This window comes from Pinus tabuliformis, chromosome X (genome assembly GCF_031772625.1).
Source record: "Pinus tabuliformis cultivar Carrire ecotype Pingquan chromosome X, CPIR1, whole genome shotgun sequence".
Classification (NCBI taxonomy): domain Eukaryota; kingdom Viridiplantae; phylum Streptophyta; class Pinopsida; order Pinales; family Pinaceae; genus Pinus; species Pinus tabuliformis.
Window position 1 is genome coordinate 353,772,116 of NC_142308.1, and position 144,179 is coordinate 353,916,294.

At 39.0% G+C, this 144,179-nt stretch overlaps 1 protein-coding gene across 1 annotated transcript; it reads right to left on the reverse strand.

Moving 5' to 3' along the window:
• Positions 1 to 43,649: 43,649 nt before the first annotated feature.
• Positions 43,650 to 98,199, reverse strand: MOS1 (modifier of snc1). Its single transcript, XM_089450054.1, has 9 exons — positions 97,852 to 98,199; positions 95,886 to 95,968; positions 66,982 to 67,056; positions 66,765 to 66,809; positions 50,537 to 50,930; positions 50,226 to 50,319; positions 49,877 to 49,963; positions 47,784 to 49,723; positions 43,650 to 47,690 (listed from the first exon to the last, which is right to left on the reverse strand). The coding sequence occupies exons 2-9, from the start codon at positions 95,903 to 95,905 to the stop codon at positions 44,379 to 44,381; spliced, it is 5,967 nt and encodes a 1,988-aa protein (XP_089306180.1). The 5' UTR covers positions 95,906 to 95,968; positions 97,852 to 98,199; the 3' UTR covers positions 43,650 to 44,378.
• Positions 98,200 to 144,179: the final 45,980 nt, after the last annotated feature.

Below are 144,179 nucleotides of genomic sequence, written 5' to 3' on the forward strand. Positions count from 1 at the left end.
AAACCACTCTCGGATTTTACACAGATGTAATAGTTTGGAATATTCAAAAGAATATTTGCAACCCATTGTTCCATATTTAAATATTAAATAATTTCTTCTTTTATTCATCAATTTTGGGTGCGTTTTTTGATAATTTTAAAATGAATTTTGCAAATATGAAAGATTTTTTCTATAACAAGCTCATTTACAAAAACCTCTTTAATTTTTTACACATCTATCACTGTTTGGGAGAAACGAAGGAATGTTTGGACCCTATTTTTTATAAATTCGCCAGAAAAACTCATAGACAATGATTGATGAGCCACCTCATCAATTCGACTTGGGGATCAGATCTTACCATCTCCTTGATTGTTTAAAACAAAAAACTAAATATGGATGAGGAGGTTTTTAGATCCATTTCTTTTGGATCTTGATTTCTTTTTGATATTTTGTCAATTTTTGTAATTAAACTTTCCAAAAATTGTGGATCTCAAAACTGATGTAATTTTTGTATAAATTAGATGGAAAAGTAGAGAAAAGGATTGGGTTTTTTAGGAAAACATTGGTGTATGTAAAAATTCTTTGGTTGTTAATAAAGTTTTCAAGTAGAAGTACAAGAATTTTGCCTCAATGATTCTTGTGTTGGCTATTTCTAGTTTGTCTCTATGAATTTTTCTTTCTTTGATTCATCATGATTTATATTCCTTTGTTTTGAATGCAATTTTAAAGATAGAGAATTAATTTTTGATGCTCTTTATCTTACATTCAACCTTCTATAGTTTGTTGATATTATAATAGAATTCAAGTCCTACATGCTCTGTTATGATTGATATGTGTTTTTCTTCTCATCTTCATGCTACAAAAACTTTGATGTCTGCAAATTGCTAGATATCTAGCCTTTAAGAGTATTTGTTCATATTAACCAGTCTTGAAAACCTTAATTGACCTCTTTATTATGAATCCATGCCCAATGGAATTTTTCTAAACCCTACCAAACCTTTTTTTTTAAGATCAACATTTACAGAAGATCTGGCCACTGATCTGAGCACACAACCAGTTGTTGAAGTGATATTGGATAGTTGAGTTGTAGAGAGAGCCCTCTCTGAGGTTGGAAAGGTCAGTTTTTGATCTCCAAGATTGGTTCAATGTTACCTCTGGGTTTTCCTTTCACATCCAAGAAAATTTTGGAGTGATAATTGTTGGGTGTGGAGCCTAATTATCTTCCTAATTGTTCTGAGGTTTTTTGTTTCAGCCGCATTGGATCCCTGTTCCTAAAGAGGCGACAACATCACTAGTTTAATTGCCATTAGGGGGGTTCATGGGGGGCAACGGTGAATTTTATGAGCTTCCCCTTGCGGGGGTTTGGGGGCAACGCCCTGAAGCTAAAAATAGATGAAAATTTGCCTTGTAAAATATTGTAATTTCGTTGTCAATCTGGGTCATTCATTAGGTGGATGATCTAACTGTAGAAGTTGTGTTAATTTAAGATTTTTTTCCCTAGAAGGCAACCGTTGGTTTCTATGAAGGAATTTTATTGCAGTTGTGTATAATTATTCGAAGCAAGAAAGAAAGAGGGGATTGTGTGAGAGTGAAGAGGAAATTATAGCAGATTTGTTGTAGGTTGTATCTCTTCATTTTGTTGGATAATATAAAACGAAGGACTTGTTGTTTCTCCACGAACGTAGTCCAAATTGGGTGAACTATGTATATTTGTGTCTCTCTTGTTTTATTTGTTTTCTTTGTTTATGTTTACGCAATATTTTATGTGTTCCACATTGCTCTGTAATATATAAATTTCTAACAATAATATTTTGGAGTCGTTGCCGAGGAGTCAAAATTCCATGTCAAATCATCATTGGGAAAACAACAAAGATTAGATCTGAATTCTGATGGTGAAAAGAGGTTAGACACATAGTAGTTGTGCATCATTCACTCGGTGACTCCATTGTCAGCAGGATCCAAAATTCAATGTACCACTGGTGACTCCATGTTCAAGATTCGAGAAAGTTGAACATTCATGGCGATTCCACCGAATAAGAACTCAGAGAATAAAATTCTAATCTAGTTGCCAAATCAGCCAAGATGACAAGGAATGCTCCTATGGATAGAGAACATATTCTTGGTTTTCCAAACTGCATTCCTCCTATAGATTGGAAAACTCATCTGCCAAAGTTAAATGATCAAGGAGGAGATGATGTTGCCTTTCATTTGGTCAAATTTCACATGCACATACATAGGTCGGGTGTTAAATTGCATGAAGATTGCTTGATAAATATGTTTATGGAAACTTTAGAAAAGGAGGCATGATCTCGGTATGAAGGATTGTCATCTGCTAGTCTATATTCCCTTGAAGATTTATATTCAGTATTTTGTGTGAATTATAAGGAAAGTTACCCATCTTTAGTGTTGGTTGAAAACTTTTGTGGAAATTTTGATAGTCTTATTCAACACATGGGAATTGATATTGATGACAAAGAATTAATGTACGATGAAATTGAAGAAGCTTTTTATGAACTTTCTCATCAGGAAGAACTAGTAGAGACTAGTTGCCTTGGTACACAGGATCATTCCCAACACACCTTAGCTTCTTCTTTGCTTGAATATGAAACAGATTTGCATCTTGACAGTTAGGGCACACCCCATGAGATTAATGAAGGTTTATAACCATGTCAGTCATTATGCAGTCAAAAGTATGAGGAGAAACATTCAAATTGTTTTTTAGCTCATCCAGTTTCTAAGATTTTGTATCATGAAGAAACTTGTCAAAATCACAATTTTGAAATTACACTAGGCAATGAACCATTTCATAATCATGATCATCTACTTTTGCAAAGAAATGATGAGCAAGAAGTTGTTTTCCTTGATTCTTTTGAAAGTAAGAACGACGTTGTTCATATTGAAGCATATGAAACTTCATTTTTAGGTAAACCTGATCTACGTGAAAATTTGAATATACAAGTTTTACCTATTCTATTTGAGGATTATCAAAAAGACATGAATTTTGTGCTCGATGTGGATAAGAGGGAGAACAAGCAAAATGTTGTTTTTCCTTTTGAAAATGATCATGAGGTTTCTTATGTAAAGTTTAAAGACATTAAACGAAGAGCATTAAAGGATGAAGATGGTCTTTTAAATTTTGCTCAACAACAAAAGCAGATCCTCCATGTTTTTCAAGATCTATTGGCAAACCTGTTGGAATCAACAATGGAGGTGAATTTTGTGTTATTTATGGATTATGCACATCATTTTCAGCTGAATGGTGAGTTTTCATTACAAATACTTTACTTTTTCTTTGAGGAAAGTAAAAGAAAAGGGCAAGAAAATAACCATTTGCATGATTGGTTACATTGGAGTTTTGAGTTCACCTGACAATACAATTATTGAGATTAGAGTAGGATGTTTTAAATGAGCTCATAGTCAGAGCATCCTTAGTTTTGGTTTTCAATTTTCATCAGTTAAAGAGCAGGTCATTGTTTGCAGGTTGTAGTTTTTGAGTTGGGATTATCCCAATGGTCCAGGCACTTGGTCTACAAGTTATTTTTTACCTCACAGGGAGGACAACATCTCCACTGAAGTGAGTTGTTATCACAATCTCGTTTCAGAGTAAAGAGGTAAGTGGTTTTAATTATTAAAAAATTCAGGTGCGTTGACAGTTAAATTGTCAGCGTTGGTTCAGAAAAATTGAAACAGTGGCGCTAACAAATCAAATGTCAACAAAAACTTTGTTTTACTAGACTATTTTTTCCTATAAAAGGTAGTAACTTCGGGCGCGGTTTCCAAACAGATGGAAACAAATTTTTGAAAACCAATAGAGATTTTTTTGATAACATAAACCTATCTCAATTTTTAAACCGGTATCATGGTTTGATAGATTCGAATGGATATTTGAAGATTATTTTTCAGGAATTCGCCCCAATTAATTTTTTCTATTTTTAGAAAGAAAAAAACCTAATCAAATTTCAGTTGGAGAGCCACCTCATCAAATTCGACTTAGAGATCCTTAGCTTCAGCCATGTCTTTAGCAACATCATATTTCTAAGATACAAAATATTATCATTTTGTTTTATGATTGAACAATATAATGTATTTAATTTTAATTAGAGATTTACTTAGCTATTTTTGGACTTTGTAATTAAGGTTCTTCTGGAAGCTTGGTTATGGTTATGTAAGTATTCTATAAAACAATTCTGGAAGATAGACAGAGGGTTGGAATTTTTTGCAGAAAGCATGTGTATTGTGTATACCTTTGATAGTAATAGAATTTGTTGTGAACAATGTTACTCTCCTGTCATTTCTCTAATGTGTCTATTTTTTTTTAATCAAAACTTTGGTCGTCATCTTTAATATTTGAATAAAGCATTTATGAATTGGAATCCTTAACATATGATCAGATTCATGCTATTCAAATTACTTGTATGTTTTTCAACCTAGTTGTCACTTACAGAAATCATATGGTTGCTCTGTTTTTTACGTTTACTCCATATTGTCTTCTACCATATCTTGTTGATGATTTGTATAAGAAACTTGAAGCTATCTTGCCCCTGTTAAACTTGTTCATATAGCCTCTAGATATCAGTTTTATGTCAAATGGCTCCATGCCTAGTGGTCCCTGTCCATTTTCCTTAAAAACTAAGTTCATGTGTTACCAACTAAATCTGGCCAATGAGCTAAACTGTATGTTGCTTAGTGACAATGTGTGGTAGAGTTTTAAGGAGAGATCTCTCTCCATATGGAAGGGCCAACTTTCAATCTAAAGTAGTTAGAGGTTACCTTAGTTTTTTCCCTCTACTGTCAGGGTTTTCTCTAGGTGATAACATTTTGGCGTTGTTGTCGAGGAGCGAAGGTGAAATTTTCCCTAGGAGAATGACATAGATCCCGATACGATTGTTGATGGTGAACAATAATCAGACATTAACAAGATGTGCATCATTTACCTAGCGACTCCATTATAAGATACTTCAAATTTCAAAAGTGTTTGCGGCAACTCCACTATCAAAAGGATTCGTAGTTCAAAGAATTCATTCGTGACTCCACAGGATTTGATGAAGAACCCAGATGTTGCTACTATGATCTCAAGGTATGTGTGTTTGGATTTTTCACAGATTTTTTATTTCCCTAATCCTTTACCCAAAAATGAATATTTTTTAAGGAGTGGTCCAAAGTTTAATGGAAATTATTTAAGTTTGACTTTGAAACATATCTCAAATTTTTGTGACTTTACTAATATCCTTAAAGTCAAGAATGAAGATCTATTTATAAGATTATTCTATGATTCATTCCAAGGAAAGTGCAGGAAGTGGTTTCAGTGTTTGCCTACTAAATACATAAGGTTTGTAATAGTTTTTTGGGTTATCCTTTTGGAAACATGCATGGAGAAGACAAAGTTAGTGGCAAGCATATTTTAGCTAAACTGAGTTCTTCTTGATCCAAGGGGATTTGACGATCTTGGAGGTGCTTCCAGAAAGCCTCCCAATCAAAGTTTCCTGGGAGAGTTTGTCGTTCCTGCTCGTCAATCCATGATCTCCATTTACTTCTTTGAGGGGTGTGTTTCCAATAATGGGATACCAAAGTTTTTCCCTTGCCTTGCATTAGCTCTTGCAGGGGAGTATAGCCACCTTCATTCAGTTTTGGAAGTTGTTGTCGGGTATCCTCCTAGAAAAAATAACTATGACCACTGCGAAACCTCCCCGAAACTATGTTGTTGGATGATCCATTTGTTTTTCCAGGACTGATTCCATATGGTTGAGCCCTTGACAAGGCCTGCTAGACAAATGAGATCCTTATGCTGCTGATTGAGGGCGTATTTTTCTTTCCAGAGTTTTGCCCAGGAGGTTATGGGAGAATCTAGCCATTTCAACCAAGTCTTAGCTCCAAGGGCGTTTCCCATGAATTCTATGTCTTGTAGGCCCAAACCTTCAACAGATTTAGGCATGCAGAGTTTATCCCAACCGACTGAGCACATTTTTTTTTCCTCTGAGCCTCTCCAAAGGAAGTTCCTTTGAATGTTATGAATGTTATTTAGATTTTATTTAGGAGCGTCCAGGGTTGAGAAAAAGTAGGGGGGCATTTCCTGTGTGACAGATTTGACAAGGACCAGCCTTCCAGCTAGATTGAGGGATCAGAAGGTTCAATTACTTAGGTTTTTTGGAGTCTAAAGAGGAGGTATTCCTAGGTGGATTTTCTGAGGAATTTTTCTATGAGAGGAATGCCCAGGTACTTAGAAGGGAGGGGATAGTTTTGGAACCCCAGGATCCTTGTTATGTTTCTTTAAATAGGGGGAGGGGTATTGAAAAATAAGATTTTAGATTTCTACATATTAACTGAGGTGCTAAAGGATTCAAAAAAAAGATTGAGAATTTGCTTGAGAGTTATGGCTCCAGCCACTATGGGGATGCCCATAAGAAGGGTATCATCCACGAATCGTTGATGGGTAGAGGTTGTTGAGTTGTCATGAAGTTTTAGTCCGGTCAGTTGATTATTGTCCTTGGTTGTTGAAATTGTTCTTCCCAAACCCTCTACCATAAGAATGAATAAGAAGGGGGATAAGGGATCTCCCTATCTGATCCCTCGTGAAGGAGAGAAGGGTTGGGTAGGGGTTCCATTGATAAGGATGGAGAAGAAGGCTCTAGATACGACAGCCATAATCTAGTCAATCCACTCCTGATGGAGTCCAAAGGATTTGAGCACCTCCCTCGAGTATCTCCACCTGATCCTGTCAAATGCTTTTGACATGTCAATTTGCATCAACATTGCATGTTGTTTTGAAATTTTGAGTGTATGGTTTCCTAGGTTATTATTATATCGTCCAGATTTTCCTCCCTTCAACATAACCATATTGACTTGGAGAGACAAGGAGAGGAAGTAGAGGTTTGAGTATGTTAGCTATAACCTTTGATATGATCTTATATATGACATTACAAAGTGTTACAGGGCGACACCTTTCAGGAATGTCTGCTCCTTCTTCCTTTGGAATTAAAGTGAGAAAGGTGGCGTTGGGGGCTCCCAAAAATGTCTTGGCTCGTCTTGAATCCTCCACTATGGCATGGACTTCTTTTATTATAGTCCATCAAGCTTTAAAGAAGTTCGTGGTGAAGCCATCAAGTCTTGGGGCTTTACCAGAGGGCATTGACATGATGGCTTATTCCACTTCTTTCTCAATGATTTCTTTAAGCAACATGGTGTTATGATCACGATTTAGGATTTTGGGGATGTTCTGAATGATTTTATAAATTGTTGGGATCTTTTCCATGGTGGGTTTCTTTAAGAGGTTCCCAAATAAGGCGTTGAGCTCTGCAGAAATTTCCTCGTGTGAGTTGATCACATTTCCAACATCGTTCTTCAGGGAGAGGATCATGTTCGCATTGTTGAAGAATGTAGGGAAATTAGATATAGTAGGATTCTTCTTTACTTGATAACAATTTGTGAAGCTCTTTTACAATTTATCTTGTTAGCTTAATCTTCTTCTTATTATTATTAATGCATGTGTGTTTACTTCATCAAACAGTTACCAAAAACATAAAAACAAGAACACAAGATGTTGGCTCTCTGCCAGGGCAAAACCTCTCTCTCTTAGAGAGGAAAACCCTTTCGTAAATTTCTCTTATTGAAGATTATTATTGATCAATGTCAAACCCTATACCCTTGACAATAATATCCTCCAAGTACAATTCAAGTCCTTCCTCCTTCCTACACTTTGTTCCCTGGCACTTCGTCCTCCTTTTGGCACTTCGTTCTTCTTACAACTGTTGATAGTCCTTGTTTCACTTGCTCTAGAAGAGACACTTATCCTTGATCTTTAGAGAGACCCTTTACTTGTGATGATCCCTTACTTCCTCTTGACCAACCGAGCTTTTTCTTCAAGGTGTATTTGCAGACTTGATATGATTGTCCTGCAGCCCTAAATTCTCGCACGTGTGGGAGGTTTCCTTGAGTATTTGGTTCCTTTCTTCTTCAATTGAGAGAGTCTCTTCTTCGCTCTAGTGAGAGGCCTTATAGGCCTAAGCTTCAAGCCCAAACAATGAGAAGTATGAGATTGTTAAGTTACTGCTGTTATGACCACAGAGATGCCTTCTTTTCTCGCACGTGTGACTGTGCTTTACCCGAGAAGCAGTCCTCCAACCTTCAGTGATGACTTCTCCTTCTTCACTGCACTAGAGGCTCCTTGTACTCATCCTTTTTCACCCTTTTCTCCATCTTCCTTGCTCGCTGACTTCATAGGTAGATTGCTTGTCGTTTGAGGGAGTGGACAACCTCTATATATAGAGGATTGTCCCTCCTTTATGCCGACTTGAGTTTCCTTCATCATTTTTTCTCCTTTAATGATGTCGTTGCATGGAGAGGACTTGTATTTTCTTGGAGGGATATTCTTTGACCCTTATACAAACATGTACATGGTGTAACATGCCCTTAAGTGTAACTTTATTTTGACTCTTTGACTTACCTATATCACTTTAACATGTGCTAGGCCTATTTCAATGAGCAAGAAACTCATTGATAAATATAACAAAAATAATATTGTTTTTCTTGAATAAATACAAATATCAAAAGTACATTTATGAAGACCGAACCTAGTTACACTTTCTTCAACACTCCCTCTTAACTAGGGAGGTATTCATAAATCATTACAAAGTGTTTAGCTATTTTTCAATCTTGAACAATTCACATAAGAGAAAGTGAATTGGCAATCCATCTATTATAGCATCATAGTAACCATGGCATTGTTCAAAGCAAGGCCTTGACTAACAGCTCTATCTCTCATAAGATCAAAGCACAATGTTGGCGAGACCAATGACTTATAGACACCTTAGTCATTGTCTCTCAAGGTACATATCCACCCGGGTGTTCACTGAGGATGACCTTCTAGGACTATTCTTGTCTTGGGTTCCCAACCCTGAAAGAATATCAGTCGTCTTGCCTATTCTTGTCTTGGATGCCCTACACATCCTCAAAGAGCATCGGATGCTAGATGATTATCCAATCCTCCCATTCTTTCTTCCCAAATGAAGCAAGAATGTTGTGTCTACCTCTCCCTCTTAATTGAGGAAGACATTGTTAGATCCCTATATTACTAGTGTAACCCCTTATTGTTATTAGTACAACCCCCTTATTATATTTTTGTGCCCATGTAATCCCCATATTGTTATTATTGTGCCCCATAGAAGCCCACTATTGTTATTATTGTGCCCTTCCATTATTATTGTTATGTTAGCTCTGATTATGTTATGACCCCTTAGACTCCTATATATAGAAAGGAGGTCTTGTCATTAGTACCATCCAAGAATTGTTCATTTGTGTAATGTAAAGGAGGTTTCCCCCTCGAAGAGGCTTATTTTGTAAACGTTTATCTATCTTTTCTATCTTTTTGTGAGCTAGTTTCATAACATTTGGTATAAGAGCTTTGGATTCTAGGGTTTCGCTGCTCCAAATAGGTCATTGTGGAATTTTCACTATAACTTTGTTTCTGTGGCATTTCAGAAGCTAAAACAAAAACCCATTTGATATGAAATTTCGCTTAACCTCGGGTCCGAATTTCAGATCTTGTGTCGCTATATTTTCAAAGATATGATCTAAGGAAGTTAGGGTTTTTGCAAGCTCCAGAGTTTCATCTAAAACAAGTCATCGTGGAAGCTTCGCTATAATTGTTTTTCTACGAAGTCTCAAAAGCTGAAAAACGAAAGCCATTTGAGAAGAAATCGGTTTGAACCTCAAATCTGAATTTCAGATCTTGTCTCTCTATATTTTCGGATATATGATCCGAGGAAGTTAGGGTTTTTGCAGACTCCCGAATTGCATTCTAAACAGGTGAACTTGGGAAAATCATCATAACTTTCTCTCTTAGCAACAAATTGAAATTTCGTAAGAAGTTACAGAAAGAGGACAGATTGTAGTTTTCTGTGTATATTTTTCAGATCCGAAGATCGAAATAGTGACACGTGGCACGTCGTACAAGTTCGCTCTACTGAAACATTATATAATCAGGTCATCTTAGGATATTGGTCATAACTCTTCTTTAGAGAATCAAATTCTAATCAGACTTGCGGAATTAGAAAGAGGACTCAGACGGTTATTATAGGCTAAAATTTCAGAACTTAAAGATCCGAAATTACAGAGTTACAATGGTTTCAAGATCAAGCTCCTAAAATCAAAAAAAGCGAGATGAGGAAGTTTGATGGCAAGGATCTGGTAAATTGGATACTACAGATGGAGAAATATTTTGATCTACATGGTGTACCACTGTTACAAAAGGTACGTATTGCATATAATTATTTAGAACCAAATCAATTTTTATGGTATAAAGGGCTTTGTTCTCATAAACCACTTGTCACTTGGACAATTTTCACGGAAGAAATGATAGCACATTATGAGGATACAAAGAGTAACACCTTCTTTAGCCAATTAATAAATCTCAAACAAAAGGGTTCAATGGCAGAGCACATTAAGGACTTCCAAAAATTGAATATAAGGGTAAACGATATTCCAGATAAGCAAAGGGTTGATGTCTTCATAAAGACTTTAAAAGCTAACATTCAACATGAGGTTCGTCTTTGGGAACCTAATTCATTGGAGAAGGCATTCAGGTTGGCAAGAAAAATTGAAAGCGAAACTATGGAAACAAGGAATCCTACCACTAACAACTATATGGAAGTGTTGTTTCTCCTAGCCTTCCACAACCTACAAGGTTTACATGACAAGAAATTATTTTACATTGATTGTGAACAGGAGGAAGAAAAGGATCAAGAAACGTCAAAAGAAGAGGATATACACTAGGAACCTGTTGGATACCTATACCAATAGGTTTCATATTTCATGATTGACCAAGGAAAGTCCAAATATGCTCTGCTTTGGTATTACAAAGATCCCATATTTCCTAGAGAACAAGAGGTGGGTAAATGGTTTCAAATGTTGAGGACCTTATTTCAATTTTGTGGATGATTCAACAGTTTAAACTGGATCATGCCATGTTTCAATTTTGAGTTATAGAATAGAGAAAGAAGTCTGTCCAAACTGCTTAATCTTGGCAGACAAGTAGTTTAGGTAGAGGAGTAAAGGTTCCCAACAGCTTAATCTGGGACCTTGGAAGAAATAAGGTTAGAAGTAGATAGAAAAGAAAAAAGAAAAAGCCAAAGAAAAGAAAAGGCAAGTAAGGGTTTGCAAGTCCAAATGCACCCTCTAAGGAGAAACAAAAATGCTAGGAAAATAGCTGGGTAGGCAGTTGTGGTTGCAGAAAGGGTATTTTCACCATTACACATATGTCAAGAGGTGTTTTGCCAAGGCAAAAATCTGTCAATGGACAAAGTGGTGAATTCCATCAAATTACAGCAAGGAGCATGACTAACCTCCCTCTCCCCCTTCATTCCATTACTAACATTCCCTTTCTTTAGCTGAGATTTATGAAGAGAGATCATGGTTTTATGATGGTTCTTGTTCTTTCAGAAGCCACATTTCTTGTCTAAGATCTTTTCATTTTGATCTACTTTCAAAACTAAATCAACTTTACATAAACTCAGTAAAATCCCCTTCATTTGCTCCCCTCATTCATATTAACCTCTAATTCTACTATATAGCTCCCTTATCTTACCCTTCCCCTAATAATACTAACACTATGGTGTATAAAGCCCCAAAATCTTATAAATACCCCTTCCTTTGGCATTATAGCCATATGTTCTTCAAAAGGGACCAAAATGACCTCTGGTCACTTTGGTGAACCTGTCCCACCCCACTCCCCCTTGCTACAAACCAACTCGCTCCTCAAACCACCATTTGCATTGAAAAAACCCTTACAAACCCTCTTTTACCCCTAAAAACCTCTGCAAAAATTACCCAAAGTCAAAAACCCGCCTCTGGCGCATTTCCAAAGGGTTAGCGCGTAGTTTGATTTTATGAAAAACATTGAAAAACCATTTAAAAAAACCCACAACCCAAAGTTTTTGCCAGCGCATATAACCCGAGCATGTTGTTGCTCCGCCCACCGTCGGATCAAGTCCCGATGATCCGACGATCCACAGCGATATCGGAGCTGCCCCTGTAGCCGTCTTTTACCGCCCGAGAAAGTGACGTTGCGTCACGTCACGGGCAGGCCACGCGTCGAACGGCAAGGACTCTCGGAGCCGGGTCTGACACATTCAGCGTCGTACCAAAACCGCCCCGAGAGACCGTAGCGGTTAGCCTTAACCGTAACCGCTACGGTCCTAACCGCCATCTGTCTTCCACTAATGCTTCGCCACGTCACGTTCGCTTGTACTCGCCCCTGCTATTCGTCCACCTGGCCGCTGACATGGCTGCCACCTCATCGCCCCCTTGGACCAATAGTCTACCGCCACGTCACCCCATGACGTCAGCTGACGTCACCTCACCTTGACCCGCCAATGACGTCATGCTGACGTCATCACTAAAAAGCGCCAAAATGGTAAAAAAGTCCATATTAACCCAAAAAAGCCATGTTTTTCTCACTTTTCACTCCTGTCGCCACTGTTCTCTCTGCATGACCGTTTACGTTTGAATTTCCGTCAACCTGCTGAGTTAACCCGGGCGACCTCCTCAGCAGCAACCGTGCACGCCTGCGCAACCTCTGTTCGTCAATTAACAGGTATTTACCGTTGTTCTGCCCTCCATACGACTGTTATTGAAATTTAAGTTGCTCAGAAGGCTAAGGACACCTTACAAACTATATTTGCACCGCCCATTTCCCTCTGCACGTCCACAATTGTAACTGTGAAGTCTAAAAACGCCAGCCAAGCCATAATACCTGTAATTTCACTCAAAAACAGCGTTCACTGCGTATTCCCGGCAAATTCCTTGTTGACCTCAATTCACCCGCTGAAAGAGGGCATAGTGACACCCACAGTAGCCTTGGCTCCTAGTATAAGCAGTATTTCAATTGCTGCTGTATAAACTCCTCCTCTGATACTTAAATTTCAAGACTATTCTTACAAAAAACACTTCTGTTCTGTGCTGGTGCTTTTACAAGCCACTTTATTACAATTGTTGAACTTCAAAGAATCATGGAGACTCCTATTGCTCTAAATATCAAGCCCCTCAATGCTCCTCACCAGGAATTAGCATGGAAAGCTCTGGGAGACATGGATTACCAAATGCTGGACTGGTTCCCTATGGGAACCAAATACAATATCCAGATGATGAATGAGTTAAAAGCCCAGCACCTGAGTGGGGCAGACATCTTGGGAATTTGGGACTCAAATTTGCCCATCTACAACCTTCCCCAAGTAAATCCCATGCCAGAACTGATCTACAGCTGCCAGGAATGCTATGACCCAAACCAAAGAGCTGTCATCAGCCCCACCGGCTCAGTCCTTTTCCAGATTACCCCAGAGAGCATAAATAAAATGTTGCACTTCCATAGTGCCAAGCAATTGACCCCCCTCTATATGCAGAATTTGATAAACAAAGGGAGCAAGCTGTCAAGTGACCAGATCATCAAAATCAATCAATTGTTTGTCAGGCCAGGCTCTGAATCAGTCAGAACTCCTCCTATCGGGTATCACTACTTGAATGATTTGGGCAGGATGTTAGTGGATTTAATCAGTTATGTCCTAGGATTCAGGGGGATGGAGGATGTGGATGATAGCCTAATGGCAATGCTGTCTATATTCTCTCCTGGTAAGCCCCCAGCTGTACATTATGACTATGCAACCTACATTGCAGATAAAATCCATGAGCAGTTTATGAACTTGAAGAGGGAAAGACTATTCAGGTATACTTCATATATATATCATCTATTCTTGTTCTATCAGCCAGCCACCTTCTCTTTTCCTTTGAAGCAACTCAATGCCCAGGGAAATCCAAGATCAGTTGTGTTCTGGACTTCTGTTTTTCATCATACCTCTGTATCACCTTACACATACACTGAGTTTATTGACTTATTCATTTATCCAGTCATGACAGTATTGCATGGTACTCCTCCTCCTAGACTAACTGATGACATGAGAAGAATTCTCCATTTGAATAAGTCCTACAGCATTGGTAATTGGTACTTCTACCAAAACCACACAGTCATCAGGATATATGGCTGTGAGTTGACCCCTTTTAGGTTGCCAAGGTATGTCCCCATGAGGCTTTTTGCCTTGGAATATTTCAGACAGTTTGGGAACTCAGACTACCTGCATTTTCAGAGCAAGAACAAGAAGTCACAGCTAAAGGTGAGGAGCCAGCTGGGTTCTTTCCTATATAACAGAAAAGAGGAAGGGTGGAAGGAGGCAGACAGTATCCTGGAGGGCCTCAGACTGCAAACCAGCTTTGAATGGATACCCTATGACCCCAATCATTCTATCTCCCTCAGGAGGATTAGATACAAATTGGGTAGCTATGCACACAAGAGACAACCCGAGATTGAACAGTATGCCAATGCATCAAATTGGGAAGAGGGTACCCTAGAGGAGGAAATTACTAATGAAGAGTTACTTGAGAGAGAGGCTAGAAATATGCAAAAGGAAGCTGACTTGGAAACTTGTGGACAGGTGCCCCTCTCCTACAAAAAGCAACTTGGAGCAGCTGCTACATCATCAACAGCACAGCAGCAAACTGCCGAGAAAGCACCACAGACAGCAAGCAAGGATAAAGGGAAGCAGGTGGAACAGCCACCTCCATTGACAGAAGAACAAGTGGATACATTGCTACAGCAGCAAGAAGAGATGGAGCAGCAGGAACTCGGGCAGCAACAGGAAGAGGAACAATTTAGTGAACAGCAGCCCTTGCAGCAAGAAAAGGTGATTAATGCTCCAAGCTCCACTGAGCAACAGGCTCAGACAATAGTGCCTCCTAGGGCAGAAACTACTGTTGATACCTCAGTCCTCCAAACCCCACAAAAGGAGGACTTAACCAGGAAAAGGGATAGAGAGACTCCCCTGACTTCATCCATCAATCGGGGAGAGAAAAGACAAAGACTAAATGACTCTCAAGAGGATGACATAGCAGTGAGGCAAGCAATGGGCATGGGCCCACCCAGTGAAGAAGTTTCAGCCAGTTCATTTCAGCATGAACATGATAGAGCCGTGGGAGGAGAGGTCAGCTCCTCCAGCCAGCATAGAGAAGGACAGTCAAGCATCAAACAGCAATTTATTGACATTAAGAGGAGGAGTGATCCTATTAAAGTACAGCTGTACAATCATTTGCTGAACCTGGCTCCTACCAATCAGCAAAGACTCATGTCTGCCTTTGATGTAAGTGAAGGCAAGATGATCATGAGTCACTTCATGCCCACAACGCTGCATCCTCAATCTACCTCGGATTACCTAAGAACCAACATGGAGGTTCTGGCCAAAGACATACACCCTATGGATAAGATTGAATTACATAAACAAACTGGTGAAATGGTGTATGCCTCCTTAGCAGATGAAACGTTGGAGAACTACAAATTGAAGAGCAGCCTTGATAACACAGCATCTCAGCTGGAATTGGAGAGAGAATCATCACAAGCCAAGGACAACAGGATCAAGTCCTTGGAAGAGGTAATTATAGAAATAGGACATGATCCTAAAGATGTTAAGGGTATCCAAGAACTCTTGAAGCTAAGGGATGCAGACTTGGCGGCCTTAAGAAAGAAAATCAAGCTTCCAGCTACCATCCATCCTCAAACAGATGAAGTTGCCCAGCAAAGGCAGGAAAAGGATGCTACAGACCTACTGATATCCCTGTACAAGGAGCTGGTTCGGACTCAAGACCAGCTAGGACAATCAGAAGCTGCGAAGGCAGCATTACAGACAGCATTGAAACAAAAAGAAGAGGGCCAATCCTCCCAGCCTCCTCCGGTGATAATCAATCTTGAGGAAGTCCAGCCAACGACTACTCCTCCTCCTCAACAGACAGGGCCTACAGCACCATCTACAGCAACAACTACACCAACAACAGAGCCAACTCCTACTCTGGATATGCAGAAGCTGCAAGCTGAGATCCAAGTTCTTGAATCCCAAATGAAAGAGCTTGATGAAGTCAAAAGGTCTTTGACCAAGGTGAATGAAAAATTTGACAAAAGCAAGTAGAATGAGGCAGCAAAGGAAAGAGAGGTAAAAGCTCTAAAAAAGAGAATAGCTGAACTAGAAAAAGAGCTTGCACTAGAAAAAGTAACAGCAGAATTGAAAGCAGTCCTCTGGGGCAACATTGGTCGATCCATCACCAATCAGTGGCAGTATATTGAGACTATGGATGAGCAAATAGCACTCATCACGAAGGCAAACAGGGAGGTACAGAGAGCAAGAGCAAGCCTTGGCCACATGCCAGATGCTGCCAGCAGAATGATCAATATTTTGAATAACAAAACTAGCTCTCAACTAGCCACCATGGGAATTACTAACAGGACTGAAACAATTTCAGTAGTTAAAAGAGTCTTGACACTAAGAAGCCTAATTGGAACGCTGGAGAGGAGAACACAGGATATGCAGACCGAGATCAACAAATTCCTGGACAGATTTGTGGCATTACAAAACAGAGGCCTCCCCAGCATATTAAGCAGTGTAGGAAGGCTGCTTACTCTGGAAAATTACATCAAAAGGGTTGATGCGCAGGCTGCAGCACAAATAGCAAAACAACCCAGTACCTCAGCTGAAACAGGGCCAGCAACAGGGCAGAATTTGTATGATAGGGTGGATAACCTGTTCTTTATTATGAACGAAATTGATCACCTGTTTGATACCCCACCAAATTTCTTTAAGTATACAGAGGCAGATGAAACTTTGGGGGCAATCATAAGACACCAATTGCCCACACAGGAAGAGTGGAGGAATTTGACACAGGTAATCTTATCAGGCCCGAACCCGTAGGGTTGGTTTTTTCTCCAGTTTATGGGCAGTCATGCACAGGCAGAATTTTGATAGATAAAATCTACAAGGAAGAGACAGATGCTGAGCCAACTCAGCAGAGCTATTTACTCACCACAGCAGCAGTCACAATCACAGGTGACAAACCCAGAATACAGCGTACAAGCCATAAAGTCGGGTTCCCCAGCATTTAATCAAAGTATCTCAACCGACTCAGCAGATCCCAAAGGCCAAAATATCTTCTGACAGAACATTAAGATGCCTTTATTTTGTATTCAATGATGTAATAAATTTCGGATAATAATATCTCAAAAGTTGGTGAGAATATTAAGTCTGAGATAACTCAGAACTCAGATATTTTTGTAAAAATCGCAAGTATATATTCACCCCTCACAGAAGCTTAAGGGGTTGTTGTTATTTTCCTTTTGGAAGTCTCACTTGTTGTAAGATTCTCAGAGAAGTAATACAAAGGGAGAATGGAATTTCCAAAGCTTGGTGTATTTGTTGCGTTGTGATGAATGGTGAATGTTGCAGGATTCCAGAGTGTTTCATAAAACAATAAGTTTTCTTAAATCTCTGTATTACATGTTTTCCAGTCTTTTGTTCTCTTTTGTTGTTTAAATGTTTTACACTTAATAGCAAAGTAGAAGAATGGTTCCAGGATTTAATCTATGATTACCCTGAACTCAAACTAAGCTATTATCCATGTTTTCTTCAGATACAGTGAATGAAGTGTAATTCTTAATTGCTGCACTTTAAAACTATATCTTTTACAGTGATAGACATCCCCAGGGATTCAAGTTTTGCTCCTGAGGCATCTATCTGTTTCTCATACCTAGTTTGGTGGAAATACTCGAGTATTTTAGTGAAAATTCTTAATTGCTTTCACTGGTTTTTTCACCTGTTCGTGTTATAAAACAAAAATTTTGTTGCATGAAGTATCCAAATGGCCCTGTAAGTTTCACCATTTCACCTCAAGGTTTCTAGACACCCATACAGCCATAGACTCCATTGCCCAATGATATTTGACTCTTTGAATATTACATCATAAGACCTAAAAGAAACCCTTCAACCAAAACATAAACAAAACCTGTGCATAATAGCTAGCCTAAAACCCTATCATAAACAGTTACAAATCATAAGGAGAGAGCCCTCTCTGATCACAGTTTGGCTAGAAACAGTGATCCAAAGATTGGTTAGTGGTTACCCCGGCCGTATTCCCTTGGGAGTCATAGGGAACAACCTGGGTGATAACATAATTGGCGACTCCGCTGGGGATTTCTAAAAAATTTTCAATTACTATCTATCTCCCAAAGCTGCCATCAAGCCTGAAATTAGCCAAGAGGCCTTAGAACTGTTTCTGTAACCCAGGGACAGCTTGAAGGAAGAGCTAGTTAGGGAATCTTAATCCTAGCTTTGGAAAATATATAGCCATTCCAAAATTTTCATCCAGTCCTTGAATATATAAACCTTGTATACAAGTTCTAAAGGAATAATTAGAAGCTGGCTCCCAAAAGAAACCCAAGGCACACTAGGGCAAACCCTGACCCTAATCAACCCATCATTGTTGATAACCCAAATATCATTCCAAAGAACATAAGGAGACAGCAAAAGCAGGAGAAGCCTGCTGATTCAGATATAAGTTCACACCAACCTATCCTCATTCCAACTCCTTGCAAGGTCCTTTTCCGTTCCACACCTAATTCCCCTAGTTCATCATCAACCCCTCAAAGTCCCCCTCTTCCATCTTCACCATCTGCACATACTCTTTTAACCAGCCCTCCGCTTGTTACCCATCCTATTAACCCTGTTACACCTGTAATCCCAGCTGTCCCATTTGTTCCTATTAACCCCATAAACCCCATAAACATGGCTAACAGATATGCACCTCTGCAGATACCAGCCAATGCTCCAGCTCTACCCCAAGACTACCAAACCAAAATCTCATTTTTTGACTCCCATGGCCCTTTGACAGCTGTCCAGCATGCTAAGAAGATGCAAGACCACTTTGAGACCTATGAAATAGATGATGACAGTGTCAGGATGAGAATTTTCGTTCAAAGCTTAACTGGGGATGTCAGAACTTGGTTTAGATCCCTGAATGCAAATTCCATTGCAACCCCTGAGGTCCTGTACCAAGAGTTTACCAACAGATGGGAGAAAAAGAAAGATCCACTCCACATACTCGGTGAATATAACACTATTAAAAGAGGTCCCCAAGAAACAGTTTTGGAATATTGTGCTAGGTTTAACAATGTATATAATGCTATCCCACAGAACTTAAGGCCCCCTCCTGATTTGGCCCTGTATAACTTCCCTGACGGTTTTGACTCTGATATGGCCTATCAGCTGAAAGAAAGAGATCCTCCAACCCTTGCAGAAGCTCAAAGAGTTGCAGTCACTGTAGAGGCCAACCTAATTGCCAAGAGAAACAGGGCAAAGCTGGAAAAGAAGGCTGGCTTCAGAGAAGAGCCCTCGGGTTTTGATCAAAAGCTGGATGCAATACTAAACAGCATGAAGAGATTGGGTGAAAGAGTGGAATCAGTTGAAAGAAAATCATCATGGGAGGCATCACAAAACAACCCTCCTAGAAATCCAAATTTTAGGAGAACTCAGAACCCAAACATAGGAAAAACAAGTGCTGACCAAGATATTAGACCCCCTTTTCAAGAAAACTATGCAGAAACCTCCACAGCCAATCAGCTCAATGAAGATCCCGAAATTAACTTAATGGGTCTGGATGGTAAAAGCCATGTATTCTTAACACAAGAAGACCATGAGCAGGATGAAAGCAAAACATTCCAAACTAAATCAGGAGAATCCTTTGACTTTAAACAAGGATATGATACTGCTGTCTATGAAGTCCATAAACAATACAAACTAAGGAGTAGGACTGTAAATGTAAATCAGCCCGAAAAGATAAAGGAGAAACAGCAATCTAAAGAAACCTTAGTCACTGAACCTAATGACAAAACAAACTTGCCTACAAAAGAAGTAGTGGTTGAGGAAGTCACTGAATTACTGTCCCCACTACAACAGCCCATGGCAACTTTGTCATCTCACCCCGACCCAAATTTTACCCCTCAAAACATGAGTAAAAGGGGCAGGTCTCAAGGTCAAGATGAAATCCAACAAGAAGATCTAATGAACAAAGAAAAGACTGCTATCCGTGACTCTAAAACCCAAATTGACAAACCCTTTGACCTAGGTACAGAGATTGGCAAGCTAAAGATAGCAATTCCCCTCTCAGAGCTAGCCAAGCATGACATCTATAAGCAACAGATCAAGAAATCCCTTCAACTCACTACCAGCAAAGATGATGTAAACGTGTTAGATGACACCCCAGAATTACTGTTTGGCCCAGAGGTAGATGGAAAAACAGTAGTCACAAGGGTTTTACCTTTTTATGTCAGCTTGCATGTTCATGATAAAATACTGCATAATGCAATGTTCGACTCAGGCGCCTCTCACAACCTTATGCCAAAAGCAGTCATGGAAAGATTGAACTTGGATATAGCAAGACCATACAAAGACCTGTTTTCTTTTGATTCCAGCCAAGTCAAATGTTTAGGCCTAATAAAAGATTTATGTGTGTCTCTGGTTCAATATCCCAACAAGACTATTCTAATGGATGTTGTAGTTGCTGATATCCCACCCAAATATGGGATGCTGTTATCAAGATCATGGGGAGCCAAGCTCCAAGGATCCCTGCAATTAGACATGTCATATGCAACTATCTCTGTCTTTGGGCAACCAAAAAGACTTTATAGGGAAACACTCATGAAGTATATGGTCAGCAGTGAAGAAAAGCCTCAAAATTTTCCAATATATGCTGTCCATTCGGACATAGACTCCTTCATCCTTTTCAATGATAGCGCAGACCTTTCAAACAATGAGATTAGGACCGAAACACTCATACAAGAACAAAACATTGATCAGACAAGTAGCACCTGCCAAACATCAATCAGCCCAACAAAACACATTAACCCTCCTCTAGTTGTTAAAGATTGTCAAACAAGTGATAAAGCTGTCCTAGAAAACAAATGGGGGAAGAAAACCCAACTCCTGCTCACATTGCCATCTCATGAACAGAACTTTAAATCTTCTGTTCAGCAAGATATCCTGTGGGTCCTAGAATTTGATGGGTCAGTCAACAAGTTAGGGGCAGGAGCTGGAGTGTGGATATATAACAAAGAGAAAGGCTATGCAGAAGGCAGGGCTTACAGATTGAATTTTAGGTGCACTAACAACATGGCAGAATATGAAGCTCTCTTGCTGGGCCTAAAGCTAGCAAAATCACTACAAGCTCCTAAACTCTCCATTATGGGAGACTCTGATCTAGTAATTCAACAAGTGAAAGGACATTTTGTCACCAATGACAAAAGATTGAGGTCCTACAGATCTGCTGTAATTGAAATATTAGAAACCTTCTCTGAGTTTGTTATCACAAAAATTTCAAGGGGCCACAATCTCCATGCACACAGCTTGGCAACGTTTGCCAGCACCTTCAAATTCCCATTAGAACCCAATAATTGTTTCACAGCCGAGGTCAAATACAGACCCTCTATTCCAAACAATGTCAAAGAATGGCAAGTATTTGAGGATGACATGCAAATAAACAATTTCTTGACTTTGCAACAAGAGTTCATAGGATTAAATATTGATCTTGATGGAGCAAGTCAATCACCAATACTTGATGGAGCAAGTCAATCACAAATACTTGAGGGAGCAAGTCCATCACAAATACAGTTTCAACAGTCTGCTCACCCAATGTCACCTAGAACAGCAAAACAATTACTGAGTCCAACCATTTTCGACAATGAAAACATTCAGCAAATTCACCAAATTGACTGTGAAAAGGTGAGCAACGCTGAAGATGAAATCATACAACTCAAAGACAATTTCCTTCCAGCAGGCCTTACCCCACTAGAGGACATTTTTGACTCAAATGATGTCCCCAGGAAACCAAAGATGCAGCCATTAGATGCAGCAATTGAAGAATGCAACATTGGTACTACTGACAAGCCTAAAATAATAAAGTTGTCTGCCTCTTTGCCCCCTGATCAAAAGCCCAAATATATTGATCTCTTTAAAGAGTTTCAAGATGTCTTTGCTTGGGGTTATGAGGATCTAAAGTCCTATGACACTTCTGTTATCCAGCATACCATTCCCCTCAAGCCTAATCAAAAACCATTCAAACAGAAATTGAGAAGGATCAATCCTATGCTCCTTCCTTCCATTGAAAAAGAATTACAGAAAATGTTCAAAGCTGGTATCATAGCACCAATCAGATTCTCTGAATGGATTTCAAATTTGGTCCCTACAAGAAAGAAAACTGGTGAGATTAGACTTTGTGTAGACTTAAGGAATTTGAATCAAGTATCACTCAAAGATAACTACCCTCTACCCAAAATGGATCACATTCTTCAAAGAGTAGTAGGGGCTTCAAGGATATCATTGCTTGATGGATTCTCAGGCTTTAACCAAATCCTAGTACACCCTGATGATCAAGACAAAACTGCATTTACAACCCCATGGGGAACTTTCAAGTATGTCAAAATGCCTTTTGGGTTGAAGAATGCCGGGGCAACATTTCAAAGAGCAATGGATATTGCTTTCGCTAAGGAAATTCATGATTTCCTTGTCATTTATTTGGATGACCTCACACCTTTTTCAAAATCTGACCACGAACACTTGAAACATTTGAGACAGATTTTCATAACATGCAGGAAGTATGGCATTTCCTTAAACCCCAAGAAGTCATTATTTGGCTTGGAAGAAGGGAAACTCTTAGGACACATTATTTCAAAAGATGGCATAAGAATTGATCCAGATAGGATACAAGCTATCCTACAAATGCCTCATCCAAGGAATGTCAAGGAATTGCAAGGATTCTTAGGGAAAATCAACTTTTTAAGAAGGTTTATCCCGAATTTAGCAGAATTAATCAGATTACTAAATAATATGCTAAAGAAAGATTCAAAGGTCAAATGGACTGTTGAAGCAAAACAAGCCTTTGAAAGCATAAAATTGGCCTTGACTCAAACCCCAGTGTTAACCAATCCACAGTTTGACAGAGACTTTATCATTTTCTCCTTTGCCTCCCAACATACTATTGCTGCTGTTTTATTACAGAAAAATGACCACGGGAGTGAGAAACCTATTGCTTTTTTCAGCAGAGCTCTCAGAGATGCCCCTCTAAAGTACCAAATTATGGAGAAACAAGCCTATGCTTTGATCAAAGCTATTAAAGACTTTAGGATTTACATCCTTTACTCCCATGTTGTGGCTTATGTACCAAGTCCTATTGTCAAAGACATTCTCACCCAAGAAAACTTAGAGGGCAGAAGAGGAAAATGGATTGCCAATATACTAGAATTTGACATTGAAATAAAACCTACAAAGCTGATAAAAGGGCAAGGTTTGGCCAAATTAATGACAGAAGCAAATTTCTGAGCCTTAGATATCAATCAACTGGACAGTGAAACAGAGCTGGCGACTCCAAAGATCAATGTAGCCTTTGAACAATCTCCTTGGTACTCTGATATCTGCTATGTGTTACAAAACCTGTGTGCTCCCCCAGGACTGTCCAGAACTAAGTGTAGGTTCCTAAAAATGAAAACATCTAGATTTTGTGTGATGGATGGAAATTTACTTTGGAAAAACCATGAAGGTATCTTGCTGCACTGTCTAATAGAGAATGAAACTAACAAAATCATGCAAGATTTCCATGCTGGAGATTGCGGTGGACATTTGTACTGGAAGTCCACTGTGGACAAGATATTGAGGGCTGGGTACTACTGGCCCATGATGTTCTCTGATGTTAAGAAATTTACAGCCTCATGCCACAAGTGCCAACTGTTTGAAGGCAAAAGACAGTTGCTGCCACTTCCTTTGAAGCCCATTGCAACAGAGAGACCTTTTCAACAATGGGGCTTGGATTTCATTGGGGAAATTCATCCCTCATCTTCAGGGCAACACAGATGGATTTTAACGGCAACAGACTACTTCACCAAGTGGATTGAAGCTGCCCCATGCAGACAAGCAAATGATTCAGTAATTATTCAGTTTTTGGAAAACAATATACTGGCTAGATTTGGCTGTCCGGACAAGATAATAACAGACAACGCTGTTGCCTTCAGATCCAAGAAAATGGTGAACTTCTGCCATAAATTTCACATTACTTTGGGCCATTCTACAGCTTACTATCCTCAAGGAAATGGCCTTGCTGAATCATCAAACAAAAGTTTGATAAATATCATAAAGAAAGTGCTGGAAGAGAACAAAAAGAACTGGCATAAGAAACTAGTAAATGCTTTATGGGCAGACAGACTAACAACTAAAAGATCAATTGGGACCAGCCCATATGAGTTAGTCTATGGATTAGAGGCCAGATTTCCTTCATCACTAGGAGTGCCGGTTATGAAACTTCTGCAAGAAAGCCAAGCAGAGCCAAATGACATGCAAAGAAGGATTAACCAGATAATTTGTTTACAACAGACCAGAGAACAAGTTTTCAGCAGAGTACAGATAATACAAGAGAAACTGAAAAAGGCCTTTGATAGAAGAACCAAAGCAGAAGATTTCAATGTAGGGGACAAAGTTTTAAAGTGGGATGCAAGAAGGGAAGAGAAAGGGAAACATGGAAAGTTTGACTCTTTATGGAAAGGACCATTTGCTGTCCAAGCAGTGCAAGGTAATAACACCTACTTCCTCAAAAGTTTGACTGAAACTGACTTGGATGAAGGTCCTGTCAATGGCAGGATGCTGAAGCACTACTTTGACTGTTCACTATGAGTGGAATCCAAGGATTCATTGTATATATGCAGATGTACATATTGTTTTCTGTTTTAAATTGTAAAAAGCAGTTTTCCCAAGTGATTCACCAAGCAGTAAGAGGCAAATAGAATCAGAGGTTCTCCAAGAAAAAAGCACACAATTTTGACACATTTATGCAGCAGATTTCAAAGATTAAGATGGGCAGTCAAGGAACAAGGCAATCTGACCTGCTGTTCTTGGTCTTTCAAAAGAAAAACCATCCCCATGTGGAGCCACTGTTGGATACCTATACCAATAGGTTTCATATTTCATGATTGACCAAGGAAAGTCCAAATATGCTCTGCTTTGGTATTACAAAGATCCCATATTTCCTAGAGAACAAGAGGTGGGTAAATGGTTTCAAATGTTGAGGACCTTATTTCAATTTTGTGGATGATTCAACAGTTTAAACTGGATCATGCCATGTTTCAATTTTGAGTTATAGAATAGAGAAAGAAGTCTGTCCAAACTGCTTAATCTTGGCAGACAAGTAGTTTAGGTAGAGGAGTAAAGGTTCCCAACAGCTTAATCTGGGACCTTGGAAGAAATAAGGTTAGAAGTAGATAGAAAAGAAAAAAGAAAAAGCCAAAGAAAAGAAAAGGCAAGTAAGGGTTTGCAAGTCCAAATGCACCCTCTAAGGAGAAACAAAAATGCTAGGAAAATAGCTGGGTAGGCAGTTGTGGTTGCAGAAAGGGTATTTTCACCATTACACATATGTCAAGAGGTGTTTTGCCAAGGCAAAAATCTGTCAATGGACAAAGTGGTGAATTCCATCAAATTACAGCAAGGAGCATGACTAACCTCCCTCTCCCCCTTCATTCCATTACTAACATTCCCTTTCTTTAGCTGAGATTTATGAAGAGAGATCATGGTTTTATGATGGTTCTTGTTCTTTCAGAAGCCACATTTCTTGTTTAAGATCTTTTCATTTTGATCTACTTTCAAAACTAAATCAACTTTACATAAACTCAGTAAAATCCCCTTCATTTGCTCCCCTCATTCATATTAACCTCTAATTCTACTATATAGCTCCCTTATCTTACCCTTCCCCTAATAATACTAACACTATGGTGTATAAAGCCCCAAAATCTTATAAATACCCCTTCCTTTGGCATTATAGCCATATGTTCTTCAAAAGGGACCAAAATGACCTCTGGTCACTTTGGTGAACCTGCCCCACCCCACTCCCCCTTGCTACAAACCAACTCGCTCATCAAACCACCATTTGCATTGAAAAAACCCTTACAAACCCTCCTTTACCCCTAAAAACCTTTGCAAAAATTACCCAAAGTCAAAAACCCGCCTCTGGCGCATTTCCAAAGGGTTAGCGCGTAGTTTGATTTTATGAAAAACATTGAAAAACCATTTAAAAAAACCCACAACCCAAAGTTTTTGCCAGCGCATATAACCCGAGCATGTTGTTGCTCCGCCCACCGTCGGATCAAGTCTCTGAGATCCGACGATCCACAGCGATATCGGAGCTGCCCCTGTAGCCGTCTTTTACCGCCCGAGAAAGTGACGTTGCGTCACGTCACGGGCAGGCCACGCGTCGAACGGCAAGGACTCTCGGAGCCGGGTCTGACACATTCAGCGTCGTACCAAAACCGCCCCGAGAGACCGTAGCGGTTAGCCTTAACCGTAACCGCTACGGTCCTAACCGCCATCTGTCTTCCACTAATGCTTCGCCACGTCACGTTCGCTTGTACTCGCCCCTGCTATTCGTCCACCTGGCCGCTGACATGGCTGCCACCTCATCGCCCCCTTGGACCAATAGTCTACCGCCACGTCACCCCATGACGTCAGCTGACGTCACCTCACCTTGACCCGCCAATGACGTCATGCTGACGTCATCACTAAAAAGCGTCAAAATGGTAAAAAAGTCCATATTAACCCAAAAAAGCCGTGTTTTTCTCACTTTTCACTCCTGTCGCCACTGTTCTCTCTGCATGACCGTTTACGTTCGAATTTCCGTCAACCTGCTGAGTTAACCCGGGCGACCTCCTCAGCAGCAACCGTGCACGCCTGCGCAACCTCTGTTCGTCAATTAACAGGTATTTACCGTTGTTCTGCCCTCCATACGACTGTTATTGAAATTTAAGTTGCTCAGAAGGCTAAGGACACCTTACAAACTATATTTGCACCGCCCATTTCCCTCTGCACGTCCACAATTGTAACTGTGAAGTCTAAAAACGCCAGCCAAGCCATAATACCTGTAATTTCACTCAAAAACAGCGTTCACTGCGTATTCCCGGCAAATTCCTTGTTGACCTCAATTCACCCGCTGAAAGAGGGCATAGTGACACCCACAGTAGCCTTGGCTCCTAGTATAAGCAGTATTTCAATTGCTGCTGTATAAACTCCTCCTCTGATACTTAAATTTCAAGACTATTCTTACAAAAAACACTTCTGTTCTGTGCTGGTGCTTTTACAAGCCACTTTATTACAATTGTTGAACTTCAAAGAATCATGGAGACTCCTATTGCTCTAAATATCAAGCCCCTCAATGCTCCTCACCAGGAATTAGCATGGAAAGCTCTGGGAGACATGGATTACCAAATGCTGGACTGGTTCCCTATGGGAACCAAATACAATATCCAGATGATGAATGAGTTAAAAGCCCAGCACCTGAGTGGGGCAGACATCTTGGGAATTTGGGACTCAAATTTGCCCATCTACAACCTTCCCCAAGTAAATCCCATGCCAGAACTGATCTACAGCTGCCAGGAATGCTATGACCCAAACCAAAGAGCTGTCATCAGCCCCACCGGCTCAGTCCTTTTCCAGATTACCCCAGAGAGCATAAATAAAATGCTGCACTTCCATACTGCCAAGCAATTGACCCCCCTCTATATGCAGAATTTGATAAACAAAGGGAGCAAGCTGTCAAGTGACCAGATCATCAAAATCAATCAATTGTTTGTCAGGCCAGGCTCTGAATCAGTCAGAACTCCTCCTATCGGGTATCGCTACTTGAATGATTTGGGCAGGATGTTAGTGGATTTAATCAGTTATGTCCTAGGATTCAGGGGGATGGAGGATGTGGATGATAGCCTAATGGCAATGCTGTCTATATTCTCTCCTGGTAAGCCCCCAGCTGTACATTATGACTATGCAACCTACATTGCAGATAAAATCCATGAGCAGTTTATGAACTTGAAGAGGGAAAGACTATTCAGGTATACTTCATATATATATCATCTATTCTTGTTCTATCAGCCAGCCACCTTCTCTTTTCCTTTGAAGCAACTCAATGCCCAGGGAAATCCAAGATCAGTTGTGTTCTGGACTTCTGTTTTTCATCATACCTCTGTATCACCTTACACATACACTGAGTTTATTGACTTATTCATTTATCCAGTCATGACAGTATTGCATGGTACTCCTCCTCCTAGACTAACTGATGACATGAGAAGAATTCTCCATTTGAATAAGTCCTACAGCATTGGTAATTGGTACTTCTACCAAAACCACACAGTCATCAGGATATATGGCTGTGAGTTGACCCCTTTTAGGTTGCCAAGGTATGTCCCCATGAGGCTTTTTGCCTTGGAATATTTCAGACAGTTTGGGAACTCAGACTACCTGCATTTTCAGAGCAAGAACAAGAAGTCACAGCTAAAGGTGAGGAGCCAGCTGGGTTCTTTCCTATATAACAGAAAAGAGGAAGGGTGGAAGGAGGCAGACAGTATCCTGGAGGGCCTCAGACTGCAAACCAGCTTTGAATGGATACCCTATGACCCCAATCATTCTATCTCCCTCAGGAGGATTAGATACAAATTGGGTAGCTATGCACACAAGAGACAACCCGAGATTGAACAGTATGCCAATGCATCAAATTGGGAAGAGGGTACCCTAGAGGAGGAAATTACTAATGAAGAGTTACTTGAGAGAGAGGCTAGAAATATGCAAAAGGAAGCTGACTTGGAAACTTGTGGACAGGTGCCCCTCTCCTACAAAAAGCAACTTGGAGCAGCTGCTACATCATCAACAGCACAGCAGCAAACTGCCGAGAAAGCACCACAGACAGCAAGCAAGGATAAAGGGAAGCAGGTGGAACAGCCACCTCCATTGACAGAAGAACAAGTGGATACATTGCTACAGCAGCAAGAAGAGATGGAGCAGCAGGAACTCGGGCAGCAACAGGAAGAGGAACAATTTAGTGAACAGCAGCCCTTGCAGCAAGAAAAGGTGATTAATGCTCCAAGCTCCACTGAGCAACAGGCTCAGACAATAGTGCCTCCTAGGGCAGAAACTACTGTTGATACCTCAGTCCTCCAAACCCCACAAAAGGAGGACTTAACCAGGAAAAGGGATAGAGAGACTCCCCTGACTTCATCCATCAATCGGGGAGAGAAAAGACAAAGACTAAATGACTCTCAAGAGGATGACATAGCAGTGAGGCAAGCAATGGGCATGGGCCCACCCAGTGAAGAAGTTTCAGCCAGTTCATTTCAGCATGAACATGATAGAGCCGTGGGAGGAGAGGTCAGCTCCTCCAGCCAGCATAGAGAAGGACAGTCAAGCATCAAACAGCAATTTATTGACATTAAGAGGAGGAGTGATCCTATTAAAGTACAGTTGTACAATCATTTGCTGAACCTGGCTCCTACCAATCAGCAAAGACTCATGTCTGCCTTTGATGTAAGTGAAGGCAAGATGATCATGAGTCACTTCATGCCCACAACGCTGCATCCTCAATCTACCTCGGATTACCTAAGAACCAACATGGAGGTTCTGGCCAAAGACATACACCCTATGGATAAGATTGAATTACATAAACAAACTGGTGAAATGGTGTATGCCTCCTTAGCAGATGAAACGTTGGAGAACTACAAATTGAAGAGCAGCCTTGATAACACAGCATCTCAGCTGGAATTGGAGAGAGCATCATCACAAGCCAAGGACAACACGATCAAGTCCTTGGAAGAGGTAATTATAGAAATAGGACATGATCCTAAAGATGTTAAGGGTATCCAAGAACTCTTGAAGCTAAGGGATGCAGACTTGGCGGCCTTAAGAAAGAAAATCAAGCTTCCAGCTACCATCCATCCTCAAACAGATGAAGTTGCCCAGCAAAGGCAGGAAAAGGATGCTACAGACCTACTGATATCCCTGTACAAGGAGCTGGTTCGGACTCAAGACCAGCTAGGACAATCAGAAGCTGCGAAGGCAGCATTACAGACAGCATTGAAACAAAAAGAAGAGGGCCAATCCTCCCAGCCTCCTCCGGTGATAATCAATCTTGAGGAAGTCCAGCCAACGACTACTCCTCCTCCTCAACAGACAGGGCCTACAGCACCATCTACAGCAACAACTACACCAACAACAGAGCCAACTCCTACTCTGGATATGCAGAAGCTGCAAGCTGAGATCCAAGTTCTTGAATCCCAAATGAAAGAGCTTGATGAAGTCAAAAGGTCTTTGACCAAGGTGAATGAAAAATTTGACAAAAGCAAGCAGAATGAGGCAGCAAAGGAAAGAGAGGTAAAAGCTCTAAAAAAGAGAATCGCTGAACTAGAAAAAGAGCTTGCACTAGAAAAAGTAACAGCAGAATTGAAAGCAGTCCTCTGGGGCAACATTGGTCGATCCATCACCAATCAGTGGCAGTATATTGAGACTATGGATGAGCAAATAGCACTCATCACGAAGGCAAACAGGGAGGTACAGAGAGCAAGAGCAAGCCTTGGCCACATGCCAGATGCTGCCAGCAGAATGATCAATATTTTGAATAACAAAACTAGCTCTCAACTAGCCACCATGGGAATTACTAACAGGACTGAAACAATTTCAGTAGTTAAAAGAGTCTTGACACTAAGAAGCCTAATTGGAACGCTGGAGAGGAGAACACAGGATATGCAGACCGAGATCAACAAATTCCTGGACAGATTTGTGGCATTACAAAACAGAGGCCTCCCCAGCATATTAAGCAGTGTAGGAAGGCTGCTTACTCTGGAAAATTACATCAAAAGGGTTGATGCGCAGGCTGCAGCACAAATAGCAAAACAACCCAGTACCTCAGCTGAAACAGGGCCAGCAACAGGGCAGAATTTGTATGATAGGGTGGATAACCTGTTCTTTATTATGAACGAAATTGATCACCTGTTTGATACCCCACCAAATTTCTTTAAGTATACAGAGGCAGATGAAACTTTGGGGGCATTCATAAGACACCAATTGCCCACACAGGAAGAGTGGAGGAATTTGACACAGGTAATCTTATCAGGCCCGAACCCGTAGGGTTGGTTTTTTCTCCAGTTTATGGGCAGTCATGCACAGGCAGAATTTTGATAGATAAAATCTACAAGGAAGAGACAGATGCTGAGCCAACTCAGCAGAGCTATTTACTCACCACAGCAGCAGTCACAATCACAGGTGACAAACCCAGAATACAGCGTACAAGCCATAAAGTCGGGTTCCCCAGCATTTAATCAAAGTATCTCAACCGACTCAGCAGATCCCAAAGGCCAAAATATCTTCTGACAGAACATTAAGATGCCTTTATTTTGTATTCAATGATGTAATAAATTTCGGATAATAATATCTCAAAAGTTAGTGAGAATATTAAGTCTGAGATAACTCAGAACTCAGATATTTTTGTAAAAATCGCAAGTATATATTCACCCCTCACAGAAGCTTAAGGGGTTGTTGTTATTTTCCTTTTGGAAGTCTCACTTGCTGTAAGATTCTCAGAGAAGTAATACAAAGGGAGAATGGAATTTCCAAAGCTTGGTGTATTTGTTGCGTTGTGATGAATGGTGAATGTTGCAGGATTCCAGAGTGTTTCATAAAACAATAAGTTTTCTTAAATCTCTGTATTACATGTTTTCCAGTCTTTTGTTCTCTTTTGTTGTTTAAATGTTTTACACTTAATAGCAAAGTAGAAGAATGGTTCCAGGATTTAATCTATGATTACCCTGAACTCAAACTAAGCTATTATCCATGTTTTCTTCAGATACAGTGAATGAAGTGTAATTCTTAATTGCTGCACTTTAAAACTATATCTTTTACAGTGATAGACATCCCCAGGGATTCAAGTTTTGCTCCTGAGGCATCTATCTGTTTCTCATACCTAGTTTGGTGGAAATACTCGAGTATTTTAGTGAAAATTCTTAATTGCTTTCACTGGTTTTTTCACCTGTTCGTGTTATAAAACAAAAATTTTGTTGCATGAAGTATCCAAATGGCCCTGTAAGTTTCACCATTTCACCTCAAGGTTTCTAGACACCCATACAGCCATAGACTCCATTGCCCAATGATATTTGACTCTTTGAATATTACATCATAAGACCTAAAAGAAACCCTTCAACCAAAACATAAACAAAACCTGTGCATAATAGCTAGCCTAAAACCCTATCATAAACAGTTACAAATCATAAGGAGAGAGCCCTCTCTGATCACAGTTTGGCTAGAAACAGTGATCCAAAGATTGGTTAGTGGTTACCCCGGCCGTATTCCCTTGGGAGTCATAGGGAACAACCTGGGTGATAACAGAACCAACCCAAAAAAAAAAAAAAAAATGAATCCAACGATATCTTGTAAAGCATTGGCAAGAATTACCACTCCTCAAACTCTCAAGATAGAAGGACATATCAAGAAGAAAAATGTTCAAGAAGTGAAGGATCACATCGAGCATCAAGAAATGAATCCGACCATATCTTGTAATGCATTAGCAAAAATTACCATTCCTCAAACTCTCAAGATAGAAGGACATATCAAGAAGAAAAAGATTGAAGCAGTGAAAGATCAAATCGAGCATCAACAACAAGTTCTCCAACTTTTAAAGGATAACGCCACTTTGGTGCAGAATCGAATGAAACAAGAGGAAGATCAACATCGTAGTGAAAGAATTTTTGACATGGGCGACTGGGTATTTTTACAGCTACATCTCAAGCAAGCTATTTATGAGAAGGAAATGTTGGCAATACTACATGCACTTAAGAAATGGCGACCTTACCTAATGGGAAGACACTTCAAGGTAAAAATGGATCATGATAGTCTGAAATACTTTTTAGAACAAAGATTTTCTTTGGAAGAACAGAAAAATTGGGTCACAAATATGTTGGGTTATGACTTTGAAATCATCTACAAAAAAGGGAAGCAAAATGTTGTTGCAGATGCACTCTCAAGAAATGATGAGGATGTGAAAACATTGTTTTGTGTTATTTCTATTATCCAACCAGATTGGATAAACGAAGCAAGTGATGAATGGAAGAAGGACGAAGAAGTGTGGCCACTCATTCAAAAGTTGCAGAAGATACCAGTTCAAACAATATTGACAGAACTTGATGAGGAAGGAAAAATCATATTGGAACCTGGAGCAGTCACAAAACAAGAAACCGACAGCTACGAAATCGATCAATTTCAGAGTATCTCATCAAGTGGAAGAACTTACCCGCTAAAGATTTCACATGGGAGGACAAGAATTTTATACAGAAGCATCAAGAACTACTCAAGCATTGACAACACTTTTTGAAGGAGAGGGGCATATTAGGTCCCTATACTACTAGTGTAACCCCTTATTGTTATTAGTACAACCCGCTTATTATATTGTTGTGCCCATGTATTCTCCATATTGTTATTATTGTGCCCCATAGAAGCCCACTATTGTTATTATTGTGCCCTTACATTATTATTGTTGTGTTAGCTCTAATTATATTATGACCCCTTAGACTCCTATATATAGAAAGGAGGTCTTATCATTGGTATCATCCAAGAATTGTTCATTTCTGTAATATAAAAGAGGTTGCCCCCTCGAAGAGGCTTATTTTGTAGGAGTTTATCTATCTTTTCTATCTTTTTATGAGCTGGTTTCATAACAGAGATGCCCAAGTTTCCTCTGACAAGGAACTTGCCCAAGCTCCTTTGTAGTTGGGAACATGTTAGAACTGACAAGTCCATTCATCAGCGACTTCTTCTTCGTGGATCCTTCAGTGGCTTGATATCCTTCTTCCCTTCGATGTCATGAAGTCTTTGTTTGAACTTCTTCTTGGTAGGGCACCGGCCATTGATCACTTTCCTTCCTAATTTGTCATGTCATTGCTTCCTTCGTGGAAAGTAGCCTTCTTGATATATATCAGGTCATTTTTCCGTCTAGCTACTCCTTTGTCATCTTGTATGTGCTTCAAAATACTTATCACATGGATGCTTAGTTGTACTTCCTTGTTCCCATACTTTGATTTAGTAGCCCTTCATGACTTCATCAGGGATAATGCTTCAACATCAAATGGTTTTTTTGCTATATGGCTTCTTCATCGTGACATCTTTGTAGAGTTGAATCAATTATCGGCACCTTACTATCTCCAAAGCCTTCATAGGTGTCAAGGGTCTTTTAATCTCTTTCTTCCTTTGTCAGAGTTGTCATGCTTTCTTTTGGGAGATGTCTTATACCGAATCCTTGTCAGAAATGATTTTGTGTCCATGGTGTTCTTACATGCTTGATCTCTTTCTTCATTTGCTTCTTCTTGGATTGTTTAGCCAACAACCCCATACTCCTTATGAGAGCACTTCTTCTTTACCTGCTTCCTGGATTAGTCAATAACCTCATACTCCTTATGAGAGCATTTCTTCAGGTTGACCTTCATTTGATTGTAGTACATGCTTTCGAGCATGTCTTTGGTGAAAGAAATCATTTTATACTTCATTGTGTTTTAGAACATTTCCCATGATTCAATAATGCATATGATGACATGACTTGAACTTTGATGCATACATACCTCATCTTGATTATGCTTTGATCATCTTGGCTTCATTTGATGGTTCTTCTTGATTGGTGTAGCCTTTTCTTGCTTCATATTTTCTTGCTTGCATATCATCCTTTCTTGAATCCCATGAATGGGATTCCCAATGAGACATATGCTCTTATTTATCAACCTTCTTTTGAAGATTCTATCAGAGGATCGTGAAGACCCTTATCCTGCAAATGTTTCTTCATTTTGATGATGGAGGCCTTTTTAATTATGATCAATTATTCTTTCATCATGGATGAGGTCCTATAATAGGTAAGCTCCTTATACATGAATATCTTGAGCTATATCTACACCATGTTCGTATATTCTAGAAGATATCTTTAACCATGCATTCTATTATATTTCTACATGCTCCTATACTACTCAAAACTTTGAAAGAAGACTTTAAGTAAGAGGTTGACTTAGTCATAGTAGAGATCTGAAGGATCTTCCTTCTTCTTATTCTTGTCTTCTTCTTTCACTTCTTGAGTTACATGAGCTTCTTCCATTTTTCTCTTGTTGTTGTCCTTCTTAAGTTTAGGACAATCCCTTTTGTTGTGTCCATATTCTTGGCATCCAAAGCATTGGACTTTGGACATATCTCTATTGTTTGTTCTTCATGGACCAAATTTGCCAAATTTTCCCTTTCTCTTGGCCATGGTAGAAAATTCTTGCTCCTTTGATCCCACATCATCTTTTGCTTTCAGTCTAGTCTCCTCTATCTTGCATAAAGACCATAATTCACTTAATGGGGTAGCTTCCTTCTTGGCATATATGCTTGATGTGAAGTTGCCCCAATCCTTAGGTAGAGCATTGAGTACCATATTTGTCATTTCTCTATCATACATGACTTCTCCTAGCTCTTGAAGTTGATCCCTCATCTCATAGATCTTCATGAAGTAGGGAGTTATTCCTTCCTTTTCTATCTTCATCTTGTAAAAATCATTTCGTAGAGATATCACTTCTCCAGTTGTGCTTACCGAGAATAGCTCTATTAGCTTGTCATAGATTTCTAATGTTTCAAATTTGGAGACATAAGGAAAGAGATAGTACTTGATAGATTCTGTTAGAATCCTTTGAGCTCGTCTCATCCTTATTGTACTTGGCTAAGGCTTGAGTTTGTTCCTTGGCGGGGATAGTGATATTCCCTTTGATGTGATCTAGAAGTTCATTCTCTTTGAGAAGTAAATCAGTCCTCTTTTCCCATGCAGAGAAGTAATTGGTCCCAACCAATTGGTTGCTTTCCTTGCAAAAAGACATTGATGTATATTCAAAAGGGGACATATACTTACTTGATAGAGTTTGAGATGTAGTGGACTTGCTTTCTTCTTGAAGGCTTGATGGCTTGCCTTCCTTCGGTCTTTATGTTCTTCAAGTTGCTTTCTCCAAATGGACTTGCTTGGTGATGATATTTGCTTGATGACTTGTAGCTTGATGTAGGTCCCTCTTTGATTTTCTCTTCTTGTAGGTGCCTTTATATATAGATTTTCTTCTTGTTTTGTAGTCTTCCTTGATGAATAGTAAATAATAGACCACCTTGTCCTTGATGTGATTGAGACTTCTTGGCTTGATGCTTCAACCTTGTAGATATTCTTGAAATGTCCTTAGATGAGTCACCTTATGAGTGTTCTTGAGATGCCATTTCCTTGATGTGTCACCTTAGCTCTGATACCATGTTGAAGAATCTAGGGCAATTAGGTAAGTAGGATTCTTCTTTACTTGATAACAATTTGTGAAGCTCTTTTACAATTTATCTTGTTAGCTTAATCTTCTTCTTATTATTATTAAGGCATGTGTGTTTACTTCATCAAACAATTACAAAAAACATAAGAACAAGAACACAAGATGTTGGCTCTGTGCCAAGGCAAAACCTCTCTCTCTTAGAGAGGAAAACCCTCTCGTAAATTTCTCTTATTGAAGCTTCTATTGATTAATGCCAAACCCTGGAGCCTTGACAAGAATATACTCCAAGCACAAGTCAGTTCCTTCCTCCTTCCTGCACTTCGTTCCCTGGCACTTCGTCCTCCTCCTTTCAGCACTTCATTCTTCTTACAACTGTTGATAGTCCTCGTTTCACTTGCTCTAGAAGAGACACTTATCCTTGATCTTTAGTGAGACCCTTTACTTATGATGATCCCTTCCTTCCTCTTGACCAACCGAGTTCCTTCAACGTGTAGTCGCAGACTTGATATGACTATCCTGCAGCCCTAAATTCTCGCATGCGTGGGAGGTTTCCTTGAGTATTTGGTTCCTTTCTTCTTCGATTGAGAAAGTCTCTTCTTCGCTCTAGTGGGAGGCCCTTATAGGCCTAAGTTTCAAGCCCAAACAATGAGAAGTATGAGACTATTACGTTGATGTTGTTATGACCACAAAGATGCCTCCTTTTCTCGCACGTGTGATTGTGTTTTACCCTAGAAACAGTCCTCCAACCTTCGGTGATGACTTCTCCTTCTTCGTTGCGCTAGAGGCTCCTTATATTCGTCCTTTTTCACCTTTTTCTCGATTTTCCTTGCTCGCTGATTTCAGAGGTAGATTGCTTGTCATTTGAGGGAGTGGACAACCTCTATATATAAAGGATTGTCCTCCTTTAAGCCAACTGGAGGCTGACATGATGACTCTAGGCCGACTTGAGTTTCCTTCATCATTTTTGCTCCTTTGATGATGTCGTTGCATGGAGAAGACTTGTCTTTGCTTAAAGGGATATTCTTTGACTCTTATACAAATATGTACATGGTGTAACATGCCCTTAAGGGTCTTCAAACTTTCTTTTGACTCTTTGACTTACCTATAGCACTTTAACATGTGCTAACCCTATTTCAATAAGCAAGAAACTCATTGATAAATATAACAAAAATAATATTTCTTTTCTTGAATAAATACAAATATCAAAAGTACATTTATGAAGACTGAACCTAGTTACACTTTCTTCAACATGCCTTTCTGTGTTGGATCATGGATTTGTGGAAGAATTTGATGTTACGTTCCCCACATTTTAACCATTAAACCCTATATTTTTGCTACCATAATTTTTCTCCCTATTTGGCTCTTATTTCCCACTTCTGTTACAAATCTCGTTCCCTTTGCTTCAACTAGTCTGATGTACCATTGAGGATGATGTTTTGTTAGAGTTCTTCCATCTTCTTTTCGAGGTCTTTTTTTGTCCTTGAGGATGTCTCCAAAGGCCTCCTTGTTCCATTTCTTCATTCAAGGTTTGATGTGCTTTCTGATGTAAGCATAACATTTGGGAGCCTCTCAAGGGTACGTCCTCATTCCACCATTCCTTCATTTTTAATTGAAAAATTGGGTTATCTAGCTAGAAGGCTTCGAACCGAAAGGGTCTATTCTTGGGAGTACCTAGAAATTGAATCTCCAAAACAATTGGCCAATGATCTGATCATTCTTTCTTCTATTTCTGGAGTGTTTAGGAGTGTGGATTTCGATATTAGAAATCAGTCCTAGCAAGAGGCAATTTGTTTGTCCCCTCCTCTCTTGTTATTCTAGGTGAATATGTCGTTGTGAGTTTCCGTATCCACCATATCTATTTGGTATATTGCTTCTCTGAATGCTTCTGCATCTCTGTCCAATCTTCTTAGGCCTCCTTTTTTCTCATAAAGATTGAGGATCATGTTGAAGTTTCCTCTGATGATTTTGTGAGTGCTTGGTAGAGCTTCATGAATCTTTTTCAAGGTGTTCAGCATATTGATCCTTTCTTCAGCACGATGGGGGTCTAGACATTGGTAACACATAATGTCTCTAGAATTCCTATTAGTTGAAACATTGTTGTCAAGTTGTTGGGAGTAGCAATGGAGGTTTTAAGATCCATCAGTGTTTCATTCCATATAATTAGTTTCCCTTTGGTTCCTCTAGCCATGTTTGCAATACTGTCACAATCCTTCTAACGTTGCTTTTGAAGGGAAGGGATCGTCCCTAACCCTACCTTTGTTTCTTGAATGAACACTATTTTTGGTTTACTTGCCATGATCTTCTACTTGAGGAGTCTTCTTTTTGCAAGTTCATTCCGACCTCGAATATTCCATGAAATAAATTCATTGGAAAGGTTTTTGAGTTAACATTAGGGCTCTTACCTTTCCTTCGTTGATCAACCTTGCTCCAAGCTCCTGCAAGACTTGACTAGTGGGTTTCTTGCCTTGCTTTCTTCATAAACATTTGGAATTGTATTGATTCGCTTGGATGTTGGATTTGATGTCGATCTTGTTGAGGTCCATGTATTGTCTTTTGGTCATTGCTTGTTTAAGATCCACTTGATAAAGGTACGCTTCCTCTATCTTTTGAAGGTACTCCTCTAAGATGGCTTCCAGTGCTCTCTTCTCCTAAACTTTAGTTATTTTATTAAGGTCCATGTTCCTAAGGACTTCTTCGATAGCCTCTTCCTTTGCTAGATCATTGTTGCTTTCTTGCTCCATTTCTATGTCTTCAGTTCCTTTCCCAATTGTGCTTAGGATGACTAAGGGGGTTCTTTCTTTTTCTGGGTCCAATTGAGGGAGGCGTATTTGCCCGCTTATGCCATTTTATGTTTCATTGTCTTCTTTATCTTGATCTTCTTGATCTTCACCCAGTTTTTCGAACCTGTTTTTGTTGATTTAGCTCGATAAAGCTTGTTTACCTTAGGGCTTTCGATTGTTCGTGTCCCTAGAAGCCACCTTTGTGAATCCATACTCATCTGCCTTCTGTTAAGCCAGAGAATTGGATGTCGGTGAGGTATTATGAGGATGGTCACGAAAAATATGCTCATGCTCATGGCATTTGCAGCATCTGAAAGGGGAATGTGTTCATAGTCTATGCTTTGGAGCTAGATTTCATCCCTGAAGACAAGCTTTGTGGCCTCCGAGAGAGCCTCGAAAACATCCACGTAGACGCATATCCGAGCTTAGGAAACATAGTGCCCTACTCGGGTTCCTTCCAACAACTTGATGTATTCAACCAGCGTGTCTTTAATCTCTTCAAGGACAGAAGGAGACCATTTTGGCAAGGAGTAGTACCAGAGCTAGATCGGAACTCTTGTAAAGTCTTCCTTCTCCGGGATGAAGTTTTGTTTCCAATATCTCATATAATCCAGTCAAGTAGAAGAAGTAAGGCCCTCCTTAGAAAATGTGATCTTTGTCTTCCAGTAGATCAAAAATCACCATAAAGAAACCCTTGGAGCCAAGTTGAAGCTTGATGCCTCCCTTAGGGTGCCATTTCGCTTGCATCCACCAATTTAAAGCCTTCTCTATCGATCAAATGCCTATGAATTTGTAAATGACCGCATGCTCCTCCATGTATTCCATGTACGTTGCTATGTTAGGGCCTTCTATTTCCAAGGTCGGTATTTTATTTGTCTTCAATTTACAAGGATTGGTTGCCTGTGGCTGCGCCAGGGGATTTCCACTAGACCCTGCAAAGTGATTAATTCGCTGATGATCTGCTCCCTTTCTTGCCACTTCCTCTCCCGAGTGATTGGTTGTAGGCTTCTTAAAAGCATTAAAGTTGGTGAGTTTGGTGAAGGAGGAGGTTTGTTGCTCCTTCCCTTTGCCAACGACGGCGCGTTAAAGGAGGGTGCACTAGATCCCCCTCCTGACATTGCCATGGCAGAGGTCATAACAAAACACTAGGTCATGGAGTATGCAACTTTTCTCAGCGAGCACAATTCAGGCATATGATCTAAATCCATAACTCTAGTTTAAATGTGCATTGTTTGGTTTCAATTTGCAACTAAACACTCTTATGGTTTTCTCTGTCATGGATTTTAAATTCTTCTTTTGAATCCCTATAATCACTTTAAATGGATTGAACGGATTTGTTTTAGTCCCCAGATACAAATTCACAACTCTAGTTTTAATGTGTATTGTTTAGTTTCAATTTGCAACTAATCGTTTTCCTAGTTTTCTATCATGGGTCATAATCACTCCCCTAGTTTTATCTATTGTGGGTCATGTTCATCAAAAAGCAGTGTTCCACGGGGATGTGTCCCCATAGTGGGGGTGCTTTCCCCGTGTTTCCCATGCTCCCAAAAAAAGGGATGGCTAGGAAATGTTCCCCATGTCTCTTTTGGGGAAACTCGAGGAAACATTTCCCCAAAGTGGAGGTGGTGTTTACCAAATGGAATACTTATGGGCGTTCCCCTCAAAAAGGACTAGGCAGCCCCATTGAATTTTGCCTAATTTATGAGTGGGGAAACCTATCATTTAACCCTAGGACCCTTCTAATGCTATGTAACAAATGGTAATTTTAAATATAACATATTCTCCTTTGTATTTCATTTGTATCCATTAATTACATTTTTAACATTACTATTAATTGTTTTAGGATGATTGAGAAGGGTTCCTACCTCATTGGATTTCATATGAATAAAAAAAAAGAAATATTTTAGATCATACCCAAAATCCAACAGAATTAACCGTGTTCAACAATCCAAGATTGGAGGGATTGCAACATTTGCATTGGATTCTATCATGTATGAAAATATAAAATGCAGTCATGTACATGAAAATATAAAATGCAGTCATTTCCTTGCATTGTAACTTGCTCATGTATGGATACTCCCAAGCCTCCACACTCTAATAATTTACTTTCAAGGCACTCCCAACGCACAGGTCGAGCACAATTAGAAATTGTTCAGCAAGTAAGAAATTGATAACAATTGAGGTGCTAAACCCCTTCAGAGATCATCTCTTCTTTCGAAAGAGTGGAAGTCTGCACTCTTCAGCTTCATATTCAGTCATCATTCTTTGGCACATAAAAATGATGTATTAAACAATTTATTAGTTACAACCGTGAGATAATCACATGATGGAAGTGAAGCAAAACTAAATTATGTATTTAGTGACCAGCAAAGGAGATCGTTTCATGTTCAGGAAGAGTGGAGTGTAATTCTCCACTCTTCACTTTGGAATTTGGCCATTACATTTTCATGTATATAAATATGTTTTTATAAATAAAAAAACATCACCTTCTAAAATAGTTTATGGCTCTCCAGGTCGAGACTAAAAAAGGTCTTAAAATCTGAAGAGCTTGGTTAGCAATGACATTTGATTAAATAACAAAATCCTCAGTAAAAGTGAAAACTTTTCTGGGAAAATAAAAATGAAGTGTTTGCAATTTGATTGCGTAACAATTTAAGTATTGCGTAACAATTTAAGTATTAAATAAACAATCTTAATTTATAATACACAATTTAGGTATAAAATAAAACATCCTAGTTAAGTAAATTTTATGTCTAGTTAGAACTAAAATTAGCTCAGTAATACAACCATAAACTCTCTAAAAGTCTCTTAAGGTTAGGGTTTAAAAAGTGAGGTTTCTTAAGGTCGAGGTTTAAAAAGTGCCTATGTGAAAATGCAATCCTATTATATTTTTTATATTCTAGTCTCGCAGACGCCACCAAGGTAAGGGAAAAAGGACGGAGGGATTTACATTTGAAAAATATCCACTTTTTTAAGAGCTCGGGTGGAGACCAAAATTGATATATAACATGGTCTTAACTCTAAAATTTGAGGAACTCGGTTAATAAAATTGAAGGAATTTATTACATAAACTATAGCAATCCTTGTTAGAACTAAATAAACCATATTCATCCTAGTTTATAAGCAAATTTTAAATGTCTAGTTAGAACTAAATAAATCATATTCATCCTAGTTTATCAGTAAATTTTAGATGTCTAGTTAGAACTAAAATTAGATCAGAATACTAAAAAAACACCAACCATGATTAATACAATCATAAACTTTCTATAGGCCTTTACGGTTTGAAAAGTGCTTATGTAAAAAAGCAATCAATAATATTATTCTCAGTCTCATAGTCACCGCTAAGATGAGAGAGAAAAGATGATGAAATTACATTTCAAAAATATTTATTTAAACCCTCAGCACAAGAATTTCAAAATATGAATTTACAAATTATTTTCCCCACAAATAATCATAGAATGGATGTTTTCCGTGAAAATACAATCATAATAGTTGGTCTCTTAGATACTAATAGGATAAAAGAGAAAAAAAATTGCTTGGGTTATATATCCACACTGAACCCCCATCAGATTTCAATACAAGAATATTGAACCATGCATCAAAAATCACTTCCTGTGTGTATGACAACATTGTGATTTGAAGATTGAAGATTGATATATGACTAAGATCTCTGTAAATCAGGCCAGCCTAATAGAATGAAAACCCCCTAACAAGATTGTAAGAAAAGAACACGGAAGATGGCAGCGAGATACATAGACTCCCATATTATGATGGTAGATAGTCACAAGAAACACGCAAAAAGAAGATGATGAGAAATTAAATTCGTAATTTGTACCAAAAATGTTGTAAACTAGAAGCGTAGCACCTTTTTCTTGTTCGTCCAAAGTCAAATCTCCTTGAAATTTAAGGCTCAAAACTATTGCTTGTAACATACAACATAAGATGATTCAAAATAGTTGTACCATTAGATGATTCAGTATAATCCCAGTTTAGATTAACTTAAGCAACGGACAGTTGTATGAGCAGGCTTTGGAAACAACTTTGCAGTCAACTACTCTGACAAGAAGAATAAGACGAACCACTGCACCGAACAAAACTACAATTCCAACTCAGTCGATCACATACCTTGAGACTCGGTAGACTCGCCTCTCATTTATAAATCACAAGTACCTATACACTGATTTGATGTGGTTCAACTACAACGAAGCAGAAAGCAGTCAACTACTCTGACAAGAAGAATAAGCCGAACCACTGCACCAAACAAAACTACAATTCCAACTCAGTCCATCACATACCTTGAGACTCAGTAGACTCGCCTCTCATTTATAAATCACAAGTACCTATACACTGATTTGATGTGGTTCAACTACAACGAAGCAGAAAGCAGAAATGAAGTACAACCAATCTAACTAAAATCAAATTATAAAACTTCTATTTAAATTTCCGGGCACAGTTCAACATTCAACTCTTATTTAGAATTGTAGATTAATCAAGGACCTGCGGAGCACAATCACTCAGACAGTCAACTCCCTGCACTTGCACCATGACTAAAAAGCGCTGCATTCCATGATACTAGCTGATTCTTTCGACAGAAAAGACAGTTCTAGCAAAAAACTAAATCACCTAGTAGAATTTCCGGTTTTATACATGTTTAACATAAAACTGGTTTGTACTTCATAGCATATTTAAACCTCCAGTACAAAATACATAAACATTTGCACGTGGAAAAAAAATTGAGCAGATGGATTCAAATTATGAACTGCCATGCACGAGGCAACTATAAGATTGATTATGGCACAAATACAGAATAAGAAACTGAAACATCAAATTGAAGACTGGCAAAAGTGAAAGTGATATGAATTGAAGACCACATCAAGATGAATGCCAGTACCAAATGAAAAAAATAATTCATGTCAGAACTTGTAATCACTAATGAACCTTTCCATTCACCAAAGTCAAATGACTTTCTGCATGTTAGTCTATGTATTTCTCTGATATACTGCTTGATATTTGCAATACTGATACGAATCCAGGCAACTGCCACGATATCTCTGTATCAGGATGAAGAGCATGGTCACAGTAACTAATGCATATTGCATGCCTCCAATGTGTGATGAGGTTTCACCACCAACAAACAAATACAAAAACTTTACACTATTCTTCCTCTGATGATAAAACACCAGAAATAACACCAATAAATCATTCTGGATGAGCAGCTTCAGAGAAGACAACAAATACAACTTGAATTTTGTAGTACATTCTGACACAGCATTCATGTCCCTCTCAGATTAGCAATATCAACAACTTCACTTAAAGGAGCCAATATCCATTTGCCCTCACATCTTCACTGAAAGAAGCCAATTTCATTTAGCCTAACTTGTTAACTCTTAACAAAAGCTGTACAACACACAAAATTCACTAACCCAACCACCAAATAAACATAGCTTGGGGGTACTATTCTGAGCCAGAAATGCCAGTCAGCAATATGTTTCAGAATACTCCTAAAAGCTATTCATAAAATCATCATGGAAGGTTTAACAGAGATAAAAACAAATTAGCAGGACAATTTTTGGATTGAAATAAAACAAGAAACTGGTAAGAATGCATTCTCAGACAACATCAACCTAACCAGCTACTTGATGTGGGATTGCACCTCCTGTGGCATCAACTACTAAACGCTGGTTAGATAGACGTTCAATTTTACTTTCTGATTCATTTCTTTTTGCAACAAAGGCCCCTCCACCATTTCTTCCACCAGAGCGACCCCGTCTCTCACTATTGTGATCTCTATCACGATACTGATGATTGCTTCTGTGGTCGCCAGTCCAGGAAGAGCCACTGCGTGAGGCAGTGGTATGCCTTATCTCGTGTTTTTCATTATCACCAGACACCGAACCAGCCTTTGGTTGATAAAACTCCTGAGGTTTTTGATTTGAGAATGGCTGAGAATGTCCCTGTGGATTCTGTCTCTTTGGAATCTCTATTGGCGCTTGCTGATTGTTCATATCTTGTCTCTCATGTCGTCCAGCTCCAGGAGACGACTCTGAAGCTCTTGGTATGGTAGTACCCTGCTGTTTACGGCTCTGGACAACAGTGGCTCGGGGGTGTTCATGACTGTCTGTTCTCCTTGTATTACTTGCACCATAGTTGGCCGCAGTTTGTTGCCAGTGGCCCTGTCCTGAGGATACTCGGTGCTGCTGATACGATGAAGAATTTGAGGCTTGCTTAGGTTGTTCTCTCTCAATTGCTTGTTTTTCTACATTAGTTGGCTTCGATTGTTGCTGATACTTATTATCAGTCTCTGAATTAACAACATTATGACTTGGACCTTGATTCTTCTGTTCAAACTGATGTGGAGAAACATGTAGTTGCTGGGAAGAATGGTTCTGCACATGCTGCTGCTTTGCTGGTAAAGACAGTCCTTCCTGCTGATGAGCATCACCCTTTGCATTTGATGGCATCTGTTGGGCAGACTGTCTTTGAAAGCCTCCATATTCCTCAAGGGAACCTATCTTGATCTGCCCGATCTCTATTTGACCTACAGAAATAGATTGTGAAAGGTGCTCTTTATTATCAGATAGTCCCTGCTGCTTAGGAGTCCACGAGCCAGAGGACCTTGGCCGCTGATGAGGTAAAATTTGGTCACTGGGGTGGGTTTTCTCAAGTTCTTCATTTTTTCCTTCCACTTTACTGAACTGATGGTTCCCTTCCGTGTGCACTGGCCGAAATGAGTACTTGTTTGGTTTTGATCGAGATCTGCTCGCCTGATAGAAGCGCTCATGCATATTTTGTTCCCTTTTAGAAGCCAGCTGAGAGTCATCTACTTTTAAAATATTACCTGTCTGCAAATGTGGCAAAGTTGCAGACTGTTTATTCTGAACTGTTTCTGAATGAACATCCTCTTGTTTGTTCACTTTTACAGCAGTGACCTTTGGCAACTGTTCCAGATATCTTGTTTTATGCATGTCTGGATGCTCTGATTTAGGTTGGTTTCCAATCCCTTCTGACTTGAGATCCTGAGTTTCAACATGAGACACTATAGTTTTGGCAACTGTGACCTCATTTACTTGCAAGGATGCAGCACTATGAACTTCAACACTCTCCTGAACATGAGAAGCTTTATGACTTTTACTAATTTCACTTGAATTTCTCTGACGCCAAGAAACAGTTTGTTTTGCATGTTTGTTTCCTACTAGATGTCCTTTATTTTCACCAACAGACGAGTGTTGTTGACGTGTCTCAGCAATACCTGCATTTTTAGCTGTCCCTTGTTGACTATATGATTGATCAGTTTGAACTTGAGTCGATACCGATGAAGCTGCATGCTGGTGGTAATTCTCATGAATCTGTGCTTGCTCTTTGGCAACAGGTTTTGGGACATATCGCTCCATTTCAGCCCTTCTATTTTTCACAGGGTTTTGTACCACCACCTCATTACTGCCTCCAGAAGGTTGTACTTCGACACCAGTTTGCTCCAATTTCTGCTTATCAGTGCTCATAACATTTGGACTCACAACACGCACTGGTGTCCACACCATACCTTCATTTCCCTGGGATTTTTCAGATGTTCTCAAATCCTGTGATCCTCTATATGACCTCTTTGAAAACTGGGACTTAAAATGAGGTATTCTTCCAGCAGGTGCATCATCTTTTGACTGCAATGCTCCCTGGCCTCCCGAAGTATCATGGACTACATTGACATCATTCCCACCAGCTCCTACAGAAGTAAATTCAGATTTTCCATTCTGCATATCAACATCATTATTTACTTCTTTGATGGAATTACTAATTACATTTTCTACTCCATGTTTTGAATCCCCACCAATGCTATTTGTCTGTGTAGACATACTGATATCATGTTCTGATGACCCTACAGAACTGACATTTATGCCCTGCTTATCAGTCTTATGTTTGCTTTTTACATTTCTGTTATTTTTCTTCTTGCGGACTACAGAAGCACCATCATTACCACTGGCAGCAATTGGAATGCTTAATGGCATACTTGTTTCAAACATAGAACTACCTGACATGTGGAGCCCATCATTTTCAGTAACCAACTCCACAGAATTTCCACTGCTTGGCACTACAGGCTGCCCAGTTTTCTCCAGTGTTGATGGCTGAAAGCTCAAAGATTTTTCATCTGCAACATATTGCTGCTTTGTCTTTGGACGAATGCGAGTTTGCTTTGGAAATCCGGACTGATGGTGTTGATCCACATTCCTAGAGAAATCTGACTCTGGTACAGGTACAACTGTTTGCAAAGTTTCGGTTCTCCGAGTCAAAGTACTGGGTAAAACTTTCATATCTTGCATTATAATCACAGGAGCTTCATTCAGAGCAGTAGTGTCAGAAATTCCTCTCTCTTTCACATGGCCCTTCTGTTCATTCATCTTCATATGATGATTTAGGTCTTCTTTGCTCACATTGTTCGTCCTTAGAAAACTTTCTTGTTTTCCCTTTTCATATTTCGCAACATTGATAGGGATATCACAAACATCATTCTTTCCAAAGTTCCTTTCAGCTGCAGCCACATCTGAAACTTGAATGGCATCACTATCAGAATGGGTGTCCCACTCTTTAAGAAGACCATTTTTCTCCCTGAGATTTGATCGACTTCTTTCATCTTCATTGGTAATACAGTTACCATCAGCAAAGCTACCGCCAAGAATATTTTCTCTCTTGCCAGGAGCAATATGTAATAATTCTGAATTTTTATTTTGACTGACAATGACCTGCTCTTGCTGCATAGCTTCAGATGCTACTGGCCCACTAGATATGGTTTCACCTCTAGGATTTCCCCCCTCCTGAGATGTTGCAGCCCTTTTGTTCAACTCTTCCAATTTTGCAAGAGCTTTTGCCTTCTGCTCTTTTAATCTCTCCTCTTCTTTTTGTCGCTGCTTTAAACGTTGTGCAGCACTTTCCTTCATCCTTGCACGCTGCAACAGACAAATTCAGAAAACAATGAAATCTGAGACCAAGATTAGTTATAGCCATATTTAAAACACATCATAAAGGTATAAAAGGTGCACCTGGGCCTCATAATCATGTGAGCCATGAGATTGTTGAGTGTGAGACTCCCCTGCTGATTTATTATCCACACTCTCTGAACCATGTGTACCACTACCTGGCATAGAAGCAACAACCTGCCTACTAGCATGAGAACTAGTTGTAATGTTAACCTTCATTTCTTTGACTGTTGGCTCTGTGGTAGGTACTTTCCTTCGCCATTCATTGTCACCTTCATGTACTTTAAACCTTGCTCTCATTGTCTGGCCTTCTCTCTCTAATGACTCTGATGTTCCTTTGCCTCCTTGAGCACTTTGTACTTTCTCCACGTCTCCTTCAGTATCCAGCACATCACCTGCTGGATGATTATCACTGCGCTTAAGTAAATGAACTTTATCCCTCACCCTAAGAGTTTCACATGGGGCATTATTTGACCCTGTTGCACTTGATAAACCACCTTCTAGTTTAACAAACGTGTTTAGTCCAGAAGATCTCTCAGATGAGGATGCTGAAACAATGGACACTCTTTTATGCCCATCTATAGTACCTTGTTGATCAAGTGCTTTGGGTGATGTCATGAGTGCCTGTGCCCTTTCAACTATGCGATGGTTCCTGCCTGCAGTATCTACTTTATTAGTAGATTCCCCAGTGTCTACAAAGTGTATCTCCTCTTCATAGACCTTATCATCATCAAACCTGGAAACAGTTTTCTTTTCTTTGGATGTGATACCAACTTCCCATTCATTTTCCTGTCCAACAAAAAATTGATCCTCCAAAACTGTAACCTTCTGTGTGTCAACTTCAACAAACTTATTTTTCTTTCTTTGATTTAGATTGCTAATGGCTGAAGAATTACATGAATCAACATCATCTTTGATTTGAACCTGAATACTCTTATTATCACCTGATCTTGGCTCATGAACAAATCTTGAAATATTGGTCTTCTCATGATTATTTTCTATGTCTGAATTGTTGCTATCCGCAAATCCTCGTCTTGAAATGTTGTCATCAAAAACAGGCTTTGAAAAGTCCATCGGCTCATCACTGCTAATAGCTCCCCAATCACAATGACCACTAGGTGCTCCTCGTGGATTACTGCCCTCCTGTCTATTAGTCGAAGCTGCAGAATTTATCCCCATATTTGAATCCTGAGAAAAGAACATATGATTGTTGCCACCTGAATTATCCATGTCTTTTGGAGCCCAAAAATCCATTTGCTTTGGATGAGCTTTATCTGTCACGTCAGAAGCAACCCTATTATAACTGGAAGGATCAGTATGTTCTCTTGACAAAGTACGATGAAAAGAAACTGGGCGAGAGCCAGATCCTGGTCCACCACGTCGGAATCTAGGTCCATCAAGATGACGGCCCTGATTTTGAGGATATCCACCATGCAAACTAGGACCACCCATTCTTACCATTGCCATCTCTCTCTCATCAATAGCACTACCATAGTGAGGGCCTGTAACCCCTGGAGGGCCATAGTAACCATCATAAGGCAATTGATTAGAATACATGCCATGCGTATGAGATAGACCAGGATGACCAGGTACCATAGGTTGTGCCACATGTGGTCTGTACATTTCCCCAGGTCTGCTGTATCCACCAGGTCCAGGTTGCCCTTGAGCAAAGGGTAAAGGTCCATATTCAAAAGGAGGACGCATGTAACCAGGTGAATTGAATGGAAACCTGCCATGTCCAGTAGGAGGACCATATGGACCAACTGGTGGGCCACCCCTGTGCCACTCATCTTCTGAAAGATTTGAGGTCATTGAGGCTGTATGCCCATCATCGCAATGCCAAGAATCAGAACTAACAAATGGTTGCCTGTTCAAACCTTCTCTCTGTGGTTGACCTTCATCTGATCTTGGAATTTCCCGAGGATACGAAGCACTCTCTCTTTTCCAGGTTTCTGCAGTTCCTCTATCCTGGCCCATTGGAGTACTACCCGTGGACACATCATCTGAAGAACAACAGCAAATGAGAGCTTCAGGACGAAAGCTTGAAAACAATTTATGAATAAACTTGCTCAGCTAAAATGAAAAACTGAACTGTGCAAGTAAGATCCGTCCTCCCAAGGCCCTTAAAAATCATTAAGAAATGTTAGGATCCTCACCAGACCAATCAGGTGGAGAAACACACGGCCTGTCCTTCAGTGCCAAGACTTCAGAACTTGGCATTGACCGTATGGTAGAAGCATTTCCTGCAATCCCACATTCCAAGTATAGTGTAAATTGACTTGCAACAGAAGAAGGAAAAACCTCAACTTGTCACTGCAGCACACTGAATACAAGATGGGTAAATCAATGCATAAGCCTTTATCATCATCCTCTGGTTTTACCTTCATGATTTCAGTGCACTTTTCTGCAAACATGCATTAGTAGCGGATTGGCTTTAAGGATAATAGGGACCAACGACGAATTTAAAATAAAGAACAAAAAAAATCAGGAATATAGAGAACACACCTTGCTGTGGTCGCAAATTCGGATTCTTATCAGACCCAAGAATTGGAAAATCACCGGATGTCAGAGTGAAATGAGAAGGATGATGATTGTCTCCCTGTCATAAGAAAATCAACAATCAAGTAGACTTAGGGAAACCATGTCCATCTTCATGGAGAATTTCTTGATAATTTACAGATATTTCATAATATAAATCAAATGCCATACACCTGATAACATAGGAGAAGCACATCGAATGCGAGAAGAGAATGCAACATAAGAAACAAAACAGCTTAATACAAACTGGATGCTTTTAAAAACTCAATTAGTATTACCAGCTTGTGTGCAATTCCAGATCCACCCCATGGACCACCAGATTCAACTGAAGAATCAGCAAAACGGGACAGTTGTGAACTGCATGTTCGTGATTCTGCACTACAAGGACGATTTACTGTAAATTGTGAATGGGCCAATCCCACTGCCCCCGAGGCAGATAATGGTCGACTTGATGCAGAACCCCATGCATTTGGAGTAACAGGTTCATGGGATTGGTCACTGCCAGCAGTTGATGGGCGGGTGCCACTTCCTCCAGATGAAGGACGAGCAGTGCTCACACTCGAACGGCCCCATGCTCCAGCACTAGCAGGAGGCGATGAAGAAAATGTAGCAGATCCCCAAGCACTTCCAGACGTAGGTGGTGACCGACCAGTGCGCCAGCCCAAAGTACCCCTGCAATAATATATTTCAGAATGTATCAACATTTTGGTTTTTCATGTATGTTAAAGTTGAAACATAAGTAAATATCAAGGAGATCACAATAATACCAACCGAATTAATTTTTACACTAGAATGATCTACATAAAGGTGACGTGGAATAGTCTTTGTATTGACGGATTTTGATCTCTGCACTCCTAGCTAACAAAAACATAACATGCATTCATTCTGTCTCCCTCTCTGTCAGACACACCCCTTCCTCAAAAGGAAATTCCACTAGAGGTTACATTTAATGCTAGTGACCTACTGTTGATATTAACGCTAGTAATTATACTGTCAAGTTGAATCCAACAGTATCTACCTACCACAAAAACAGTGTATGCATCATGAAAGTTACTCGAGAATAGTAGAAGTTGTTACTACTAAGCATCTCTCTCTCATATACCTGTGTATGTATCTTTTCTAAAATCTACTATGGTATCAGAGCAATACCAGCCTGGAAGCTGGAACTGGAGATGAAGTGTGGCATTGAAGGGATCTTTCTTTGTAGGGAATGGAATAATCAAGGCCATGTTTAACTACTTTTATAGAGTTACAAGAACCCGGTGAATATACTACTTTGACAAATGTTGCACACACTGCACACAAGCGAAAGAAACATTCCAAAATGCAGATGCTAAGGAAGAGAGTTGATGCTAAGGAAGACGACACTGCGAGCCACGTGACAGAATGTAGCCAAGTACTCCAGGCCACACAGAATCAGTTATTTTTGCAATCAAACTGCATACTCCTGAGGACAGTAAAATCTGCCCATATAGACAAGACCTGCATCTTGAAGATACCTATGGTGCCAGAGTTCAATCAGACAGTCATCACCATACAACAGTATTCAGATTTTGCATGTATTTTTCAGTGCCCAACAGTCCATATTCAACAAAAATATGCAGCTCATAAAGAAATGCCTGCAGTCAAAACTACACCACATGGATGTTGGACCTGATGCAAATTGAAAGACACCTTGACCAGAATAAATCCTAAATCACACAAGCATTCAGATGATACCACCACAATAAATGGTCATTGAAGCAAGGATGTACTTTTCTGTTGTGTATTTGGCTCTAAAAATGCAAATATCTACAACAGTTTCTTTTGAAAAGACAAAATGGACAGGCATGTATGAAATATGACACATGGTTAAAATGGGAAAGTACAAGGGGAATGCGATGACGTTGAAATGGACATCACTTGCAACAAAAAATTTAAATGGCTGATTGGCTGTTGCAAAGGTAACCTCTTCAGCATACCCTCAGTCAGGAGGGTCACTAGAAGCGATTGCTCAATACAGATGGATATCAAGGTGAATTCTACCTCCAACATGAGTGTGACAACAGCATGCCACACGAATGGTATGTTTCTCAATATCTAGAAGGAAAAAGATAGATAAGAGTGATGGCAACCTAATGATGCACCGATCCTTGATTCCAGACACAACATGTATCCATGGGATTTCCTCAAGAACAAGAGAGCATCACAGCTGGTTACCATGATGTCTCAGTGGATAGAGGTATACATATATGAGAACTTCATACATTTTTTAATAAGGTTGCCATCATCTTGTCATCTTTGTGAATGTCTAAGGTCTTCGTAAAAGTTGAATTTGTATCAAAGTGGGTCTTAATAACGTGTTGGAGTAAGAAGATATATGAGAACTTCATACATTTTGGAAGTAATAAAAAAAAGGTTGCCATCATCTTGTCATCTTTCTGATTGTTCAGTCGTGGTCTTTGTAAAAGTTGAATTTGTATCAAAGTGGGTCATCATAATGTGTTAGGGTAAGAACACTACAATGTATGTAAGTGTATAATAAAGCTCACATTTAATGTTAGTGACCTGATGTTAATGTTAATGTTAGTAATTGCATAGGCGGCCTGCGTCTGGTAGTCTCTACCATGTAATTACCACACAAAAAATAAGTTAGTAGCAATTTGAAATTACCTCAAAAGGGGAAATGATATGGTTTCAGAAAATGGTACAAGTTTCAAAAACACCAATTTCAAAATTTTAGGAAACAAGGAAATGAAAAGTATCATGTATGTTTATGTAGAATTAGAAACACCAAACATGGAAAAGCTATAAACATTTTTTAGGTTTATGAAAAATTGGAAACAGTATTATCTAGAGAAATTTCTTTAATAATCTGCCTTGCAAAAATATGTATAATTTTAGTAAATTATTAGATATACGCTCGTATATATACAAATTTAGATATACAGTCCTAAATCCTCAAAGAGGAGGATGAGCTGCTCTTAATTCCATAAGAAGGGTCACGATTTCAAAAACTTTCTTCGCCCTCGAAAGATTGAAAAAGAACATCCAGCAAACAGTTGGCAACCACGCCCTCTTTGAATAAAGGATAGGTAATTATACACTTAACTATGCACTCTACTTTATGGTCTTCCACCTCCTCATAAGAACGGATTCTGTAGCAACTAGGCATATGATTGTTCCTGGTATTGTTGTTATTAATAGTGGTAAGTATGGAAGTGTTTTCCATGTTCGAAAAGCAGGACAAAATTATCTATTTTAGTGCATCACAACAAAAAGTTGGAATTTTGGTTGACAGATGGGTGGTTAAAGACATAAAATTCAAAGTTATTGCTTCCAGATATTGTGTTGAATCCAAAAGAATGTACAAGATTGGGAAAGTCTTCTTCAGCCAAAGAATCAAATACATTTATCGCAATGGTGGCCAATGTAAATGATGACAGTGAGCTACGAAATTTCTGTCTTGATCACATTCTTGGTTTCTCTGAGTCTTCCTCATTAAATCTAAGGATAAAGAATACTAATCCTTATACTTGTTATGAAAAATTGCATGGGCAGACACCCTCTATCTCACACTTCCGTATCTTTGGAAAAAGTGCCTGATTCCACCCATCTCATCAAAAGTGATATATATCCATAGTTTTAAAAACCGGAACCGGTCAAATTGAGACTGGTCAGGTCTAAATGAACCGGTTTTTAAAAAACACATTTTTAAAAAAACTATTTTTAAGATTTAAAACCATGATTCCAAACCAATAGACGCAAAATATGCAAAGTTTGCTCTTATATATACCATGTAAAGGTGAATATATCAAAATGGCACCAAGTGCAATACATATCAACAACAAAATATATAATCAATGAGGCTCTAGATGGCCTCTAGAGTGCAAAAACAAAGCCTACAAACTATGGGGCCACTGGCCTACTACAAGTCTACATATATGATAATAGTGATCAGCTTTATCACTTGAAACTTCTCATGAGTCATCACGATCAAACTCAGTTGGTTGAGTCTCAACTCCCAAACTTTGCAACTGCTTGAGACACAAATTTCTCTATTGGTTCAGTGACTCGAGTCTCAAACTTTTGAAGGTATTCTACCTAATATGCCCTATTACTTCCTTTGGTGCTCCGCATGGCTTTACGTGGCCTCCTATTCCAGCAAAGTGTTGCTTGAACCTGTTAATACCCCCTCCTTCAATAGATTTTTGGCAATATTTGCAGATCATTTTGCCATCAATCATATCACAATGAGCCCATGCAATATCCTTGGCTTTTGGAGGCATGATGACTACTACTTAGCTCAAACTCTTTGTTGTTCCACTACTCCAGCCAAAACTCAACACTCTCCAAGCTCCCAATCAAACTCACAAAAACTCCAAATGAGATGTGTGAGGCAAATGAGGGGGGTGTGATCCTTTTAAAGACATGGAGAAAGTGTTTTTGGAGGGAAACAACCCTTATTTTCCCTACAAAAAACCCTAGAAGCTCCTAAATTGCGCTGCGTGGGTCCTCCGCAGCCTTGGCAACTAACAGGCTGGTTATGTCCTAAACCGGTCGATTAGCACTGATTTTCGTGGTTTCTAGGCTAAGTGAGGGATCATTTTTGGCAATATTTGCGGATCATTTTGCCATCAATCATATCACAATGAGCCCATGCAATATCCTTGGCTTTTGGCGGCATGATGACTACTACTTAGCTCAAACTCTTTGTTGTTCCACTACTCCAGCCAAAACTCAACACTCTCCAAGCTCACAATCAAACTCACAAAAACTCCAAATGAGATGTGTGAGGCAAATGAGGGGGGTGTGATCCTTTTAAAGGCATGGAGAAGGTGTTTTTGGAGGGAAACAACCCTTATTTTCCCTACAAAACACCCTAGAAGCTCCTAAATTGCGTTGCGTGGGTCCTCCGCAGCCTTGGCAACTAACAGGCTGGTTCTGTCCTAAACCGGTTGATTAGCACCGATTTTCGTGGTTTCTAGGCTAAGTGAGGGATCAAACCCGATTTTTCTGCCTATTTGACTCTATCAGCGAATGAACCGGTCAGTTTGACTGGTTATCAGTTCAAACCGGCTAGTTTTAAAACACTGGATATATCACTTGTCCATTATATTCCTAGGCTACATTGGGGCTTCTCATTGTATCATCTCTTGAACTCACTTCTCATCAGGTGACTTGACATCATGACGTTATCTTTGACAAACCTTTTTCTCATGGTTGATCGAGATCTTTCCCACCACTTCTTCACTTCTTACTAGAGACTATTCCAATGGTGCTTCTCAACATGTATCCCTAGATCATTGCTCTTCTCGATCTAATGTTGGTTCACCTATATGTACTCCTCCATGTAGATCATCTACAATTATGAGACACTCTACCACAACCTCTTCTTCACTTAGTTCCCCATACTCCTCCAAGTACTTCATCTACATTAGTGGGAGTCAGGACACTACTATGACCACTTCTTCATTCAATCTCCCCTCTCTATTTGATGTATTCTCCCTATGCTCCATCTTCAAATGATGGTTACTACCACCCTAGATGTGCAACCTATCAATGCTTCTCCATCCAATGATGTTCAAATCAGTGATGGTAGTTTTCATTGTGATGCACAATTTTTCGATGGCAATGACGATGGTGATTATTTTCCACTTCATATTCCCATCTCTACCTAAGTAGGTTAGTGCTAATATCATCGACACTATTAATGTTCTTGTAGGTCCTTCCACTCAATAGTTAGAGTCACCCCACCTGTGGCCCTTATTTCAAGGGCCTTCTTCTTCATAACAAATACCAATTTGTTCCACTAAAGACTCTTTGTAGCACAATCAATCTAATCAGAATCGAACTGGTTCCGACAAAATCGGCCAATTTCAATACCGAACCGATTTGATGACTAGTTTCGTCAGTCCACAAGGCCCACGGATGCACGGCCTAGGCAATAAAAAAATTGTTTTTTTCTAATAATTAATCCTCATTTCTAACCTAATCTAGCCCCCCGCCCCCTAAAGTTATTTAAACACCACCACCACATCTATTTCACTCACACTATTCATTAGAGTCTCTTACAATGCTTGAGCTGAGTTCGGCGAAGAGAATTCAGAGTTTTTTGCAGGCTTGTTTTGAGGGAGATTTTTTGTAGATTTGAAGAGATGATTAGAGTCTTGAAGAGCTATTGGGTTGAAAGATTTTCGAGCTATGTCTAAGATTTTTTTTCTAGAGATATTTGGGTTTTCTTCAGTGGTTTTTGGAGCTGGTGGAAGAATTTTTATTTTTTGTGTGTGGATACCACATCGCTAATTTCAAAGGATTTTGCGGCTAATTTTCTTCAAAAAAATATGAGGGTAAATCAAGGAAAATTTTGCCATTTTTGTGTTACATTTTTCTCCAAAAATTATGAGAGAAATTCAAGGTATTTTTTTCAACCATTAATATTCTATTTTTCTACAAAATTCTATTTTTTCCTAAAAATTTAAAACCCTTGTGTCTTTATACAGAATTTAGATTTTTTTATTGGAAAAAAATTATGCTCGTTATTTTCTTCTATTTTCTTCTCAACAAATATTGAAATTTGCAGGGTTATTTTGAGGGATTTCATTGGCAAATTCCTGAAGAAGATTTTGGAGTTGAATCCGTTGATTGAATAGTTTATTTTTAGATTGATTGAAGCTTCTTCTCTTCTCAAAATTTACAGATCTTCTCCAGGTATTTCATTGCCTCTACTCTTTTATTTTTCTCTTCAGTTTTCTATGCAGATCTTTCATTTCTTCCTCATGAACCCCCAAAAACAAAAATGATCCAGCTTGTGTTCACTGCCATTTAAATGAACAAGAGATAAAAGTCTGCAACTATTGTGAGAAAAAAGTTAAGGGTGGGGGAATCCATAGAATTAAAGAACACCTAGCACATTGGAGAGGGCAAGTAAAACCTTCTGAAAATATTTTTGATGATCTTAAAGCAGAGATGCAAAGTTTAATTAAAGCCTACAACGAAGAAAAGGTGAAAAACAAAATAATTAAAATAGATATAAGCAAAAGTCAAGAGGATGATGCATTGCTTAATGACCTTGATTTTGAAGAATATGTGCCCAATTTTGAATATTCCTCTAGTTTCCCTGCTAGAGTTGGAGAGGGTAGTTCAAGTGCTTTTAACTTGAAAAGGATAGCAGCCCATAGAGGCATTGACTCATTTGTGCCCCAAACCACCCCTGTTTCTCAACCAACCCTTGATGAATGGAAAAAGATAGAGGAGGAGGTTGCACATGAATGCATTGCAAGATGGTGTTAAGATGTAGACATACCTTTTAATGCTACTAATTACGCATATTATCAGTCTATGATAGATGTTATAGCTTCATGTGGAGCAGGCTTCAAAGGCCCTAACTTTCATGATATCAAGGGGGCACTTTTACAAAATAAGGTTCAAAGAATAAAAGAGTGCCTTACAGAGTTCAAGCAATCATGGACCAAAACAATATGCACAATTATGTCTGATGGATGGACTGATGGTAGATTTCGCACCATACTAAATTTCTTAATTGCTTGTCCAAAAGATACTATGTTTCTCAAATATGTTGATGCATCTGATCAGGTGAAGGATGCACAATTGCTATTTCGTCTTTTGGATGAAGTGGTTATGGAACTAGGAGTTGAAAATGTTGTACAAGTTATCACAGATAATGCCTCTATCTATGTTGCAGCGGGAAAGATGTTGGACGAAAAACAACCCACCATTTGGTGGTCTCCATGTGTAATCCATTGTTTAGACCTCATGCTTGAGGATATTGGCAAAATTGAGTGGGTGAAGAAGTGTGTGGAAGATGCAAAATCCATAACCAAGTACATCTACACCCACTCGTGTGTTTTGAACCTTATGAGAAAGCACATGGGGGGTAAAGAGCTTGTTCGATCAACCATCACATGATTTGCAACCAACTTCCTTTCGTTGCAATCCCTTGTTCAACAAAAATCAAACTTAAGGAAGATGTTTTCAAATGATGAATGGAATTCATCTCAATGGAGCAAAAAGGCTGAAGGGAAACAAATGGTTGACCAAGTATTTGACAAAAGGTTTTGGTCAAAGGCAAAGGAGATTGTATTGTTTAGTGGGCCTCTTGTTAGAGTTTTGCAGATGGTGGATAGAGACAAACCTACCATGGTGTTTGTTTATGAGGCCATGGATTAGGCCAAGGAACAAATAAAGGCAGCATATGGGGATAAAGGACAAAAATAGATTCCTCTATGGAGAATCATTGATGAAAGATGGAACAAACAACTCCATAGACCTTTACATGCAGTCGGCTACTACTTAAATCCAAGGTATGTAATCTTGGATTCTCATTGCTTATAAGCTACACGTTTTAACTTTTAACTTTTAGTTTTGTTGACTTGATTAATATGTTTTTGTTTTCTTAATTTTGAAGGTACCATTACACTACAAATTTTAAGGTTGATGGGGAGGTTTTAGGGGAGTTTGTATAAATGCATTGGGCGCATGGTCCCAGATTCTAAGACTCAAGATCAAATTCATAACAAGCTCTTGAATTTCAGTGAGAGTATTGGTACCTTTGGAATTTCTATGGCTATAAGAAATAGAACAAAGAGTCCCCCAGGTAAGAACTATAAAAATTTGCAAAGTCTTATATTAATAATTTACTTTCAATTTCATTTGTTAATACTTTTTTTAATTCCACCCTTTTTGCAGCCTATTGGTGGGGCAACAATTTGGTAGTGAATGCCCTCAATTGCAAAAATTTGCAATTCGAATTTTGAGCCAAACATGTAGTGCTTCAAGGTGTGAGCAGAATTGGAGTGTGTTTGAGCGTATACATACTAAGAAGAGGAACCGTTTGGAGCAAAAGCGGTTGAATGACATGGTTTTTGTTCAGAACAACTTTAGGCTGAAGCGCAACCAATTGCTGAATAAAACCCCTGAATCAAGTAACATTGTCTTGGTTGACTTTGATCCAACATCAAAATGGGTTGTTGAGAGTCAAGCACCAGCATTTGACAATGAAGACCTTTCCTAGTTGGACTTGGACCCACCTCCACAGGATACAGAGGCAGATATATCAAAAGCACTAGTAGTAGCTTTAGGGCCAGGGAATCGAGCCATAATCCCATTGCTGACTTGGATACTACCCATTCTTCAAATAAGAATGAGGAGGATGATCAAGAATTGGAAGATGATTATGGTGATGATTGATGATTTGATCATTGATTTGAAGTAGTTGTAGCTTGTAGTATTGTAGGTTGTAGTATAATACTATGATCTATCATGTTATTTTGGACTATAAAGGCCTTTTAGAGCTTGCTTCTTGATCTTTGTAACACTTTTGGTTCATCAATGTTTTGCACTAAGTGCTATTTTGGTTATATGCACTATTACTTGCTATATGAATGAGAACTTTTGCATATGTGTACAAATGGTTTGGATTCATATGGATGCACATGAATATATCTGTTTTTCTTTAAAATATGAATATTTTACGTGTTTTTAGTAAACCGGTTTTTTCCCGGTTTTTTTGTTCCAGTCTGGTTCCCGGTCCACAAGGTTTTTCAGTTCAATGACCGGTTCAGTTTCGATAACATTGAGCACAATTAATCCCAATGAATATCATGAGCGTCTTATCCAAAAGCAATATTGCTTTTGAAAACCCTCGTCTCATCACACTAAAGGAGGATATTTTGATGATCTAATGTGACAATTTATGAATGTGTTGCCTTCTTTATAGCCATGTGCCAACCAAATAATCTTCACTTGACACAAGCCAAAATCTTATTTGGGGTGTTGAGGGCCTTACTAGGTCTGCTTTTTAATACCTAACCCATTTATAACACTATTGTATTTTATCTATTTTTTACTAGGTCATCCAAGACACCCTGCCAAGGTTAGCACCCTAAACGTTAATGGAGGTTTAGCAATATATACACCATTTTCCTCATTTGTAAGTCAGCCACTAAAAATATTATTTGATAAAGGGCCTACGGCAATCTTGTTGGTGTGATTAGCATCGGAAGGTCTTCTACAACTGCTTGGTGTCTTAGCATGTGGAAGGTCTTCTACAATTGCTTGGTGTCTTAGTCAATTAATTATTGTGGACTATTGGGTTATTTTCTAAGGATAAATAATTTAATTATTTAAGTGACCCCGAAATAATCTCAACCGCTGATCTTCAAGATGTTTCTAGAAGGAATCTTCACAATGTTTCTAGAAGGAAGATTCAAGTTGTTTCTAGAGAGGAAATTGGGGTTTGGGATTTGGACTCAATGAAGATTATAAATGGAGGCTAGCGATGGAGGTGAAGACACAATGAATCACACAAGCATGTGAACTAGTCATCACAAGAGAGTGATTCTCTCTACAGTGCAAGTGAATCAATGACGAGTGGGTAGGACGAGAAGTGCGAGTGGGTTTGAGTGAATCTAGGAGGGCCAAGTTGGAGGAGACTGCAGGGCAGTAATTCCAAAGCTTTACAACCAACTTGCTATGGAGCAAAATTGATATCTAGAGTCTTAGCTGGCAATCTTGTTGAGGAAGATATAGTAAGAACCCATAACCCTCACAAAGGATCTAGCATTTGCAACAGAATATTATAAAGCAAACCCATTGAGAGATTACTTCCTTCTGTGGTATTCATGATAGCTGCTTGCTTAGCTCTAGGATGAATATTGTCCTTACCCCACTTTATGATAACCCTGCATAGGATCCACCATCATACGAATCTATGAATACCCCGCAAGGGATCCAGCAAGAAAAATGAACCATTTAAACTAGATAAGACTTAGAGACTACTCGATTAAATCTTTAGATACAGGTTCCCAGGGAAATTCCAAGCCCCATTTCCCGGAAAGATCCCAATTAATGGCCATTCTGATGCAAAACATAATAGTATTAAGGCACAATTCAAACACAGTTGGCACAAAGGACAATCCTGGAAAAGCAAGTACTAAGTAGACGCATCTTGCTGCAAATTGAATGCGGTTGGAAAGTAGAGAGATATGATTAAAGGACATGCAGTTTTCTAGTTTCTGCAGACCATCAATATAGGCCAAATTCCAAAAGAGTAAGCTTAGAAACAAAAAAGATTGAATTTAAACAAAGGGATGTACCTGTCGACCAGTTGAAGATGCTTTTAATCAGGTCAAAGGGATGTACCCGTGCAATGATGAGCATGATTTGATCTCTAAAATCATGGAATTGGGCAGAATGGGGGAGGAAGATCAAGGAAAGGGAACCTGACCTTCATTATGTAGTTGAACACTGAATACAGGAAATGTGATAAGCAGAAGGGATAGAATAGATGTATTGATTTACTTGTTTTTTATTGATTTACTTTGGGTTTTTTTCTGTGTTAAAACAAATGTTATTGGAGCAGGACGATTTGGAGTAGTCCACTCCCCACATGGTCCAGACAGGTTGGCTGGTTCTGTCACTCAGACCATTTTGGACCAGTTCCAATTGGGATCAGCCCTAATCTATCGAGTTCCTACCTGGTTTTCTGGCCAGTTCCAGTCTAACCCCCTGTCAATTGCAGTTTTGATAGAGCACTGGGTTTGAGCCTTCCACCCATTTTAGAAGTCTTCTGTCAGTTTTAGGAGGTACAAATGAGACTTATGGTAGACTTCTGATCATTATAAACAGATATTTTTTGCAGGGGAGCTCATTTTCCATCGCTGTTTTCAGATCCCTCGTCATGTGCCCAGTTTTCAGCATGTAATTTGTTCTTTTGAGATTTATACAATTGTTTGCAAAGTGCAGTGTTTCCCTCTTCTTGCTTAATTTTCCTTGGATTTTAAAATGATTTGGACCCATTTAGGCAATATGATGAACTGAAGGAGAACTGTAGCTTTGTCTAAAGGGGAACTTAAGGATTAGTTATTTAATGTACAACTTTGCAAGAATTCCATGAGGTCGGAGTCAGGAGCTAACCAACCCCAAAAATCATGCTAAGAGCTCATTATTAATGAAATGAACAAGGAGGATAAAGAAGCTTTGTGGCTTGACCTTGCAGCCAAAGGAGTAGCTAGTAGCTTGAGAACCACAGGGAAATCTGGGACAAGGAGAAATAGAAGGGACTCCACACGCTCACATTCAAGGACTTCGCATTTCTTTAACCTCACAACCGCCCATCAATTCAAAAGTTATACAACAGGCAAAAGCAGATAAGGTGGCAGATGTTTCCTATAGCAGAACATACCACTTGACATTGCCAAGAACAATCCATTCCAGTAAGTAATGTTTGATGTTGTCGGTGGTGGTGGTGGTGGTGGTGGTGATGTTGGTCCAAAATATGAAGGCCGTACTTATGATGAGTTGAAGAGGCCAATCCCTCACAATGAAAAGATTGATATCACTATGAGATTGGAGGTCCTTAGAAAATCATGGAAAGGATGTACCAGAGCAATCAAAGGAACAAGAGGAGATTGAGAAGTGTCAGGCTTCAGCCTCAATACCTACACAGACTGAGACACTTAACAGAAGGAATTTGAGATTCTTAAAAAATCATGGAAAAGGATATCCCAGAGCAATCAAAGGAACAAGAGGAGACTGAGAGGTGTCAGCTGTCAGCCTCAGTACCTACACAGACTGCGACACTCCGGCTGTAGGAACTTCCTATCCTAGAGAACAACTTGCACTAACTTTCACAATATTTCCCAAATATTTCCAATATCACAACTTTATGATCCCACTGATAAATTGTCGATAATGGAAAATTGCAAAACTGGTATAGACTATAGGTGGAGATTCCAAAAATACTTTCCACTAAAAGAAATATAAATAAAAAATGGAAAAAGGAAAATGTTACATCAAATCTAAAAGAAAAATTAGAATGTACCCACACATTCAATATAAGTTGAGACATACTAATCTACAAGAAATAAAGGCCCGTGATAAACGTAAATTTGTCTCGTTATTTATCTTTAGCAAAAAAGGATGTTGAAGAAGACATAATAAAACCACAAGCAAGTATAAGTTTATAACAAAGATCAACCAACTTTCTGTCAAACAGAGCCATTACAGATAGACTGAATCATGAGATAAAGCATGAATTTGCGATAAAGAAAAAGTCAATCCCTGAAATTAATCATAAATCTGGCATTAATTACAAGAATTAACAATAAATTGAGAATGTACGAATTTGTCATGAAAAAAAGTCAATCTTGAAATTAATGCCAGATTAACAATGATTAACAATGAACAATGAACCGAGAAGGATAAAAAGGTATGTCACAAGAAAGAACATGAAAAGTTAATTTCAGAACTGATCATAAATATGGAATTTATTACATGATTAACAATGAACTTAAAAGGAAGTGGTGGCAGGCAAGGATGGACGGGTTATCTTTAACCCCAGAGGACAGTCAGTCTATACTTTCTCATGGAGTCTTGGTATCATCTCCAACAATCTCTCAGTTGCCTGCGCTCTTTTGCAGGGTCAGAATAACGCCAAATCCTTAAACAACCAAAATATTATAGTAATTGGGGATTATAAGATCATTATCAATTTTCTGATTCAGGGACATACTCTATCTGATGTCAAACTTGCTTTTGTGATTGCTGAGATAAAGCAACTTCACTTCACATTTTCAAAACTCAGCTTCTTCCATGTTTTGAGAGAAAACAATAAAGAAGTGGATCACTATGTGAACCTTGCCACCATGAAAAGCAAGGGTACCTTAGCCCTTCATATGGGTAATTATCAACCTATACATTGAACCTTAAATGTCATGTCAAACACTAAGCAAATAATTTGGTACATCACCCAGACTGTGGGCTGCAGCCTATTTTGAACAAACGGGGCACAATGAGACTATCCAAAATCTCTAGCACATGAACCCTCTATGACACATAAACTAGAATGGTAGAAGACCATTTAAGGTAACTGATGTGGAATTTCTATGCCTCGGAATCTACATTCTTTTAGCAGTGGTTTCAGTAGCTCTTGGTTTAGCTCGTTTTTGAGATTTTCAGTGGGGAACCCTGGTTCTCTCCTTTAGCCTCTGGGCATCCTCCTTCACCTTTTCAGGAGTTTAAGGAGAACCTCCTTTGGTTTTCAAGGACAACAATCTTCAGCTAACAAGCAGAGTTTGGCTCAGGCATCCATGCTGTTTGATCAGTGGCTTCAGTTTCGGCCTTTGGCATTCTGGCATGTTCCCTATCCATTTGGGAATCATCCTCATGAGTCTCACGTCTGGCTGCCTACTCTCTGTCTGCATTTTGTAGTATGTCAGCATGATCCAAAGTCTTTGTTATACATGTATTGAATATTCTGGTTTGGTGGATGCCCTGTTTCAATTTGGGTCACTCCAGTGCACCTCCATCTCTAAGATGGGCCCTAAAGCAGCACAAGGATAGCCTGGATAAATCATAAACATGACAGCTCAGTTCATTCACTTCAGGATAAACTGATGGATCAGGGATCTATTCCTGGATCCTATGAGGAAGTCATTATACATATCCTGCTACAGCAAAAGAACATTTCAGCTCTTGAAGCACATTTTCTAGAATTTACACCTACCAGTTTGAAAGGCTCGTGAAGTATCTATAGCATATCCACACCCCCAGCTATATGCTGGACTGCACTGTCTTTTTGGTTTGTAAACTGAAGAACAGCACTTACCTTGATATACCTTTTTCCTGTGAGCTCTGCTGCAGCCTTTATTAATACAAATCCTCCAGTTATGGTTTTAAAAAAACAATGGAACTGATAAGGATAAAGAAGTATGTCATGAGAAAGATCATAAAACAGAAATCAAGAGTAAGAATATGAACTAAAATACAGTAGTTCATAAAACACCAAATATAAAACAATAATCAGAATCTTATTTGAATTATTTTTCTTACTCAGGAAGAATCTCCGTATTTGAGTTCTAGCCCGAAGTTGTACAATGTACTGAAAAAGAGAAGGGAAGTATATACCATAAGAAAGCTTCAAAGACAAGATAAGATTCGATAAATACAATTTCATTGATGTCCAACAAATGGCCACAGAAGTAGATCAGTGGGACTAGAAGGTACAAGTAGTTGAAATACAATGCAGGAGTGCATAAGCAACTCCTAGGTCAATACTGAAAGCAAAATGATTTAAAACTAAGTGTGTATCAAAGAGCTTTAAACCATCATTCTAGAAAAAGGGCATAAGATATTGTAACTACAGCGATACAATAAGAATGCTAGCAGCCAGATATTTTGGTTCTCATTGTGCGTGCGAGAAAGACAGACACAGACAGAGAGAGAGAGAGAGAGTATGTGTGTCTCTGTGTCAAACCTGCAGTTGCTCATGTCCAAGGGGGATGGAATGGACTCGAAAGCAAATAAAAAAACAAATTTGACCCAACTCAAAATAATATGACTGAAATAAACAGTAAACCATGAAATAGCAAATATATAATAATAATCAGCTAGCTTATTTGAGTTCTAGCCTGAAGTTGTACAATGTACTGAAAAAGAGAAGGGAAGTATATACCATAAGAAAGCTTCAAAGACAAGATAAGATTCGATAAATACAATTTCATTGATGTCCAACAAATGGCCACAGAAGTAGATCAGTGGGACTAGAAGGTACAAGTAGTTGAAATACAATGCAGGAGTGCATAAGCAACTCCTAGGTCAATACTGAAAGCAAAATGATTTAAAACTAAGTGTGTATCAAAGAGCTTTAAACCATCATTCTAGAAAAAGGGCATAAGATATTGTAACTACAGCGATACAATAAGAATGCTAGCAGCCAGATATTTTGGTTCTCATTGTGCGTGCGAGAAAGACAGACACAGACAGAGAGAGAGAGAGAGAGTATGTGTGTCTCTGTGTCAAACCTGCAGTTGCTCATGTCCAAGGGGGATGGAATGGACTCGAAAGCAAATAAAAAAACAAATTTGACCCAACTCAAAATAATATGACTGAAATAAACAGTAAACCATGAAATAGCAAATATATAATAATAATCAGCTAGCTTATTTGAGTTCTAGCCCGAAGTTGTACAATGTACTGAAAAAGAGAAGGAAAGTATATACCATAAGAAAGCTTCAAAGACAAGATAAGATTCGATAAATACAATTTCATTGATGTCCAACAAATGGCCACAGAAGTAGATCAGTGGGACTAGAAGGTACAAGTAGTTGAAATACAATGCAGGAGTGCATAAGCAACTCCTAGGTCAATACTGAAAGCAAAATGATTTAAAACTAAGTGTGTATCAAAGAGCTTTAAACCATCATTCTAGAAAAAGGGCATAAGATATTGTAACTACAGCGATACAATAAGAATGCTAGCAGCCAGATATTTTGGTTCTCATTGTGCGTGCGAGAAAGACAGACACAGACAGAGAGAGAGAGAGAGAGTATGTGTGTCTCTGTGTCAAACCTGCAGTTGCTCATGTCCAAGGGGGATGGAATGGACTCGAAAGCAAATAAAAAAAACAAATTTGACCCAACTCAAAATAATATGACTGAAATAAACAGTAAACCATGAAATAGCAAATATATAATAATAATCAGCTAGCTGAGTTTTTATTCTTACTTGGGAACGATCTCCACATTGGGGTCTAGACCACGGTTTTCCAACCTGTATAAAACCAAACAATACTAAAATGGTCAAGAGATTTTATCCAACCAGGCCTATGCTGTGACTCATGAAAGATGCAACAGAAAAAGAAGATAAACGCAAATTTCATCTAACAACTAAGTCTAAATATTACACCTAGCTATCAATACTTATAATAATACAAAAGCAATACCTCTGACTTGGTAGATTCACTGGTTTTGGGACTTTTCCCAACACCGTCATCCCACCTCTGCGGGCGGATACCCCCCTGTACCAAAAAAATTGCAGCAAATTACTTAAAATAAAAAATAATTCCAGTGCAAAAGGGGAGAGGGAGAGGGGAGATGACAAAAAAACCAATGTTGCAGTAATCGTTATCGGGGTATTATCGGCGAGGGGAAAAAAAGGGAAAAAAATCGTAAAAATGGGAAAAAAATCATAACATACAAAAATATTCAATTTTTTTCAATTTTTTTAATATCTAAAGCATCTACAACATAAAATAAATACATTGACACATAAATATGATAAAAGAACTAATATATAAGATGTGTAATATCATTTCTAGTGCTACATCACATGATCACACATAACAGTGAATCATGTCCTGAATAGTAAGTCTTGACTCCTGAGTAACAACTCAGCCTCGAAATATCAACAAAAAATATAATGATGTATCGCATATCATGAGTCATAATGTCATATATACAATGAAATTAACCAAATAACTAAAGTCTAATACCACTGATTTCCTCTGCCCCTCTAGATGTAAGATGCCGGTGGAGTTCGCAATGGACTCTGTTGTGCTCTAGACGTTGAAGAACTAGGAGCTACAGGGGGTAGACCACATCCTCTACTGGTGACAAGGGTAGCCTAGGTAGGTTGTGTCAACTCCTCCTCCTCATCAAAAACATCGTCGAAGAAAAACAAAACAACAAACAAACAAAAAATTCAAAGATTTTTTCCCAAAAAATCCAAACATTTTTTCCCAAAAAATCCAAACATTTTTTCCCAAAAAATAGCGATTTTTTGTGAAAAAAATTAGCGTAAAAATCGGGTGATAATATCGCCAAACTCAAAAAATCGTGATTTTCCGATAAAATCGTGATTTTCGTAACACTGAAAAAAATATATGCCTTCAGGACAATACATTACAAAAATTATATATTTCACTTGCAGCATTGCATAAACTTAGAAAGAAATGTGTATCGCATGCAAGTTGATATGTTAAGTACTTCCCATACTCTCATGAGTCCCGTTACTATGCTAGAGAAATGCATTATTACCTACGTTACATGACTAACAAGTATACATAATTGTGGAAGTCGTCTAACAGACTCTTAAACTTAGGAATTACTTTAATTATTGAAGTAATCTCATTTTATGAGAAAAGTGGATTTAATTTAATGAAATGCAAAAGGTTATTTGCATTAGTGAATTGGACAAATCTCAGCTATTTTATCACTGAGGAAATTAGGGTTGTGGATTTAATCATAACTCAAAGTTCAAACTCTGAATTTGAAGTTGTCACCTACTTCAGATTAATGATCATGGTTTGGCCATAGGCTTCTTCTCCTCCATTTGGAACCTCTTCAGGATCTTAACGACATACTTACCTTGCCAAAAGAATATCTCCGTTGGTCTTTGCCAAACCTCCAACTCCAAGAAGTATGCATCCATATCTACTTTTCACCCTGCAATAAGCACTTGTACACCTGTAATAAACAAGTCGTCTACTCTATATATATATATATATATATATATATATATATATATATATATATATATATATCGGTCAGTTCAGACTGGAAATCGGCCACACTCGCTGTTTAGATAGCTTCGAGATCAAACCAGAGCAAAAAACCCAATTGGCAGGCCGGTTAGGACCGGCTAGGTGCCAAACTGGACGGTTTGGCACCTAACCGGCCAATTCCAACACAAACAGGCCGGGTCAGCCCACATGATCTGGGCGGCTTTGTGGGGCCCTAGTATGGTTTTTTAAGGTGGTTTTGCCCAAACCGTGGGCAGATTTCCCTCCAAATTTGCTCCCCTACAATTATATATGCAAGCCCAAGCTCTCTTTTGTCTCACACATTTGATTTCTAGTGTTTGTGAGAGTTTGGGAGCTTGGACAAAGCTGCAACAGCCTCGAATTTTGGAGCAACAACAGCAAGTTTGGAGGTCCTTTGTCATCTTGGAGGAGCTTTCTAGTGGAGTTGGCATCTTTGGGAGGAGGCTTCATCAATTAGTTTTCATTTCCAACCTTTCAGGTATGATTTTTCCCTAAAAAAATTCCCGATTTCATTGTGATCTCTGCTTTTAATTTTTTCCCCTCTTTCAACTTTCAAGTTAAAATGCATATAGTAGTTGATCATACGTTTTGCATTTCCCTATTTTATTTGCAGATCTCTTTCATTCAAAACCTGAAATTTCACCATCCATTATGGCCACAAAAGCCAAAGATGTTGCATGGGTTCACTGTGATGTTGTTGGCAAAATGTTGTGCAAATATTGCAAGCAACCAATGGGAGGAGGGGATATTTATAGATTGAAACACACTCGGCTGGTATATGAGGCCAAGTAACCCCTTGTGATGCACCAAATGAAGTGATAGGGCCTATTAGGAAAGAATACCTTGAAAAGTTTGAGAAGTATCAGAAGGCAAAGGCTAGGGAAAGGCTATACAAGATGAAATTGCAAGGACGAAGGAACAGTGTTTTTCCCGATTTCATTGTGATCTCTGTTTTTAATTTTTCCCCCTCCTTCAACTATCAACTTTCAAGTTAAAATGCATATAGTAGTTGATCATACGTTTTGCATTTTCCTATTTTATTTGCAGGTTTCTTTCATTCAAAACCTGAAATTTCACCATCCATTATGGCCCCAAAAGCCAAAGATGCTGCTTGGGTTCACTGTGATGTTGTTGTTGGCAAAATGTTGTGCAAATATTGCAAGCAACCAATGGGAGGAGGGGGTATTTATAGATTGAAACAACACTTGGCTGGTATAAGAGGCCAAGTAACCCCTTGTGATGCACCAAATGAAGTGATAGGGCCTATTAGGAAAGAATACCTTGAAAAGTTTGAGAAGTATCAGGAGGCAAAGGCTCGGGAAAGGCTATACAAGATGAAATTGCAAAGACGAAGGAACTTATAGAAGCTATGGCTAGGAGAGACAGAGAAGCAAGTGGGTATGATGATTTTGACCTTGAAGACTCGTCCACCAATCCAAGACTCCGCCTTCCGTTATGTTCTTCCCTCTCTTGGGCCTCAACCTCAAGGCCAAGCCAAAGGTTAAAAAAGGATGAACATTAAGAGCTATTTCACACCTTCCTCCACCTCTGCCTCTGCTACTGCTAGTGCCACTACCTCCCAACCAAGTCTAAGTCAACCCACCTTGGATGCTCATTGGAAAAAGCAATGCAGAGATGTTGCTTTTGAATACATTGTTAGATGGTGGTATGATGCAGATATCCCCTTTAATGTTGCTCACTCACCTTACTACCAAGCTATGTGGGATGTTGCTTTTGCTGCAGGAAAGGGCTTCAGAGGCCCTACTATGCATGACTTGAGGGGAAGTCTTTTGCAAAAAGAGATTGCATCCATTGGAGATTATTTGAATGAATATAAAGAGTCATGGACCAAAATAGGTTGTTCCATCATGTCAAATGGATGGACTGATGGAAAAAACTGCACTATCATAAATTTCCTTGTCTCTTGCCCTCAAGGAACCATGTTTTTGAGATCGGTTGATGCATCTGATAGGGTGAAAGATGCCAACCTATTATTTGAGCTTTTGGATGACATTGTTACAACAGTGGGGGTACAAAATGTTGTGCAGGTCATCACTGATAATGCCTCAAACTATGTTCTTGCTAGAAAGATGCTAGAGTCCAAATACAAGACCATATTTTGGACCCCATGTGTTGCACATTGCATAGACCTCATGCTTGAAACATAGGAGAAGTGGACCAGGTGAAGAACATTGTACAGCATGCCAATAGTATCACAAAATACATCTGCAACCACTCATGGGTATTGAGCCTAATGAGGAAAAACATTGGGGGCAATGAGCTTGTTAGACCCGCCATCACAAGATTTACAACTCACTTCCTCACATTGCAATCTCTCACTTCCCAACAACAAAACTTGCAGAGAATGTTTTCCAGTGATGAATGGAATTCATCAAGATGGGCTCGCAAAGCAAGATGGAAAAGACACGAAAAAAGAAAAAATGTGACAACACTTTTTGGAAAAAAAACAGCAAAAGTTGTGAAAATTGGTGAGCCCCTTGTTAAGGTGTTACGGTTGGTAGATGGGGGGAAATTGGCCATGGGCTACATCTATGAGGCTATGGATCAGGCAAAGGAACAAATACGGGCAACCTACAAAGATAGAGTAGGTAAATATGGGCCTATTTGGGAGATCATTGATAATAGATGAAACAATCAACTCCATCATCCTATACATGTAGGTATTTCCTGAACCCAAAGTATCATTATAAAGCTAAGCTAGGAGAAGATCATACTGGGGAGGTCAGAGATGGGTTGTATGAGTGCTTCGAGCGCATGGTACCTGATGAGTCGCAACAATTGGAAATACATCAAAAACTCATTGCTTTCTCTAGAGCCACAAGCACATTTGGAAAAATCTGGCAAAGATTGCAACAGATGTGGATCAACCAAGTAAGCAATTCCAATTTATTTGTTTTTTTGTGAAGTTGTAATTTGTATTTTGTAAATTGTTCAAAGTTCAAACTTACCATCTAAATGGTTGAAAAATGAACTCACTCTAGTCTTTGTCATTGTAGCACATTGATGGGAGTCCTTTGGAAGCCAATGCCCTCAACTACAAAAGTTTGCAGTTAGAGTTCTAAGCCAAACTTGCAGTGCTTCTCGCTATGAGCGCAATTGGTTTGTTTTTGAAAGGATTCACACGAAGAAGATCTTATCTTCGTGCAGTACAACCTTCGACTAAGGCACAACCAGTTGTTGAACAAAAGACCTAATACAAATCTTTATATGTATTTTTTTCAATTCTGGCCTACTAAATCTGGCTCAATCTAGTTTGACCTAGTTCAAGTTTGAACCACAGTTACAATCAATGGAAAGAGGTTGGACAAATTGTTTTGAGGCTAATATCTAGGACAGATCAAGGCCAATGAGGTTCAAGTCATTACAAATTCATATTTGGTGACCACTTAGTAATTTTGGGCAGTCAAAACTTTCCAAACTCGATACAAATCAAGAGTAGACTTGAAGATTCTAGAACGTGACAGTGGCATACGCTCCATTTCGGGTGAGTAAAAGTTATGTGCCCATCCTGAAGACTCAAATGCAACAGTGGCATATACGTGTTTTATGGCCACGTAACTTGTCTGATGACTATCGAATAAAAAAAAAAGTGGCACATTTGTCCTGAAGATTCTTGAATAACATTCTATGGTTGATTAACGAAGATCCACTAGTTATAATTCTGGAGCACAGACTATTGTAGAACTCCCTAACAAATATGCAACATGTGAGAAGCTATGCTCCTGAAGCAGAGTTCAAGGGGTTCAGAGGGATCCAAAATTGATCGTATTCAAGGTCGGGTTACTTGCACAAGGTTGAAATTTTGTCGTAGACCTATCACGTTCCTGTAGCAAATCCAAGGTTCTACAACAATTCGGACCTTGTCACTGTCTGGACGAGTCTATATTTCTTGTGATAGTCAAGCCAATAGAGTCGAGTCTAAGCCATGCGCAACCACCTCAAGCAAGAATTTTGTGTCTTCTGAGGAATATGCAATTACCATGACGCAAGAATCTCGTGTCTTTCAAGGCAAAAGGCAATCTACTAGAGTAGCCTTGTGCGAAAGGAATTCTAGTGACAAATCGTATCATTCCAGAAGTAATCCACAGACCTTGGAACAAGATCGAAGTTTCATACACAAGTTGAACCCTACCAAGAGTTGTTTTGAGCTAGAAGAGGGAACTACGACAGAAATCTCTTGAAGCTAGTGCGAGGCCTAAGGCTGGTTGTGGAGGACAGATCTTGAACTCGGTTGAACTCGGTGTTGTGATAGATTCAGACTTTAAGTCTTTCAATTAGAATCAACAAAGAATACTCGCTGCGTATTGCTCTGATCATTGGTATTCAAATAATTGCACATTGATTATACTCTATTGGGTTTGGAATTCGTGGTAGACTAATTGAATGTGATTTGGCTTACTAGCGTGAATTAAGCAATGGTATCATTGACTAAATAAACAATGATCTTGCAAATTAGATAATGATATTATTATGGAAGATGTTATATTGCACTACTAAATGGCTATGTTTGCTATCGAATAAACAAACGAATTTTGAATCCCTAATTTTGAAACCCTAGGGCAAAGGAAAAATTCCCCCAACCCATTACAGTGATATCAAAGCAGAGATCCTGCCAACATGGATGGTGTTTGAAGATAGAGAAGCTAAACAATTTTTTTTGGCATGCAAAGTCTTGGAGAAAGTCAGAGGAACAGAAAACGGAAGCTATAAAACAATTGGAACATTGGAACAGAGTGGCTCCTACAAAATTTGAAAAAAATTAACAACAAGGTTGCAGCATCGAAGCAAAATGATGGGGATCAATTCCTTGTACCTGATGGTAAGAGCCCACAACAAAACGCATGTATATGGAATGATTGTATTGGCTAGTTGTATGAAAAACAAGTCGAGTAGAAGGGAAACTGAAGCAAAGGCAAAAGCATGGACATGGTTGTATCCTCCTAAAAGTTAGGAAAGGAATGAAGGTGGGAGATATTTATTCGATGATTCCTTGAACTCAGTGAGTATCAAAACTATAGGTTCAAAAAAGTCATTAGATGGACAACTTGCTCTGCAACCAAAGCTCGGTAATATTGCTAACAATGACATGGAAGATTTGAAGTCAACATATAGTGGTTATGATGGATTGTCCAGCCATCAACTAGAAAATGGAATGGCAATTTCAGCGACCACAACTAGTGCACCCCTTGACTGTGGAAAGATATTGGGAAACACCTTGATTATGAAAATGGCACAAATTTGGAAAAAAAACAAATAAGCTCAATATTATCAACAACAATAATGAATGTTCATAATAGACACATAGTGAAAGGACTCAAGAATATTAATAACACTTGCTTCTTCAATTCAGTTACACAGAATTTGCTTCCAATGGATGTGTTTTAGGGAAGTTGTATGTTCAAATAATTTCAAATGGATCAAAGCAAGGAGATGATGTTGACAATAAATTTATAGGGTCGTGCAAAAGAAATGAAGTTGTCAATTCCAAGTCTCTTTTTAGTGCTATTTGTGCCAAGGTTCATCAGTTTAGGGGATTCAGGCAACAGGACAACCATGAGTTGCTCAAATGTTTACTTGATAAATTACACACTGGAGAATTGTTGAGTTTAAGCACTTTTAGGTCCACTAATTGTGAAAATGGAGATGCAACTGAGGGCAACACCAATAAATGCTCAAAGCCAAGGAATAATGCAACTTTGGTGGGTCGTATATTTCAAGGTAAGTTGTGTAGCACAATTTGTTGTTCAAAATATGGTTACCATTCGATGACATACGAGCCATTTTACAATTTGTCATTTTCGCTTCCAAGTAAACCAGAGACCATGAAAGTTTCATTGCCTAAAGAAAAATAACCCATCATCTTCTAAAACTCAATTGAAGAATGGTGAGGCCACAACTTCTAAACATGTTTTTGGCTTGCTTAGTGGGTTGTGAGTTTCATATTCCTTGCAAAGCAATGGATTTTGTTGTTGGTGACGAGGTTGAAGTAGCCGAAACGACTGCGGAGTCGAACACTGGTGATGCACTAGACAAGGAATTAGACATTTCCTCATCAATTGGAGACCTTTATTCAGATGATGATATTCGGCATCTCCATGATGATGATGATGCAAAAAGCGTTGCCGTTTAGGGGAAAATATATAGATGTTTCTGAATCAGAGAGCCCTTTGTATGGTGGAAACAATGGAGATAATTTCTTCAAGACTATTGATACCCTGGAAGATAGGCAAGCAGCAATTATCTAAATGTTTCTTGAAGGCTGCTTGGTGCAGTCCACGAGCCTAGAAACCCTTAGTGCAAAAAAATATATGGAGATGTCCAAATTGTGCTTTTGAACTTGTTAATGGTTATGATAATTCGGAAAATTTGATGACAAAGATTGTAGAAGAAAGTAAAGAATACAAACAACCTTATAACAAACTATTAGAGCTTAAGGAAGACATTTGTGAGTCTTATGTAGGTATCGTCCATTGAGTGCTCTAGAGGTTGCAAAAGAAGTTGATTATGTAGTAGAATCTGACACTACAAAAGAGACTTTGAGATCAGGACCCAAACCCATGGAGCCTCCAATGGTGTTTTCAAATTTGATTCGAACCAAAAGAACTTTGCTTTCACTCCACCCTTGGTGACTTAACAAAGGCCAAGTGATATGAGAGAATCCCAACACGAACATGCGATAGAAATTAGCAAGACACAAAAAGTTGTGGAGCTCTGTTAGAGTGGTTGGGGTTGGCCAAAATCCCTAATAACTTGTATTTTGGCTGGGTCCACATGGACACCCTACTCATCAATGAGGTACCCCAGATATTTCTAAAACATCAAGTGGATGTTTTGGACATGTTGTAGTATCAGTTTTGGATGGGTACAATGTGTGTATATTTGCATACAGACAAACTGGATATGATATCTTTGTGAGTGTGTAAGAGGATTACAATGAATAGATATGTGACTTGCTTGCATCTCCTTTGCTAGGACAAGTTGTAAAGAAGTTAGGGATAACGCAAATAGTTGCAGGGATTCATCGCGTACCAGGTCTTAATGAAGCACAAGTGCACAATATGAATGAGGGTTGGGAAGTGTTGCAAATTGGAAGTAATGCTAAAATTGTTGGCTCCACTAATGCCAATGAACACGGTACTCGTTCTCACCGCATACCTTATGTGAAGATAAAGGGGGAGAACTCAATTAACGAAGAATGCACTAGGAGCAAGATTTGGTTGGTTGATCTAGCCGGAAGTGAGCTAGTAGCAAAAGCTGATGTTCATGGAGATCATCTTAAGGAAGCACAAAACTTCAACACATCACTCTTTGCTCTTGGAGATGTGATATCATCTATTGCAACTGAAAGTAGTCACATTCCCTTCAAGAACTCCAAGTTGACACACTTACTACAAGATTCACTGGAAGGAGACTCAAAAACACTTATGTTTGTATAGATTACTGCAAATGAAAATGACACAAGTGAAGAACCTTCCTCACTAAATTTTGCCAGTAGAGTTGGAAGGCAAAATGGGTAGCAGCAAGACTTGTCATTACTTGAGGACAAGCAATATTGGGAAATGGGATTGTAATGTTCCCGAGAAATTAATTGCTCAAAAGACAAAGTAACATATCTATCTATGTAGGCTGCAGTCCTTGATAAAAGGGAAAACCCCAAAATACCCAATGTTTGGGCAAGTTTTGGGGCAACTGGGCAAAGAAACTGAAAGTTGGGGTTTTGAATGAACCTCACTAAATCAATTAAGAAGAAAAATCCCCTCAAAGAAATCTATAAATACAAGATTGTGGAATTCATTTGGATCACCATTGGATTGATCATTTATCTATGTTTTCTTTGAAGCCTAAAGCTCTCAGGGTATCAAGACCCCTTTTTTCTCCTATCAATTTTGATGGCGAAAGATTCCACCCTAGTTGATAAACTCTCTCTCTCTATTTTCTTTTCCTATTTTTCGTTCTAGCACAAGATTTCTCTATAGAAGAAGCAACAACAAAAAATATTTTTATGGGAAGATTCAGTGGCAGAGGTTGGACGAATTGTTCTAAGGCTAATATCTTGGATAGATTGATGTCGTTGAGGTTCAAGTCATTACAAATTCATATTCAATGACAACTTAGTAATTTGGGGCAGCCGAAACTTTCCAAACTTGATACAAAGCAAACGTAGACCTAAAGGCTCTAAAACGTGGCAGTGGCATACACTATGTTTGGGGTACGTAAAAGTTCTATGGTCGTAATGAAGACTCTCGAATGTGAAAGTGGCATACACTTTGCTTAAGTGCATAGAGTTATGTGGCCACGTAACTTGTCCGAAGACTCTCACAAATAAAATAAAAGAAAAATAGAATAAGAGAAAAACAAAACAAACAGAAAGAATAAATAACAAAAGAAAGAGAAAGAAAGAAAGAACAAAACAGAATAAAAATTTAGAAAACAAGAAAACAAGAGAAAACAAAAGATAGAAATAACCAACAAAAAAAAAGCAACACATTTGTCCTCAAGATTCTCAAATAATGTTCTATGGTCAATTAACAAAGATCCACTAGTCACAATTCTGAAGCGCAAACTATTATAGAAGTCCCTGACAAATCTGCAAGATGTGAGAAGTTCTCTGTGAAGCGGAGTTCCAGGGGGGATCCAAAATTGATCGCATCCAAGGTCGTGTTAATTGCACAAGGGTGAAATTGCTGCATGCCTATCACGTTCCGGTAGCAAACTCGAGGTTCTGCAACAATTCAATCATGTCACGGTGTGGACAAGTATATAATGCCTGTGACAATCGAGCCAACAGACCCAAGTCTAAGGCATGCACAAACACCTAAGGCAAGAATTTTGCATCTTCCGAGGCATACGCAATTACAATGAGGCAAGAATCTTACATCTTCTGAGACAAAAGACAATCTACTAGAGTATCCTTGTGCGAAAGGAATTCCAATGACAGATCGTATCATTCCCTAATTAATCCACAGATCTTGGAATAAGATCGAAGTTTCATACAGGAGTCAAACCCTTCTAAGAGTTGTTTTGGGCTAGACAAAGGAACTGCGACAAAAATCTCCTAAAGCTAGCGCAAGGTCTAAGGCTAGTTGCAGAGGACATATCCTAAACTCATTGTTGTGATAGATTCAGACTTTAAGTCTTCCAATTAAAATTGGCAAAGAACCCTAGTTGTGTATTGTTCCGGTCATTGGTATTTGAATAATTTTACATTGGTTATGCTCTGTTGGGTTTGGAATTCGCGGTAGACTAATTGAATGTGATTTGGAATATTGGTGTGAATTAAACAATGGTATCATTGACTGAATAAATAGTGGTCTTGTTATTGAATTAAATTGTAATATTACGATATTGTAAATTATACAATGCTATTATTATGGAGCATGTTATATTGCACTACTAAATGGATATGTTTGTTATCAAATAAACAAAAGAATTTTGCAACCCTAGTTCTAAAACATTGGGGCAAAGGAAAAATTACCCTAGCCGATTACAAGGTCATACAACTTGTAGAGGTACCTAAGTTTATCCCTAGAAATTTGTTGTAAACAATATTGTTTTTTGAGCAGGTTGTTTTGCTTCCACTGAAAAATAATTTTATTAACCATATAATATTCCAATGGTACTTTTTACTCGGTAAAGCTAAAAAATTATTTAAATCGACAAATAAAATTTACTAGGAAATAATTAATAATTCATGAGGACTAGCAACTTAACAATGACAAATCTAAATTTTAACCGGTGTAGCTTTCTTGAGTCGATTTGAATGAATACAATATTTATTTGAATGAAGTATGACTAGAACAACTTTCTTCAATTTTATCAGTTTTCACGATGTCATGGTTACAATTAAACCATAAGAGTTATAGCCAATTATCTAATCCCGTAGAATTCATATTCACTCAGTTTTCTTCATATGTACAATTTGAAGAGATCAACCAAGGTCAATTGGCTTGCATTTGGTGGTAGCTTAATATGTTCACAAAAGAAAATGTACTAAATCCACTAGATATAATATTTGTGTAAACAATCCACTAGAGTATGTCTCATCATAGATTCTACTTGGCAGATTACCTCCTTTTTTACAGTGTTCCCAATTTAGGGAAACAAGCAACAAATGGAGACAAATGATTCTATATCAATGAGGACATGGAGCTCCCTTCCTATCTCAATGACATCCCAAAGGTGTCCCCAAACTAGACCTCAATCCAACAATGAGTTAAGCTGCATGTTGAGAAATTATAAAGCTTAGTGAAGGGCCCTTCCTTGCATACAATTACATAGTATTCGCTCAAGCCCCCTACTCCATTATTCTTCAGGGAAGACATCTATGCTGAGTTTTCTCCATTCGGTCTCAGACGTTAGTAGAGAGAATTCCAATGATCCAAGATAACCTCTTATGCTCTTTTACTTCCTCATGTGTCTTATATAGGAGCCACTTTAGCACTCTCGTTGTATACTAACATCATTGTACCTATCACAGTCCCATTGACCTACTTTTGTGGTCATTGGTTGGACATTAATACATTTTATCTTATCTATGGTAATTTTTGAAGAATTCTCTACATATATTATTTGACTTAACTTCATGATCCATTGTTATGCAAACTAGCGGTCCCCTAAAATGGAAACCAATTGAAACCGGCGAAAAAGTACAAAGAACTGAAAAGACTGAATCGTGTGTGTGTGTGTGAATCCAAACCATTAGACACAAACTATTTCACATGGTTCAGGTTCGAATTTGAGTTCGACAATAATTAAGTTCAATTCAACTTCGAATTTTCTGATAAGTTACACATTAGGTTCATCATTAAATTCGAATATATATAAACTTTAACATAAAATTTAATTAACCCTGATTGGGGTGAGTCTGTGCAATATCCTCCTTGGGATTTGTTTGATGGGTGAAGTGATGGGTGGCAAGGTCGATGCGCGACAACAAAGCCCTCCCTACGTGTGTGAACGGGATGTAGAGTGTATAACCTCATATGGAAAAAGGAGGGTAACATTTTGTGTGCATGCATTTGGATATTGTATTGGGTTCTCTCAGTCGAGCCAGTGCAAACAGGGTGGTGGAACCAGCCTCAGGTCACATCCTCACTCACTGGGTTGATGGAGCTTGACGTCGGGTATGTATTCCTCCTTTCAACGCCTCCTTGTCCATGGCATGCGCGCTATAGCTTTGTCTGTATCCTGCATGTGGGTTGGAATGGAATTTGGTGTCCTGAAAGAAGAATATTATCTGTAATTTCGACGATTGCATATGATGTGGGGTGTGTTGTTTCTATTCCGGTGTTTGTTATCTATGGCATTTTTTTGTCCCGGATAGGAATATTTGTCCATGTTCGGCGTAGACATGGTAGGCTCAAAATCTATATACTTAACAAAGGAAAGCTTTTTAATTTGTTGCTTCTCCTGAACATGGAATTGCTAAGTCACAGGACACGTCCCTAAGGGTCTTGTGTCCCGTATTTCACGTGTCAAACACGAAAAGTGCCTTAAAACGTGTCGAAAACGTTTTTCATTGTGTCCTCCAATCGAGACACGTGTTTTGGACGTGGCGAAAATGTGTCCTAACATTTTTGGTTAGTAGGACATGTGTCCCATGAAAAGTGACATTTAAAACCTGCAACATGGTTTATTTTTGGGTTTTTTTGTCATTGTTCACCACCGAAGTTGATTTTGCTCACCGCCGAAATCAAATTTGTTGTGCAGTGTGAGGAATTCCATCATATTCGAGCGCAATGCTCACAACTTCACATCGACCTGGACCTGGAGATGCAGGAGACGAGTGTTCGCATGCTTTGATGAGAGTTTGGAGCACTTAAATTTCCTGTAAGTTGTGTTATAGCCTACAAAACTTAACTTAATTATGCACAAGTGACCGCGTATAGATCGCGTGTTGAAATAAAAATCCCAACTCCCCATCATGTGCTCATTGCTCACTACACCTTTGAGGTCTAAGGGGAGGGAAAGCTCGATTAACGCTCTGGTCAACAATGAAGTTTAAACACATATAAATTTATAGTTCATAAACTACCTTATGTGACGTTTGAACATGATCAAACTTGTTTGAAGTTAATAACAAAAATTATAACATGAACGATGAACTGTGAATTGTGAACATCATTGATGTAGTAAATTAATAAACTAACTAGTAAATAGTGTATACTAAATACTAAATAGATATCATCATGATTCATACCTATATGGATCAAGCACTATATTTCATTATTTTTTAATATATATATATATATATATATATATATATATATATATATATAACATGTCCCTCCTGTCCTATTTTTGGGGTCGTTGTGTCTCGTGTGGAATACTCATATTTACATGTCATCCGTGTCTTGTGTCCTCGTGTCATGCGACTTAGAGTGAATATGTATTTAAAATCTATGTCTATGAATTTTAAAGATAATGTTGTGGTCCATATGGAGTTTTGGCTCAGGGGGTGGCTCCTTGTTGTAATTCATGTGAGGGGTCAAAACAATTTCAAAAATTTGGGGCATCTTGGCCCCCTCCTAAGCACGAGGTGTAGTGCGGGAAATATGAATGGTGGTACAAACCTCCTGTTCCAAATTTAACTCTAATCCTCAGGGTAAAGCCTAACATAATTTGTATCTTGCTCCTCCTTAATGTACCTGTAGCAAGTTCTTATAACTTGTGTTTATGTTGTGACAACAAGATAACCATTGGACATTGATCTAAGGCCGGCAACATAAGTTGGACAAGCAGTGATTTCAGGGACAAGAAGGGTTTAACAATGGCTCGGAGTGTTCTTTCTTCGAGTAATGGCGGTCAAGGCAATGGTCGTACTAAACCTGGGAAACGAGCCAACAGAGGCTCATCCTCTGTCTGACCCCCAAAGAGTAGTTGTAAGAACAGACGCCCAGATCCACCAGGAGGCGACTCAGGCTTACAATGTTGGAACTCCAGCAAAAGTCAAACAAGTGATATGAATTTGGGAAGTGGACCTCAACCAGAGCAAAAGCTTAAGTGTAGGAGCAAGATTGGCGGGTTCTAGTTCTGAATCCTGGACATACTTGTGGCCAGTATAAACAAACAATGTATTTATATTAGTTAATGAAAAGTTTGGTTGCCAAAGCTCTCATGACCTTACCGATTGATGCTGGTAAACATGATCCTAGCTCCCAGGAAATTCAGAAAGAATTTCAGTGGATTCAATTCCAGATTCAATAGCAGAACATGCGCATGGGACGTATAGAGAAATACATTCCATGTCTCCCACAATCAAAACTTCTAGGGTCCAGTGCAAAGGACCCAACTCTTGTGGAGTCCTCCGAGGACTAGATGTTATTTGAGTTTAGTTTTGGGTGTTTTTTTGGTTTATTTTCCTGTTGTATATGTCAGCTAACACTGAATATTGTAGCTTAGTAGACAAAAATTGTTGGTTAGACATTCAAGCCTATAAGGCCTTGTGTGACAAACTTAAGACTTTTCATATTTAGGGTGGCTTACAATGTGTTTTAGTGGCCAACATACCTAGTTCCCCTTTTGGGCAAGTTGAGGCCACCGAACATCTTTCATGGATGTACCTTGCTTTTGCAAATGAATGAATGAAGAGGACCTACCAATCTTACAAAAAAAAACATAGAAATTAATTAAACTTAAAATATAACCCATTATAATATTAATATACAAAACAATATATATTATGTAATTAATTATAAAACTATCTTACCCATATTCAAACCAAAAAAACTATAAAATTTAATTAAATTTAATAATATAATTCATTATAATATTAATATATTACTTTTTTAATATATATCAAAAGATATGTATAAAGTAAATTATGCAACAATCAATGTGATTCGATAATGCTTAATCAAAGGGACAATCCTCTCTATGCGAGTGTAGCATCGTCAATTTTCTATTGGCACATGCTTTACGTACAATAGTTTTGTTTCGGAGGGATGATGATGACCCTCATACAACATACGCTAGATGTCTGCAGGCATTTTCATTATAGTGATGACTCTGCATGTTTTCATTACAGCGATAAAATTTGAAAATAGACAATTGTATTGGTATCACAAAGACCCTTCTTTTGCATGCCCAACGTCCCAAACAAATTTAGTAGGGCCAAATAAATCTGAATTTAAATGAGATTCTAGAATTAGAAGAGATTCGACATCCAAAACTAAAATATTGTCAACCTGTAAATTAAATAAAACAAAAGTAGACAAAAAAGCAAATTAGCATAACTATATGAATGAACCTAGCACAAACTCAAAGATATTTTTTGAGGTTCGTCGAATTTCAAACCTCATGGTTCAAATTCAGCAAACCCTGTGACATCGGACACAAATATGCAAAGTTCTCGTGTATATGACAAGTAAGGGTACATTTAACCACAACAACATCAAGAGCAATCCATATTTCAACCAAAATACTGAAACAAAAAGGCTCTAAATGGCCTCCAAAATCCAAGAAACGTCATGCAACCACAAATAACGACATATCGGCAAATCATTGCCTATCATGGGATCATCATTGTCTCTTATGTATATGACAACTTGACAACTAAGGGTACATTTAACCAAAATAGCATCAAGAGCAATCCATATTTCAACCAAAATTCTGGAACTAAAAGGTCATAAATGGCCTCCAAAATCCAAGAAACATCATGCAACAACAAATAACAACATATCGTCAAATCATTGCCTATCATGGGACCCTCATTGTTAGTCTTACCTTTGACCCCTTCTATAGCCTCTATCCTTTCCCTCTACACTTGATTCCTCCAAAGGCATCATTCAACACCCAAAAATTTTGATAAAACTCCCCAAAGCAAAGTTAAAATAAGGTAGAAAACGCTTGACATTCCTAATCAGTGACTTTGCTCGAGCGAAGAGTACATTTTTGCTAGGGTTGTTACAAAGGAATTCTACACTCAGCACCACCAACATATCCTATAACAATGAACGTCAACTTTTACCATTGATAGCTAGGGGTTTTTTTCTTTTTTCTTTTTTCTTTTTTAATTTCAAGGGTAATTTTTGTCATCCCACATGACGGCTAGTATGGAACCAATTAGTTTCATACAATGCCAGTAAGTTCAATACATAATTGATCATTTCTGGTTTAGACACTTGATTTACACTAGCAACCCCTATACACCAGTCAAACTAACCAATTTTAATGAAACAGGTTCAATTTTGATAACACTAATTTAATCACACAAACAGTACATAGAACGGTAAGCAAATTTGCTACATATATGGTCTCAAAACTATTTTTTATATTTGGCTATGAAGAGACATACTACAATGGATCGTTTACACAAATATTATATCTAGTGGATATGGTATTCTTTTTATTGTGTTTTAGTATACCATATTAAGCTATCACCAAAAGTATTAAATCTATCAGCTTCCACTTCCATAACATAGAAAGTCATTCACTGACTAGTCTTGATCCACTATTTGTTTCAATATCAACCTTTATCTTTCTCAAATTAAAAAACTTCTAACTTTATAATGATAACATCCATTTTTGGTAGAATTGATTATATGGTATGGTTTATCTTCTACAACAATGAAATCAATTTTAACTAAAACAACTTACATAAAACACGACTGATCGATATCTTTCTTTTACATGTTCATCGTTTTAAGAATTATGTAAATGAGTGATTAAGGTTACATAAACTTGTTTTTAAAAATATGACCTTTTGAAATAAAGGATAATATAGCTTCCTTCATAATTATTGAAATATATGGACAAATCATTATGATTTTTGTTGAAAAAGCTAATTATGTATTGATATATTATAATGTCAATAAGCAAGAGGATTTTACTTCATCCATATTTGTCTAAACAAAAGTTGGCATAACATAATAAATATACAATGGAAAAGTCTTGTCTTATTCATCCAACCTCATGAAGAACTCATTGAATATACAGAAGGCTTAGAGAAAGGAAGGTACTTATAGAAGAACAAATGTACAGAAGGCACACTTGGCAAATTTGGGTACTCCTTTTGTATTGCAAGGATTTGTAGAATAGTTTATTAGTTCTTGGTGAGGGAGTTTAGTGTTTATTACAAGAGAAATAGAACCCAAAACCCCTGATTTATCCTCTATTTATCAATTTATTCTCCTATATTCTTCCAAAAAATTCACTTTCATCAGCTCATAGAGGCTCTGGCCATGAATTCATTTTGGGGGATGTAGTGGAGGGAGATGAGATGGTGAATGAAATACATGTGGAAAATAACCCATTGATTCTTCTCCATGTAAATATGTTATGTTGCACGAGGACCCGTCCCCACCAAAATTCATAGTGTTTCCTTCGTCCCAACGATCCAAGAACTTTGGAACTCGTCGAAAACTTCCCCAATTGGCTAGGGACTCCATCAGGGACTTGGGGTCTTCCAAACCGTCCCAGGCCATCCCTCAAAAAATCAAGGACTTTTCGGGGGACTTTAGGATGTCCCCGATATCATGCATATTAAAACTTCAAAAATTATAATAATAATAATAACCTAAGTGCTAAACTTTAAATTCAAAAAATTAAAAAACAAAATTTGAAACCTAAACCCTATCGCAACCTAAACATATTGACTAAACTAACCTATCACATACTACAGACTACATGAAACGGTGAAGGTAAGCACAGGTTGCAAAGGTTGTAGGTAAACGTTGAACTCGAGCGAAGGTTGCAGGTAAACACATGTTGCAAGGGTTGCAAATAAGAGTCGAGCGAAGTTTGAGAGGTGGGCAAAGGTAAATTCTTAACAGAGAACTCCATTCACAACGACAAAGGTAAACAGAGATGAGAACTCGAGCAAAGGTTGTCAGTGAGGTAAGAGTCGAGCAACTAGGTGAAGTCTGAGACTCTTAATTTGGGATTTATAATTAAATAATAATGACTTGTTCATGTTTACAGTTAAGAGTCACCATCCTCCGTGAAATAATTTGCCTTCAATTTGAATATGTCTCTTTCTCCATGTCTTTGACTAAACTTTTCTTGGCATGAATCTTTGAAATTTCCCTATGCCACAATCACCGTAACTTTAATACCATGTTAAATATATGCCAAAGACACGCAGGAGAGACTATATGATATATCAATGTGCTACTAAATTACTAGTGTTGTCTATATCCGTATCAAGTTCCATTATTCATTTTAGGAACCAATCAACTAATTCCCTGAATACATTAACATAAACATCATTTATTATATATAATTTTTTCACTTTATGACATTATTACTTTTGTACATAACATTTGTTACTCCTGAAAAAACATTACAATGGCTAACTCACCTTTAATGCTTAAAGTTACAAGGTAAATAGATGGGATGGTAATGTTCTTTGTGCCCTGTAAATAATAGTGATTCTGAATGATTATGATATACATTACAATGATGACAGGTCCCACATGGTTCTTAATTTCTAGACTCTTAATTTGGGATTTATAATTAAATTTTAATGACTTGTTCATGTTTACAGTTTAATTAGATTTTACTTTATCTTTAAAGTTCAGTTGTTGCTTAAATTTTGAATTGATTCATCATGCATCATAGAATGATTATGTAGACAGTAGTAGATTGTAAGTTGTAGCAGACTAGTAATACTTCTTAAGTTCTTGACAAAAGGCAATGATGACGAGATTTAGTTTTGTGATGCAAAATGATGATTAGATGGTATTAGACTTTAGTATTTTATTTTGTAATTTGAATTCAAAATTAGTAATAGTTCTAACTTTTGTATTTTAATTTATAATTCATGTTTATGCTGAATTACTAAATTTTATTTTTATTTTTTAATAAATATAAAAATTATTTGCCACTTGCCATCCCCAACCTGCCGTCCCCTAAAAATTTGGGGGTGCGCTCTAGCGGTCCCAGAAACTCGTCCCCCCATCCCCACAACCGGTGCAACATAGTAAATATGTCACACAGATGGGCAACATGATAAAACCACAGGAAGAAGCCACTTAGGAAATTGCACCAAGTACAAGAGTAATTCTATAAGATCATATAGAGGGGTTGATGATCATTTTCTTCAGCTACCTGGGAATATAATTGAGTTTTGTAATGCACGAACTCCAAATGATGGGCAAAATATAAATGGTGCATGATGAGGCACAATTAGCAAAGGAAGAAAGGGAGCAGCAGCAGGCCTCCTCTAGAAAGCTTGAGAAAGAGACATTGAGTTCACTTGATAGTTGAAGAAGCCCTGATCAAAATAAATAATGAAACCTTAGCATAAATGTGTGACAATGATGGGAAGGAATAAATTGATGGTAGGGTTGCTTGTTGAGTTCACTTGATAGTTGAAGAAGCCCTGATCAAAATAAATAATGAAACCTTGGCATAAATGTGTGACAATGATGGGAAGGAATAAATAGACGGTAGGGTTGCTTGTGGAATTGCAGAGAGCGAGAATAGTTCAATGAGGGCATATACATGGTTGAAAAGCATTTTCTTCAGCTATCTGGGAATATAACCAAGTTTTGTAAAAATTGAACTCCAAATGATGTGGAAAAAATGTCAAATGGTAGATGATGAGCACAATTAGGCTTTAGCAAAGGAAGAAAGAAACTTCAACTTGCCTCCTCTAGAAAGCTCAAGAAAGAGACATAGCCTGGAACAAAATGAATACCAAATCCTTGGTATAAATGTGTGACATTGATGGGAGGGAGGAAATAGATGGCAGGGTTGCCCGTTGTAAATATGCATGTGGATTCCCCTCAATGTAGCTCAGTCTCCCTCTTTGCAAGGCATGCTTAGATCAGGGTATAAACATATTGTTGGACCCCACATGTGATTCATAAGTTGAATCTTGCATTCAAAGCAGAGTGAGAATGGATTGTTGGGAGATTTAAAGAAGCAACTGAGATCATGTCATCTTCGAAAATCAAATGTCATGCAACTCATGCACAGTCATGTCAAGCAGCTAGTGCCCTCATTGAGGTCAGGTATAAACATACTGTTGGAACCCATATGTGATTCATAAGTTGAATCTTGCATTCACAGCTACTGTTCTTGAAGTTGCATGGACAATTTGCCAAGCAACTTCTAATGGTTGGAGAAACCAAGTTTGCTCCACACTACATCATGCTGTGACACTTATGCGATAAGAAGTCAACAGTTGTGGTGACCCTTCAAATGTAATCACAGCGATGGGACAAGAAGCCACTAAACAGGCCATTTGAGACAATTTTTATAATGAGCCAGCTTTGTTCTAAATGCATGCATAGGTGCAACAATAAAATTGCAACAAAATTAAACCAGCATAGATAAACACAATTCATGGATATCAAATGCCCACAATCAGAATTAAACATCAATACCTGCAACATGCAAAAATACATTATTTCCATTTTTCTGCAAATAACATATTTCATATTCACAGACACAGACAGAATACTTGTTTTTTAACAAAATAGTCTGAAGAACTAGCTGTGTACAAGCAATATAACATATTTTATATTCACAGGCACAGACAGAATACTTATCTTTGAACAGAATGAGTCCAAAAAACTAGCTGTGTACAAGTTCCACCCGACTATACGCATCCTGTGCAGATGCCACCCAGAAGCCTGGCTATGAGGCCACCATGGAAAAGGAACCATGTTACATGCTACTAGCTCACTTGACACTTATCACACAACATTCTAAGCATCTCATCCAATCATCAAACTGCAATGACAAACTCATGCACTGCCATACACAACACAAGGAAGATCTTCCCTTTCTCTACTCAATAGTTTGCCCAAGGGCATTCTTCTCTTCCATTGCTCTTTGATGTCAGCAGGAAGTGTCCAATATGCTGAATGCTTTCTGGGAATAGCTTAGAATAATAAAACTTGGAACTCAAGAGGCCAAAGAGCAGCAATAACCAATAGATGAAGGCTTCCTAACCTCTATGCTAGCCTGCAAATTCCTCTTTCACTGTATTGATTTGGTCAATTTCTAGACTGGTTAACAGTTAGCAAATGAATAACATAACATGAGAGTAAACTGTGAACATGATAATTAACGACAATGTGAGAGTGGAAAGATCATCAATTTTCCTTCTGGCAGGAGAATGGTTGGCTTTCTAAGTCAGTGGAAGAGGGTGGGTGCGATTAAAGCACATGATGGAAGATGTGAAATCTTATGCTATCACTTGGCAATAGAATATTACTTTCCCATAGGTTCTCTTCACTGTGCATTGTACTCACAATGGGCATATCCTTGTCCCACTGACCTGATTCTGTGGTCACGTATTGGACATTAATAAAATTATCTTATTTTCTCTCTAATGAATCGACATAGTGCCACTCATGCTCTCCATAGCATTCTTGAACAACTATATAGCACATGCCAACATTACTATCCCAATGACCTAATCTTGTGTCCCCTATTGGACATTAATTTTGTCATGCTCTCCACAATGCACAACATTCTTAGACAATTATAGTTATATATTCTTGGACCAAGTTTGTTCCGCACTACATAATGCTGTGACACTAATGTGATAAGAGGTTGACTTTATCTTCCATGTTGGTCAGTCATAGTTGTGGTGACCCTTCAAATGCAATCACAGCGATGGGACAGGAAGCCACTAAATAGGCCATTTGAGACCATTTTGATAATGAGCCGGATTTGTTCTAAATGCATGCATAGCTGCAACAATAAAATTGCAGCAAAATTAAGCCAGCACAGATAAACACAATTCATAGATATCAAATGCCCACAATTGGAATTAAACATCAATACCTGCAACATACAAAAATACAATATTATCATTGCTGTAAATAATATATTTCGTATTCACAGACACAGACAGAATACTTATCTTTGAGCAGAATATAGTCCAAAAAACTAGATGTGTACAAGCAATTTCCACCAGCCTATATGCATCCTGTGCAGATGCCACCCAGAACTACGAGGCCACCATGGCAAAGGAACCAAGTTACATGCTATTAGCTCGCTTGACACTTACCACACAACATTCTAAGCATCTCATCCAACCATCAAACTGCCAGGACAAACTTTTCCACTGCCCTACACAACACAAGGAAGATCTTCCCTTTCTCTACTCAATAGTTCGCCCAAGGGCATTCTTCCCTTCCAGTGCTCTTTGATGTTAGCAAGAAGAGTCCAATATGCTGAATGCTTTCTGGGAATAGCTTAGAATAATAAAACTTGGAACTCAAGAGGCTGATGTGCAACAATAACCAGTAGGTGAAGACTTGCTAACTTGCCCAGACTCTAAGCTCACCCATCTTATCTCATTCAAAGTTTGCAGAGTCCTCTTTCACTGTACTGATCTGGTCAAATTCTATACTGATTAACAGTTAGCAAATGGAGAACATGACATGAGTGTAAACTGTGAACATGATAATTAATGACAATATGAGAGTGGACAAGATCATCAATTTTCCTTCTGGCAGGAAAAAGATTGGCTTTCCAAGTCAATAGAGGTGTGTGGGTTTGATTAAAGCTCATGATGAAAAAGAAAAGAAAAGAAAAAAATCTTATGCTAACACTTGGCAATAGAAAATTACTTTCCCATAGGCTCCCTTCACTGTGCATTGTACTCACAATGGACATATCCTTTTAGTCCCACTGACCCTAATCTTGTGGTAACATATTGGACATTAATAAAATTATCTTATCTTCCTCTCCAGTGAATCAACATAGCCCCACTCATGCTCTCCACAGCATTCTTGAACTATTATATAGCACATGCCAACTTTAATATCCCACTGACCTAATCTTGTGTCCCCTATTGGACATTAATTTTGGCATGCTTTCCACAATGCACAACATTCTTGGACCATTATAGTTATATATTCAAACATTAATATTTACGTAGTTTTGATTTCATTGTGGCAAGCCTTGAGCTCTGCGCACTAGAAATCCAGACAAGCATATTTACACTCATAGGGTCATTTATTTAAGTTAACATGGCTAGACTCTCTTCATTATAACCACACATTTACTATTCAAATATGGTCTGATCCAATACATTTCAAGGATCACAATCAGGTATTATAATAGTGGCTAAGTCACCAGGTTTGACAAATTTCAATGCTAGAAATTGAAATTCATTGAACTTCAAACCAGGCTGAACAAATTCATTTTAATTTGACAATAGGCAAATTTAACAATGACTTTTAGTGCCAGGATAAATCCACAAATCAAACACCTTAGCTATGGTTTATCAGTGTGGGAGGCAAAAGGGTTGCGAGGGATTAAGGGAGGATGGACCGGCATCATTCTGAAACCTCTGGCTCAGCATCTGGACTTTCTGAGGATGGACTGTATGTCACTGCCGGGATGGACTAGTCCAGTGCCTCAATCAAATCTGTTGTCCACCCATATGGTGCGCCACTGATTGATTGAGAGGTTTGCCTATCTTCATTGATCAGCATATTATATTTTATGATTTAACCATGGCTATTATAAATGTAATAAACTAAATCCTGAGCTATGTTAATTAATTAGATTCATATTATATATATATATATCTATATATATATATATATATATATTTCCTAAGTTAACGGATCCGGCAAAGGCAAGAGGAATACTGCCAAAAATACGGCTAAAATACTTATTTTATAAAATACAGTTTTTGGAATCGGCAAATTTTCCCAGGATACGGATCCCGCTGGTGGCTGCAGGAAACGGTGAAATGGTTGCCGAAAATTCAGCACGCAGCACGCAGCACCTCTGCTCACGCTGCTGGCCCCTCTGCACGCAGCACCGCAGCACTTCTGTTCACGCTGATGGCCCCCCTGCACGCAGCACAGTGACACTCAGCACTGACACTGTTCACGCCCGCACACAGTCAAGCAGTCAGGCAGCACACAGTCGCCGGGTTGTCTTCAGTCGCCGGGTTGTATTTAAATTTTTAATATTCATTTTTTGTGATATAGTGTAGTGTAGACTGTATTTAATTTAATTTTATGCATAGGATAATATATATTATGTACAAATGTTTAATATTCATTTTTTGTGATATATAATATATATTATATAATATATATATAATATATAATACATATTATATATTATGTACAAATATAAATTTAATTACAAATGTCAAATATAAATTATGTAATTTATAATATATAATATATATTATGTGCAAATGTCAAATATAAATTTAAATCATTATAATTTATAATATTTACAATATTTAGTAATTTATATTAATATTTGACTACTTAGATTTTAATGTATTTAAATTTAATTTTAATGTATTTAAAATGTAATGTATTTAGGGTTAAATTTAAATACATTTACAGATCATCAAATGGATCTAAATAGCATTTATCATTCAATCTTCATATTTATCATTCAATGTTCTAAAAGTGTTTGATGGTTTCATGGAGTATTTGATTTTTTAGCTCTAAGGTGTTTTTTAAAATTATATATATATATATATATATATATATATATATATATATATATATATATATTGTACGTGACGTATCCTTGCCGTATCCGGATCTTAGATTTTCAAAAAACTAGTGGATCCAGATCCGTATCCGTATCCGGATCCGAATCCTGGTAACTTAGAATATTTCTTATTATTTCTTAAATTTTATATATTAGTATAAACTCATATACTCTTTATATAGTGACCAGGTGACTTAGAATAGTGGCAAAAATAGATGCAACCCAGTATAAGAAAGTAAGATGCATCAAGATTCAGAACTAGCTAGAGTTCATTGTTTCCATAATGTAGCTAGAGTTGATTTTTTGCAATTCCAGGAAATAAATGTGCCTTATTGGGAGAAATTTAGGAAGCTATAGATTGTATGTTGGGAAGATTTTAAAAGAGGGACCCTATTTTCTATGACAGTAACATAAGAGATACTTAGCAACAGATAGAACAAACACGATACCAATCCACATGCTTTTGCCTATGCTTGAACCCAATGTACTACAATGAGTGTTACTTGGATAAGAAACTCACAAAGCTAAAGAACCGATTTATTGTATTTGCCACAAGTAATGTTGCATTTAGAAATGTACAATGACTTGTTGATAAGATAAGATAATAAAATTAATGTCCAACATGTGAACACAAAAATAGGTCAATGGGACGCTAAAAGAGTACACATAAGGAATTAGTGTTGAATAAAAGAGAAGATGTTGAGGTATGTTGAAGTCGGCTGCCTAGAACAAGTGAGAGGAACCAAGAGGCAGGCTCCCCATCAGAGCCATCAATCATTATAAAAGGGTTGATGCACTAGTAAGTGATATCCTCCAAGGAGTGAGTAGGGCTAAGATAACAGAAGAACAGAGAAACCCAACTCTCCTACCATCCAAGCTCTTGGGGAAGATAGAGATCTAGCTCCTCGAAAGAACAGGGGGAGTAGTGTGCTAGAAGTAGGAATAATAACTTCAATACCACCTAGGTCTAGTCCATCTGCTAGTTCTAGAGGTGTACTACCTCATAATGGGCCTATTATAGTTTTGAAGGCTCAAAGTTGCAGAGGATAGCAATTTGAGTTATTTTACCTTGCATTTAGAAATGTACAATGACTTGTTGATAAGATAAGATAATAAAATTAATGTCCAACATGTGAACACAAAAATAGGTCAATGGGACGCTAAAAGAGTACACATAAGGAATTAGTGTTGAATAAAAGAGAAGATGTTGAGGTATGTTGAAGTCGGCTGCCTAGAACAAGTGAGAGGAACCAAGAGGCAGGCTCCCCATCAGAGCCATCAATCATTATGAAAGGGTTGATGCACTGGTAAGTGATATCCTCCAAGGAGTGAGTAGGGCTAAGATAACAGAAGAACAGAGAAACCCAACTCTCCTACCATCCAAGCTCTTGGGGAAGATAGAGATCTAGCTCCTCGAAAGAACAGGGGGAGTAGTGTGCTAGAAGTAGGAATAATAACTTCAATACCACCTAGGTCTAGTCCATCTGCTAGTTCTAGAGGTGTACTACCTCATAATGAGCCTATTATAGTTTTGAAGGCTCAAAGTTGCAGAGGATAGCAATTTGAGTTATTTTACCAGTTGCCAGCACTTCAACAACAAAATACGATGAGCGCTTATGGCCCATGGGTTCATCCATTATGTGAGAGAGAAAAACAAACTTGCATTGGAAAAGGTAGAAAATTCAAAATATTGTTTACATTCACACAAATCCTTGCCTTAATTTTCAATCAAAGGATGATTACGACGATGGGCATTCAAAGCTATGAGACATGAATCATAAAGAATGAGACAATGATTCGATTAATTCTTCCCAGCTAAGCTCTCATTCAGATCTTCTTCCAGCATGCCTTCTCCAAATGAGAAAGAAATAACATCAATTATGGGAGCTTCTGTTACTTTTGTATTGACCTTGTTATCATGTTGCTATTGGCCATTCTCTAGCCAACGTTTTGGCAATGCTTCTATACAATGATAAGAATCAATATACATTGAAGCTTTCTATTTAAGCTTTCTATGAAGGTTCAGCACTGTTTTGGGTAATTTCTCCTCACACGTGTGACAGAAAATCAGGGTTTCTGAAGTAGGGATATAAGAGTCTCTAGAGTAGTCTTTAAGGAAGCTAGCCGAAGCCTCAATCTTGCTAGCCGAAGCCTCAAGGAAGAATCTCCAAGTCAAGCGAAGAAAAAAGGGTCTCCAAGTTGTCTCAAAACAGTTCACATGTGGGAATTGCAGAAGTACTGCTGGACCAAGAATTGCAGGACTGTGATAGAAGGCCGAAAATTTCAAGTAGCTGAAGTTAGCCTTGCTTGAAGCTAGTTTGACCAAGTATTGATTTGGGCATGGAAAAGAAGCAGTGAAAGAGATCTTGCGACTTGGTCTTGGAGTGGCAAATAGGTCAAGGGTTTTGGTCTTGGTATTCATCAATTGAATTCTCTATAAGAAAAAGAATTTGCTCAGGTTTTCCTCTCAAAAGGTAAGAGGTTTCGGCCCTGGCTGATAGCCTATATTCTGTGTCTCTTGTCTCTTGTCTCCTTGTGGTTTGTGCATTGGTAGCTGTTTGATGAAGAATAACCCTATACTAACATAAGTAAAAGAAGATCCTAATCTAAGAAGAAAAAAGCATTCACAAGCTTAACGTTTTAATAAGAATCACTATACCTTGAAGCTTTCTATTTAAGCTTGTTTTTTTAAATTATAACGTTTTATGATATGAATCATGAAACATAAATATCAATTATCATGTGTAACATGGAATTTGTAATGTCATCACAAATTGCAGTTTCGATGAATAAAATTGCCATTTTCACTTTATACATGTGTTCATAATGATGATATAATGGCTTTATATCATGATATTTAAGATGCATGTGTTCTTCTAAGAACTAAACTTTTCAAATTTTGCATGAGTGTTCCCTGTCTACAAGATCCCTTCTGAAATAAGCCACATGTACTGAGAAAAACACTCACACCTAGTGACTAGACATAAATGCAAATGAATGGTATTGCACTAAACATGAAATAAATGTATTGTCTTGACAATTGTCAATATCTATAATTGATGAGTTGGAGCTGTGACTAATGGGTAATTGGTGAGTTGGTGTTGTGACTGATGGGTGTAGGGTCTTATCATACACAAAATTTGGGATAAATAAGTACATATGGTTTGCAAATATGGATTTCACTCTTCATTGAAAAAAAGGAAAACTTATTCATTGCTTCGCAATAAAAGGTTTTACCTGGCATACACAAAGTACAGGAAGATTAATTGATGATTTAATGGATTATCTTATAAGACATTTTTTAAAACCCGGACATCTTCGGCTAAATTAAATTATATCCTCACTGAATAGCAATTGCAAGATATGTTTTCTTTTTGAATTGCGAACAAAATGTGTTGTGCCAGAAAAAAAAGTTAGTTCAGAAAGTGTTTTTTAAACTTCCACGTTACATCATTACTGAGCAAAAGGTTCTAGATCATTCTGCATCCCTATGAATATTCATAAGTAAAGTGTGTTCTTCAAATAAACCAAGTTTTATCATTGTTTTCAATAATATACTATAGGGTTAATTACAAGACAGTAACCAGCAGTAGCCAGAGTGGTCAGCAGCAGCACAAGCAAAATGTAAACAAAACAGAACTTACAGAGGCAAACAATAGTAAAAGCAAAACAGGCAGAGCAGCCTCAACGTATGAACAAACAACAAAAAATAGACAGAAATTGGGAACTATGCAAAAAAAACTAAACATAAAATCAAGCAATTCAAAATTAAACCAAACAGCCCCCAAAGAGTTATTGCAGAAATAAATGAATGTGAACAAGGTGAAAGCAAACAAATTAAATGTTACCTTCTTTCTCCAGTTAACATGGCTGAAGCAACTTTTCAGCTCAGCAAGTTGCCAAGGCTGTTCAAGTCCTCCAAGTAAAGAGTCTGCAACAAACACATAATATTAAGAACTCAAGCCCTTCAATTGCAGCTCCATATAAGCAGTGAAATAAATATCATAGAACTAACAAAGATTTCTCTATGAACCCTCTGATATCATATATTGATAAAAGCATAACAGATACCAGAACAAAAATAAGTGCAAAAGTGTGCATTCCAACTATTTCAATTGACAACTATTAAGCTGATCTTATAACTGAATCAAATGATCTAATAACATTCAAACAAGGTCAAAAAAGTATTCAGTCCTCGAACCACGAACACTCTACATCATTAGATTGTACTGTCATTGATAGTATATTTAATGCCACAGTTCAATCATACAAACTAACGATTTGGAATATAATTGTGGCATGGGCTTCAACTGGAGAGCTGGAGATGAACAAAACTAGCAGCATAACAAAGCAACTGAGAGAAAGAGAGAGAGGGAGACAGCTGAGCTCAATCATACACACCTTTAAGTTGGGATATAATTGTGACAAAGGCTTGCAACTGGAGAGCTAGGGATTAACACACTAACAGCGTAACTAAACAATATAGAGAGAGAAATATGCTCAATCATGCATACTTTCAAGTGGAGATGTAATTGCAGCATGGGCTTCAACTAGCAAGAAGCTGGGGATTAACAAAACAAACACAAGAACACGTTTATGAGAAAGCTGCATTTGATCATAGATCCACTTTCAAGTTGGGATATAATTGCAGCATGGGTTTCAAATGAAGAGCTAGAGACAACAGAACTGAAAGAGAAAAAAAGTGTTCTACCACAGAAACTTTCAAGTGGGGATATCATAGTGGCGCAAGCAAGTGAAGAACTAAGAAGTAGCAAAACTGACAGCAATATAAAACAATTAGAAACATTTGGAAGTTAGGGACCGCGCTCCAGTGCCGCAGCACAAGCATACATGAGTAAGAATTTAATTCCAGAACAAGCTTCAGAGCTGGGGATTAACAAAACGATCATGCCAAAACAACTGTGGCATGGCCTTCAACTAGATAGATAGAGATCAACAACATAACTGGGGAGAAGGAAAGAGATGTGATTGATCGTACACACTTTCAGTGAGTATATCATTGTGGCACAGGATTCAACTCGGGAGAGCTAGAGATAAACAAAGCTGTGTAATAGTCAAGAGCATTGGGAAAACGGGGACTGCAGTCCAACGCCACGGTCAAAGAATACCAGCTTTCAAATTAAACTTTGCCCCGGTCTTCCACTGGAGAGCTAGAGAAAACTAGGGCCTCTACACCCATTATTTCCGTTGAAGCAATGACCATTACCCATTATAACTCCAAACAGACTTCCCCTAGGGAAAACAGAAATAGGGCAGCATACACAAAAGCCCGCTCGAAGCCAGAACATCCGTTAAGTTTAAGCATGTCACACAGTGGTGGAAGAAAAAACAAAAACATAACAAACGCAAAGAAAAAGATATTAGCATGAAACCCCATTGGATACTTAGCCACTAATCAATAACTTAATCAACCTAAGATGAAGTCAGCGTATTTTAAACAACCGCCATCACGACGAGAGCTGAATTCAAATATTTCTGCAATTCCATTAACATGATCTAGGGTTTTCTCTCTCTTTCTGGCTTTGTCCGAAAGCCGTGATCTAAGGTCACATAAAAAATTATCTTTCAGTTGCATAACACGATCTAGGTTAAAATCAAATCGCCCAATTTGCCCCTCCATACATTACAACCTAGGTTAAATTTTAACCTATTCGACATTATTGCAACCGACATCGCCAGAGGGCGGCCCGGGCTCCATCAAGGGCAACGCCCTAAACCATTAAACGGTATTTGAAACACAACCCAACATTTAAAACATGAAAAATTAGGCAAACAGGAATTCGCAGAACATACCCGACGGCATAGAATATCAAAGGCCTGACAAAGAAGAAAGAACCCCACTGCTGCTGCTGCTCCACCTCCTCTGTTGCATAAACCTCCTCGGGGGACAACAAACCCGGGGCACAGCAAAGAAAAAAACGAAAGAAAACCGGTTACATATGAGAAGAACAGACTAGATATAGTGCGGGGTTAGAAGATAGAGAATGAGGATCGTGGGTTCAGATGTCCCCGTTCTCGCATTTAATGTCGCCAATTGCGATAATGAAAAATAAGGGTATCTTAAAGCAATCCCGCATTGTTTCTTCTTGTCTAGCTCAAAAACGCTCAAAGCTTTCCCATAAAAAAATAATGTGTTTGATCCCCTTATTTCCCGTGTCATTGGAATATGAAGTCATGATCTCCCGAGATATCAAATTGAGTTGGACCTTCCTCCCTACAGGGTTTCAACTCTCAAGTTTATGAAGATGTATTCTGTGTATGGAGTTTCCACTCTTTAAATGCATATATTTTATTTTTTTAAATTCAAGTATGTGATTTTCAAAAAGAAATTATATATTTTTAATTATTTATATGAAAATATTTTTGTCTCGTAAAATGTGTAAAATGGTTTTTTTTATACATATTTATTAGAGGTCATTTGATAAGAGTTATTGGTTCGTGAATAAAGTGTTTTTTTTTGTTAACCATGGTGAATTGGTAACTCATTAGAGTAATTTGGGCTAGGCCCAAGATCAAACCTAGCAATTGCCACTATAACACTAAGAGTATATCCAACCGCTCATAAACTAGATATATCAGGAATTTATGGCTTAATGAGAGTTGAGACTCCATGAGGGTGGGGGAACCTACACCTTGAGCCTTATCACAATGGGTCAAAGATTCCTCCCCATGGGCTTTGAAATTGAGTGGAGGAGATAACATCTCATTGTACAACCTACTCAGTCATCCCAGGAGGGGACAGTTTATGGATGAAGTTAACATTCTTATGAAGGCATGGCAATTAGCCTTTAACTCGCTTATAAAGTCATTATAGCATGTTCTAATTTGAATGAGAAAGGATAGTCTTTTGTTTGATCAATGGAATTAGAAAACCCTTATTACCATTTGGAACACTTTGAACAAGTCTATCACCTTGAGCCTAGGATAAAGATGATATGTCTTTTGGCATTATTATGTAACTCCAACTTGGAGCCCTATAATCTTGTAGCAAACTTCCCTCTAATTGTTGGAATATAGCAATACATAAAGTTTTCATTGATTTTGAATTTTGAGTACATTTTCAATGATTTGATTGGATTTAAGATTTGGGCAAAACCTCTAGGGGCATCATTTGCTTATGCATGAGACTTGGATCATAGTGAAAGTTTAATCACACCTAGATTTTATATCATATTTTTGTCAAATATGTGGTTGAAATAAGAGGTTCGTTTGCTATAAGATTAGCTTGCTCCCTCCACATGTATGTAAATATGAGGAATTGCCTCCTAGATAGAATCATGTAATAGTGTACGAATCGTAGCTAGGCACAACTTCTAAACAATGAACAGTGTTATGTTGCAAGGTTTACTTTGAATATAGGCACGTGGTGGCATCATGCTTAGAGACAAAGGGTTCTTGAGTCAAAAAATAGTTGAATAATAAACCCACCTAATAGAAAGAATGGGCCTTGAAGCACCACTTAATGATTCCACCTCTAGGTCAAGTGGAATTCACACTTACGGTTTCAAAAGGAAAGGCATTAACATCAAAATAATAATGGAGTCAAACCTACCATTGTTAGAATCCCCATCAAATTATTCCACTAGAGGTATGGAGGGAAGACATGAGTCAAATAACTCAAATTAGCTAATATAATAAATTCCTTCTATTAAATTTTTAAAAATGCATTACATATAGTATTACCAAAAAAATCAACAAGATTCATTCAATGTGTTAAATGGACTGAAATTTAGGAAAAAAATGGTAACTCAACAATGATATCAACCCCTAGTTATGGAGCCCGGTAATAGGCTAACCTTCACAAGTTATGTAAAGTAGCTAATCCCATGAGTGGCCTTTGAGAAAAAGTTGCAGTAAGTTTTGTAGAATCATGTGTAAAGTAAAAAATAGGTGAGCAATTACCCTTATGGTGCAAAGGCATGTTGACAGAATGTGTAATGTTATAGTTATGCAACGTAAGATGTGTTTCAAATATGTCAATGTAGTTGGAGTATGTAACGGAATGTTTTGGTAAGAGTATATTTTATTTAGGATCTTGAATCTTGTGTTGATTGAATATAAATCTAAAATTTCAAGAACATTTAATTGTGGCATTTCTACAGGACAATTATTGTGTGCATTGACAAAGGTTTTATGGAGAGTGAGTTGCTTAAAGCTCGTGTCACACACTCGAAAATCTCAATACATATATTCAAGGAAATAAATTGTCAGCTACATATTGTTAGGGGTACATTTTGTAACACATTGCATGTTTATTGTGTTATTATATCATGATCGACAATTCTCTATGAATGGCTATTTGATTTCAACTACAATGGGTTCTTGAAGAGATTAACATGTGAAATCAAGCTTGACATATGGTCATAGCTTTAAGATTATGTATTTGCTTTGAATATATACTTTGCACAATATTTATGCATAACATGGAGGAAGAAAACAAGTTGGTAGTGAACATTTCCTTGCTAAATTAATGGTATGTTATATTTGAGGACATCATTTCGAATAAATTTGTATGTTTTATGTTCATGGTCGTCAATGAACATGGTAGATGTGTGATGTAATTATTGCATAACAACATTCGAGGATTAATATTTTATTTTGCGTGTATGAAGATTTGTGCATTTTGTGTGTCATCGAGGTTTTCAAATCACCCAATTCATGGTTCATCACAATATTATCAAAATTGGTTGAATCAGATCAAGCCCAATCAACTAAAACTAATTTTGAGGATTTTTTATTTGAATTGGTGATTCAACTTCATTTGGACTAGTTTCATCACGAATCGGTCATAACTAATCAAAACCATCAAGTTAATGACACACTAGTCATAGCCAATTCAAGACAAATCGGTCATAACCATTCAACATCACCCATTTTAAGGCAATTGATTGAGACCAAACAACATGACTTGATTTGTATGAATGCATCTTCATCTCTCAATCAAAAAACATATAAAAAGGAAAAGGGGAAAAAACTTTGCAACTACCCTAAAACCTATTTTTCGTATATTTAATAATGTTTGATGTTACAACTTATATTACATGAGGTTGTGAGGTTCTATCTTGTAATCTTCATCACATTGATGGAAATTTGTTTGTGGTAATATTGGAGCATGGGACCAACTTGGAGGGATGCATCTTCATGGAGCCCCTTATCTTCAGTGCATTTGATGACTCAATTGAGACCTTTGGTTGGAGGAGGCTCACTTATCCTTGGTTGGATAGTGATCGTTGTTGGGTGCTTGGTGGTCTTCTCGCATGTGCTTTCCTTGTTGATCACCCCTTCGTTGCACTTTTAATGGATGTGGAACATATTATCTCATTATGATGGTTTGGTATATATGCTTATTTGGGATATGGATGTTGTAGAAATTCCTTGTAGATTCAAATTGCTTATGTAATATGCTAAAAAAAAAGACTTGAATCTACTTTACTCATCAGCGGAAACAATTAATCAATCAATAAATCACAACATAAACATGAGACAAGATTCAATCACATATTCTCAAAGATTTATCTAAGGGGAAAGCTTGCTGCTCAAAACCCCTTCCTATTTGTATATTGCATTATATCATAAAAATAGAGAAGAAATGCAATGCTTGTTCAACCTAAACAATCTATGCTCATGTATAATCAATCTCACTGCCTCACAAGCTTACCCGCGTCAATACTTAGCCAATATCTGCCAATCTCCTATTTCCTTGCACTTTTTCTCAAGGAATTGGCCCCCTATTAAATAGGAAATTCCTCATCCAGAACTGCGCAATCCTTATAGGTCCTTATCTAACTACATGCACCATCTATACAACTCGAAAAATTATACAATTGATAGTACATTGCCCTTAAACTCCAATCTAAACGAGGTAACTCGAATTTCATGCATGCATGAGTTAACTATGGTTGAATTATTAGTTAACTAGTTGAACACATGAAGTTGCACCCCACTGCTAGACCTCCTACTAGTTCCTCCAACAGTTAGAACTAGGTGAACTGACTTTAACTCAGTTTAACTGAATTAAACTATTACAACTCAAATTAAGCTCAACTTAGGCTCCTCAAATTTAGGAACCACTCTACATGACTCAAGTTAGGCCCTCAACTCGAATTAACTGAGCCAACTAAGTGAAATTAACTTAGTTAACTCATTCTCATTGTCTTGTGATGTGGAATTACAATTTTCTCCTAATTTAATTCAAGGGAAATTAAATCAAGATTTTCTTCTTACCGTTTTCAACACTCCCTCTCAACAAGAAAGGGATTCACATCTACCCCGATCCAACACCTTTGGAACGTATTGCACGCAACACTTCTCATTGTTGTTGTTGCTACTACAACATCTGCAACCGAAGAGCATAAAAAAAATAATAATAATCACTAAATCAATCTGCAACTGTCTACTGGGAAAATTGTGTTGTTGTTGACTTTGCTATTGAGCCTCCTGCTCTGTTGTCAACACTGTTGTGCACTCCTCAGTATCTGACTGACATTAATCCTCTTGCTACTGAATATTGTGGGCCCCTGTAACAATCTAATGATCTATGAGGCTAAGGATCTACATCGCTCCACCTCAATCCTAGAGGTATAGTTGCATGCATGGCGAAATCTGATATACTCGTATTGTTATTGCTACTGCTCTTCTGCTGCTTCTGCAACCACTGCAATAATGATTTCGATCTCCCTAAATCCCGAAGTACTAGCTTCCATAAGGTTGCTCCCTCTGAAACTAGACTCCCTCTAAGTTTCGATCTCCTTGTGGGAAATCTCACTGCTCCTCAATCTACCAACATCAAAGATCACAACTCCTCTTTATGTCACTAAACATTGGCTCACTGGTCTACCCACTAGCAACCTTCTTGCTCCATTAAGAAATTTGCACATAGGGTCTTCTGGATTTTCCCTAGACAAGGGCTCCATAATTCTACCTCCTAACAACTCATTAGTTCTTCAATGATCATTGTACATGAGGACTTCAATGACTAGTTCTAATGTGATCCTACACTGATACCATGTAGGAATTTCTACAAATCTAGTTATGATACCATGTAGAAATTCCTTGTAGATTCGAACTGCTTATGTAGTATGCTAAAACAAAAGACTTGAATCTACTCTACTCATCAACGGAAACAATTAATCGATCGAGAAATCACAACATAAACATGAGACGAGATTTAATCACATATGCTCAGAGATTGATCTAAGGGGAAAGCTTGCTGCTCAAAACCCCTTCCTATCTATATATTACATTAGATCAGAAAAAAAATAGAGAAGAAAATATAATGCTTGTTCAACCTGAACAATCTTTACACAAGTATAATCTATCTCACTGCCTCACAAGCTAACCCTGGCCAATACTTAGACAATTTTGTTGCCTACCAAGCTCCTATTTCCTTGCTTTGTTTCTCAAGGAATTAGCCCCCTATTAAATAGGAAAATCCTCATCCAAAACTATGCAATCCCTATAGGTCCTTCTTTGACTGCATGCACCACCTGCACGACTTAGAAAATTATACAATTGATAGTACATTGCCTTTGAACTCCAATCTAAACTAGGTAACTTGAATTTCATGCATGCATGAGTTGATTATGGTTGATTTATCAGTTATCTGGTTGAACACATGAAGTTGCGCCCCACTGATAGACCTCATACTAGTTCCTCCAACAATTGGAACTAGTTTAACTGACTTTAACTCAGCTTAACTGAATTAAACTATTACAACTCAAATTAAACTCAACCTAGGATCCTAAAATTTAGGAACCACTCTACTTGACTCAAGTTAGCCCTCAACTCGAATTAACTGAGTCAACTAAGTGAAATTAACTTAGTTAACTCATTCTCGTTGTCATGTGATGTGGAATTACAATTTTCTCCTAATTTAATTCAAGTGAAAAATAAATTAGGATTTTCTTGTTTCCATTTGCAACAGATGATGATTCTAGCCTCCCAAAGGGTTAACTGATGATGGCTAGGAGATATATGTTTCATGATTGTTGAAGTTTCCTATGGACCTTTTCAAGATGATGCAGTGTTATTTGGTGTTTCTAGAAGGGGTGTTCTACATTATCATTGTTTGATGGATGTGTGTGGGGGGCACACTTGATGGTTATATAGGTTAGCCTTTTATGATGTCCCTCTCTCTATTATGATGTTGCTACTATGAGATGATTCATGTTGCCTCTATGGGATTTTCAGAGGTAATCTAACTTTATAATGTCACATTTACTAGACATCACCTATGTTGGAAGGTGTTTCATGGTAGTACCCCCATTGCTATATTATTTCCTAAGTTTGAACTAGAGGGGGGTATCACGTTATGGTTTGATGGTGGTTTAGCCTTTTCCTAAGGATTAGATGGTGATTTTGATGTAACAATCCCTTGGTGGTGGTGCATGGAGGGGTTTTGTTTTGTTGTTAACGTGGAGGGGTTTTGCCAGAGAGAATGTCTTTCATTTACATGGTATTAAACTTTCTTTAAAGTGTATCCTTCGCTGACACACACACTTATGGTGATTTAATTTGTTGGTGACTTCTTGGGAAGAGCACTGGTTAGATTTAAACATTAAACTTTGTGCACAAATATTGAAGTTGCTTCAATTATTCAATGGTTAAAATAATCAAATTTATCCAAATTAAGGTTAATATATTGGGCATCCTCCTTATTATATATCATTTACACATATGGATTGAACTTAGTTAAAGCTTTCTAGTGGTGTGCCCCCTTCCCGGGTACAATTTTCAATGCATGCAATATATTTTTTGTTTCTTAGGGAGGTTGGTACACTTCTTTAGGGTGCACTCTTTTGGGTTGGTTGGACACTTTTAGGAGGATTATTTATTGATAGGTTTTAATCGCCTTACCACATTCTCCTAGGGTGCACTTCACATGGACAATATTTTATGATTTGTTGGGTGGTTGAGGTAGTCTCATGGCACAATTATTTTAGGGTGCACCCCTCCTGGGTGCTCTCTCATATTTATTGCATGGATGTTGAAGCAACACTTAGCATCTTTGACCTTTATTAGAAAGTGCCTTCACATTTTTGATTTGGCATGTATATATTATTTTAGTTGACCTAGTTATGGAGATTGTTATTGGGAGGCATGTGACACATGTGGAGGGTCACATGTGCAACTTAGCATGTTCTTGTACTTGGTCTCGTTACATTTTTAGAGATTATTCTTGGAAGGTGCATTTGTGGAAACGGAGACATTTCTTATATATATGTATGTATGTATGTATTGGCATGGATAAAGCCATAATTCATCTGTATCCCTTTATATTCGATTTGTGGACATGGTTGACTTGTTATTGTAGTGTTTGACCACATCTTATTTATGGAGCACTCCATCCACTTGTTGCACATTAATTGATGGAATTTGCTATCTTGGAATTCATATGTGTGGAGTGGTTGCATGCATACTCTCTCTCTCTCTCTCTCTCTCTCTCTCTCTCTCTCTCTCTCTCTCTCTCTCTCTCTCGCACACACACATCCAATAATAGAAAGGAAAGTCTCCATTGCTAAGTCACGCATGTGCCACACACCTCCCAATAACAATCATTTTCGATATTCATATGCGTGGAGTGGTTGTATGCACACACATTCTTAGAGGGTGCATTCCATGGGGACACTTGGTATTTGACTGGTTTGATGTCTATAATTTTTGGAATGTCTTCTTTGTGAGCATCATTAAGTGCGTAATAGTGCTATTTTTGGATGAGGGAAAATTGCCTTTAAGAGGCTAATTTCTACATGTTGTAACTTGGTCAATCATGGATTTAGGAGATTAATTACTCCATTGTTAAATACTTGTTGGACGTGCCACAAAGTTACTTAAAAATGAAACATATTTTATTTGTATGAGAAAAGAGACTCACTCTATATAAAGGTGGAGAATTTGGGGATTGAAGAGCTCTCCCTTTGGGCTACATTGTACATTATTTTGCAAGCTTAATGGATGATTTGAGGTATATTTTCATTTGATGCGAGGCTCCATTGTGCATTTGTATTTTATGTGTTGAATTTATATTAGGAAAACCTTGTAGCATGTTGTGGTTACCTTTTTAGTGAACCATGCTTCATTTTGGATAGAGTAATGTGAGGTTTCAACCCTCTTATTTCAATCGAGATTATGTAAGCCTACTATAGAACATACCAATTTTTTCGTAAGTTAACACAATCTCACATTCATGACAAATGCTTAAGTACAACACATGTAGCCTTCAAGGGTAGTTTTCTGCTATAAAATTTAGGAAGTTAAGTTTGATTTGTCACATGCACAATAGCCCTTATTTCCTTATATTCTCATGCACTCACCCTCTATTATTCATACCACTTTAACTCCATTTAGCCAATATATGGATTGGCACTTGGTTTTATGATTTCTACCTTCATGTTCCTTTCTCACACCATTTATTTTCCATTTTGATATAACCATTTGTTTTGCTTAGACCAACTATTCACAAATTACCTCGAGCCTCCACTCCATAGTTTTAGCAACCTTGTCTTCGAGGAAGCCCCACTTTAGTTGGAGAAGAGTCAACCTAGAGTCTTAGGAAGAGCTATCAAGGTCAATTTGGGTAACCTTCATGAGCGTAGAAAACTAATCCCTTGATGCTTTGGACTTTACATCATTAGGGGGTGTTGCATTTTATTATAACATTTTGGCATTGTCGTTGAGGTTAAAGTCCATTTTCCAAATTGTGTGAATTTGCTACATTAGTTTTATGAGTACTTTTCTCAGGAATCTCTTATTCACATGGCAAGACCACATCTGATGGCTTGTTGATTATGGAGGCAATGGCGGCAAGAAAGCGCTTCAAGAGCTCACATTTGCGACTCCACTTTTCATACTTTGAGGCATGGTGCAAATGTGTGAGGAATTGTAAGCGAAGTTGCTTGGTCCTTTGGATTTATCATGCATTTATGGACACCCACATGAGTTCCATTATGAACTATGGAAGAAGCATGCTCCAATATTCTACATAAATCATATTTATTGTTTTTTCCAAAGGGACAGTTAGGAGAGTTCTATTAAAAATAAAATTTGGCTTTCGGGTTAGAACCCTTACATATTTCGTTCAACTCCACTGTAATTCTATTTTTAGGAGTCCAAAACATAAGAAGCTTATGCTTATGGCATTTTTTGCCTAAAATTCTGAATAGATGCCTACTATATGCTTTGTAGCAAACTCCTAAATACATACATAACCTACATAACATAATAAACTAAAACAAAGAAGAAATTATCAAATAACTAGCCTTCCAAGTTAGGCTCTTCTTCAGAATTGGAGCTCATTGATCAATCATGCTACTCTGGATCTTGAACTCTCTTCCCTTTTTTCCTTGTTGCGTCTTCACTGGATTCGCCCTCTACTAGTGCTAGTTGAAATCCTATGACAAACATGTCTTCCATCTCCACCAAGCTACAATGAATCGTTGTCATTTCAATCTTGAATTCACTCTACAGACGATAAATTTTGATCTACGTTAGTTCAAGCTTGGAATTTGTTAATAACTAGAGGAATTTTCGTGCTTTCTCTTTAGCTTCATTTCGTTGGTTTAAGGCACGCAACATGCCTTCCTTGCCTCTAGAATCCTGCCCATAATCTAGTTGACGCCGACATGTTCACTATTACGAGAACATGAACTGACGTTCTCCATGGAGAACTGGCACAATGTCGACACTTTTTTTTTAATAAAAGCAGTTATATTTTACATTAATTATGAAAAATCTAAGGTTGGAAAGCCTTGGTACATTGTTGCAAAATGAAAGGGCAACTTTGTTGGAAGAGCTCCTTGTATAAAAATCCTAGCTACTACAGAGAAGCCATATTTTCTTGTTGCATTGGTTGTGTAGATTCTTACAAATTGTTTAAGTAGGCTATTTCTGCATTTCATTGTTTATTACATCGAAGATTAATAGAATATTGATGCTTCTGGACTATGGCATTTTTCTCAACCATGTTATGCCTTGTTGGTGGGGCGTTCCTCTGTCGGGGGTTCGTTGAGACTTCAATTATCTGAACTTAATTTTTTTGCAGCTTTCCTTTCCTATAGCGATATTTGATGCTCTAGGCTCTTGATGCGACCATGATGCACATCAATGATGTCATGAAGAGCAAATAACACCTTCTCAATACGAAGGTAATGTCGATTTGTCTAGTTTATCGCCTCTCTGATTGAGGATGTGTCAGCTTGTAGATAGTTGATCTCAGTATTGAAAGACTCGTAACACTCTTCGTTCCATTTCTTTTGTAGCTCCTTGAATTGGTCCAACTCAAATTTAAGTGAGGCACAATGAATGCAAGGGGTATTAGAGGTCATTGTAGGTAGATGAAATTGGAGAAGAGTAGTGGAGCGAAGGGGAACGAAAGGATGAGGAGAGGGGAAGAATAAGCAGAGTGTTGGATAATAAATGTGATCATAGGGGGTGATTTAAAGGAATGTTAGCATGAAGAGTCATGCATTACAGGTGGATTGAGAGATTAGTATCTAACCTCTTGATAAATGGTGATGATGGAGAAGGGATTTTCCCCTAATCGAATTGTCCTATTCTATTGATTGAATCTACAAAGGAGGGGGAGATTTGACCATTGAGAGTCCTTTTAATGTCAATGGTACTGAGAATGAAAACTCTAGTGTGTGAGATTGACTCAGGTTCAGAAGAGGATGAAATCGAACTCAATTGGAGGCTGGGTTCTAAGCACACGGTTAGGGAATATGGATAAGCTGGAGATCAATGTTTATTCAGGCATCCCCTTGGGATCGATGCCATGCTTTACTTACTTAATGATCAGGTGCAAAATTATTACCTCTTAAGATATGATAGAATGATACGTCCCCCAAGTGTGCTAGGTGATTTCAACCATGAGCTAAAATTTGGCAGGTCTTTGCCTTTTTTAGGTTGGAGCCTTTGACCAATTGGTGGATGAGCAAAGTAGAATCCCATAGAACAATGGGATTTTGAATGTGAAGTTCACGAAGGATTGTAACACCTAAGAGAAGGCCATAATCTTCTGCCCTATTATTCGATTATTGATTGAGGCCCCATTCATAAGATGGTTGTTCTTCCCCTCCTAGAGCTATTATGACTCCCCCTACCCCTGCTCTCCTTGGATTATTTTTCGAGCCACCATAGAAGAAGAGGCAAGCTCATTTATGCCCTTTTAACCAAATCTTAAAATCATTGTCTTTCATTCTAATATTCCAGTTTTGGAGAACGGGAGAGCTTCTAGGAGGATTTGGGTGATTTGAGGAGTTTTCTCTAAGATGATATGAACCATTGAGTCTCTTCCCCCTGCAAACATTGATGATCAAATTTATTGTTTCCTTTTAAGGATATAACTTTAACTGTGAGGCCCCACACTTTGGCCAAAGTCTTCTCTTTCTCTGGCTTTTTGTTGTCAAAGATGCTTTATTTATTGTTAGGCATAGCTTCTGGCATAGGAATGCTGGAAGGTTGAGCCATAAACATTTTAGAAAAAAAATCTTTTTGAAGGTATAGGGGTAACTTGAATTACAGTGTGTAGGGAAGTTTGTGATGTTCAAATCAAAGTTTGGATGAAAAAGGAGAGGTTGGAGCATTTCCTTCCAGCACATTTGGGAGAAGGGGTAGGAGAGGAACAAATGGTGGATTGTTTCCTCAGAGTTAATGTAGAAAGGGAATCTTGAAGGTCCCTTGTATGTTGCACTTCTTGAAGTTGTTGGATGTCAAGATCTTCCCCACGAGGAGAGTCCAACTAAAGAGCTTGATCTTGGGAAAAATTTTTACTTTCCAAACAATCTTCCAATATGGCTATATGGGTTATCGTTCTTGGTCTTCTTGAAGTGCATCGTAACCACTCTTAACTATGTATTCCTTCCCTATAAAATTCCATTTGTAGTCATCCTAATGTGCGAGTTGGATAGGTGTGGCACCTTTTAAGTGCTTGATAAGTAAACTCCATTGCTAAAAGAGCCCAATTGGAATAGGAGGAGGCTTCCAAGCCCTTCAAACTAATTCATTTTGATCCCAGGTTCAGATTTGTGCCAGCTTTGTTATTCCCTTTTTTTCATGCCAATTCCAGAGTTGTTGGATTTCTAGGATGGAGGATAATCTTGGTCTGCTTAATATATTATATTCCTAGAGGTCAATCTCTTGTCCACCCCTCAGAATTATGAATGTATGGGATTTGATGAAAGGGAAGGCCTTTTTGCACAATTTTCAGATTGGAGAGCAAGATCTAATTGGAATACAGGATTGAAGAAGATGTCGACAAGACGTGTTCAAATGTTTTCCTTCAATCATGTTTTTCCCCCAAGCAGACCCTTCGATGACTAATCTCCAGACATTTTTCTGTATCAGAGCTAAATTCATAAATTTATGTTGTTTTATACCTATCCTCCCTCTTTCATAAGGGGCTATTAACTTCTTCCAATCGAGGAGCTTGAATTTTTTAGTGTTTGTCTTGCCTCCTTGCCACAATTTTTATTGAAGATGAGTTCTATTTGTTTTTGGATGTTGGAAGGTGCTTGTAGGACTTCTTACTGATATATAGGGAGGGATTATAGTATGCATTTAATTAGAATGACCCGACTTGCCAAGTTTAACCTTGTGTTCCCCAATGTTGTAACTTTTTCTTCATTTTGTCTATGGTTTATGACCAGACCATAGCCTTCGCATTTTGCTTAAAAATTAGCATTCCTAAGTATTTGAAATGAGTCCGCTTTCATTTATAAGGGACTTCAAAGATTTGGGAGATGCACCTAAGGATTTTAGGGGGGCTATTCCAACCATATATATTGCTTTTTAGCTTGTTGAGAAGTCCTTCTGGCGCTTCTAAGAGCTGGTCCAAAGTGTTCTTGAGTCTTCTAGCCACATTGGGAGATGCTCCTCCTACTGGTAATGTATCATCAGTGAACTAGGAATGGTTTAAGCTTTTTACTCCTATGTTGTAATGTATTCCGTTAATAAACCCTCTTTGTCTATCTTGCTCAAGTTTTCTGATGGGGGCTTCTACCATATTGATATAAAGGATGGGTGAAAGGGGACACCCTTGCCTTATTCCTTTGTACAATGAAAGAATTTCCTCGGTCTTCCATTTACTAGAGAAGCTATCCAAGGCTTGCAAATACAAGCTTTGATGAGATCAACAAAATCATTAGCAAAACCAATTTTTTCTAAGAAAACAAAGAGGAATGAATGCCTTACTTTGTTGAAAGTGTTTGCCATGTCGAGCTTAAGAATGAAGCCTTGTTCTTCTCGTGAGAGGATTGAATGGATTACTTCCTGGATTAAAAGGATGTTATCCATGATTTATCTTTTTTGGATGAAGCCACCTTGATTTTTGGAGATCAGCTAAGGGAGGAGATTCTTGAGTTGATTTGCTAGGATTTTGGTTAGTATTTTATAAGGCGAATTGCACAAGGATATGGGTCAGAATCGATCGAAAGTAGTTAGTCAAGTTTCTTTAGGAATTAGTGTAAGGAAATTTGAGTTGGTATTACCCCCTATTTTGTGTTTCTTCTAAGCCTAGTGTATCATCTTGAGGAAATATTTTTTCATAAGTTCGTAGTGAGAGTGAGAGAAGGTAATGGTAAATCCATCTATGCCCGTCTGTTTATCACGGTGCAGGCTCCATACCATCTGTTACTTCATCCATTGGATTTATTAATGCTACATTGGATTCTTCTGATACCATTTTTGGGATTGGCCTAAGGATTTCCTCAAAATTGGTAGTCTACTGAAGTGTTAACATGCTTCTTATTTAACCACTTATGGCCCTTCAATGAGGACGTTACCTTCTCCATATATTTGATCTACATGGTTTTTGTTCCTTTTGGCCTTCACTTGATTATGGAAAAAAACTGTATTCTTGTCACCTACTTGTATCCATAAAGTTATGGATTTGATTCTCTAATCCTCCTTTTCTTTCTTGTTGATTTGTTATAATTTCTAGTATACATCCTTTTCTTTGGCTTGCAATTCTATTGTGTCCTCCTCATTTTCTAGTCTTTCCTACACATCTACTAATTCCTTTCAGAGATCAATCTTCTCATGAGCTATCTCTCTCAAGATCATTTTTTCCTAGCTTTCTAGAGTTGTTTTAACTAACTTTAATTTTGTTTCCCAAACGTAGCTGGTGGAACCATTGATTCTAGTGTGCCAAGTTTGTTGAATCAACTGTTTAGCATCTTCATTGGTGGACCAAAGGGGACTATATCAAAATGGGAGAGGGCTCAATTTGATGCTCTCCCCTAAGGTTAAGGAGATGGGCTTGTGATCAAATTCAACTATTGAGAGAATTATGGAAGATGATGTTCCATAACCTGCAATGAGACTCATGTGGATTAAGAATCAATCTAGCCTTTCCTTGATATTGCCTAATCTTGTTTGCTTGTTGCTCTAAGTATACTTGCTAGACTTTGGCTTGATATCCATTAGGTTGTGCTTAATCATTATAGCTTTGAGTTTGTCTCTACTTGGATCTGGAAGGAATAGCCCACCTCTTTTTTCTTCAACACTTGGAACAAGGTTTAGGTCGCCACCTAGTATAACATGCTAGTTACCACCAAAATGGCCAAGTATAATAAAAAATGTTAAAGCCAAAAGGATTATCCTTGATGCCATTAAATACCATGTGATTGCTCATGTTACATGTAAGAAGAATGCATTTGAGATATGGGAATCTTTGTGCAAGTTATATTAGAGTTCAAACCAAAATAGAAAAATGGTGTTAAAAGAGAAATTAAGGAACACTAAGATGACTAAAATTTATATAGTTACATCATATCTTACCACAATGTTAGAGTTGCATGATGAGTTGGGTTAATTGGTGAGAAGGTGAAAGAATCAAAGTTGGTTACAACAACCTTAAATGGTTTTTATAAACCATGGGACAACTTTGTACGAGGGATTGTTTCTAGAAAGAACATGCCTAATTAGGAGATGATTTGGTATGATTTTGTACAAGAAGAATGTAGGCTTCATTTGGCCTCTACTAGTTAGCAACATGGAGATGATGAGGAAAATGTTGCTCTTTCAGAAAAGGAAAAGGAAAAGTCAAAGAAATTTCCTAAAAGTGGGGCCAAGTTAAAGGGTGAACAGAAAAAGAACATGAGAAAAATTAAGTGCTTTGCATGTCATAAGTTTGGGCACTATGTGGGTCAATGTCCTAACAAGAACAACTCTAACTTGATTGTTAGAGAATTCCAACATTGTTCTTTATCTCTCTAATCCGCAGGAGCATAAATGCTATAGATTGTGAGATTTTTATCAATTTATTTATTGTAGAAATTGGTCTTAATTCAATGTTAATCTATGTGGATGCTTTGAATGTCCAAAATTGTTTGGTTCCAAATGGTGCATATACCTCCTGATGCCCCTCTTGCACTAATTACTACCTCTTTAAAAGATCTTAGTGATCTTGACTATAGATGACATTCCATCCTCACTTAATTTTGTCTCCTAGATTGATATGACTGCATGGTTTTCTGATCTAATTAAATTTTTCATTACATTTGTTTTTATTGCATGCCCAGGGCCTTTGCCATTCCAAGAGACAGGATTAATTATTTACCTTGTGAAGGGGTGGAAAAGCCCTTACTTCTCCCTGCTTTGGTTTGTGTTTCCTTCACTACTAGCCCTTTGTCGAAATATGTGTCCATTGGTTGTTGAATGCCCATTGCCATGTCTTTTTGTGTTGCTTCATCTCGAACTTCTTTATTGGTCTTCCTTCCATATTTATTTTGAATCACTTATGATGATGTTAAAACCTCTTTAGCTTTGGTTCTGGTCAGTGTCCATGTGAAGGAGGGATCAAAAGAGTTCAAGGGAGCATGAGGGTGTTTGATTAGATGGGAAATAGGATATACGAGAGCAAGATTAGATTCAAGAGGATCTACTAAAGGGGAGGGAGAAGAGGGATTGTTCTTGCTCAAATCAATATATTAAAGGTGAGGCTGAAACCAAGTGGGTTGATCTTCAAAAGCTTCCTCCTCTTCAGGCTCAAGATTGGTAGTTGGATGGTAATCTAGATATAGATCAAAGGGGAGATTAGTTAGGGATTCGAAAGAGTTGGAGGAAGAAGGATGAGGGGTCCTAATTCCTTAAGTTGTTTAGTGGGTCCTAGGGAACAAAGGAAGAAGGTGAAAAACGGGGATGCACAAGTTGTTTAGTGGGTTTGTTGAGATTGTTGGAATTGTTGTTTTTGCACTTGATAGTTTCCCATTATGCTTCATGGGCCTCTTGTGACTCATCTACTGGTTGCTTTGGACATCTATTAGTGAAATGATCATATTTGTGACATAGCTCGCATTTGAAAGAGAACTTCTTGTAGTCAAGTTGTTGGATGTGCATCCAACTATCTACTTTTGTCTTTACTACCTCTAGGATCCCTCTGGTTAGATCGAATTCTACACAGATCCTTGTGCATGCAAGCATGTTCTCCTTTAGTTTGATTCGATTGATATATTTTTCGTTTGCATCACTTATGGTTCTTACTGATTCATCTCCCCAACAGTGGAGAGGAAGTTGGAGGAGACAAACCCAGACTGAAACTGCATTAAGGATGTCGAGCTTAAGATCGAAGTCTGAAGTCCATCAATTTAGATAGAGGCCCCTCGAATCCATGAAGTATGGTTTATTCTTGAAGATTAGATCTTGATCTTCCTTAGATTTGATGTAAAGGGTGAAGTACCCTCTTCCAAAAAAACAAACCGAAATTTGTCATTGGATTTTCAAAGACTGGTTCTATTGTATCCATTTTTTCACAGTTTTTGGTGAGAGCCAGAGTCTAGTGATTTGACCAACAAATCATTGTTCAACAAGAGAGAGAGTTTCTTTGTGGGGGACAAATATATCTCAAGGATAGAGTCTAATCGCTTGAAAATTTTGGATATTGATGGGTATTCGCGAGGTGGTCCGTGCGAGGAGATGAGGTTCAAGAAAGCAGGAGCAACTAGATTGGGTGGGGGCGGAGGAGAAGGGGATCACTCCCCCCCAAGGAGTGGGCTCTGCAGGGGTCATGAGGCCAATCTGAATCAGAGGACAAGGTCGATGTTGGTGCTGGAGTTACTTCAGAGCTTTAGAGCACAACTCTATGTCACATTCTCGACACTTGCATACATATATTGGCTCTAATTGCCGCTACTTCTCTAAAATAGAACCCTTCCTTACTTACAACCTTCAAGAGTGAAATATTAACTTCTTCGTTGATATTAATTACATAAATATATTGTTTTTCATCCTTCTCAATGCATTTAGAATGGAAAAAGTGGAGGAATCAACTCACAAGATCGTTTTTACCAGGGGGACACTGTTTGGGAAAACGGGGTCTGAAAGCTTCCAAGAGTGTTTTGAGGCTTCAAATGATGTTTTTGGCGGGTAAAACTTTGTTGATTTAGTGCAATATATTTTCATGCTACACACAATGATCTTTCGAACAACATATGAAGCACATCAAGCAAAGTCCATATGTGAAAGTCATGCCACTCAGAAGTTCACCTTCTTGTTTTCACATCCATAATTTAGGAGGATGTCACGTCAACCCCCATTATTCATGAAAAAGGGGCTAGCCACGTGATTATGATGTAAAATACTCTATAATATTCTATATTTTAACTCTGGATAAGAGTTGAGGTAGTCAAACTTGACCACTAGTAGGCTATCAAGCTTTGTTATAATCGAGTCACTATAAGGAAAATAAATTCCATTCTTTCGAGAGAATTTGTTCCATAGCTGAGCAAAAATAGCCAAGAGGGATAAGAGGTAGAGCACACAGAGAGGATATGTGCATTGTAACAACCCATGGGCCATAGGCCATACTTCTTTGTACTCGTAGCCATATTTCCAGACAAAGAAAGAGAGTGGACCTATCTCACCTTCCAGCTGGGGTTTTCTCCCGAAACGGTTTCTAAGAGAAAATCTTGTGTCTGATGTGTGTGTTAGCTTTTATTTTGTCATTTCATATTTTCTTCATAAGTTTTATTTGCATGCATGCACTATTTACAGTAAAATCTACATATCTATAGATCTAAGAAAATTGTAATAGTGTAAAATTTAATATTTGAAGTATAATATTATTAGATATATTGTGACAAACTGTCTAATTGTAACGCCCCCTCCCACATTTACCCACTTTTACAGCCTTCAGGCTAAATGTGAAGCGGAGTGCCACTACGACATGACCCGACCTCCTAGATCCAGTTAAGGAAGTGGGGCCTACAACTGAGACTTACTGCCCACAAATTGACATCTTACAGGGACTATAGATCACCTAGGAGATGAAGAAACACCCCAGGTGGTCAATCCCTGAGCTGGAATTTTGTTTCAATGACTTAGACTCCCAATCACACCCTTCACATTTCTTGCGTGTGATTGAAGGCCTCCAACCACACTCACAAGCCTTGCTCCTTGCAATTATGACCTAAATTGCTCAATTTAGTGTCTGCGGTCCCAATATCTAAGCTACAATTCCAACTCAGGCTCCAAACCCCTACCCATAACTGCCCGAGACTTCTCAGAATGATAAATAACTTAAGGATGATGCTAAACATACAAAACTTGAACACGAACTTAACCTAACCAGGCCTAACCATGACAATCATTTCGTCAAACATATAATGAGCATGTAAGCTACAGGTCATGAATGCATATCTGATCATAGGAGTTTGAAACTTATCTGGGAATCACCAAGAAGGTCTAATGCCCTCTCTTAATAGTTGGAATAACACTTGTTAGCCCATCCATTCATCAACCATTCATTAACTTATCAAAGAATAATAAGAGCCATAGTCATAGCACATCACAAACCATCATGCTTAACTGCCAAGCCTCTACACTCAACTAGTATACAATTAATAATTACAATTTTCCTTTCCCCCCACTCTAGCTAAGCAATTCGAATTTCATGCATGTCTGGGCTATTTTTAGTTGATTAACTAGTTTAACTGAGAGATCACTAAGTTAACAATAGTTCTACTACTCAATTGACCTTCAACTGACTCAACTAAGTACTTTAGCTCAGTTAACTGAGTCAAACTAAACTAGATTGCTAAATTTCAACAATCACTACATGAACTCTACTTCTAGCCTCTAACTCAAATTTATTAAGTAAACTAATAGACACAAGCCATGTCACACAAGCTAACTACAATCCAAGTCATCTTGCTGATGTGGAAAATCGAATTACTAAATTTGACTAAGTCACAAGCCAAATTGTGCCTTTCTTGCTACATTTTGAACGCTCCCTCTTAGCAAGAAAGTGATTTTGCAGCACCCCTATCCTACACCTGTGGAATTTATTTTGCCTCTTAACAATGCCTTTCTTAATATATTTGCATCCTGCTCCTCAGTTGGAATGTATTATAGCATCATAATTCTCCTCTACACATAATCCCGCAAGTGATAGTACTTGATATCAATGTGCTTGGACCTATCATGAAATACTGGATTCTCAGAGAGTTTAATACAACTCTGATTATCGCAATAAATCACTGTTGGATACATCTCCTGACTAAAAAGACCCACAAGTATTTTCCTCATCTATATGGCCTCACATGCTTCTTGACTTGCAACCATGTATTTAGCCTTTGCTGAGTTGAGTGCCACAGACCTCTATTTCCTACTATACCAGGAAATAACTGCAAACCCAACACTGAAGATAGCGCCTAAAGTACTTTTCTTATCTGATGGACTCCTTGCCTAGTTTGCATCGGCGAAGCCTTGGAGCTTCACTCCCTTTGCCCTCTCACCAGATACATCAAGGATCTCACAAGATGTTTGTAAATGGTAACATCTACTACCTCTCCTTAAGAAACACTCTCCTTCCTCTAGTTTGTAGTTAGAGGTGTGTCCATATGCTTGCAATTCTCCATGTGAAAGATTTGAAGTATTTCAAAGGCATACTTCCCCTAACTCACAAACAACTTACCATCACCCTACCATACTTCCAACCCAAGGAAGTAATGCATCAAGCCCATTTATTTCATCTCAAATTCTCTTGCAAGGTCCTCCTTGTAAGAGTGGATCAACTGCTCATCTCCTGTAAGTATTAAGTCATCAACATGCAAAACCAAGATAAGAAACTTGCCATATACCACAATGTGATAGAGATTGGCCTCTGCTTCACTTTTCCTGAAGCCCAATCCACAAAGATATGTGTCAATCTGAGTGTACCATGCTTGGGGCGCAAGTTTGAGACCATACATGGCTCTCCCGAGTCTACACACGTGTCTCCCTATCATATGTTTCAAATCCCTCTGGATGTTCTATGTAAATTTCTCCCTCAAGAACACCATTGAGAAAGGCGGTCTCCACATCGATTTGATGGATCTTCCACCCCATCTGCGCACTTAATGCTAGAATGGATTTTATTGAGGAATATCTTGCCACTGGGGCAAAAGTATCCTCATAGTCCTCTCCCCCTACCTGAGAGAAGCCTTTGGCCACAAATTTGGCCTTGTACTTCTCGATGCTCCCATAAACTACATGCTTCACTTTGTAAATCCATCTGGAACCAACTACTGACTTGTTCTTTGGTCTTGGAACCACCTGCCATACATTGTTATTCATGATGGAGTCATACTTCTCCACCATGGAATCAACCTGCACTGATTGAGTAACTGATTCCTCAAATGAAGAAGGCTTTGTCTCAATGATTTTTGTCATGAGAGCGATATATCCATCGTACTTGTCTGGTGAGCTCCTTTTCCTATGCAGAGATATAGGAGCTCCCACATGCTCTTGTGCATCTTATACCAATCTGTCAGCTTCTTTGGTTCTCTTCCTCCCTTCTTTGGAAGGTTTTGGTTGAGTGGGCGTCTCCACTCTGCCTCTTGTCTGCTCCTATGCATGTGAAGCTCTATCTGAGGCTCCTCCTTTGGAACTAACAACTCTTCCTCCAGTGGGGTACTTAGCTCTTGCTCTAAAGAGCATTTCATAGCCTTCTCCTCATCAAATTTGACATCTCTCCTCACTACTATCACCCCGAGTGAGGGAAAATACACCCTATAGTTATGTGGTGTCTCTGTGTATCCTAAAAAGACTCCCATATTAGATGTAGGCTCAAGTTTCTTCCTGCTATCCCTAGAGACATGAAAATACACAATAGCTCCAAAAAAATTGAAATGAGATACATCTGGCTTCCTCCGAGAGAAAGCTTCTTCGGGTGTGATCATGCTAAGTATTTTATGAGGATTCTTGTTCTGCAAATAAACTGTGGTGTCGCATGCCCATAGATGTAATGGAAACCCTTGATCATGTAGCATGGCTCTTGCTACTCCCACTATGCTTATGTTCTTCCTTTCAACCACCCCATTTTGCTGTGGGTTATGGGGTGTTATGAATTATCTTTTAATACCATCTTTGGCACAAAAGTCCTTGAAGGTGCTAGAAACATATTATACTCCATTATCACTTCTCAGGGCTTTCAATTTCCGATCAATCTCCTTTTCAACCAATGCTTTGAATTCAACAAATTTTGAGAAAACTTCATCCTTCTTCCGCATGAAGAAGATCCAACATTTTCTTGAAAAGTCATCAACAAAAATTACATAATACTTGTGTTTTGTTGTAGAGGTTGTAGAAAATGGTCCACATACATCAGAGTGGACTCATTCTAAGATTGCTCCAGCTCTATTATCTCGGCCCTGGAAGGTGTATTTGACATATTTTCCCAATGTGCAACCCTTGAAGACATCATGTTGGTCAAGAGTGCATTTCAGGAGACTGGTGGTAATATGTTGCATGATTTTCAAGGCTCCATGGTGTAAGTGTCCCATGAGCCTGTGCTAGAGTTCTCCAACATCTTGACTCTACACTTCTCCTGCCTTGTTGCTCAGTACAACACAAGCTTCCACCTCAAGTATGTAGAGATTCTTCACTCGAGCTCCAATATGTTTCACCTACCAGTAGCTACATGTATAAAAAAGGCTTCCCCCTTACTGAAAACAACATCATATCCACAATCCTCCAATACGGCTACAAAGATCAAGTTATTCCCCAGCCCAGGTACATACATGACATCTTTCAGATGAAGGTGGGAGTCTGACTCCCTCTTAAAGGTTATGGTAGCAATTCCTTTGGTATTGTATCGCCCATCATCCCCAAGTTCAATGTGTAACTAGAGATCCTTCTGCTTTAGGCTACTGAAGAATTTTTTGCATCCTATCATATGGAATGAGGCACCTGAATCTAGATACCACACACTCCCAGTTACAATGCTCAACAAGCATGCAATCAGGGTGGAGTCTAATTCGAATGGTAAGGCAAGTGCTTCACCTCCTGCTCCTTCTAAAGGCTTCTTCTTAGACTTCTTGTGCGGACACTTTACTGCATAGTGCATGAATTGATGGTGTAACAACCCTGGTTAAAAATCCATGTAAGAAAGTTAATAAAGGAAAAACAAGGCCAAGGTCATGGGACACATATTCCAAGTTGAATGCTGGGAAAAAACATAGTGATGAGGATCACTAGTGATTAATTAATGGCTATGAAAATTGGAAGAGGCATTGGCAAAGGCTTTGGAAATGCAAAGAGACATTAATTGGCATTTATTTATGAAAATAATGGAAAATAGGAGAAAAGCAAGGGGAAAGGTCATAGGTTGCATGTGAGGAGGAAATTGAAGAAAATAGACGCCTTAATGATCAAAAGGCTTGAGGATCAATTCATGGATTTTTTTTGTCATTTTTAGCTTGGAGCTCTCTCTCTCTCTCTCTCTCTCACACACACACACTCTTGAGCACAACACTTTTTCATGTTATTCTACACATAGAGATATTTCCAATGGCACAAGAATTGTGTCAATTAGAGTTTGTATGCAAAATTTATGCCACTCAGAAGTTGACCTTCCTGTTTTCACACCTATAGTTTGGGAGGATGCTACGTCAGCCCCCATTATTCATCGAAAAGGGGCTAGCCATGTGTTTTTGATGTAGAAGAATATAGAAGAGTCTATTTTGTAACTCTAGTTAAGAGTTTATGTAGTCAAACTTAACCACTAGTAGGCTATCAGGCTGTGTTATAACCGGGCCACTAGGAGGAAGAGGCATTCGATTCTTTCGAGAGAATTTTGTTCCATAGTTGAGCAAATATAGCGAGTAGAGATAGGAGGTAGAGCACATAGAGAGGATATGTGCACTGTAGCAACCCATGGGCCACAAACATTACTTCTTTGTATCTGCAGCCATATTTCCAGATAGAGAAAGAGAGTGAAGCGACCCCACCTTTCCAACTAGGTTTTCTCCCGAAAGGGTTTCCCATAGAGCATATCTTGTGTATTATGTGTGTGTGAGATTATTTTGTCGTTCTCTACTTTTCTGCTTGATTTATTTTTACATGCATGCACTAATTACAGTTAATTTTACAGATCTAGAAAACAAATGAAATTGTAATAGTGTAGAATCTCATATTTTTAATATAATATTATCAAATCTGTTGTGATGAACTGCCTAGTGGAATATCCACGGTAGTTTACGGATCAATTATCCGTAGAAATATGGATAGACAAACAGGGTCAACAAGATTATATAGGACATGTTGAGAATGTATGTTATGCATCAACAACAAAAGTGGGAAGAGTATCTTCCACTAGTGGAGTTTGCGTACAACAATGGGTATCAAGAATCTTTGAGGATGAATCTGTTTGAGGCACTTTATGGATGGAGTTGTAATACTCCTATCAGTTGAAGTGATCCACTGAATAGGGTGTTGATTGGACCAAACATGTTGGCAGATATGGAACAAGAAATGCAAGTTACCAAGAAGAATTTAAAGGTAGCACAGGACATGCAACAAAGTTATGCAAATCAACACGAGGTATTTAAGGAGTTCTAGGTTGGAGAATAGGTGTACTTGCGCATCAATACCAAGAATACCTCCTTGAGGATTGGATAATGTGCTAAGTTATCACCTCGATATTGCAGGCCTTTCAAGATTATTGAGAGGATTGGACCAGTAGCCTATCGACTTGCACTACCTCTTATAGTGAAAGTCCATGATATTTTCCATGTGCCATTGCTTAAGAAGTATGTGAAAGATGATGATCATGTGATTGATTGGTCTATATTGCAGGTGGAACTAGAGGGATAATTCCATTCGGAACCTCAATGCATTTTGCAACAAAAGATGCTCATGCTGTAGAATCGAGCAAGTTAAAGTGCAATGGAAGCACTTTGGGCCTGATGAAGCTACATGGAAATGGCTTATCAGATGCGGGCTATGTATCCTTCTCTATTTGTTGGTTAAGCAGATGTATTTTGGTAAATATTTTGGAGTTGTGCTTTGGTTATGTCTATGTATATGTATATGTATGCAAATACTGCATCGAGTTGTGTTATAAAGCACCAATAAGCGGTATGGTGTTCATGATATGTTGGTTTTGTTTTCAACAATATCATATGATGTAAATGTTGCTTCGAGTTGTGCTATAAATTTCCATCAACAACATGTGTTTTACTAGTTTATAAGTGTGGTTGAACACCGAGGACGGTGTTCCCCCAAGGGGGAGGGTTCTGTAACATCCCTGGCTAAAAATTCATGTAATAAAGTTAATAAAGGAAAAATAAGACCAAGTTCATGGGACATGTATTCCAAGTTGAATGTTGGGCAAAAACATAGTGATGGGGATCAATAGTGATTAATTAATGACTATGGAAATTATCGAAGGCTTTGGAAAGACAAAGAGGCATTAATATGGCATTTATTTATGAAAATAATGAAAAATATGAGAAAAGGAAGGTGAAAGGTCACAGGTTGCATGTGAGGAGGAAATTGAAGGAAAATAATGGAAATTGAAGAAAATAAAGGCCTCAATGATAAAAAGTCTTACGAGGATCAGTTCATGGTTTTTTTGTTAGTTTAACCTTTTGTCAGCTTTAGCTTGGAGCTCTCTCTCCATTCTCTCACTCCCACAGTCTTGTAAACTTAGGGTTTTCTTGGAGTATTCTTGGAGCACGTTGGATTTGGAGAAAGAAGGTAAAGGAAAGCAGGAAAGTGCATGTACGATATACTTGCTAGTTTTGCCTATATGATATACTTGCTAGTTTTGGCATGCATGGTGTATGCATATGGTTATTTGGTTATGACCTATCATTGGCATGAAGGATTGCTTGGATTGACAGTGGTTTTGCCTATCCTTGCCATTTTCTAGATAACCATGGTGTTGTGGGTTTTAACTTTTGTTTTTTGATTGGTACTCATGTTCCTTATGTCTATGGGTTGAGTTATTAGTTTCTGGAGACTTGGTTGGACAAATGTTCTGGAAGCCCTGGAACAACTTGGGTTGAGTTACTAGTCCTAGAAGCCTTGGTTGGACAAACACTTTGGAGCCCTTGATGGGTTGAGTTACTAGTCATGGAGCCTTGTTTGGAAAACGCTCTGGAGCCTTGCGATAGTTGTGGGTTTACTAGTCCTGAAGCTAGGTTGGAACAAATGCTCTAAAGCCCTGGATGACTTTGGTAGAGACCGACCTGGTGATGGTTAGTGATGTTCGATCATGAGGTGGAATCACTGGTTGAGGGTTAAGGTAGTTTTTGGGAGGAGGTGATTACACATGGCAGTGAAAACATTTTATCTTGCTTAAATCCTTCTTCTTACCATTATTCTGGCTAGACTCTGGCTTGTTTTGGGCCTTCTTGCCCTTCCAAACCAAAGCAAAATTCTCTTCCTCCTTAGATTTGGATGTTACTTTGTCTCTAGTGTTTCGTCAAATTTCTTCTTGCATTAGATCAGACTAGAGTCTATCCCAATTTGGCAATTTGTCCCTTCCATTTCCAAAGTCTTGGTAGCTATGCCAGGTTTTTGGAAGGTCTAGGAGAGTTAGACTCACTAGTTCTAAAGAGGGAATATTTTTCTCCAACTCATCCAAGCTCATCTTGACACTGAGTGAACCTGGATAGGTAATGTGAAATGGTTTCTCCTTTCTGCATGGAGATGTTTCTGAGCTAGTCCCTCAATGCTAATTTCGTGACATCACTACCATTTTCGAATGGCTCAGTGAGTGTCTTCCACATAGAAAAGGGAGTCTCCTTACCATGTAAATTCGATACTAGGTGGTCTTTCACACCCTCTAGGATGATCCTCCTTCCCTTTGTGGTATCCTTCTTCCACTGGGCTAATTGTTGTGCATATGATATTATTAGATTTGTAATATCAATTTTGGTGTAATCCAACGCAAAATTATCATCGAGCTTTTCTTCCATCATTTCCTTCTAGGCTATGAAATTTGAGGTTCCCTCAAGGGCATACTCCAATCTTAATCCGTTGAAAGACATTTTCCTGCACGAAAGGGAACTGCTTCACTGAATCTACAAATCGAAATCTCTGAAGGAGAGGCTCTATAGACTAGTTTCTAGTGTGATTTCTACTATGATACCATCTAGAAATTAATAGAAATTTGTTACTAGTGATGTATTTGAACTAAAAACAAGAGATTAAAAATTTCCTCTACTGTTCTGCAGAATGAAAATCACAATTTAAAAACAAATGAAATGAAATGCAACCATTAAAACACCACAAGAACACAATGATTTATAGGGGAACCCAATTGGGAAAAACCCCTCTGTTGCTTTTCATTAACCAGATGAGAATGTGAAACTATTACAATGTTTTTCTTTAATCCTGAAGCACAACTTGGATTGTAAACTTGTTCTCCTGTTGACTATCTTGCTCTGGCCAACACTTAGCCAATTCAAGGCCCCAACTTACTCCTATTTCCTTGTGCAATCTTGGAGGAAATTAGCTCCTAAAAATTAGTAATTTCTCCTATTTTCTTCCGCAATTACCAAGGAATGATTCACCTGTTTAACTGCCAAGCCTGTACACTCAACTAGTATACAGTTGATAATTACAAAGTTCCTTTTCTCCCACTCTGGCTAGGCAATTTGAATTCCATGCATGTCTGGGCTATTTTTAGCTGATTGACTAGTTTAACTAACAGATCAATGAGTTAATAACAGTCCTACTACACAACTGACTCAACTAAGTACTTGAGCTCAGTTAACTAAGAAAAACTGAAAATAATTGAACTAGATTGCTAGAGTTTAGCAATCTCTACATGAACAACTCTACTTCTAGCCTCTTACTTGAATTTACTGAGTAAACTAGTAGACACAAGCCATGTCACACAAGTTAACTGCAATCCAAGTCATCTTGTTGATGTGGAAAATCGAATTACTAAATTTGATTAAGGAACAAGTCAAATTTATCATTTCTTGCTACCTTTCTAACACCCCCAACCCTTGGGAATTTTCCTGAGACTACCTCACCTGGTTTCAAAACCTGATGACAATCCAAAGCTCAACAAAAAATGAACGCCATCACACCATTGCTATCCAAGAAATGGTAAGGCAAGGGTGAAATCACTCTCACTCCAGACAAAACCCATGCCAATGACAACTAATGAACCAAAAAACTGAATGCATGTACCATGCATTCGCACCTCAGCCAGGAAATCACACATGCAACAGGTTACCCGCACACTTTCCTACTGAAGTCGTTGATCCAACCTTCTTCTTTCTTTCCTTCAATTTCCTTTTCTTACCTTTTCCCTTCCTTTGTTTGCTTGTCCAAGTGCTTGTTCTTTGTCCTTTGCTACACTTGCTCTAAAACTAGGGAAAAATTGTCAACCGATTCTCAAGTTCATTTTTATCATTGATGCCTCTCTTTTTCTTCATTTTCCTTAATTTTTCCTCTAATTTCCTTCTCATGCAATCATGTGTCGCTTCACCTTCCTTTTCTCCTATTTTCCTTTATTTTCATAAATAAATGCCAATTAACGCCACTTTTCCTTTGCCAATTTCCATAGCCATAAATAAACCGAAAGTGACCCCAATGTGATGTTTTCCCACCATTCATCTTGGAAGGTGTGTCCTATGACCTTGGTCTTATATTTTTTTTACATGGAAAAACAACCAGGGGTTGTTACAAACCCCTCCCCCTTAGGGGAACACTGTCCTCAGTGTTCTATGAAACCTATGACCAACAACTGCTGAAAAATAAAACATACTACCTGTGGAGCTTTATAACATAACTCGTTGTAGTATTTACATTGGCCACTGCTGAAAACATGGCAAACATATCATTTACTGTAGCTTTATAACACAACTCATTATGGTATTTACAATAACAACCACATATACTTGTGCACATTTGCTTCAACAACAAACATACATACTGTTTATGGAACTTTATAAATCCAACTCAACATAGTATTCACAATAAAATACAAATATATACATATGAACCTTTGCTCTAACCAACAAATAAAAGGATGCAATGTCTGCATCTATAACAAGGGAATCCAGAGGCCCACCCCTCCACCCTCAAAAGTAGTACTAGGATTCACCTCCTTCCCAAGAAGTCCATAATCCATTGCCAAAGTCAAACTTGCATACAGTGTCTATCACTACGATCCTTGCACTACTTGTTCTCTTGGTGAACAATTGCAAACTCATTGTTATAGGGCAAACTACCAATGTGCATTTGATTCCATCTGTCAATGCTAATGACCAAAACCAATCCGAGATCCGGTCACCCCTTTTAGTGCAATCACTCACCTTCCAAGTTCCCCGACATCCCCTTCTCTGCTACACAGTCTCTCGAGCGATCCATCCCTTGGAAAGGTTTCCTCGCATCGGAAGGTCCAAAAAGCAAGGCATATCCCTTCCTCAAAACCATCATACCCGTCATAACATGCTTATGGAAATCAATGGACACTATTGGGCACCCGTGTCCCGAAATCGCCCTACTCCTGAATGCTTTACCAACATATTGCTGTCTTATCCAATTCCTTTTGTTGTCGCCGCTAATTCTTGCAGTCATTTTCAACCACCCTAAACAAGCATTTTTTTGCTTTCCTGAACCAAGCACATAATTTCCATTAGATTCTAAATGTATTGAAATAAATTCAAATCATATCTCATTGGTAGCTTGTCAATAAGGTACATGTAAAATTCTGTTTACTTCCTATCACAACAAGTCAAACTAGCTCTTCCATCAAATCATCACGTGTAAACATATCACATCCGATTAGCTAAAACTCAACCATCATAAATCATAGTCATTATCACATATAACCATTATAAATTATAATCACATATCACATGCATAATTAAAACCAAAATAACATACTGATACTTATCTTTCAAATGGTTCCTTTACTTCTACCTTTGTTCTTTGTCCTTTTCATACACACACTGAATCTTTTGCCAAACCCGGCAAGCACCTAGTGCCTTCTCTTCTCTTTAACCATGTATACACACTAGTTTGGTTTTCCAAACCTATCAAGCACCCAATGCCTTCTCATCTCTTCAAGCAACAAGGGAATCCAGAGACTATACCACCTCCTCCATCAATATCAACAACAAGGGTATCTTGAGACTAAACCCTCAATACTAACAACATGGGCATCTATGATCTATTTATTAAACTTGAAGGTGATATACAAATTGCAAGTGAAAAATTTATGTATTTTAGGTAATGGATCAAGTTACAAAACACATAAACAAATGGTTTTTAAACTTAGTTAACAGCCAAAATAGAGACCAAATACCATATCATAAACACATAACAACAAACATGATAAAGGATTTCATCCCTTTCCTGGGCTACATCTCCTGGTCTAGTTTCCAATGCAGGGACTCTTTTATTAATTGCTCAAATTTGTGTTTTCATGGCTTTGTAATGCTCATAATGCAAAACAAATGTCTCCAATGGATCCAGAACTGTCAAAAATCCCAATATGGGTTCTTTTTGCACCTCATTTGGCCAAAAACTAAGAAAGTTATGCCTGTTACAAGTTTTTCCCAATTTTCATAGTTAACCATCCTCCAATTCGACCCAAACCTGTGTTGAGCACCCCAAACCCGGAACTGGCGTGCAAACCTAGCTTACAATCCTGCCCAACAGGTGAAATTGTCAGACAGTTAAACTGTCCATTAACTCCTAGTTTCCGAAAAATGTGGTTGTATGGGGGCCACATGCCCAAGGATTGGGGCTAATCGCCCACCCTCGCTGGGCAGACCCCCAACACCTAGTGCATGGTCTTATTACGCTCATAGAACCCAGGGTTTGGCGCTATATTCTTGCGCGCACAAACGGTAGGGGTCGAGGTCATGTTACGGGCCATGGGCCCTGGGGCTGGCCCCCGCTATAAGCGCTTATGGTTTGGCCCCTCTTGCTCTTCCACTTGTGGTTATGTGAAGGGTCTTATGACTCGGGGCTGACCCCCTAGTGGTTGGCCAACATCCAACTCTCCGCCTGCGATTGCATTATGGGTTATGGTGACGGGGTTGTGATCACGAGGTTGAGGCTAAGCCTTGACCCATGGTCTTGCCCCTTGGTTTTGAGGGCACGAGGACTAGGGTTGAGGCTTATCCCCAGTCCCAACTCCAAAACACATTTGCTCTATGGTTTATATATAAGCTGAGAACCATCTGGTTAAGAAACATAGTGGTGGCCCGGTGGTAGAGTACTGTGCTGCCACCTCGAAGGTTGCCTGTTTGATTCGCATGGAGGTTAGATGAGACCCATACCAAATTTTGCACCAACGTCGGGAGGCCACATGGTGGCCACCCATTGGCCCACGTGGCCTCTTCTGATTCGACCACTTCAACATGCCATAAACTAATAAAATTGTACCATCCACAAACCAATAAAAAAGATACACTTGTCAACAAACCATTGGCCAATAAAAGTACAATCACCTTGCCCAGTCACATGCCTAGTCAACATACGGACTGCTGACTGGGCATACTTGCAACCCAACTTCAGAATTTTGCCTGCTTGGGAATTTGATTAGAACGCGATATCGGGAGCATACGATATCAGTTTTGAACGATTCAAGTTGTGTTGGATTCAGATCGCCAAGATCTACGCAATGGTATAAGTTTTGAGCTCTATCACATACTTTGATTTTTGAGCACTAAATTGATCCCTTGGATCACTCCTCCCAATCAGAAGCTTTTGGACCTCCAAAAGACTACTTTCAATCAACAAATATATTAGGGTACAATTCCCTCACCCTTACAACCTCAATCCATTTAGATTTTCTTGGATTTGTGCCTTTGGGACCAACACGAAGATACTCCACATTCCCTCGTTTTGAATTTCTTGTTATTTTGTCATGGATAGTATCCTGTTGCAATTCTTTAAGAATTTTTGGAGAGAAATCTTCTATTGGAGGAATTTGAACATGCTCTCCTTGATCATCAATGAAAGGAGGTTCATATAATCTCAAATTCCCATCATTAACATCTGCATACATTTGCATATAAGGAGGCAAATCCAAATGGAAGGCATTGTTACCAATCTTTTCTAGAATCTTAAAAGGCCCATACCTTATTGGTTTCAACTTTTTACCTTCTCCTTTAAGTCTCTCCTTGCTAATGTAAAGGCAAACTTCATCTCCAACTTGAAAATTGTGGTCAACATGATGCTTATCATGCCTTCTCTTATACTTGGCTTAGCTCTTTTCTAGCTGTTCTTGAACCATCTGATGCACCAATTGAGCTTGTTCAATTAATCGCTTGGCCTTATCAATGTCACTATGTCCATCAATGGAAACATTTTTTCCATAAAATCTAAAGGAGATTTTGGTAAGTAACCAAAGCATGCCTCAAATGGAGATGTTCGAGTCGTTGAATGCTTTGCCCAGTTATAAGCATGTTGAATGTAGTGTAAGTGTTCATCCCAAAGCTTAGGATGTTTGTTACAATAACCACGACGAAGATGTACTACCGTTTTGTTCAGAACCTCTGTCTGATCATTGGTTTGTGGATGGAATGTTGTACTCTTTTTCAACTTGGTGTCCACGAGTCCCCATAAGCTTGATCAAAAGCTCCCAACAAATCGAGAATCTCGATCAGAAATAATGGATTTGGGCAACCCAAAATGTACCCATCAATTTTGAAAGAACATTTGTGTAGTTCGTTCATTTGTAACTTGCTTCTTACAAGGCATCAAAATACATATCTTGCTTAAACGATCCACCACAACATAAAGATAATCATGATTTTTTTTAGACATAGGTAGTCCTCCTACAAAGTCCATAGAAACATTTTCCCAAGGACGAGAATGCACTGTAAGTGGAGTATACAATCTTAACTTTCTATTTCTAGGCTTACTTGTAGCACATAAAGAACATCCTCTTACATATCCTGACACACTTCCATTCATTCTAGGACAATAATAATACCTTTGTAATTGTGCCACCGTCTTGCCTACACCAAAATGGATAGCAATATGAGAAGTATGCGCTTCCCTTATGATGTTGACTCTTTCACCCTATGGAGTGCATAGCTTGCTAAGATGATACAAAATTTTATCATGCACATGGTAATCCAATTCCTCTACTTGGTTGCCTTGACACATAGTTGCATATACATCTTCAAAGTTACAATCTAAGGCATACTATTCAACATAGCTGTCATGCATGATATAATTATGCTTAAGAATAACTGAAGCACTAACAATTGGTCTAGAAAGCATGTCAACAACCTTGTTATAGATACCTTTATTATACCTTATCACCAAGTGGAATTGTTGCAAGAAACCCATCCATCTGAAATGCCTCGCTTGTTGTAGCTTAGTTTGTGATTGCAAGTATTGCAATGGTTGATGATCAGTGTGAATGATAGTTTCCTTTCCCATCGAATAGTGTTTCCACTTTTTCAAATTTGCACCAATGCATACATTTCTTTGTCATATGTAGGATAGTTAACTACCACACCACTAAAAGTTTCAGAATGGTAACATATGGGCTTACCATGTTGCATCAAGACCGCTCCCATGGCATAGTCACTTGCATCTTTTTGTATCTCAAATGGTTGTCTTGCAAGAACTGGAGCTATGCTAATTCTCCCCTTCAATGCATCGAAGGATTTCTGTTGCTTGCTTCCCCACTGAAAAACCTGCTTTATGCATTTCAAGGCATATAATGGAGCTGTAATTGAAGAAAAGTTAGAAATGAACTTTATCCAATATTGGGCTGCTCCCAAATATTGGACATTATTTGGCTTGGGCCAATCTACAATGACATTGACCTTTGAGGGATATATCTTCAATTCACCCCCTCCAACAATATGTCCCAAATACACTAATGAGGTCTTTCCAAACTCACATTTAGACATCTTAAAAAAAAAAAAAAAACTTCAAGACATCTAAGACTTGCCTAACATGCCTGACATGTTCTTCACGGGTTTTACTGAATATCAATACGTCATCTAAGTAGACAATTACAGAATCATCAAGAAAAGGTCTTAAGACATCATTCATAATTCTCATGAATGTTGCAAGAACATTACAAAGCCCAAAAGGCATAACTAACCATTCAAACAAACCTTGTTTTGTGTTGAAGGTTGTCTTCCATATTTCTCGTTCAACAATCCTAATATGATGATAGCCACCTCTCAAGTCCAACTTAGAGAAATACACAACATCTTTCAACTAATCAAGCAAATCATCAATTCGAGGAAGAGGGTAACAATTCTTTACTGTAATCTTGTTCAAGGCTATGACATCTACCCACATGCACCATGTACCATCTTTCTTTGGTAATAAAACAATTGGTGACCCGCATGGTGATGTGCTTGGTCTGATGACCCCTTTGTCAAGCAACTCTTGGATTTGTCTTTTGATTTCTGCATTTTCCATGACTCACATCTGATGAGCCCCAAATTTGGTAACATTTTGGGCTCATTTGGCCTACTTACCCTTGCTCAACCCTTCATTTTTCATCACTTATGCATCATTTTTTAGTATATTCATGTTATTTGTACGAAGGAGGGCAGTCACTATTCCTAGGTGGCTAACACATGTTTATTTCAGGTTTTTTTGACATTTAATGGAGCAAAACCACGTAGATGAAGGCTAGGAGATAGCCAAGATGGGATTGCGGTTTTGTAGGAAGGTTGTCCACAGCCTTGAATGGCCTTCCTCGTGATCTCCACCCCAACTCCGAGCTCCAACCACCACCGAGCTAGAAGGCAGCCAAACGGATTGAAAGGAAACAACAGATTACTCTTAGTTTGGACAGCCAAACCCCACTAATTTAGGAGGCCAGCTTGGCCCTTGTAATGTATAAATGATGAGGCTGTAGCCTTCGATGGGGACTTTTGAAACTTTGTTGTTTATTCTGGACTACGAGCTGATAGCTCTGTTTTGCTCTTTGTAAGCCATTTTTGGCATGTTGTTAGACTTATGACTATTATCTTTTAATAAAAGGCAGGCAGATTTGAGTTCAGTTCTGAGTTCTTAGAGGAGCTATAGCTCTCGGGGTTGGGCCCAACCTGAGAGCAATAGACCTCCTTTCTTTGTATTGTTACTTTTCTTTCAGCATTGTACTTCTTTCCCTTTACATGCAATTGAAAACACAGTTTGCTGAGTTGAATTTCTTGATGTGATTGAGTAGGTTAGTTTTATGAACAGAGTTGCTTTCAGTAGTTTAGATTAGAGTAAGGAGATTAGAGTTAATCAGAGCTCCAAAAAAGGGTTGATTGCACACTCACTTCCACCTCTGTTTAGAGATTGGGATTGCAGCCCGTGCCACCCACCAAAAACACAGTTTTACATGTTCATACAAGCTTTAATGCAATGTTCTCAGTTGTAGCAGCATCCATGCATTCAGATCTTGTGGAATGAATCTTTGTTTCAATACCATGCAAGAGTTTCCTTACAAAATCACGTTGCTGTTCTATGGTTTTATGAAAACAGTTAGAATAGGTTGATGAAATCTCGGTTTTGTGCAAGACACGGATGATTTGTTTCACTTACACTGTGCAATATCACTCTCTCACGCCCTTACCCTCCTAAGCCGTGCCTAGGCCATCCACTCTTCCCTCAGTTAGACCACTTACCTCCAAAACTCTTCTATCACCCACGTGATTCTACCTTTTCGGCCTTCCATTTCCTCTTACCTCCTCTAGACCCACCAGCTTTGCACACCCCCTCTCCATCTCATCTCTCTGTCCATAAGTCATCACAAGCTCCCCTCCTACCTCCCTGTCCATCCACATAGCCTCTTCCACTCATCCCTCACCCAAAAATCCTATTGCAGAACATCCTGTAGAAATTAGCAGACTTCCTGTAGAAATCCTGAACATCCTGTAGAACCCCTGCAGACTTCCTGTAGAAGCTTGTAAACACGGTTGCCAAGCATCCGAACTTTATGAACTTCCCTGAAAGGATGCTAGGGATCCCTTAGACCCTCTCTGAGCCCTCCTAACCTCTTCCAAGCATTTCCCTCCTTGATCTATCCCTGCACAGTTCAAGACCCAGATAGAAGAACACACATAATAATTCCAACAACTTGAACAAAAATACAAAAATACGTTTTATTTAGATCAGAGTAGTCTAGACACATGCATCTCACCTTCCTAGAAGTAATGGCACCTCTTTCAGTAGTTTGCATTCCCACCTTTGCATCAGTAGGACTAGCTGGTAGAATTAGGGTTTGCTAGGGTTTTCATTCCTTGTTGGCTTTCAGTTTCTTCCTGCAGTAGGTTAATTTCCTTTGAGATAACTTTCATTCATCGGTTAAAAAGCTTCTTCTGAAAACTCATAGAAGTTGGCTTGAGCCCTAGCGGACTTGTGCCAGCTGACCAAGTGACAGCTGCGACAAGAGCTAGTACTTGTGCATACAGCACCGTCGCTTCCAAGTTTGTTACGAACTACCGGGTTGACAAAATTAGAGAAGGAAGCTCCAGGAGTTGTAGCATTATTGCTACAATACTGGAGCCCACCATCTTTTTGGCGCCGTTGCCGGGGAAGCATCAGAGTATTAGTAATTGTTGCTTTTCTTCTATTTTCCTACTCTCGCCTTCTGCCAAGTAGTTTATTTCATTTCCATTATGCAAAAGTAGCATAGACATTTCCTGCTTTCATAGATTAACATTTCAATTCCGCAATTTCATTTTTGCAAGCATAGATTAGCATTTCAATTCTGCAAGCGTAAACTAGCATTTCCATTCTTGCAATTTCATTTGAGCAAAGTAGATTAGTTCTTTCCTGCTTTCATTTCAATTCTGCATTTTCATTTCAGCAAGATAGTTAGTTGTAGATCAATCTGTTTCAGTTTTTGCAGGTACCAGAGAGAAAAGAACAAAAGCAATCAAAAGTATTTCCATTTCATGCCTCGTAGGAATCGAGATAAAACAGGCAAATTCTTACCCAACACCCCCACTACATCACTGAGTCACCCTTCTCTCTTCTTCGGTGACAGTGATCCTAAAGAACCTATAGGTGAACCTCCTGAGATATATGAAGATCCTATAGCAGAAGAAGAATTAGAGACCATTCCATCTGAAGCTATGGCTGACAATAGAGGAGAAGATGAGAGAATAGAAGGTGCCTTCCCCATCCGAGAGACCAATGGGGACATGAAAATGAAGAACATTAGCCCCTTCGCTTTACCTCACTTCCATGGACTGACTAATGAAGATCCTGATACCTTCCTGTTTGAGTTTTTTGTCCTTTGTCGAACCTATGACTATACTGAAGATGAGCAGAAGCTGAAACTCTTCCCCTCAACCCTTAAGGATGCAGCATTACGCTGGTTCATGGGCTTACCTGGGAACAGTATCACCACTTGGGCTCAGATGCAGCAAGCTTTCAATACCAAGTACCGGGACTACTGTAGGTCCAAGGAAACCAAGGGAGAAATCTTCCGGATGACCATGGGAAATGATGAGTCCTTAGAGGATTATGAGGAAAGGTTCCAACTTAGCTATAAACGGGCCAGGTGCACACTTGACCCTGAATCCCTCAAGTTGGTCCTGCTCCGAGGAGTCCCTGAAGACCTCTTAGATACCCTTCACATGTTAGCTGGAGGAGATATTTACCAATTGCCTTATGAGGACATAAAGACTGTGTTTAGAAACCACTCTAGGGCAGCTCGGAAGCGAGGTAGAGGAAACCTCCTCTCAGCTGGTATTCCTTTCTCAAAACATGAGTTTGCAAATCAATTAGAGGATCTCAAAAGTGAGGTGAGACAGACCATTGCCATGCAACTTGATACATTCAGGATCCAGCAGAAGAAGGAAGAAGCTGAGAGGGCCTTGGCTATCTTCTGCCCTAGGTGTACAAGGAGACACCCTAAGAACGAATGCCCATTACATTCGGTTGAGGTATGTTTCGTTTGTGAGGAGGACCATCCCACAAATCAATGTCCAACCTTACCTGGGCTTAAAGCCATGTATCAAGGGACAAAAGCCCCCACTGAACCTCTATATTTCCTCAACCAAAGGAGGCCACAAGGACCTAGACCTTACCAGCAGGGGATGCAAGGGGCACCCCAAGCTTATTACAGCCCCAACCAATCTACTCCTATGCCTTCCTGGGGTCCCCCTGCTCATCCTTCCTGGTCTGTGCCTCCTCCATGGTCTTATCCACCTCAGTACCATACTCAACCCACTACTCATTCGTATCACTCACATGCCCAGCCACAGCCTCAGTGGAATGCACCTCAGTCGGGGTGGAGGCCCCAGTACAACACTCCTCCCGCCATTTTGCCTCCACCACTAGTTCAACCTCAACCGTTACCTCCTGCTCCTCCAAGGCAACCTCAAATGCCTGCTCAACCGAACCCGAACCCCAACAACAGACAGGCCCAGCAGGTATACACTGGGGAAACATCATGCCCTACCTATGCTGTGGAGATCTAGGAGATCAATCTGCGATCTGGAAAGACTCTTCCAGATCGCCAACCTCCTCCCCCAGAGGACGAGGAAGACAAACAGGAAAGTGAACCAAAGGCTATTCCACCCTTTCCTGAGAGACTAACAGCCACCACACAACCCAACCCAGAGGAGGATGAGCTTTTGGGAGAGCTCAAGCAGTTGTGTGTGATAATACCACTTCTCCAAGCCATCAAGGATGTGCCAATATACAACAAACTGGTTAAGGAAAAGTGTTTCAGATACCCAGGCAGGCGAAAGAGGGATGCTTCAACCATCAATGTCATAGGACAACTGTCTGACCTCATGTTGGGACAAGTCATCTGCCCAAAGTACCTATATCCTGGGAGTCCTGTAGTAGATGTCCACATCAATGGCACCATCATACCTCACACCTTGATTGATCTGGGGGCTGCCATTAATGTGATGACCAGGGATACCATGCTCAAACTCAACCTTCAGGGTTCCTTGAGGAAGACCTCGACAGTCCTACAACTAGCAGATCGCTCCACCGTGACTCCCGAAGGGATTGTGGAGGATGTCTTGGTCTCTGTTGACTCTTGGGAATATCCTGCAGATTTCTTGGTGCTGCAACCAAAGGCAAAGCTCACTGGATATCCTCTTATTTTGGGAAGGCCTTGGTTAGCCACTGCAAATGCTTACATAAGTTGCCGTGCAGGAAACATGACCATCAAAAATGGTCTTATGACCAAGCAACTAGTCCTATACCCTCCTGCCCAACCCTCATTAGAGCATGACTTACCACTTTGGTTGGATGAGGTGTACTCAGCACCTTTGTGCACCCTAGACACCACTAGGAGAGACCCCCCAACCGAGGATGATTTGATTGAGACCTTGATCCAGAATCCACCTCCCAGTGCGCTGACCTTAGAAGAGTTGGTGGAGGATGCCCAAGCCAGCACCTTAGTGGACCTTTGTGCGACCAACCCTGTCACTCCCAGAGTCAAGAATGCGGAGTTCGGCCCTGAGAGGACGCTAAAGATCAGCTCCTCCCTATCTCCTTCTCAGGAAAAGGAGCTGTGTAGTCTGTTGGCCAGTCATCTAGATGCTTTTGCTTGGAGCTATAAGGAGATGAAAGGAGTCCATCCTTCGGTCTGTACCCATCACATCTACATAAAAGAGGATTGTAAACCGGTTAGGCAACCCCAGAGGAGGATGAATCCAGCCCTTAAGGACATTGTCAAGGAAGAATTGCAAAAACTGTTGGATGCCGGATTCATTTACCCCATCTCAGATAGCGAATGGGTGTCCCCTCTGGTGTTGGTTCCCAAGAAAAATGGGAAGTGGAGAATCTGTGTGGACTACCGAGAACTGAACAAAGCTACCAAGAAAGACCATTTCCCTCTACCTTTCATAGATCAAGTGTTGGATGGATTGGCAGGAAAGAAGTTTTTCTCTTTCCTAGATGGGTTTAGCAGGTACAACCAAATCCAAATCAGCCCGGAAGACCAAGATAAGACCACCTTCACTTGTCCTTGGGGTACCTTTGCCTATCGAGTTCTTCCCTTTGGGCTATGCAATGCTCCTGCTACCTTCCAGAGAGCCGTCTTGAGCATCTTTTCTGAGCTGGTCCATGATGCGGTGGAAATCTATATGGATGACTTCACTCCTTATGGGTCCAACTTCCAGGAAGCATTGTCCAATCTGGGAAAAGTCCTAACCAAATGCATTGAGATGAACCTGTCCCTTAGTCCTGAAAAATGTGAATTCTTGATGACTGAAGGGACCGTGCTAGGCCATACCATTTCTTGCCAAGGGTTACAGGTGGATCCTAACAAAATTGCTCTCATCAAGAAGGTTCCACCTCCCCAAAAGGTAAGGGATGTTCGGAGTTTCTTAGGATTAGCAGGGTATTACAAAAGATTCATTAAAGACTTCAGCAAGCTAGCTTCACCATTGTTTGGCTTGTTGGCAAAAGATGTGGAGTTTAAATGGACTGACGATTGTCAGAGGGCTTTGAATGAATTAAAGGACAAGTTGGTGTCTGCCCCAATCTTGAGAGGTCCAAACTGGGCCCTACCTTTCCACATCCACACTGATGCCTCGAACAAAGCCATAGGGGCAGCCTTAGGACAAGTTGAACAAAAACTTCCGTATGCCATTTACTTACAAAAACTTATCCAAAGCAGAACTGAATTACACTGTAACCGAGAAAGAATTCTTGGTTGTGGTCCATGCACTGAACAAGTTCCGACATTATATCACTGGCTATCAAACATTTGTACATACTGACCATGCTGCAATTAGATATTTAATGAATAAACCAGATGTGAATGCTCGTATTATTAGATGGTTACTTTTGTTGCAGCAATTTGATTTGACTATCATTGACAAACCAGGTAAAGAAAATGTTGTTGCTGACTTTTTATCTAGATTGGATTTATCTGCAGATGAGGATGGAACAGTGGATGACCAGATGCCCGATGAACATCTGTTTGCTATTTCAGTACTCTCTCCATGGTTTGCTGATATAGCAAACTACCTTGTTTCAGCACAGTTCCCTCCGCACCTATCTTCAAGAGAGAAGAGCAGAATCATCAGAAAAAGTGCCTCATTTACTTGGATCGGGGGCAACCTGTTCAAGCTTGGCCCTGATCAGATCTTAAGGCGTTGTGTAAGGGAGGAGGAAGTCTTTGATATCCTCCTCACCTGTCATGATCGGCCTTGTGGAGGACATTTTGCAGCAAAGAGAACTGCCTTCAAAATCCTGCAGGCAGGCTACTATTGTCCCACACTTCATCAAGATGTCAGAAGGTATATCAGCCAATGTGACCGATGCCAAAGAATGGGGAAACCGACTCAAAGGGATGAAATGCCTCTCCAACCTCAAGTGACTCTTGAGCCATTTGAGAAGTGGGGTATGGACTTTGTGGGTCCAATCAACCCTCCTTCGAGGCAAAGGTCTTACATCATTGTGTGCACTGACTACCTGACAAAGTGGGCAGAAACTAAGGCAATCAAAGCAGCAACAGAAGAAAAGGTGGCTGAGTTCTTAAGAGAAAACATCTTCTACAAATTTGGCTACCCAAGAGAGCTAGTCACCGATCAAGGAAGCCAGTTCACATCCAACTTAATTGAGGACCTACTAGCTCATCACAAAATCAAGCATAGGACTTCCACCCCCTATCATCCTCAGGCAAATGGGCAAGTGGAAGTCACCAATAGAGCATTGGAAGGGATTCTGACCAAGGTAGTGAGCAGCAGTAGGAAAGATTGGGCAGATCGCCTGGTTGAGGCCACATGGGCTTACAACACCACTTGGAAGACCACAACCGGCTTCACACCTTATGAGCTGGTCTATGGGAAGAAAGCTTTGTTGTCAATTGAATTTGAATACAACACTTTGAGAATGACAGCTCAGCTCGACCTAGATCTCAGCCATGCCCAACAAGAAAGGTTACTGCAGCTGAATGGACTGGACGAGCACCCAATGCAGGCCCTCCTTCACTCAGAAGTGGTTCAACTTCAGAGAAAGGTGTGGCATGACCAACACCTCAATGACAAGCAATTCCAGCCAGGAGATTGGGCGCTGTTGTATGAATCCAGACACAAAGATTTCAAGGGGAAGCTGAGAACCAGATGGCTGGGACCATATGCAATGGAAAAATGTCATGACAATGGATCTGTTCTTATTCGGACCATTGATGAGGAGTCCATCCCCATGCTTGTCAATGGGCATCGACTGAAGATCTACAGGAAACCTCTCTCAAGACAAGAGTTCATCAGAACTGTGGAAAAATCAGTGTTGGTCATAGAGAAGGGTTCTGCCTTTGCTTTGGGCATACCCTGAAAGATCTAATAAATAAATAAAAATAAAAAATAAAGATCCTTGGGTGAAAACCTTTCTGAGGCTCCCAAGGCAGATGGTAGGGGTGAAAACCTCATTGAGGCGCCCCTGCTGTCTTTCAAAGAAGAAAAAAGAAAAAATTGAAAAAGATCCTTGAGTGAAAACCTCTCTGAGGCGCTTAAGGCAGATCGCAAGGGTGAAAATCTCATTGAGGTGCCCCTACTATCTTTCAAAAAAAAAAAAAAAGGAAAAAAACAATAAGCAAAAAAAGACAGGGACAACAAGTTTATAATGTGCCAATGCATGCAGGTTGCAGGTATTCTATGAAGGAGAGGAGGTCTCTCAACTCGAAGTCAAGGATCCTTATCATGCTGCCAGGAGACCTCACCAGCACCTCCTCCAAGAATACTCATCTTCTCCAAGGTATGGGCACGATTTCATCACAGCTTAGTCTTCTAGAGGAAGGCGCAGACTTTCTACAGGAAGTTCTGTATTTCTACAGGAAACTTCCTGTAGAAGTTCGGGACAGCCCAGAATTCATTATGTGGGGAGATCTAACGACCAAGGTTCGACACGGAGGCATGCAAGCTACTATTTCCTCCATCACACACTGCTGTCACCTTCTGCTACCACCCCAGTTGACATGCAATAAAAGTACCTGCACAATCAAAACAAATCATTGAGTTATCAAGAGGAAGCGATGTTTAAATGAAAAAAGATGTTGAGGTGCCATGCAATACCCATCCCAGCTATCCAAGGGCCCTGTGAGCGTGATCATGATGCCACTGTCTTCATCGTTTAGCATGCACCCGAGGAGGAAAAAACTGCTACAGGACATCCTGCAGGAGTCCCGTAGCAGTTAAGCCCACTAGAGTGTACACCATTCAAGCGCCTGCAACATGCAATGATAACGTGGGCACATGTAGCCAAATCATAAGCTTCATCGTCAGCGGCCTGTGAAGAGGAACCTCCGGGCCTGTGCAATCAAGCAGCAACAAACAAATCTAGTCATCGTCGTCCAAAAGCCTGAAGAATCATGTCGCGGCCGCACAGGTAAGTGCCTCGCCCTTTCTTCCGTCGAATTACATGAATTTTACTTTGAAATGTTTGCAAGTGTGAAGTGAATGGGTTGAGCGGTCGTATGGCCATTCGACTGGCCACGTCGACCAGTCAGATGGTCTAGTCGGATGTGTAAACGGTGGTCGTGGAAAAAGGAACGGGTAGTGGACACGTGAGAGCCATCCAGTCGGGGAGAAGCGCGTTTTAACAGAAATGACGGCGGCGGATCTGCGGGGAATGATGCGGCAGTCAGGGAACTTGCAGTAGAATGATTAAGTGACGTCGCCCAACGGTCCGGCAGGGACAGCTCACCCCCGCGCCACGGATTCCGCCGGATTCAAATCTATCGGCTAGATTGCCACCCCACGCATTTATCATCAGCCGTTTGAAAGTCGAGTGAGCATCCGGATTCCTCTGAAGCTCGACACTCCAAGTCTTCGGCCGTTCGAATGTCTGTTAAGCAGCACAGAGAGCGCAGAACCACTGCAGTGTTCTCCAGAACCCGTGCGCTGTTTCTACAGGAAAGCTGCTTCTACAGGAAGCTCACTGCCACGGGAAAATTGGGCTCTTCACATCAAAGGTGGTGAATTAAAAAGGTAAGCCTGAACCTTGCCTCCCATGCAATTGGTTTCGAGGGTGGCGGAGTCGACGTTCTACAGTCTGCTCATAAAGGAATGCAAGTATTGTCTGTCGTTTGCATGAATTATCATCAGGGTATATGTAAATTCTCCTACAGGATATAATTTGTAATTAAAGCTCTGTTAAAACTCATCTAGAGATAATTTTCGTGAATTGTATGCGTGGCTCTGTCCCAAAAGGCTAGTTTGTTGCATCTGCCACCTCCAGCCAACGTAGCAGTTTTTCACCATGCCGGGTGGGTTCATCAGAAAGGAACCAACCGACTCTAAGAAATTAAGAGAGAACCCTGAGGTGGTGGAGCTGTTCACCCGCGCTCAATGGATGTCATTTTGCGACAAATTACAGAGGTATGATGATGAGGTGGCAGAGGAGTTCTTGCGGGCTTTGAAGCCGAAATCAAAGACATTAGCCACCGTCAATTTCAGGGGTTTGAGTCTCAGAATCACCCCACAGTTCATCAGCCGAGTTACCGAGCTCCCAATGGGAGTACCATGGGACAAAGAAGAGAGGAAATTAGACCAACAGGCTAAGAAAGAATTCTTTCCACCAGAGGAGCAGTTCTCAGAAGATAAGAACGGGGTTCGACGGACTAGCTTACTGCCACTGTGGAGCGAATTCAGCCTCCAAATCATGAAATACATCACCTGCGAAGGTCGGTTTAGCATTGTGTATGGGTACCATTTTCGGTTACTCACAGAATTGAGGCATCAGATGGACCTACCTGCAGAGAACAAATTAAGCATTCCCTACTTTCTATTGCAGTCTATGACTGAATGTGCCACCAAGTTGAGGGAAGGCACACCAGACCAGGTAGCTCATCACGGGCTCATTAAGCTCCTCATGGAGGATGCACTCCACACATACAAAGTCCCTCTCTCATGGGAAGCCTTCCGGAATTTAACCAAGGATGACAATATAAAAATGTTGACTAAAGAGCTTGGTTCCTCCAGCAGCGAGGAGAAGGAGTCAGTACCCGCAGGAAAGAAAGAAAAAGGCCAGAGACCCACGACCAAAGCACCAAAGACAGAGCAAAAGGAGAAACAAGAGAAAAAGGGTGCCAAGGAGAAAGAGGAAGCACCCATATTAACACCCCGAGAGAAGAGATTACAAAGCAGGGTGGACAAGACGGAGCAGGTCCACATCAGCAAAGGCACCTCGACAACAGCCTCGACCAAGTCAAAAAGTAAAACACCCTCAGAAAAGCAAACTAAAGTGGTGCCACCTGTTCCTACAGGAAAACCGAAACCGGCTTCTATAGGAAGCCCGAAATCAGCTGAAAAAGGGCCTTCTACAGGAAGCCCTGAGAAAAGAAAACCAAGGGAAGAGAAAGCCGACGTTCTTGCAAGGGAGGCAGCAGCTGTGCTGGCCGCCCTCAATACACCTCCTAAACCCAAGGAAAAGAGAAAGAGGGAGGCCCCTCTATATTTTAAAGCCAGGAGAAGTGTGAGAATAAAAACAGGCAAGTCACAGCCTCCATCCAGCAGCCCAATCACTATAGATGATGCCCCTACTTCGCCCAAGGAGAGGTCCCCCTCAAAGATATCAGTCACCTATGAGAGGGGGAGCCCGAAAACAACTACTTGGAAAGAAAGATTAGACCAATTGGCTTCAAAAGCCCGACTACAGGATGCTGAAGCTGCTCTACAGGAAACCTTAGCCCGGCTTAAGGAAACAGAGAGAATGGAAGGGGAAGCACCCTCATCACCACCGAGGGAGGACGAAGTAGAGCCACCAAGAGAAGAGGAAAAATAGCACATTCTGGAGCCTAGCCCTCAGCCAAGTCTAAGCTCATACTATAACTTCTTGGAAGCTGGTAAAATTATACCACAGGAATTCACTGTGCCACTGTTCTTTGCATTGGAGGAAGAGAGAGTACGATCACACACGCGGATGAAAATAGCCAAATCAAAAGGTGTGGCGGACATAGGCCCCTTGGAAGAGCAACTCAAGGAGGCCAGAAGTGAATTAGCCATGGCTAAACACGTGGAAAATTGTCAACGGGTGTTCCTACAGGAAGAAAACGAAAAGCTTAGACTGCAGCTACAGGAGCTGAGGAGAGGAACAGGCACATCCTCCGGGGACACCACAGCAGAACAGCAAGGCAAAAAGGAACTGCACACCGGTCTTGGGGAGCCAACCACGCATCTACAGGAAACAGAGCTGCAAGCACAAATTGAGGTGCAAGCTCTCAAACAACAGCTGCAATAGAAAGAGGCACAATTGGCCTGCATGGCCAGTTGGGCCATGGATGCTATACAATGCAGACACCCGGCCAAATCCTATGGCCTGTACCTGAGAGACCAATGGCTACAATTTCAAATCAACACTTTGGCACAAAGCGGTATCTCTCAGCTCCAAGACTCGCAGCAATTCACTGAATTATGCAATACCAGTTCATCTGAAGATAAGGCCAAACTATCGGAGTTCTACCTCCATAATTTGGCCCTTCCTAATGTAATTTCATGGGATCCCAACACGGTCTTAGGGGATATGTAGTTAATGGCACTTGCCTCATGGTTGAACCATGAAGACAAAAGAGCAGCAGAAGCCAAAGCAGTCATGCACCGAGAGCTGAATGAACCATTACTGATTAGACCAGAACCAGGGGATCCAACTGCACTAATATCAGCACACCAACACTTATCCACCGACCCTCAAGCTTCATTGAAATTGATGGATCAGCAAGCCCAGGCCATAGCGCATTTTGAGGATATGGAGAGACTGCTAGGGGACAACTGCGTCCACGCTTGCACCCGCCGATGGAATACATTGGCCCACAGTCTAAAAATCAGAGAGTATCATACTCCAACTCGCATGAGGGAAGCTCTAGTACGGGTTCCCCTTTATAAGAAATCTATGCAGAACCTCCAGACCAGCTGGATTGGCCTCAAACTAAGCCCACCTCTGCTGTTAGGGCTGATGGAAGGCAGCACAGAGAAAGATGAGCAGGAACAGTGGGAAGAGGT

What these genes read in the sequence shown, in the direction of transcription:
- MOS1 (XM_089450054.1), bottom strand. Translation starts at nt 95,905, where the DNA reads ATGTTAACTGGAGAAAGAAG. An exon ending in AATGTGGAGATCGTTCCCAA is followed by an intron (nt 50,931 to 66,764) that starts GTAAGAATAAAA and finishes ATATTATTGCAG; the next exon opens with GGGTACTTTGGGCTGGCGCA. An exon ending in CACATGATTATGAGGCCCAG is followed by an intron (nt 47,691 to 47,783) that starts GTGCACCTTTTA and finishes TGTCTGTTGCAG; the next exon opens with CGTGCAAGGATGAAGGAAAG.